At 46.8% G+C, this 144,179-nt stretch overlaps 1 protein-coding gene across 3 annotated transcripts; it reads left to right on the plus strand.

Moving 5' to 3' along the window:
* The first annotated feature begins 8,523 nt into the window (after nucleotides 1-8,523).
* dlk1 (delta like non-canonical Notch ligand 1) lies at nucleotides 8,524-112,246 on the plus strand. 3 transcript variants are annotated; one of them, XM_072490690.1, is made up of 6 exons: nucleotides 8,524-8,547; nucleotides 51,412-51,523; nucleotides 60,705-60,774; nucleotides 94,165-94,295; nucleotides 107,332-107,476; nucleotides 110,961-112,246. In XM_072490690.1, exons 1-6 carry the CDS (start codon nucleotides 8,542-8,544, stop codon nucleotides 111,721-111,723), a joined length of 1,227 nt encoding a protein of 408 aa, XP_072346791.1. In that variant the 5' UTR covers nucleotides 8,524-8,541; the 3' UTR covers nucleotides 111,724-112,246. The 3 variants fall into 3 exon arrangements, with proteins under 3 accessions (XP_072346791.1, XP_072346811.1, XP_072346801.1); XM_072490710.1 differs by lacking the exon at nucleotides 8,524-8,547 and adding an exon at nucleotides 46,323-47,068; XM_072490700.1 differs by lacking the exon at nucleotides 8,524-8,547 and adding an exon at nucleotides 50,502-51,055.
* The last annotated feature ends 31,933 nt before the right edge of the window (nucleotides 112,247-144,179 follow it).

Here is a 144,179-nt window from a genome sequence, read left to right on the forward strand (position 1 = left end):
TCTCTTCCCTGATGTCAGGAATTGTGGCAATCACATTTATGTATGGCAATCTCACTTAATTAATAATTAGTGGCTTGGTCGGAAGAGACAGCTTGAGAAAGTATAGACTGGAACAAGTGATGGTAGGAGTCTGTCAGACATAATGAATATTCTGATTTCAAAAGGGTTGACTGATGTGCCATCAATGACCACGAGACGAAATGGTGAAACTATTGAGGCTTTATTGTACTAGATGTTGAGCCTCCTGCAGCTGGAACCAGAATGGAAGCCGCGCAGGAGAGCGTACACTTTTATACAACACCTGCTGGGAGGAGCCAGCAGGCTGGGATTTACTGTGTTAACTGTAGTACAGTGGCAGGACCGTAATACACGTAGGGTGTGACCAGTGGTGTTTACCACATTCACCCCCTGTTTCAAAAAAGTCCAGCGGGGGTGAAAAACAACATTACAGATTGAGTCTGTCGGGGGCTGTGACCCTCCGCCTCAGTCCTGGTTGTGGTGTGGGCACCGATATGGGTACCTGTGACTCCGGGAGCGTGTTGTCCTCTCCTTCTTCACCCAGTAGTGGATCCGGTGAGGGGACGGTTGCTGCTGGGGTGGGGGCTGCGGTAAGGGTCGCTGGTGGGAGGGTGAATGGCTCAGAGGTGGGGGTGGCAACTGGAGGGGAGGGGACGGTACCAGGTCGGGGGTGGTGGTGGTTGTGGGTGGGGACCCAGCGGGTGCCAGGTTCCAGAGGGAGACTATGTCCTGTCGCCCGTCATGGTGTGCCACGTAGGCATATTGTGGATTTGCATGGAGGAGGAGGACTTTTTCGACAAGGGGATCCGATTTATGACTCCTTGCATGCTTCCGGAGAATGCACCCAGGAACCTTCAGCCAGGTTGGGAGCGAGACGCCGGAGGTGAATTTCCTAGGGAAGGCAAACACACATTCGTGAGGGATTTCATTAGTAGCAGTGCACAGGAGCGACCAAATGGAGTGGAGCTCATCGGGGTGGACCTCCTGCCAACGGGAGACCGGGAGATTCCTAGACCAAAGGGCCAGCAGGACGGCCTTCCAGACCGTCGCATTCTCCCTCTCCACCTGCCTGTTTCCCCGGGGGTTGTAGCTGGTCATCCTGCTCGAGGCGATGCCCTTGCTGAGCAGGAACTGATGCAGCTCATCACTCAGGAAGGAGGATCCCCAATCACTATGGATGTAGGTGGGGAAACCGAACAAGGTGAAGATGATGTGTAGGTCCTTGATGACCGTGGTCGACGTCATGTCGGGGCATGGGATGGCGAATGGAGTACTCATCGATTATATTGAGAAAGTACACATCGCAGTCAGTGGAGGGGAGGGGCCCTTTGAAGTCCATGCTGAGGCGCTCAAAGGGGCGGGAGGCCTTCACCAGATGCGCTCTATCTGGCTGGTAGAAGTGCGGCTTGCACTCCGCGCAGACTTGGCAGTCCCTGGTTACGGTCCTGACCTCCTCAATGGAGAAGGACAGGTTGCGGGCCTTGACAAAATGGAAGAACTGGGTGACGCCCGGGTGGCAGAGGTCATTGTGGATGGCCCGAAGTCAGTCTTCTTGCACGCTGGCACATGTACCGCGGGACAGGGCATCTGGGGGCTCATTGAGCTTCCCCGGGCGATACAAGATCTCGTAGTTATAGGTGGAGAGCTCGATCCTCCACCTCAAGATCTTGTCGTTCTTGATCTTGCCCCGCTGTGTATTGCTAAACATGAAGGCAACCGACCGTTGGTCAGTGAGGAGAGTGAATCCCCTGCCGGCCAGGTAATGCCACCAGTGTCGCACAGCTTCCACAATGGCTTGGACCTCCTTTTCGATAGAGGAGTGCCGAATCTCGGAGGCATGAAGAGTGCGGGAGAAGAAAGCCACGGGTCTGCCCGCCTGGTTGAGGGTGGCAGCCAGAGCCACGACCGATGCATCGCTCTCGACCTGAAAGGGGAGGGTCTCGTCGACCGCGTGCATCGTGGCTTTGGCGATGTCTGCCTTGATGCGGTTGAAGGCCGGGCGGGCCTCAGCCGTCAGGGGAAAAACTGTGGACTTGTTAAGTGGGCGGGCCTTGTCCGCATAATTCAGGACCCACTGGGCGTAATATGAGAAGAACCCCAGGCATCGTTTCAGGGCCTTGGGGCAGTGGGGAAGGGGGAGTTCCAGGAGGGGGCGCATGCGGTTGGGGTCGGGCCCTAGGACCCCATTTTCCACAACGTAGCCAAGGATGGCTAAGCGGGTGGTGCGGAAAATGCATTTCTCCTTATTGTAGGTGAGGTTAAGGAGTTTAGCGGTATGGAGGAATTTCTGGAGATTCGCGTCATGGTCCTGCTGGTTGTGGCCACGGATGGTGACATTATCTAGGTACGGGAACGTGGCCCGCAGCCCGTACTGGTCAACCATTCGGTCCATCTCTCGCTGGAAGTCCGAGACCCCATTGGTGATGCCGAAGGGAAGCCTGAGGAAGTGAGAGAGGCGGCCATCTGCTTTGAATGCAGTGTATTGGCGGTCCTCCGGGCGGATGGGGAGCTGGTGATAGGCGCACTTCAAGTCAACTGTGGAGAAGACTTGATACTGCGCAATCTGATTGACAATGTCAGATACGCGTGAGAGGGGGTACGCATCGAACTGCGTCTACTGGTTGATGGTCTGACTGTAGTCGACGACCATCTGGTGTTTCTCCCCCATCTTAACTACCACCACTTGAGCTCTCCAGGGGCTGTTACTGTCCTCAATGACCCCCTCCCGCAGAAGCCATTGGGCTTCCGACCTGTTAAAGGTCCTGTCCTGTGCGCTGCACTGTCTGCTCCTCGTGGCGACAGGCTGACAGTCCGGGGTGAGGTTTATGAAAAGTGAGGGCGGATCGACCTTAAAGGTCGTGAGGCCACAGATGGTGAGGGGGGCAGGGGTCCGCCGAACTTCAGAGTAAGGCTTTGGAGGTGGCACTGAAAATCGAGACCTAGTAACAGGGCAGCGCAGAGGTGGGGGAGGACGTAGAGTCTGAAATTGCTGTACTCTACGCCCTGTACGGAGAGGGCCGCGACGCAGTAACCCCGGATGTGTACGGAATGGGATCCGAAGGCCAGGGAGATTTTCTGCATGACGGGGAGGACCATGAGGGAGCAGCGCCTTACCGTAGCAGGGTGGATGAAACTCTCTGTGCTCCCGGAGTCGAAGACGCATGTCGTCTCATGCCCGTTAATCCTTACATTCGTCGTAGCGGTCGCGGGGCTGAGACTGATCGAGGGTGATGGAGGTGAGCTGCGGAAGATATTGGGAGTTGTTGGGCTGATCGGCGGTGGCGGAGGTATTGGCGGGCCGCGAACGGCCAGACGAGTAGGGGTCCTGAGGCGCGGTCCAAGATGGTGCCGAAGATGGCGGTGCCCACGGGGCGCACATGGCGGATGATGTCCAAGATGGCAGCACCCACGGGCCGAACGTGGCGGACGGCGGCGAAGATGGCAGCGCCCCTGGATCGCACATGGGGGGTGTAGCGACGCTGGGCCTGGAAATGGCAGCGACCGATCGGGCCTGGCAAACGGAGATGAAGTGGCCCTTCTTGCCACACCCGTTGCAGGTCGCGTTCCGTGCTGGGCAGCGTTGTCTGGGGTGCTTGTTCTGGCCATAAAAATAGCATTTGGGGCCTCCGGAATTGGCTGGCTGCCGCGCGGCGCAGGCTTGCGGTGTACCCGGGTGGGAAGATGGTGGGGTCCATGATGCCCACGAGGGTGCCGCGCGGTCGGAGGTGAAGGACTCTAGATTGCGGGAGGCCACTTCTAGGGAGTTAGCGAGCTGCACAGCCTCTGTAAGGTTGAGCGTACTCCCTTCCAATAACCGCTGGCGAACGTAATTGGACTTAATGCCCGTGACATAGGTGTCTCTGATCAGCAGTTCTCTGTGTTGAACTGCCGACACTGCCTGGCAATTACAGTTCCTATCAAATATCCGCAGAGCACGCAAGAAATCGTCCTGAGACTCCCCCGGGAGTTGCCGTCTTGTGGCCAGGAGGTGCCTGGGGAACACCTGATTCACAGTCCTGATGTACTGTCCTTTTAGTAGCGCCATCACTTCCGTGTAGGTGGGCGCATCCCGAATGGGGGGGGAAAACTTGTGGGCTCACCCGCGAGTAGAGGATCTGGAGCTTCTGCGGGTCTGAGAGGGCTTCTGTGGATGCTCCAAGGTATCCTTCAAAGCAGGCTAGCCAGTGCGCGAAGGTGGCTGTGGCGTCGGCTGCGTGAGGGTTCAGCTCCAGGCGATCTGGCTTGATTAAGACGTTCATCTCTAAAATTCTAATGCAATAAATTGATGTACCATCAATGACCACGAGACGAAATGGTGAACTATTGAGGTTTCATTGCACTAGATGTTGAGCCTCCTGCAGCTGGAACCAGAACGGAGGCAGCGCAGGAGAGCATACACTTATATTCAACGCCTACTGGGAGGAGCCAGCAGGCTGGGATTTACTGTGTTAACTGTAGTACAGTGGCAGTATCGTAATACACGTAGTGTGTGACCAGTGATGTTTACCACAGTCAAACATAATGAATATTCTGATTTCAAAAGGGTTGACGCAGCCAGTAATTTGATGCTCAGGGATTGGGCAAAAGATACAAACTCATGCTCAGGAACCAGAAGAATATGTATTCTGCAGCAGTACTGTTTTAATTGGTCCCTTTGAGTCACTTCAGTTTTGCTGGAAGTGATGAAATTGTATGCTTTCCTCACATTTTGTTCTGTAATATAAATACCTTGAGAGAAATGGATGTTGTGCCTTTGGTGCAGTGGATATTTTATCAACAGGACACAGCATGAGAGCACAGGTATGTTAGTATATCTTCCAGAAGCCTGGTTTGTTATTGAGTAATTCAGCTAATGTAAATTCAAACCTCCACTACATTAGTTTAAGAATTTCAATTCCGTTTATTTAAAGGCTGTATCATTTGAAGTGGATTGGTATTCATAGAGGTCTACACCATAGAAAAAGCCCTTCAGTCCATTGCCTCTGCGCAAGTCAAAAACAACCACCTAAGTATTCTGAATCCCATTTTCCAGCACTTGGCCCAAAACTTTTTATGCTCTAGCATCACAAGTGCACATCTAAATACTGCTTAAATGTTATGTGGGTCTCTGCCTCCACCATCCTTTCAGGCAGTGAGTTCCAAACTCCTGCCATCTGCTGGGTGAAAACATTTTTCCTCACATCCCCTCCAAACCTCCCTTACTGTACATCAATGCCCCCTGGTCATTGATCCCTCCACCAAGAGGAAAAGTGGCTTCCTGTCTACTCTATCTATGTCCCTCATAATTTGATACATCTCAATCATGCCCCCCCTCAGTCTCCTGTGCTCCAAGGGAAACAACCCCAGTCTATTCAATCTCTCTTCATAACTAACACACTCCAGCCCAGGCAACATCCTGGTAAATCCCCTCTGCATCCTTTCCAAGGGTATCACATCCCTCCAATAATGTGGATTCTAGAATTGCACACAATATCCTATCTGTGGCCTAACCAATGTTTTGTACAACTTTGGTGCAAGATCAATGCCCATCACTATCTTCACAGAATGAGAGAGAATGGTTAATAAATGCCAGTCTTTTGCACATTTAATTAATTTTTTGCCTTTGTTGGTCCCATTTTGCAGTGGGTGATCATCCAACCATTAAGTCATCTTCTCCACCCCCTCCCCCAAGAATTATAATTTTGGTTGGCTCCTTTAATTCAGGTTATGAATAAAATCCAAATGAATTTATAAGGTTATACCTCCTCCTTGCAGCAAATTTGTATGCAGAAGTTATTCATTCGAGTTCATAGTCGAGAAAACAACAAGCTTAGTATTCCATTGTGTAAACTATCTCTTACACCAACAATGAGGAAATGTTCACTTGGAAGTTAAGACAACTGGCGAGATTTTCCGATCCTGCCTGCCACCTTGATTTACCAGTGGCGCCAAAGTCAATGGATCATTGGCTGGCTTGCTGCATTTTCCAGCCCCGGAATGCCACAGTGGGGGCCAGAAAATCCCGACCAATGTTTATAATAAATCTGTAATATTCCTAATGACTGCAAATAATAAATGCAAAATACGTAACATTGAAGGCTGGTTTGAAATGTTACTAACAGCGAACTCCAGCTTCATCATTGTCCTTCTCTCCATCACAAGTTCAAAAGGTGGGGCTGATCGTCGATGATTACACAGTGATCAGCTCCATTCACAATTCATCAAATAATGAAGCAATCCATACGCACATGTAGCGAGGTGTATGCAACATTCAGGCTAGGGCTGAAGTGTGGCAAACAATATTCACCTCACACAAAGTGTTGGGCCATGACTATCCCCAACAAGAAACAGGATAAACACTACTCCTTTTACATTTAAGAGATCAAAGCGGTGAAGGGCAAGTTTAGGACAGATATTCTGAGGTAGTTTTTTTACACAGAACTTGATCAACAGCTGCAATATTGCCACAAAGGTTGTTGGATATGGCAACACTGGATCCATTTAATACACCTCAACTGGAGAAGTAGTTATTATTCTGGAAGGATAGGAGGGACTAGACTGAAGAATCTTCTTCATTCAACCTATGTGTGATTTTATCATTCATTACTGGAACTAACATTCCCATTGATGTCACTACCACTCAAATACCACCTTAACCTCTTTTATCAGAAGTAAAGATACTAAAATTATTTTATATTCTCATATTGGAACTGCAGAAATATTCCCAGATTTAATTTCGCTGTACATGCTAGTGGTTACAAATTGAAAACAGTCTGTACATGTTTTATATGACAACATTAGTAAAACCAGAAAGTTAATCTCGGAACAAACATGTCAGTGTTTGCTTCCTCCTGGCATTATCCTAATGTTAGGCCCAGAACATCCCGTTCTCTAATGGTCGCACCGTGAAAGATGCAGTGGGGAACCATTTGGAAGTCCCCATGCACTGACTGCAGGGAATTGCCTGGGAGGGTGCAACTTCCAATCAGCTAAACCCTGCATCTGGAACCCCCAATTTAAAATTGGAGACTTCGGATGGTTGCAACTTAGTTAGCAGAATAGTTACACAGGAAAAGTTAGAAGGAATAAAACCAGTTCTACCTCCTTAGTAACTATATTACAGAGCGAGCCCCCCCTCACCCCCCAACACCCATTGGATCCCCTGATTGTCCCTCAAACCCTGAATGCAGCCCCACTCCAGAGTAAGCTCCTGAGCCTCCGACCAGCCCCCTCATCTGCCAGTACCCTCCCAACCCAACCCTCCCCTGACCCTCTCCAACCACCCAACTAACTCCCCGACCTTACACCGACTACCTCACTGCGCCTCAACCCCCTGGCCATCCAACTACCTCCCTAAACCCCCAAATTCCCCTGCCACTCCTCCCTGATCACTTGACTACCCACTGACTCTTTGACTACATCCCACCATTGACTATTCCCCCACCCCTCACTACCCCAGCAACCCCACAACCCTCACCACAGACAACCCCTCACACACCCCTCCCAACTACCCACCCAAGCCCCAACCCACCCTATCTCCTGACCCATCCTATTCCCTCACCCCACTTATCTTACATACTTACTTTCTCACCCAGCTTATCAAAGTGGTTGAGACATTTAAACTTACTGGAACCCGGCAGTTAGTATTGTAAAATGGGAGCATGACTTGACTTATTCCAACGTTCCTACACTCCAAGGGAAGGACACAAGGATGTTGCACATTTCTCAGGGGGCCTAGGTCGGAAGTCCAGGTGAAAAATGTGGAGCTCCAGGATAAGTAAATAGGACAGTGACTGACACTCCTCGGAAGATTCAGCCCATCGACTGTAATTCATCTCCTGTGGTAGGGTTGTATAATGTGACACATCGGGTCTGTTAGTGTCTGCCATGGCTCATTTGGTAGCACCCACACCTCTGTCTCTTAAGTTGTGGGCCTTGCTGAAAAAGAGGCAAGTTGCCAAAGTATTTTGGTCAGGCACTCAATCAGGACAGCTGCAAGAATGTCAAATTTCAAACAGTCGAAACAATTTATACAGAGGAGATGAGCTTGCTGATTGGTTGGTCGACATATTGCCATGGAGACGCAACAGAGAACTATAGGCTTCACAAGCTTCCAGATAATTCAAAAAGACATGAATGTATACATAATCTTATTTAATAATATAATATTTAATAATAGTGTCTGTATGAATGTATTAACCAATTAAAACTAATCAGTCAAGCTCGTAATATGGCTCATTTATGCTTGCTGGAAGTGACATACATTGAGGAGTTTGCAGAGCCTATAGTTCCCCATTGTTTTTTCCATGGTAACACCTCAGCCAATCAGATTCCACTTGCCAACAAATCAGCACCCTTTGCTCCCATAGTATAAATTGTTTTGATAATGTGAAATTTGGGTGATGGGTGCAAGATGAAAAGCTTCAGCAATGTGTCTCTCTTTCAGCAATATTCAAATTCCGCACCATACCATGGCTTCCTGGAGCAGGACCTGAGCACAAAACTCAAAGCTGGCATTTGTTGTGTTTAGTTGCTTCCTTGATCATGAAGGTATACATAGAATATGAAGATATAATTGCTGCAAGTATTTATTCTTGATGGTAACCATGCATTTCTATGTACAAATGATTCCGTCTCTGCTACTGTAAAACCATGGAGGCAGATGCCTGTCCTCTTGTCCGTCATTCTGCCAAGTGCCCACCTCCCATCTGTCCCCCTATATGTCTGTGTTGGTGTCTGGTTCCACCTGCTGGCGGGAGGTCAGAACTGTCCCTACATGTATTAGTTAGTGGCTATGTACAGTGGTGCTATTATATACAAATGTATGCATTAGTACAACTATATACAATTATACATAGATATGCCTGTACGTATATCAGCACAGCACTGTCCTAAATATTACCTCTTGGATGAAATGCCCTGTCTGATGAGGTGGGTGTAAAAGATCCTATGATGCTGTTTTTCACTTGAGCATATTATTTAGTTATTATAATATTGCTGTTTGTGGGAATTCGCTCCGCCAAAATTTATTTATTGACTATCCCTAATTGCTCTTGAGCCACCTTCTTAAAACACTTTAGTCCATGTGGTGTAGGTGCACCCACAGTGCTGTTAGAAAGGGAGTTCCGTGCCATTGACCCAGCGACAGTGAAAGAACAATGATATTGAGGTATGTAAGATGATAAAAGGTATTGAGTGGATAGAGTGGATGCTTCTCTTATGGGGCAATCAGTGGTTAGTACTGTTGCCTCACAGCACCAGGGACCCGGGTTCAATTACAACCTCAGGTAAACGTCTGTGTGGAGTTTGTACGTTCTCCCCGTGTCTGCGTGGGTTTGCTCCGGGTGCTCTGGTTTCCTCCCACAGTCTAAGGTGGATTGACCATGTTGAATTACCCCTTAGGGCAGGAATAGGACCGGGAATTGGGTATAGATAGTGTGGTCGTTCAAAGGGTCTGTGCAGACCTGATGGGCCGAATGGCCTCCTTCTGTACTGCAGGGATTTTATGATTCTATGAACCTATGAGAACGAGAGGTCATAATTTTAGGATAAGGGTTGGCAGATTTAAAACAGATGAAGAGAAATTACTTCTCTCAAAGGGTCGTGAATTTGTGGAATTCACGATCCCAGAGTGCGGTGAATGCCGGGACATTGAGTAAATTTAAGGAGGAGATAAACAGATTTTTAATTAGCAGTGGTTGAAGGGTTATGGAGAACGGGCAGGAAATGGAGTTGAGGCCGAGATGAGATCAGCCATTATCGTATTTAATGGCGGGGCAGGCTCAAGGGGCTGAATTGCCTAATCCTGCTCCTCGTTCTTATGTTCTTTATAGATCCAAGTCAGGATGGTATGTAGCTTGGAGGGGAACCTGCAAGTGGTAGCGTTCACATTAATTGGGTTTCCTTGTCCTTTGAGGTAGCAGAGGTTACAGGTTCAGAAGGTGTTGTTGAAGGAGCCATAGGGAGTTGCTGCAACTGACCTTGTAGATGTTACACACACCTCCACCATTGTTAGAGGGAGTGAATGTTTAAGGTTGTGGATGGGGTGCCAAACAAGCAGTTTGCTTTGTTATGGATGGTGCTGAGATTCCTGAGTGTTGTTGGAACCGCACTAATCCAAACAAATGGAGAGTATTCCTGTGATGAATGGGTAATGTGCCTTTACGATCATGCATGTAATGTCCCTTTAAGACCGGGTTTGGAACCCCGGGGGACTCTGCCTCCGGCTCCACCTCCCAGGGGCCGGATATAAGGTGACGTCCTGTGGGCGGCGCTCAGTGAGCACTCATCTCTCCGGCTGGCGAAGTTCTCTGTTTATTAAAGCCTTCGTTTTATGAGTACACTCTCTCGTGTCATAATTGAGGGTATATCAATTCCCTCACACTCCTGACTTTTGCCATGTAGATTCAGGACAGGCGTTGGGGAGTCAGGAGGCGTGTTACCTGCTACATAATTCCCAGTTTTTGACCTGCTCGTGTGGTCACAGTATTTAATTTGCTACTCCAGTTCAGTTTCTGGTCAATGGTAACCTCCAGGATATTGATAGTGGGGGATTCAGTGATGATAATATCATTGAATGTCAAGGGGAGATGGTGAGAGATTCTCTCTTAGAAGTACTTCACAGAACTAAATCTGCCATCAAGCACTTTGGCATGTTGTGCTATATAAAGGCAAGTCTTTTTTGTTTTCTCTCCATTTCACTCTAGTCAGAAGCTCCAGAATAGCTTATTCAAGTGATAGTTCTTCATATCCAAACCTTGACAGGAGTAGCAAATCTGTTCCACCAAGGGAAAGCAGAAACATTTTTGCTCATCCCAACCTCCATGCTTATGTAGTTTCCAGGACTCTGTGGAATATGACCGGGCATATACTGACTTCTGTTTCTACTTCATAGCGTTGGGATGTAGAGATCAGTTTTAGTGTCCCTCACACTGAAAAATGTAAATCTGATGTGTATGTGCAAGCTCCCCAAATGTCCTGAATTTTGGCACCAATTTAAACTCAATCTCAATTGGGTGGCACAGTTGTTAGCACTGCTGCCTCACAGCGTCAGGGAGCTGGGTTCAATTCCGGCCTTGGGTCATTGTCTGTGTGGGGTTTGCACTTTCTCCCCAGTATCTGTGTGGGTTTGCTCCGGGTGCTCCAGTTTCCTCCCACAGTCCAAAGATGTGCAGGTTAAGTGGCTTGGTCATGTTAAATTGCCCCTTAGTGTCCGGGGATGTGTAAGTTAGGTTAAGAGGTTAGTGGGATAGGGCAGGGAAGTGGACTTGGGTGGAGTGCTCTTTCAGAGCGTCGGTGCAGACTCGATGGGCCGAATGGCCTCCTTCTACACTGTAGGGATTCTATGATTCTATTCCTATTTTAGTCGCAGAATGAAGATTTGTTCCAATTGCTCTTTTACAAGCAAACAAGTGGCATAGTAACTCAGAGATAAGATTATTTACCTTGTATAATGTAAGCAGTTCGAAATGTTTTATCTCCAAGATGCTCTGCTTCTTCATGACCTTTGAAATGATAAAATAGGTGTACAGTTTCATGTTTTGAATCCAAAGCCTCATTACTTGTTGCAATCTGCATTGAAACCATCAACACTGATGAGAATGTTGAAAAAAGTGCATGAAGAAACATGGATTATATTATCTTAGCTGTCTGAACGCATCATGCTTGTTGAATTCTTTAGTGCAGAGTTACAGTATGTAACAGGATATATAGTGTGGTGGATAATTTAAATGTTGGTAAATGAGAAAGATATCCGTGCATTTTTAAAAATTACATTACAAAGAACAAAGAACAAAGAAAATTCCAGCACAGGAACAGGCCCTTCGGCCCTCCCAGCCTGTGCCGATCCAGATCCTTTATCTAAACCTGTCACCTATTTTCCAAGGATCTCTGTTCCCCGCCCGTTCATATATCTGTCTAGATGCATCTTAAATTATGCTATTGTGCCCGCCTCTACCACCTCCGCTGGCAAAGCGTTCCAGGCACCCACCACCCTCTGCGTAAAAAACTTTCCATGCACATCTCCCTTAAACTTTCCCCCTCTCACCTTGAAATCGTGACCCCTTGTAATTGACACCCCCACTCTTGGAAAAAGCTTGTTGCTATCCACCCTGTCCATACCTCTCATAATTTTGTAGACCTCAATCAGGTCCCCCCTCAACCTCCGTCTTTCCAACGAAAACAATCCTAATCTACTCAGCCTTTCTTCATAGCTAGCACCCTCCATACCAGGCAACATCCTGGTGAACCTCCTCTGCACCCTCTCTAAAGCATCCACATCCTTCTGGTAATGTGGCGACCAGAACTGCACGCAGTGTTCCAAATGTGGCCTAACCAAAGTCCTATACAACTGTAATATGTCCTGCCGACTCTTGTACTCAATACCCCATCCGATGAAGGCAAGCATGCTGTATGCCTTCTTGACCACTCTATCGACCTGCATTGCCACCTTCAGGGTACAATGGACCTGAACTCCCAGATCTCTCTGTACATTAATTTTCCCCATGACTCTTCCATTGACCGTATAGTCCGCTCTTGAATTAGATCTTCCAAAATGCATCACCTCGCATGTGCCTGGATTGAACTCCATCTGCCATTTCTCTGCCCAACTCTCCAATCTATTTATATTTTGCTGTATTCTCTGACAGTCCTCCTCGCTATCTGCAACTCCACCAATCTTAGTACCATCTGCAAACTTGCAAACTTCTGTTGCCTTCTTTAACATTTTCAGTTTTATTTCCTCAGCAGTGTTTTTGCACCACGGGCTAATCACTGCAGCAAAATATAGAAGGAAACTTAAATGGAGAATGATGCAGGAGTACAGCTGGATTTCAGGTACAATAAATCATCCATTGCTGTCACAGGAATTCACTACCGATAACTTGACCTTGAAGTTCTCTGTTTCCATCCATCACTGCCATTGCACCAGTTCATTTCTTCACACTCTTTTTACAAAACCACAAAAAACATATCAAGTGTTTTTATATTTCCCATAGCAGGAACAGAATGCCGTTAGCCAGCTATAATGTGGAGAGATGGTTCAGGGTGCTTCATCAAACCCAAAGGTTCCATCACCATGATATTATCTGTTTTCGCTGCCCATTCTGCTAAATGTCCCCAGCATGTTCTGTTTTGGTTTCAAATCTCTAGCGTCTGCTATTTTCTGCCTTTTGTTTATCCGGCAATTATGTTTTCTGTCACCTCTTAAAATAATAATCTTTCTCCAATATATTTCAAGATTTAATTTTGCTTAATATCCCTCCTAGTGAAATTATCTCATATCATTCTTCATTTAGAACTGATTTCATCAAAATATGTTTGCAGGGTGATTGGAAAATATCAGTTTGGCTCAGTTAGTGGTACTTGTACCTCTGAGTCAGGAGGTTGTCAGTTCAATCCCCACTCAGCATTGGAGTATGTGGGTGTTCTGACATTTCAGTGAAGTGCTGAGGAGATGCCTGACTATTTGACATGGATGTAACGTCAAATTAGAGCTGGACATAAAATGGGTCTTTGCTCCATTTCCCACCTGTGAGATGGGCCTTGAATGAGTCTCAAACCCTCGAGAGAGAAAGATTTGGCCATCGAGTTACAAAATATTTTTTTTAAACATATAACAACTGCAAAGTATGAAGACAATTATTTTACTTGAAAGGTTTTAGCTACTTGGAACAGCCTTTCATGAATAATGTTATAACAATCCATTTGACCTCATTTTACAGAGATAGTGACCTTTCCCGTGAAATTACCACAGCTATTGCTTTTGTTATAGGCTAAGCACTTGTTATCATGCATTCAGGGAATGGAAGAGACAAAATACTGAATTCTTTAATAATTTGCTTATTTGTATTCTCAAAACCTGTAATGGGAGCAAAATAAGTGGGGGTGTCATTGATCATACATTTAAAGTTAGGAAAAATCCTTTCATAGGCTGTGAGTGCTGTCAGCAAGATGGGCATTTGTTGCCCATTTCTAATTGCCCCTGTGAGAATGGGATGATGGGATATTTGGGCTAATGTGGTTACAAAAGAGAAAGTTTGGCTGCTCCTGTCTGGTAAACTGGAATCATCCTCGAAAGCAAAGATAATCCCCAGCTTCTTTTCTGCATTGCAAATCATCTTCTTAGACCCTCTACTCGTCCCCTGCACCCTCACATTCAACAAGTGCAAGGAGCTCATGGACTTCTGTGGCATTAAGATCGGGACCATCTGTCCCTTCCCTCCCTTCCCCTCAGTCCATCAGGCCAAACGTCTTCTAAATTTCCACCCCGCCTTAACCCTGAACTCACATATTTCTCCAGATTCTCTCCTATCTTCCCTCATTCCCTCCCTTAGTTACACTTATCCGTGATACCCTATGGTTTATTGCAACTCATGAAGTCTGTTAAATATTAGTCAGATTTATCAGTGCTCGTAAGTTTTATCAATGGTTGTAAGATATAGTAAGTCAAGGCCAAGTACAATTGATGTAAGTAAACCAAAGTAAAATAAATTTACTGTAAGTGAAGTAAAGTTAAGACATGGCAGAGCAGCTAGGTCATGTGGAATGTGTGTCCTGTCGTATGTGTGAAGCCATGTATGCTACTGATGGCCTAGATGGTCACATGTGCAGGAAGTTTCACCAGCTGCAGAACTTGAGCTCTAGGTTGCAGAGCTCAGGTGGCAGCTGGAGTCATTGTTGCACATCCCGAGGCTGAGAGCTACATGGGTGGCATGCCCAGAGAGGTGGCCATACTGCAGGCTAGGAGCATGGGGACAGAAAGGGAATGGGTGAATGCCAAGTAGTCCAAGACAACCAGGTAGGTAGTTCAGGAGACCACTGAGGACCCGCTGACTAATTGGGTTTTCCGTATTGAATACTGGTGAGAATGTTGGTTCTTTGGAAGAGTGCAGTCAGGGCCAGGGTTGTGGCGCCACAGGCAGCTAAGCTGTACAGGAGGGGAGGAAGAATAGGGGAAGAACAGTAGCGGTAGGTGATTTGTTAGTTAGAGGTACAGAAGGAGTGTTTCTGTGACTATGGACATGATTCCAGGATGGTATTTTGCCTCCCTGGTACCAGGGTCAAGAATGTTACTCAGCAACTGCAGGACCTTCTGCTGGGAAGGGTGAATAGCCAGAGATTGTGGCCCATGTCGGTACTGATTCCTTTAGCAGGAAGAGTGATGAGATCTTGAAAGCAGATTTCAGGGAGTGAGGAAGGGGATTGAAAAACAGGACCTCTAAAGCAGCAAAATAAGGATTACTTCCACTTGCTAATGAGTATAGATATAGAGAATTGAGAGACTGAATGAAAACGTGGTTGGGGAACTGGTGTAGGCAGGAGGGCATCAGATTTCTGAGGCATTGGAACCAGTTCTGGGGCAGGTGCAATGTGTACAAGACGGATCGGTTACATCTCAGCAGGACCGGGGCTAACATCCTTGCAGAGTGTTTCGCTAATGCGAGGGGAGGGTTTAACTCAATTGGCAGGGAGATTGGGAATCTGAGATGGATCTCAGATTCAAGGGAAGCAAAATAAAAGCGAGTAGAAAAGTGGAAAGCAAAAATAAAACAGTGGTTCACCAAACTAATACCTGGGATGGCGGGATTGTTTTATGAGGTGAAATTGAGGAGACTGGGTCTGTATTCCCTGGAGTTTTAAAGAATGAGGGTGACCTCATTGAACCAAAACTTATGCGGCGTGACAGAGTGGATGTAGATAAAATGTTTCCCTGGCTGGCTAGTCTAAAATCAGGGGACATAATCATAGAAACATAGAAAAAAACAGGTGTAGGAGGAGGCCATTCGGCCCTTCAAGCCCGCTCCGCCATTCATTATGACCGTGGCTGATCATCCAACTCAATAGCCTAATCCCACTTTCCCCCATACCCTTTGACCCCCTTCACCCTAAGTGCTATATCTAACTGCTTCTTGAAACCATACAATGTTTTGGACTCAACTAGTTCCTGTGGTAATGAATTCCACAGGCTCACCACTCTCTGGGTGTAGACGTTTCTCCTCATCCCTATCCTAAATGGTCTACCTGTATCCTCAGACTGTGACCCCTGGTTCTGGACACACCCAACATCAGGAACATCCTTCCTTCATCAACCCTGTCCAGTCCTGTTAGAATTTTATAGGTTTCTATGAGGTCCCCCCTCATTCTTCTGAACTCTAGCGAGAACAATCCTAACTGATTCAATCTCTCCTCGTACATCAGTCCTGCCATCCCGGGATGGTAAATCAGTCTGGTAAACCTTCACTGCACTGCCTCTATGGCTAGAACATTCTTCCTCAGATAAGGAGACCAAAACTGCACACAATATTGCAGGTATAGCCTCACCAAGGCCCTATATAGTTGCAGTATCCCTGTTCCTGTACTCGAATACTCAGGATAAGGAGTAAGCAATTTAAGACTGATAGAGGGAGGAATTTCTTCACTCAGTGGGTGGTGGTGAACCTTTGGAATTCTCAACCCCAGAGGACTGCAGAAGCTCAGTTATTGAGCATATTCAAGAATATTGATCACTTTCTGGAGACTAATGACATAATGGGATATGGAGATAGTGTTGGAAAGTAGTGTTGAGGTAGATGATCAGCCATGATCTAATTGAATGGCAAAGCAGGCTAGATGGGCTGAATGGCTTACTCCTGTTCCATCATTCCTAAGTTCCTATTGTGCTAGGTCACTGCCACAAATCCTGTTCCTGAGCCATCAACTCGATTCAGTCCCTACTAACTGTTTGACACTGAATTACAGTATTTGCAACCTTTGACCCTGAGCTGAGCTTCTGGTCACATTTCCACACCAAGACTGCCTATTAACCATCTCTGTAACATTGCCTGACAATCCCAGTCTCAGTTCCATTTTGTTTGTTGGGATATAGATGTTCGCTGACGAACCAGCGGTATCATTTATCACCCATCGCAATTGCTCTTGAGAAAAGGGTGGCGAACCATTTTCTTAAACCGTTTCTATCCAAGCGGTGTAGCATGCCTACAGTTAGGTCAGGATTTCCAGGTTCTTGTTCCAGTGGCAAAGAAGGAACAACAATATAATTCAGGATACTGTTTGCCTTGGAGTGGCATTTCCAGATAGTGTTCTCATGTGCTTTCTACCCTTGTTCTTCTAGGTGGAAGAGTTCCCGGGTTTAGAAGGTGCTATCAAAAGAATCTTGACAAGTTGCTGTCGTGCATTGTTTAACTGGTACACACTGTGATTATGTTATGCGGTGTGTTGGGAGGAAAGAATATTTAAGGTGGTGAATGGGATGCCGATCAAGTGGGCTCCTTTATTCTGGATGGTGTTAAACTTATTGAATGCGCTGCACTCATCCGGGCAAGAGGGGAGTAGTCCATCATACTCCTGAGTTGTGCCTTGTGGATGATTGAAAGACTTTGAGGATTCAAAATTTACTCACTGCAAATTCCCAACCTCTGTCCTGTTCTTGTAGCCACAGTGTTTATGTGGCTAGTTCACTTCAGTTTCAGGTCAAGGGTTGTTGGTGGTAGGGGATTTCACAATGGTAATGCTGTTGAATGTCAAGGGAGGTGGTTAGATTTCCTCTTGTTGGAAATAATCATTACCTGGCACATGTGCGGTGTGAAAGCTATTTGCCGTTAATCTGCTCAAGTCTGTATATTACCCAAGTCTTGTTGCATGCTGGCATGAACTATTTCGGCATCCAAGGAGTTATGAATGGAACTGAACACTGTAATCATCAGCAAACTTTCTGACATAATACTTAGTAAATTGCCCACTTAAACGTCCACATTTAAAACAAGCAAACGCTTAAATTGGCCAAAACACAATAAACATGAGTCATTTGCTTCAATGTTAATTTCAAAGTTGCCATATATATCTGAAGTGCCTTATTTATTTTGGGCAGGAACAGCTGAGCTTACTCGCCTGTGATATTGTATGAGTGAAATACATGTAAAAACCTGGTGCATGCCTTTTGAAATATATTTAACAAAAATAACTCCAGGCACAACACAATTTGGTTTTTAAACAATTCATTGGGAAAAGCTAAACTGAGCAGCAAAAAAATGAAGGACAAACAAAGAACAGTACAGCACAGGAACAGGCCCTTCGGCTCTCCAAGCCTGTGCCAATCATGTGTCCGATCTAGATTAATCTCTGTATCATTCTATACCCCGTCTGTTCATGTGCCTATCCAGATAAGTCTTAGAGGTCGTTAACGTATCTGCCTCAACCACCTCACTTGGCAGTGCATCCCCAGGCCACCACCACCCTCTGTGTAAAATACTTCCCCTGCACATCTCCACTGAACCTCCCCCCCCCCCCTCACCTTGAACTGGTGCCCCCTTGTAATTGTCATTCTTGCCCGGGGAAACAGCCTCCAACTGTTCACCCTATCTATATTCCTAATAATTTTATAAACTTCTATCAGGTTGCCCCTCAGCCTCTGTCTCTCTAGGGAGAACAATTACAGTTTATTCAATCTCCCCTCACAGCTATACTCTCCGTACCAGGTAAACATTTTCTGTACTTTCTCCAAAGCCTCCATGTCCTTCTGGTAGTGCGGTGACCAGAATTGGACACAGTATTCCAAATGTGGCCTAACCAACATTCTATATAATTGTAACATAATTTTCAAACTTTTATACTCGATACTCCATCCTATGAAGGCAAGCATGCCATGTGCTTTCTTTACCACCATATCCACATGTGCTGCCACTTTTAAGGATCTGTGGACCTGCACGCCCAGATCTCTCTGCGTCTCTATGCTCCTGATGGGTCTGCCATTTATTTTATAGCTTCCACCTGAATTGGATCTACCAAAATGCATCAGCTCACATTTGTCCGGGTTAATTCCATCTGCCATTTCTCTGCCCAATTTTGCAGCCTATCTATATCCTGTTGTGTCCTCTGACAATCTTCAGCACTATCCGCAACTCCTGCAATCTTAGTATCATCTGCAAACTTGTTAATCAGACCTGCTACATTTTTGTCCACGTCATTTATATATATTACAAAGAGGAGAGGTCCCAGTACTGATCCCTGCGGAACACTACTAGTTACAGACCTCCGTTTGGAAAACACCCTTCCACTGCTACCCTCTGTCATCTATGGCCAAGCCAGTTCTGGATCCATCCAGCTAGTTCACCCCTGACCCCATGTGATCTAATCTTTTGCACCAGCCTGCCATGAGGGACCTTATCAAATACTTTACTTAAGTCCATGTAGACAACATCCACAGCCCTTCCCTCGTCAATCATTTTTGTCACCTGCTCAAAAAATTCAATCAAATTAGTGAGACAAGACCTCCCTCGTACAAAACCATGCTGCTTGTCTCTAATAAGAACATTCATCCCAAATATGCATAGATCCTATCTCTGAGAATCTTTTGCAACAATTTCACTATCACTGACGTCAAGCACACTGGCCTATAATTACCCGAATTATCCTTGCAACCCTTCTTAAATAACGGTACAACATTGGCAACATTGGACATCCAGTCCTCTGGGATCTCACTTGTGGTCAATGAGGACACAAAGATTTCTGTCAGAGGTCCAGCGATTTCATCTCTTGTCTCCCTCAGAAATCTGGGATAGATGCCATCTGGCCCTGGGGATTTATCTACCTTAATGCTTTAAAAAAAAAATTTAGAGTTCACAATTATTTTTTCCAATTAAGGTGCAATTTAGCGTGGCCAATCCACCTAACCAGCACATCTTTGGGTTGTGGGGGTGAAACCCACGCAGACATGGGGAGAATGTGCAAACTCCACACGGACAGTGACCCAGGGCCAGTGTTCGAACCCGAGTCCTCAGCGCCGTAGTCCCAGTGCTAACCACTGCATCACATGCCGCCCTACCTTATTGCTTTTTAACGCACCTAATGCTTCCTCCCTCGTAATAATGGCCTGTTCTAAAATGTTTACACATCCCTCTGAGACACCACCAATCAACATGTCCCTCTCCTTTGTGAATACCGAAGCAAAATACTCATTAATGACCTCATCTACTTCCTCTGGTTCAACACATAATTTCCCTCCTTTGTCCTTGAGTGGGCCAACTCTTTTCTTGCTACCCCCTTGTTCCTAATATACGTATAAAATGCCTTGGGATACTCCTTAATCCTGTCTGCGAAGGACATTTTGTGACCCCTTTTTGCCCTCCTCACTCCCTGCTTCAGCCCTTTTCTACTTCCCTTGTAAGGTTCAAGTGCTTTATCTGTTTTTAGTTGCCTGTACCTCACATATGCATCTTTTTTCTTTTTGACAAGATTCTCAATTTCCCTGGTCATCCATGATTCCCAAATCCTGCTTTTCCTATCCTTCCTTTTTACCGGCACATGCCTATCCTCCACGCCCATCAACTGCTCCTTAAAAGTCTCCCACATGCCAAATGTGGATTTACCCTCAAACAGTCTCTCCCAAACAACAGCCTCCAATCCTGCCTAATCTGGTTGTAGTTAGCCTTCCCCCAATTTAGCACCTTAACCCTAGTACTACACTTGTCCTTTTCCATGAGTATACGAAAGCTTATGGAACTGTGGCCACTGTTCGCCCCATGTTCTCCCACTGCAACTTTGATGACCTGGCCGGGCTTGTTCCCTAGTACTAGGTCCAGTACAGCCCCCTCTCTCGCCGGACTATCCACATATTGTTCCAAAAAAAACCTTCTTGGTCACACTTAACAATTTCCTCACCATCCAGACACCTAGCCCTAAGGGATTTCCAGTCAATGTGAGGAAAATTAAAGTCTCCCAATATAACAATCCTATTATTTCTACATCTATCCAGAATCTGCTTACATATCTGTTTTTTAACTTCTCGTGGGCTGTTGGGAGGCCTGTAGTACACCCCCATCATAGTGACTGCCCCCTTCCTGTTTCTGAGCTCCACCCACAGTGCCTCGTTACTTGATTCTTCCATGGTGTCCTCCCCCTGTACAGTTGTAATATGTTCTCTAACCAGTATTGCAACTCCCCCACCTCTTTTACCTTCCTCCCTGTCTCACCTAAAACACCTATATCCTGGAATATTTAGCTGCCAGTCCTGTCCCTTTTTTAACCAAGTCTCTGTACAGCAACCACATCCAAGTTCCTCGCGTGAATCAAGGCTTTAAGTTCATCTGTCTTACCTGTTATACTCCGTGCATTGATGCAGTTACACTCCAGACCTCCTGGCCCACTGAGTTCGACCTCCCCAAGCCTACCCTTCCTCTTAGCCAGCTTGACCCTGGTACCATGCTCATCCCCAGTCTCTACATTTGCTGGTTTACTGACCTGATTCCCATCCCCCTGCTAAATTAGTTTAAACCCACCCGAACCATACCAGCAAAACTCCCAGCCATAATATTGGTGCCCCTCCAGTTCAGGTGTAACCCGTCCTTCTTGTACAGGCCCCACATTCCCTGGAAGACATCGCAGTGATGCAATAAACTGAACCCCTCCCTCCTGCACCAGTTCTTTAGCCACGCGTTCAACTGCACTATATCCCTGGTGCTAGCCTCGCTAGCAGGTGGCATGGGGAATAATCCTGAAATTACTACCCTAGATAGAGGTCCTGATTTCTAATCTTCTACCTAGCTCCCTAAATTGCCTTTGCAGGACATCGCTACTCTTTCTACCTATATCATTCGTGCCAACCTAGTGGGGTAATATCTCAAGGAAAGATTATTGCAGAACTCATGCAATCTGCTGCCAGTTTCCAGAACTTTCTATTCAAACTTCAACAAAGAATGAAAAAATAATTCAATGGGATGCATTTGATATTCACAACAGGCTGAATTCTTTAGTGATGCCTTGGTCCTGCCATTTGAGTAGAAGGTGGGCTGCGCAGCAGGATTACGTGATGGCCGGCCGATTACCTGCTGGTGAGTGGTGGAGACTTCCAGTAGGACACCGATGGTGGCATGTAGTCACATGACTAAGAGTGCTGGAACCTTCCTTGAAGAGTTTCCAGTGTGCTTTTGAGTTCCTGCAGAAGCCAAAAAGCCCGAGAGAGACAGAAGCAGAGGAGACCAGTGCAGAAATGGCAGTGGCAAGATCCCAGGAAACTCCACAGTTTAGTGATGCCTGCCTGGCAGGCCAAGGAACCCTGGATGGAGATTACAGAGGATCTCAGCAACCGTGGAGTCATCCCGAGAACCTGGCTGCTGTGCAGAGTGAATGACCTCATGCGATCTGCCAGGGTTGTGTACCACAATCAATTGGGCTCAGCGGTTCACATAAGGCGAAGTGTGAGTGTGATTCAATGCAAGCACCATTCACAGAGTATAGATGAGAGTTTAGTCCACAAGTAAATAATTTTAAAAATCAGTCTTTTACTTCTCTGTTACGAGTAAATGGTCGAACATTGCAGACATTGTGATTCATGTTTGAGTAGCGCTTCCTTCAGCAGTTGAATAGTCTGTGTCAAGATTCCAGTGTTCTGCAGATTGGCTGAGAAGCTTCCCTGTTTCCTTTTCAGCTGTGGCTTTGCTGACTTGGCTTGTTCCAGCCATCAGAGAGACAGTGAGACTTGTATTTTTTTTTAACCTGCCTCAGAGCAGGGGTGACCATTGCTGTGTTTTCTCTTGTGCCACACACGCTGACACACCCAACACTAGTCCATATTGACCCAAGTCCTGCAGCAGGTTTTTATCCAGTCTTTGTATATTCCTGGAAGGCGTAAATCCACATCGGGACATTGCTCACAGGATGTCATTCCTGCTGAGATGATAATCGGCTCCCATTATCTCCACAGGAAATAGAAGTTGGTTTCTGTATGGCTTTCATGCCGTTGATCTTGTCTGGAGACAGGGTATAACTCCATTGTTTCTCTCTAAGTATCGCCTATCAGCAGTTCAGCCAGTGACAGAATTTACATCCTTAGCCATCTTCGGTTTGTATGACCATTTTTAAACCCACATGTCTTATTTAAAAGATTAGTATATTTTACGTAATTTGGGAATTTTTCCATCATCATGATACAACATATGACATGGAAGATACAGAAGGTGAGGAAGATTATACTGACCGAGCAGAAGGAAACGTATTGGTCAACAGAGGTTTCAGTTCAGTAATGAGTATTCTAGTTGCAGATTTGTTCAGTTGAACAGTTCGAGATGGTGGGTGCACACGCACGATGTGTGAAGTGGACTGGCTAAAATATTATCTAGATTCTTTCAAGTCAGGAAAACTGAAGTAAAGTCAAGGAATCTGGCAGTTCTACTTGTTTCAGGTTTGGCGATGATAAGTAACGAGGCACTGAAATCACAAAAAAGAACAGTAATTCCAGGTAAAGGAGCAGGGTCACTTTATCAGCACTGATGTTATATTGCGTGAAGTGAAACACCTTTACTGTTAAGTAAACCTTTAATGATAAAGACCCAAATGAAATTGGACGTATAGCATGATAAAGTAATTATCATTTGGGACATTATTATAATCCTTTAAGTCCATTCATCTCCAGACAGAATGTTAAAGGGATATTAATGGGAGCTGGATTAGGGATTTAAAGGATAAGAAGCAAATCAATACTGAACTATATTAACAGTTTGTACTTCTCTCTGACCATATGTTGAAGATTCTGTTAAAGGATTCAGCGGTATGTGGATGAGCAATAGATTTGTTGAGGATATTCGTCCATAATGTGGTATTTGTAAAATATGCAGGAGAATTCCGTTGCAATCAGTAGTGAGTCTTCCATTGGAAAGAGACTTCAGTGATACCGTAGCGAAGGATAAAGGAAATAATATTTTTATTCTACATTTCATAGCTGTAGCGACTAGATCTAGTCTGGCAATGGTACTTTTTAGTAAAGCCAAGAAAAAGCAATTATTGATAATATAATGGAAAGAAGGATAGGAACAGGACTGGGAGCACCCGCTGTATTCTTAATGGACAATGATGGATTCAGAAGTATGTATGAAAATTTAATACTATGGCCGTACAGCAGCATAAAGTCATTTTTAGCAATGGGATATGTGATTGAAATTATGCAGTGGTTGACAAAATGCTCTGGAGGGTTGGAGGCTACAGCGCCCAATTAGTTTAAGACAGGAATCTGAAGAAATCTTCAATAATGCTGGATCATCCCCTGGCTTTGAAGTGTCCACCATTGGTTCAATGTTTGAAGAACATTTGAATACCATGCGTGCAGGGAGGAGAGCATTAATTAAGGTGGAGGTGAGGGCAGCATGTGGCGGAGTGGTTAGCACTGGGACTGCGGCGCTGAGGACCCAGGTTTGAATCCCGGTTTGCACATTCTCCCCATGTCTGCGTGAGTTTCACCCTCACAACCCAAAGAAGTGCTGGTTAGGTGGATTGGCCACACTAAATTGCCCCTTAATTGGAAAAGAAAAATAATTGGCTACTCAAATTTATAAAAAGAAGAAAAAAAAAATTAGAGTGGAGGTTTCAGGAAAAAATTCTGGAGAGCTTTGACATATTGAATCAGGCTGTCATAAATGAAATTTTAAGTCCAGGGACATGCCCTATATTAAAAGGGATGGGAAGAAAGAATGGAGAGGCTGCGGAAGAGTTGTAGGCACTGACGGCAAAAAAATAATCCTGCAACATGGTAACCAAACTGTTAGAGTACGTTCCATGTAGCTTACTGGCACTGATTACACATTTACTGAACCTGAACAGAGGTTGGAAGCTGAAGATGCACCATGCACTTCTCACATATACATGCTGGACCTGTACAAACAGCAGATCATGACAGATAACGGGCTAACTGAAAGTAGACCAAGTGATAGTGAAGAACAGGATAGGGCGATTTATCAAAAAGATCAACTACTGAAAATCGGATCTGGGTGGCAAATATTGTTATGACTACAGCAGATGTTATATGCTGAGTAAGCCAGATCACAGAGTCAAACCTGTATTACTGACCATAGCCCCTTTTTGTATTTTGAAAATGAGAAGGAAAAGCTACCGATCCCAGAAGCATAGACTCCAGTAACATCTTTAGGATTTAAAACATTATAAGATTTATTCACAAAGAAAAATCTTAAGCATATAAGATTAAAGCTACACAGTTAAAACAGTCTTACAGAACAACTTCCGAACAACCACCCTTGGTCGGAACGAACACACAAGTACTGCCTTCTTGGTAAAAACTCCATTTTAGATTTAATTTATAATCTATAAAAATCCAGTAATGTTATCCAAGGCAAAATTTGCTGTCACTTAAGGTATACCACATGACTCCTCAAACATTTCCACTTAACTGTGGAAAATCCAAAAATTCAGAAACCAAGGACATTTCTGATTTGAAAACTGGATGACTGTTTCAAATTTCATACCCTCTCCCATCACAGAGTTGGTCTCAGGACATCTCCTCCACACAGCCCCCACAACTCAGCCCAACATCTTTCCGTAAATATATTTTCCCTCTTCACTCAGATTCCGTTGTCCTCAAGCAACTCTTTGAACTCAACTTTTCCAAAATATAAAAATCTTTCATATTTTTCAATTGCTTCCATTTTTGGGTCAATAAAATATAATAAACTTCCCCTTGTAAAAGTACCTTGTCACTTCTTCTCCCCTTTGAAATTTAACAGCTGAAAATTCCTTACCTATTTCCTGATGCAAATTTTTAACCCAGCCTATTTACTTGTAAATCCAATCTCACCATAGCCTCTCATTACAAATGCATGAACCTAACACCTTATCCTTTTATCTCGCAGCTCCAACAAACAAGTTGTCTCTATTGACCATCCCCCAGTTTCATGGACACAAACACGCATCCTTCTTTACAGAATACCACCATATTCCTCAAAATATATATATTTAAAACATTCGTCGTTACATATGCCAGAAGGGGCCAGTGAGTGGAAAGAAGCCACTATAGTAAGAAAGGCCATTCATTAATATCATGGCAGATCTGTCGGTGTTTCTAATTCACTTTCCCACCTGCCCCTGACAACCTTTGATTCCCTTGCCTAACAAGAATCTATCTACTGCCAGCTTAAAAATATTCAACGACCCCGCCTTCTGAGGCAGAGAGTTCCAAAGTCGCACAGCCTGTGAAAGAAAAAAAAAATCTCCACATCCCTGTCCTATAAGGATGACTCCTATTTTTAAAGCAGTTCCCCCTAGTTCTGGACTGATCCAAAAGGTGCAACAGCCTTTCCACATCCCCCTTGTCAAGACCATTGGATATACTTCAATCATGTCACGCCTCATTCCTCTAAACTCCAGTGGAAATAAGCCCAGTCGGTCCAACCTATCCTCGTAAGGCAATCCACTCATTCCAAGTCTTAATCTAGCAAACCTCCTCCAAAGCACTGATATTATTAATACTAATAATAATCCTTTATTGTCACAAGTATGAAGTTACTTGTGACAATAAAAGATTATTATTATTATTATTAATATCAATGCTTTGGAGATGGTTTGCTAGATTATTTGTTAAAAGGAGACCAAATCTACACACATTATTCAAGATGAGGTCTCAACAATGCCCTGTAAAAACGAAGCATAACATCCTTACTTTTTTGTTCAATTCCTCTCATAATACAGGAAAGCATTCCATTAGCCTTCTTGGTTACATGCTATACCTGCGTACTTACGTTTTAAGACTCATGCAAAAGAACACTTAGAACCCTCTGCACCTCAGTCCTTCTCCATTTAAATGTTGCTCTTAAATAATAATTCTTCCTGCCAAAGTGAACAACTTCACGTTTTCCCACTTTATTCTCCATCTGCCAGATTTTTGTCCACTCACTCAGCCTATCTATATTCATTTGCAACCTCCCTGTGTTCTCTTTACAACATTTGTTTCCTATCTATCTTTGTGTCATCTGTAAGTTTAGCCACCGTGTCTTCACTGCACTCATCTAAGTCAATGATCTAAATTGTAAAAGGTTGTGGTCCTTCACTCATTACATACCACCAATCAGAAAAGGGCTGATTTATGCATACTCTCTGTTTTCTGCCGATCTTCTATCCATGCTAATGTGTCCCCCTTTTACACCATGAACTTTCATTTTCCACATTAACCTTTGATGTGGCACCTTATCAACTGTCTTCTGATAATCCATGTACCTGTAGTATGTCTACCGGCTCCCCTTTATCCATAGTGCACATTACTTCTTCAAAAAGCTCCAGTGAATTGGTTAAACAATGATTTCCGTTTCTCAATATCATGCTGATTCTTCCTGATTGCTTTCCTGAATGCCCAGCTCCTTCATGATTGATTCCAGTACTTTCCCCACAGCTGGCATCAAGCTCACTGTCATATAGTTTCTTGTTTTCTGCCTCCCTCCCTTCTTGAATAGAGGGGTCACATTTGCTACTTTCCAGACTGATGAAAATCCATTGACATCAAGTAGCATTTTTGCAAGGGGAACTATTTTCAGAAGTATTCTTAAATACTCCAAAAGGAGCTGGAAATATAGAGGGGAGATTATGGAGGCTAAACAAGTATGCTTACATGTTAAATGATGCATCCACGGTATAGTATTTTTCAGTTAACTCCGTCTTACCAAAAGCTGGTTCTCTTAAGCTAAAAGCAGATCCAGCAATGGATTACGAATATGATGAAGGAAAACTAGCAGGCATTTTCTTAATGCATGTAAATGATTTCTTGTGTGGGGTTGGTGGGTGGGGGTGGGGACAACATTGAGAAATTTGTGCTAAATAAAATTATAAAGAAATTGAAAGTTGGGCTTTCAGAACTTTTCAGTATATAGGGATGGATCTTAGGCAGACTGATTCGGGAATAAACTTAACTGAACAGTCTTACATAAAGAATGTTAATAGGATCAAATCCTCACAAAGAAAAACTCGGCAACCAAGGAAGAAGCAGATCAATTACGAATTTTAATTGGGCAATTGGGCTTTGCACACAAACTAAATTTGATGTGTGCTGTGATGTATTCGAATTAAGCACCATGCTGAAATATTCTACAGTTGGGGAAGTATTAAAATCAAATACGGCATTGAAGAAACTAGAAGAATGTACGCTCAAATCTCCACACCTAGGTGACCCAGAAGGTATGAAATTAGTCGTTTTAGTGACGCCTCACAGGCTAACCTTCCCGATGGTCATTCGAGTACAGCAGGAGTCATTATGTTTTTAGTGGGAGGAAATGATAAACGTTGCCCATTAGCATGGAAATCAAAGTAAATAAAGAAAGTATTTAAAAGCACCTTAGCTGTGGAGGCACATGCGCTGATAGAAGCGACATATCTGGCTATCGATGTATTTCTCAAGTATTTTAAGGGCACCATATAAAAAGCACCAAGAGGAAAATGTGCCTTTCGTGTGCACAAGATAACGATTCGCTCTGGGGCAATCTCCATTTGACAAAGAGTGTTACAGAAAGGAGGTTGAGGATTGACTTCATGTGTATAAAAGAGATGTTGTAAAAGGAGGGGATTAAAGTGGGTCAACACAAGTCATCGGGTGTCTGATTGTTTCACAGAAGAAATGGTTGGAAATCGTCAAAGGGACGCCTTGTGTTACAATGGATTATGAGAACACAGAAATGTTCATGTTATAATCTTATTAATTTTTTCTTTTGTTTTCAAAGCAGAGGAAAATATGGAATGTGTTAAATATTGTCCAATAAGATAACATTGTAGCCATCTGGGATGGCCACTTCCCGATTACAAAATGGACACTTTGCAAAGATTGCTGGGAAAATAGACAATACTGAGAAAACAAGCAGGTTCAGGGTTTGTCTGTATATTGGAGCCACAGCTCCCAGACAAGACCAAAACTGTAGGCCCATTAGCATACTAATGGCCCATCTCCGGGAACAAAAGAGTAACATTTGAGTAACCGATACTATGGCAGACACCCCGGCGCCAGAGGAGACTGAAACAAAGCAGGCCAACGTCCATCTTGGACACGCCCAGCCATCAGGGTACCCACCCCTTTATTGGATGAAATCAATAGGAATGATCAAGAAACGGCCCAATTGATTGGGGCCAAGTTCAAGGCCCGTCCAAAAGAGCACAAAGCCCCTTTGGGTATAAGAAGGAGCTCCCAAGAGAGAATCGTGCTCTTGGACCTGGCTCTCACCGAGGAGAGACCTGTCCACCAGCTGCACCAGAAGCAAGTAAGTCCAAGGTCAACGCACGCTACCAGACAGACAACCTTAGCTGTTCCCCTTTACCAGTTCGACCCCAGCAGACTCAGAACCGAATAACGGCCATTGTTCCTCTGACTGAGGGGGTGCCCGAAGCTAAGTATAGGCTTTAGCAGTAGTGATAGTTTAGTCTGTAGAGTTTTGCGCATGATATATTTAACTGTGTGTGTAAATAAATGAGCATTGACTTTGAACTAACTAACTGGTGTATCGAGTCTTTGATCAGTATTCGGGTTTGAACCTTGTGGCGGTATCGAAAGATACCTGGCGACTCTAGAGCAAGCGTAATTAGAATTAAGGAAGGCGACCATATTGACCGCCATATTCAGAGCACAAAGAGAGCAACAACGTAATATCATTTTGTATTTTTTTTATGAATTGTTTTGTTTGCAGGTCAAGTTAATTTAAAGAAAAAAGGAATCTGTTAGCATCTAATTGGTTCATCTGATGGATGTTAAATATCTAATAATTTAAGGTAATAAGGTTAACAGGTGTTGGGTATAGATTAGTTAATTATACTCAGATGTGTATAAAAAGAAGATTCAACCAGCACAGACAGGAAGGCTGTGTTCAAGCGGTGAAGTAAAAATTTGCAATTAACAGTCTTGACCAAAAGCATTGAGTCTCAATGTCTTCTTCACAACCCAGGCTTGAATGTTTCTCTAACACAGGAGGTACCTCACTCATCTCTATTAATGACAAAATGGTCTCATGTGTCTGTGGACATGCTGCATTGAATCAGGCCATCCTTTAATGATGGTTTTTCACAGCTTCTGTTGTGTGGAATCTTTTACTATTTCTTCCTGTAGCTACTGGCATTTGCATTACACAAAATGTACCAGATCAATTAGAAGAACATCTTCAAGATAAATGTTAATGAAGCCAATGGGTATAACTTCTGTTCTCACTGGGTTAGGCAATCTGCTAAGTGTGTCCGATGTGACCACCAAGTTATCTGGCTTGTGCCTGATCTCAGTCGTAACCGTGAATCTTTATCAAGAGATGTTGCAATCGTGGTGGTGCACTGGTCAGTGGTTTTCACCAAATCATCTCCAGTGACTTGTGGCCAATTTCTACCACAGATCTATTGCCAAATAGATAGATAGGAATGAAAATGCATGACTCCAAATACTAAAGCTAATGTTCCCCGCTATTGTTGGAATTGTCGGTTTTCGTTACGGACAGAGATTTTGAAACAAATGCAGTCGATTTGCCATTTTGCAGTATGCATGCTCCAAGACCGTTCTCTGAGGCATCTATCTCTCGGGTAATTGTCTGCTAGGATTGTAGAGTTACCATGTTGAAACTTCCGATAATGACAGTTTTGGTGCTTTGAAGAGGTATTGGTGGTCTTCGTGCCACAGGGAAGGTGCGTTTCTCAACAATTCCCTTAACAAGGGCGATTTATGAGTGAAATTGAGAATGTATGGAGACAAAAAATTAAAGAGACCCGGATATCTTTGAAGATTGTCCCTATCTTGAGGTGATAGCATGTTTTTAATATCCTCTATTTTACTTGGATTTGGATGTATGTCAGTGATGTATTAATAGAACTGACAACATTGCTGCACATTGATGGCACATTTCATATTGTTGAACACCAATCTTGCATTACACGCTACTTGCATCAATAAGTGCAGATTATGGTCATGTTCTTCCTTTGTTCTTCCCACAACATCAATATCGTTAGTGATACAGATTCATTCTGGCACAGTGCATATAATGTGGTTATTGTGAGCTTGAAACTGATCATGGCTAGCAGTCTAAAAGGGAGTCAGTGAAAACAGTATAGGTCAAATGAGGTATGAACTATAATAGGTTCTTGGGCATTCTATGCAATATGTACTGATCAGTAGCCATGCTTGGCATTAAGCTTTGAGAAGAATTTTGCACCTGCAAATCTCGTATTTTACTCTACTAATGTGGGGTTTTTTTGTAAGGACAACATTTAAAAGTTGTGATTAAATTGGATTGGATTTGTTTATTGACACGTGTACCGGGGTACAGTGAAAAGTATTTTTCTGCAAGCATCTCAACAGATCATTAAGTACATGAGAAGAAAAGGGAATAAAAGAAAATACATAATAGGGCAACACAACATACACAATGTAACTACATGAGCACTGGCATCTGATGAAGCATACAGGGTGTAGTGTTAATGAGGTCAGTCCATAAGAGGGTCATTTAGGAGTCTGGTGACAGTGGGGAAGAAGCTGTTTTTGATGCGTCATGCATCTGTCATGCATCTGAGTATATTTTCAATTATCTGACCTTTGTGGCACATGTAATTGAGCTGCACCAGTCTGTATGCTCTTGTACACTTCTAATGATCCCATCATTTTCCATGATGCCTGATTTGACCTTCAACTTGCCTTGAAAGTGGAGACCTCATTAATGTGATGGATCAATTGATGTACTTGCATTCTCTTGCAAGGGTAACCTTGTGGTTCCCTTAACTGCCAGTGTACATAGAAATATACATAGAAGATAGAAGCAGGAGGAGGCCATTCAGCCCTTTGAGCCTGCTCCGCTATTTATTATGATCATGGCTGAAATCAAATTCAATACCCTGATCCTGCCTTCCCCCCATATCCCTTGATCCCTTTAGCCCCAAGTGCTATATCTAATTCCTTCTTGAAATCACAAAACATTTTGGCCTCAACTGCTTTCTGTGGTAGTAAATTCCACAGATTCACCACACTCATTTTTGTCAATCCTTTTCTCTTTAAATACCTGTAGAAACGTTTACAGTCAGTTTTTATGTTCCCCGCTAGCTTACTTCCAGATTGCATTTTCCTCTTCTTAATCAATCCCTTGATCCACCTTTGCTGAATTTTAAACTGTTTCCAATTCTCGAGTGTATTGCTTTTTCTTGCTAATTTGTCTGCTTCTCCTTTGAATCTAATACTATCTCTAATTTCCCTTGTAAGCCATATTTTGGCCACAGGTCCCTTACTATGCTTGCGCCAAATAGGAATAAACAACTTTTGGAGTTCACCTATTTGTTCCTTAAATGCCTACCATTGCCTATCCACTGCCCTTCCTTTCAGTAATGTTTCCCCAGTCCATCATAGTCAACTTAGGCCTCATACCATCATAGTTACCTTTATCTAGAGTCAGAACTCTGATCTCAGAATCAACTACCTCACTATCCACCTTGATAAAGAATTCTATCATATTATGGTCACTTATCCCAAAGGGTTCTCTCACAACTAGGTTATTTCTCATTGCACAATACCCAGTCCAAGATGGCCTGTTTCCTTGTTGGCTCCTCAACATACTGGTCTAGAAAATCATCCTGTATACACTCTAGAAATTCCTCTCTATTGCACTGTGACTAATTTGACTCATCCAATCTATATGCAGATTAAAATCACCCATAATCACAGATGTTCCTTTATCACATGCATCTCTGATTTCCTGCCGAATGCTATTCCCAACATTACCAATATAGTTTTGTGGTCTAAATACTACCCCTATGAATGTTTCTTGCCGCTTGGTATTTCATTGATGTGGAGACATTCTGGATATTTTAAATAGAAATATAGAAAATAGGAGAAAAAGTATCCCACCCTTCAAGCCTGTTCCACCTTTCATCATGATCATGGCTGATCATCCATCTCCATAATCTGATCCCATTTCCCCCCATATTCTTTGATCCCTTTAGACCCCAAGAGCTATATCTCAAACACATACACTGTTTTGAGCTCAATTGCTTCCTATGGTAGAGAATTCCAGGCTCACCATTTTCAGGGTGATGAAATTTCTCCTCCTCTCAGTCCAAAATGGATAACACTGTATCCTCAGATTGTGAAACCTGGTTCTGGACTCCCCTTCCATTGGGAACATGGTTCCTGCATCGACTCTGTCTAGTCCTGTTGGAATTTTATAGGTTTCTATGAGACCCCCTTCATTCTTCTAAACTCTGGTGAATATAATCCTAACCGACTAAATCTTTCATACCTCAGTCATGCCATCCCAGGAATTAGTCTGGTAAACCTTCGCTGAACTCACTCCATAGCAAGAACATCCTTCCTCAGGTAATGAAACCAAAACTGCACACAATATCCCAAGTGTGGCCTCACCACAGCCCTGTATAGTTGTAGCAAGACATTCCTGCTACTGTACTCAAATCCTCTCGCCATAAAGGCCAAAATACCATTTGCCTTCTTTACCGCCTGCTGCACCTGAATGCTTACTTTCAGCGACTGTGTTTAAGAACACTCAAGTCTCTTTGCACATTCCCCTCCCTCAATCTATAGCCATTCAGATAATAATCTGTCTTCCTGTTTTTGCTACCAAAGTGGATAACCTCACATTTATCCACATTATACTGCATCTCATTTTCCCACTCACTCAACTTATCCAAATCACACTGAAACATCTCTGCATCCTCCTCACAGCACCCCATCCTACCCAACTTTGTGTCTTCTGCAAATTTGGAGATATTGAATTTAGTTCCCTCATTTAAATAATTCATATATATTGTGAATAGCCGAGGTTCTAGCAATGATCCCTGTGGTGTTACACGAGCCACTGCCTGCCTCTTGGAAAATGACCTATTTATTCCTACTCTTTGTTTCCTGTCAGCCAACCAGTTTTCTATCCATCTCAATACACAAGACACAATCCAATGCACTTAATTTTACAGGCTAATCTCTTATGTGGGGCCTTGTCAAAAGCCTTCTGAAAGTCCAAATAAACCGCATCCACAGGCTCCCTCTCATCAATTCTACTGGTTACATCCTCAAAGTATTGCAAGGATGATTCCCCTTTCATAAATCCATGCTGACCCTGTCTGATTCTGCCACTGTATTCCACATGCTTTGCTACTAAATCTTTTTTTTAACAAACATTTTATTAAGGCATTTATGGTTTTATAACAACAAAAGATACGAATACAAATGTAAACATAATTCAGTGCGTAACACCCCCCTCCATCTCTCATTGTTCCCGCCTAAGCCAAACAAAAAATAACCTAACTTCTCCTGTCCCCCTCACTCACTAGCACCCCCCCCCCCACCCTCCCTGCAATTGAATCTGCTAACAGTTTAGTTTTCCCGAAGAAGTTGATAAACGGCTGCCACCTCCAACCAAACCCTAACATTGATCCTCTCAGGGCGAACTTAATTTTCTCAAGCCTGAGAAACCCAGCCATGTCGCTAACCCATACCTCTGATTTCGGGGGCTTTGAGTCCCTCCAAGTTAATAAGATCCGTCTCCGGGCTATCAAGGAGGCAAAGGCCAAAACGTCAGCCTCTCTCGCCCCCTGGACTCCCGGGTCTTCCGACACTGCAAAAATCGCCACCTCTGGATTCGGCGCCACCCTTGTTTTTAGTACAGTGGACATGACATCCGCATATCCCTGCCAGAATCCCCTGAGCTTCGGACATGCCCAAAACATGTGGACACCTACACACCTCACACACCTGTCCTCTACCCCAAAAAACCTGCTCATCCAGGCCACAGTCATGTGTGCTCAGTGAACCACCTTGGCACGTGTTGACTCTGCTCAGTCATGCCATCCCAGGAATTAGTCTGGTAAACCTTCGCTGCACTCACTCCATAACAAGAACATCCTTCCTCAGGTAAGGAAACCAAAACTGCACACAATATCCTAAGTGTTGATGTGTTGACTCTGCTCAGAGCATCCTCCCACAGACCCGCCCCTAATTCCTTTCCCAACTCATCTTCCCATTTACGCTTTAGCTCACCTATCTGGGTTTCCTCCCACTCCATAAGTTCATTATAAATTTTCGATACCTTCCCCTCCCCCACTCCCATTCTAGAAACTAACTCGTCCTGTGGCAGTAGAAGCGGAAAGGTCGAAACTTGCCTGCGCACAAAATTCCTAACCTGCAGATAACGAAATCCATTACCCCCGGCAATTCAAACTCCACATCCAGATCCTCCAAACAGGGAAAGCTCCCATCAATATACAAATCTCCCAGCCTCTCAACCCCTGCTCTCTGCCACCTCCGAAACCCCCCATCCATCCTCCACGGGACAAACTGGTGATTACCACAAATTGGAGACACACCGACGCTCCCTCCACTCCCATACGCTTCCGCCACTGCCCCCAGACTCTCAGGGCTGCCACTACCACTGGGCTTGTGGAGTACCGGGCAAGCGAGAATAGCAGAGGAGCCGTTACCAATATCCCCAAACTTGTGCCCTTACATGAGGCCGCCTCTACCCGCTCCCACACCAACCTCTGCCCCACTGCCCACTTCCTGATCATGGGTATATTTGCCGCCCAGTAGTAGTTCCTAAAGTTCAGAAGTGCCAACCCCCCCCCCCCCACACCTCTGCTCCATTCCAGCAGCACCTTCTTTACTCGCGGGGTTTTACCCGCCCACACAAGCCCACAGATCACCGCATTAACCCACTTAAAAAAGACCTTTGGTATAAAAATAAGGAGGCACTGGAAAACAAACAAAAGTCCCGGGTGGACCATTATTTGTACTGTCTGTACCCTCCCCGCCAGTGACAACGGGAGCATTTCCCACCTCCGGAAGTCCTCCTTCATTTGCTCAACTAACCGGGCCAAATTTAATTTATGTAACTGCTCCCATCCCCGTGCCATCTGACTACCCAAGTAACAAAATCTCTCTCCCACCACTTTAAATGGCAACCCCCCCAATCTCCTCTCCTGCCCCCTTGCCTGGATCACATAAACCTCACTCTTACCCATGTTCAATTTGTACCACGAGAACCGGCCAAATTCCCCTAAGATCCGCATCTCCTCCATCCCCCCTAATGGGTCAGAAATATACAGGAGTAGGTTGTCTGCATATAACGAGGCCCTGTGTTCCACCACCCCCCCCCCCCCGCCCCCCACCTCAGGTAAGGAAACCAAAACTGCACACAATATCCTAAGTGTTGATGTGTTGACTCTGCTCAGAGCATCCTCCCACAGACCCGCCCCTAATTCCTTTCCCAACTCATCTTCCCATTTACGCTTTAGCTCACCTATCTGGGTTTCCTCCCACTCCATAAGTTCATTATAAATTTTCGATACCTTCCCCTCCCCCACTCCCATTCTAGAAACTAACTCGTCCTGTGGCAGTAGAAGCGGAAAGGTCGAAACTTGCCTGCGCACAAAATTCCTAACCTGCAGATAACGAAATCCATTACCCCCTTCCAGTCCTTTGACGCTCTCAGAGCCATTGCCAATAGATCTATAGCCAAGGCAAACAACAGTGGGGAGAGGGGCATCCCTGCCTTGTCCCCCGGTGGAGTCTAAAGTATTCCAAAATCACCTGGTTCGTTCGCACACTCGCCACCGATGCCTGGTATAGAAACCAAACCAATTTAATAAAGCCCTGCCCAAACCCAAACCGTCCCAGGACCTTCCACAGATAATTCCACTCCACCCGGTCAAAGGCTCTCCACGCATCCACCAACTCCGCCTCCCATCCCCTCGGAGGGCATCATGATGTCATTCAAGAGCCATCCAACAGTGGCCGTTAGCTGCCTGCCTTTGACAAACTAGGTCTGGTCTTCCCCTATCACCCCGGAACACAGTCCTCTATTCTCGAGGCCAGAATTGTGGCCTTCAATTTGGCGTCAACATTCAGTAGGGAGATTGGTCTGTATGACCCGCATTGCTTTGGGTCCTTCTCCCGCTTTAGGATCAAAGAGATTGGAGCCTGTGACATTGTTGGGGAAAGAACACCCCACTCCCTTGCCTCATTAAATGCCCTCACCAGCAGCGGGCCCAAATTCCCAGAAAACTTCATGCAAAATTCCACTGGGTGCATGGCCTCCAATCCCGATCGGAGCTCCCAACCCCTCCACCAACCCTTCCTCCACCTTCGGACACTCCAACCCTTCCAAAAACTGCTTCACCCCTCCATCCCAGCTGGGGGCTCCGACTCATACAGCTAACTGTAGAACTCCTTAAACACCCCATTCACCCCCGTAGGGTCCAATACCGTGTTCCCCCCTCTGTCCTTCACTCTTCCTATCTCCCTGGCCACCTCCCTTTCCTTGAGCTGGTGTGCTAGCACCCTACTGGCCTTCTCACCATACTCATACACCGCCCCTCTTGCCTTCCTCAAATGTCCCACCGCCTTTCCTGTGGATATCAGACCAAACTCCATCTGCAGCTTCTGCCGCTCCTTCAACAGCCCCGCCTCCTGGTCTTCGGAGTACCTTCTGTCCACCTGGAGTATTTCCCTAAGCAGCCTATCCAACTCTGCCCGCTCCACCTTGTCCCTATGAGCTCGTATCGAAATCAGCTCCCCCCTAGCCACTGCCTTCAGTGCCTCCCATACCGTTTTTGCCGAAACCTCCCCGTGTCATTTATCTCCACATAATACTGGATGGCCTCCCTCACCCGCCCGCATACCTCATCATCCGCTAACAGCCCTACATCCAATCTCCAGTGCGGGCGCTGACCCCCCTCCTTGCTCGACCGTAAATCCGCCCAGGGTGGGGCATGACCTGACACAACAATCGCCGAATACTCGGCATCTACCAACCCCGCCAGCAAAGCTCTGTTCAAAATCAATCCGGGAGTACATGGGAGAAAAAAGAAAACTCCTTCGCTCTTAGCCGTCCGAACCTCCATGGATCTGCCCCTCCCATCTGCTGCATAAACCCTTTTAGTTCCTTCGCTGGCACCCTTTCTGTCCTTGAACATGACCGATCCAACCTCGGATCAATTACCGTATTAAAGACCCCCGCCATGATCAACCTATACGAGTCCAGGTCCGGAATCTTCCCTAACATCCGCCTCATAAACTCCGCGTCATCCCAGTTTGCTGTGTAAATATTCACTAATACCACCGGCATCCCCTCCAGCTTCCCACTCGCCATAACGTACCTACTCCCCCCGAATCCGGCACTATACTCCCGACCTCAAATTACACCCACTTATTGATCAAGATCGCTACCCCCTAGTTTTAGAGTCTAGCCGCGAATGAAATACCGGCCCAACCCACCCCCTCCTCAGCCTAGTCTGACCCACTACTCTCAGGTGTGTCTCCTGTAGCATTGTCACAAATGCGCAAATACGGGAGCCTTCTTGACCGGACCATTCAGCCCTCTCACATTCCAATTGATCAGCCTGGTTTGGGGGCGCATCCTGCACCCCCCCCCCCCCCCCCCGGCCGATCAGCCATCGGGGCTCATTCATTCGCGGCTTCCTCATAAGCTCTCTGTGCGCCCTGTCCCCTCTAAGGGCCGAGTAAATGCACCCTCCCCCTGCAGCTTCTCGAATATACACGCCACATATGCCCCTGTGTCCGATCCTTCGCTGACCTCCAGGAGGCTAACAATCCTCAGGTTCTGCCTGCGCAACCTGCTCTCCAGATCCTCCACTTTCTCTTCCAGCCTTTTCTGGTGGTCCTTCATCAGGCCCATCTCCGCTGCCACCGCAGTTAGCTGATCCTCGTGGTCAGCCACCGCCTCTTCCACCTTTTGGATCGCCTGGCCCTGGGCTTCCAATCTTTGTTCCACCCAGTCAATCCCCATCCTACTCGGGTCCAGGTACTCCTGTCTTTGCTGAGCAAATTTCTCCTGTAGGAATTCCACCAGCTGCTCCATTGACCACTGGGCCGGCAATCCCAGTTCCTGAGCCTCCGCCATATTTTCCTGTGCTGCAGACTCCACTCCCTTCTTTGCCCAACGATCTCTCCTTTTCAGACCACTTCTGGTCCACGAATCCATGCACTGGTGGGGAATTCTTCTCCTCTACCTCACCAATCTCTTTTTTTGCCAATCAAATCCCCCATAAGTCGGGGAAAAAGGTCTCAAAGGTTCACCACGAGCGGGAGCTACCAAATAAGCGACCACTCACTCCATGGCCGCCACCGGAAGTCTTTTGAATCGTTTATAATGGATTCTAGCATTTTCACCTTTGCAGACATCAGGCTGACTGGTCTACATTTCCCTGGTTTCTCTCTGCCTCCCTTTTTGAATAGTGGGTTTACATAAGCTACATCCAATCTGTAGGAACTATTCCAGAGTCTATAGAATCTTGGAAGATGACCACCAATGTATCCAATATTTCTTGGGCACTTCCTTAAGTACTGTGGGATGTAGATTATCTGCCCCTGGGGGTTTATCGGCTTTCAATCTCATCAATTCTCTCAATAGTATTTCCCGACTAATACTGATTTTCTTCATCTCCTCCCTCTCACTAAGCCCCATGTTCCCCAACATTTCTGGTACGTTAATTGTGTCCTTCTTTGTGAAGACAGAAGTAAAGTATGTATGTAGTTGGTCAGCTATATTTTTGTTCCTCATTATAAATTCCCCTGTTTCTGACTGTCTTCACCAATCTTTTTCTCTTCACATACCTATAGAAGCTTTTACAGTCAGTTTTATATTCCCAGCAAGTTTATTCTCGTACTCTATTTTCCCCTTCTTAATCAATCCCTTTTACCTCCTTTGCTGAATTCTAAACTGCTCCCAATCCCAAGGTCTGTTGTTTTTCTAGCCAATTTGTATGCCTTTGCTGAATTCTAAACTGCTGCCAATCCCCAGGTCTGTTGTTTTTACTGGCCAATTTTTATGTCTTTCCCTTGGATCTAATAGTATCTCTAATTTCCTTTGTAAGCCACCTTTCCAGGTTTATTTTTGCACCAGACAGGAATGAACAATTGTCACAGTTCACCCATGTGCTCTTTAAATGTTTGCCATTGCCTATCCCTTTTAGTACTGTTCCCCAATCCGTCATAGCCTACTCGTACCATTGTAGTTTCCTTTATTTAGATTCAGGAGCCTAGTCTCAGAATCAATTACGTCGCTCTCCATCTTGATGAAGAATTCTATCATTTTATGGTCGTTCATCCCCAGGGCCCTGGCACAATTAAATTGATAATTATTCATTTCTTATTACATCCTGTCTAGGATGGCCTGTTCTCTAGGTGGTTCCTCAATGCATTGTTCCAGAAAACCATCCCACACACATTCCAGGAATCCCTCCTCTATGGTTTTGTTACTAATTTGATTTGCCCAATCTATATGCAAATTAAATAATTACAGATGCTCCTTTATCGCATGTGTCTCTAATTTCCTACTTGATGTTAAGTCATGAACTGTATTAGCGAGAGGCAGCATGGTTTTGTGAAGGGGAGGTCGTGTCTCACTAACTTGATAGAGTTTTTCGAAGAGGTCACAAAGATGATTGATGCAGGTAAGGCAGTGGATGTTGTCTATATGGAATTCAGTAATGCCTTTGACAAGGTCCCTCATGGCAGACTAATACAAAAGGTGAAGTCACATGGCATCAGGGGTGAGCTGGCAAGACGGATACAGAACTGGCTAGGTCATAGAAGGCAGAGAGTAGCAATGGAAGGGTGCTTTTCTGATTGGCGGGCTGTGACTAGTGGTGTTCCGCAGGGATCGGTGCTGGGACCTTTGCTGTTCGTAGTATATATAAATGATTTGGAAGAAAATGTAACTGGTCTGATTAGTAAGTTTGCAGATGACACAAAGGTTGATGGAATTGCAGATAGCGATGAGGACTGTCAGAGGATACAACAGGATTTAGATTGTTTGGAGACTTGGGTGGAGAGATGGCAGATGGAGTTTAATTCGGACAAATGTGAGGTAATGCATTTTGGAAGGTCTAATGCAGGTAGGGAATATACAGTGAATGGTAGAACCCTCAAGAGTATTGACAGTCAGAGAGATCTAGGTGTACAGGTCCACAGGTCACTAAAAGGGGCAACACAGGTGGAAAAGGTGGTCAAGAAGGCATACAGCATGCTTGCCTTCATTGGCCGGGGCATTGAGTATAAGAATTGGCAAGTCATGTTGCAGCTGTATAGAACCTTAGTTAGGCCACACTTGGAGTATTGTGTTCAATTCTGGTTGCCACACTACCAGAAGATAGTGGAGGCTGTAGAGAGGGTGCAGAAGTGATTTACAAGGATGTTGCCTGGTATGGAGGGCATTAGCTATGAGGAGCGGTTGAATAAACTCAGTTTGTTCTCACTGGAACGACAGAGGTTGAGGGGCGACCAGATAGAGGTCTACAAAATTATGACATAGACAGAGTGGATAGTCAGAGGCTTTTTCCCAGGGTAGAGGGGTCAATTACTAGGGGGCATAGGTTTAAGGTGCGAGGGGCAAGGTTTAGAGGAGATGTACGAGGCAAGTTTTTTACACAGAGTGTAGTGGGTGCCTGGAACTCGCTGTCGGAGGAGGTGGTGGAAGCAGGGACATAGTGACATTTAGGGGGCATCTTGACAAATACATGTATAGGATGGGAATAGAGGAATGCGGATCCAGGAAGTGTTGAAAATTTTAGTTCAGACGGGCAGACGGGCAGCATGGTCAGCACAGGCTTGGAGGGCCGAAGGGCTTGTTCCTGTTCTGTACTTTTCTTTGTTCTTTGTTCTTTTTGAGGCAATAGGAATAGTTTCTGAGGATGATATGCTGTGTGAAATCTACTGAGTCCACTGATTGTCACTAGTGTGTGTTCATGGCAGGTGGACCTATAATCACTGGGGCTTTAGTCTCCATGATGTAGAACCCAAAAGGATTGATTGTACCTGTACATCAGGATTCTGCACATGGATTTGTAAAACGTTATACACATTAAGTGCAGAGTAGTAGGTTTCATCATAACCTTCCATGTCTGTGGATACATATATTTTAGAATGTGCAGAGGTTGAACGCTGGCACTTGCCCCTGTGTCAATCTTGACCGATGGGTAGTTCCCAACTTTCTGAGGGAAGATAATTTGAATCTTGGCAAACCCTTTGATTGGTGTGACAGTTGGAATATTTCCTTGAGATTGACAGTGTAAAACCTGTGCTCATCGTTCCTCATCTTATCGTGCACATCATTGTCTTTTTCTGGTTTGTCAATCACTTCTGACGCGATAGCAGATGGTCATTCCTATAGCTTGAAGGTAACCGTTCTGTATGGTTTGTTTGGATCAGTGTATGGCCTTTTGTAGCTGCATCAGCCTTTGCTCTAGTGCACTGCCACTACCAATGGCCTTATCTGCCACATGCCTTACAGAGTAGGTGGAAAGCTGGGCATGATCTTAGTGTGTGCAGAAGGTCACACCTTCAACATAGCTGGTTAAGTTTTGATGTTGTCATGAGTATGTCAACAGTAGTCCATATCCAAATGCAGCAAGACCTGGACAATATCCACGCTTGGGATGACAAGTGAGAAGCAACATTCACGCCACACAAGTGCCAGGCAATCACCACCTCCAGCAAGTCAGAATCTAATCATTGCCCCTTTAAATTTATTGGCATTACCTTCACTGAATCCCCCACAATCAACATCCTGGGGATTACCATTGGCCAGAAACTGAAATGGACTAGCTGTATAAATACTGTGGCAACAAGAACAGGTTAGAGGCTAAGAATCTTTCAGTGGGTATCTCACCTCCTGCTCCCCAAAGCCTGTCCACCATTTACAAGGCACAAATCAGGAATGTGGTGGAATACTTCCTACTTGCCTGGATGAGTGCAGCTCCAACAACACAAGACGCTCGGCAACATCCAGGACAAAGCAGCCCACTAGATGGGCACCCCTTCCACAAACATTCACTCCCTTCAGCACTAATGCACAGTGACAGCAGTGAATATCATCTACAAGTAGCACAGCAGGAACTCACCAAAACTCCTTAGACAACACCTTCCAAACCCACGACCACGACCATCCCCCTTCAAGCCACTCACCATCCTGACTTGGAAATATATCGCCGTTCCTTCACTGTTGCTGGATCTCCTGGATCTCCCTCCCTAACAGCACTGTGGATGTACCTACATAGCATTACTGCAGGCATTCAAGAAGACAGCTCCTTCTGAAGGACAATAACGGATGGGTAGTAAATGCTGGCCTAACCTGCAAAGCCCATAACCGTTGAATGAGTAAAACAAATTAGAGTTTTACTTGGGATCTGTAAGCTTCATTGACCTGTGAGGATCACTTTGCATTTACATTCATCCTTGAGTAGCTTCTTGTGCCATACATTTGGGATTTGTCCAGCAGATCTTGCTGGAATTCTTCCATATGAATGGATGTATTCACGAACTGAACAATTTTTGTCTGCTGGCTCTGTGTTTGAAATATCACAGCAAGTACCCTTTTCTCTGCATCTGTTGAAGTGCTCTATAGATTCTGTAGGCTGTTGTTGAAATGACATGAACTCTAGTCAATTAATATGAAAATTTTTACCTGATTACGAACGAGTCTTCCAATACCGTCCATACCTTTTGGGGATAATTTAGCTCTGCTGCTGTTAATCCTGACATGTTCAGTCTAGATGAACCTTTATTCCCTATTGTTAGGTGAATTTTTGTTGCTTGCTTATCTGATTCAATTACTCCTGTGTCAACCATAGCTCTGTTTGTTGTTTAAACATTTTGAATTTGGTTAGTAAGTCAGCTGCATCCCAATTCAAACGGGGGAACTTTGTGAACATTTTGACAATATCCCTTTGGCCTCCTCCTTGTTTTACTCAATTTGTTATTCAGCAACTTCTCTGGTCCAGTTTCTATGCTTTTTTTGGTTTGATTCCCCCTTACTCACTATCAATCTGGCCTACACCCTGACAACTTGCCTTTCCCAACTGAGCTAACCCAGCACTGGTCCTCTCAACTCCGTCCTACTCACTGACTTGACAGCTATGCACTGCAATCTCACATTTTCTGTGCAGTCAACATGCTGCGGTTTCAACATGCTCCGATGCTGGGCATTTGTTGTGGTCTGACCAAAACAATAAGGGTCATCTCAAGCCCTGTAGCACTATCTAAGGCTGTTCCCCACTTTATCCCTGTACTTACTCTTGGTGTGGAGATGCCGGCGTTGGACTGGTGTGAGCACAGTAAGAAGTCTTACAACACCAGGTTAAAGTCCAACAGGTTTGTTTCGATATCACTAGCTTTCGGAGCACTGCTCCTTCCTCAGGTGAATGAAGAGGTATGTTCCAGAAACATATATAAACAAATTCAAAGATGCCAGACAATGCTTGGAATGCGAGCATTAGCAGGCCCCAGGTTAAAGAGGTGTGAATTGTGTCAAGCCAGGACAGTTGGTAGGATTTCGCAGGCCAGATGGTGGGGGATGAATGTAATGCGACATGAATCCCAGGTCGCGGTTGAGGCCACACTCATGTGTGCGGAACTTGGCTATAAGTTTCTGCTCAGCGATTCTGCGTTGCCGTGCGTCCTGAAGGCCGCCTTGGAGAACGCTTACCCGGAGATCAGAGGCTGAATGCCCTTGACTGCTGAAGTGTTCCCCTACTGGAAGGGAACATTCCTGCCTGGTGATTGTCGCACGATGTCCGTTCATTCATTGTCGCAGCGTCTGCATGGTCTCGGCAATGTACCATGCTTCGGGACATCCTTTCCTGCAGCGTATGAGGTAGACAACGTTGGCCAAGTCGCACGAGTATGTACCGCATACCTGGTGGGTGGTGTTCTCATGTGTAATGGTGGAATCCATGTCGATGATCTGGCACGTCGTGCAGAGTTTGCCATGGCAGGGTTGTGTGGTGTCGTGGTCACTGTTCTCAAGGCTGGGTAGTTTGCTGCAAACAATTGTTTGTTTGAGGTTGCGTGGTTGTTTGAAGGCAAGTAGTGGGGGTGTGGGGAACTTGGTGTCACACAGTTTGACCACCACTGACACATGTTGTGTGTAAGAATAATATTAAGGAACCAAAACTCATAAGGGATTGTGTAACCGCATTGTCAGTTCACTTGCTCAGACTAGGCGCACAAGAGCACACATAGGTGGATAGAAAGTTCGAAGACATCAGCAACAGAGCTGTGTATGCTGTGCTATGCTCACAGGTGAAAATGAAACTAAGACTGGATCACATGATACACTTCCCTTCTAGTAATGGTATGGAGCTATCCCTTAAAGGCACATTACAACACATTAAGCCGGGATGATTCAGTCCTACATGAATGGTGCTGGCTGAGCTGTGAATATGCTGCACATAAGTGAAGGGGAGAAATGGGCTCATACAAACATATGAACATATGAAATAGGTGCAGACGTAGGCCAGTTGACCCTTTGAGCCTTCTCCGCCATTCAATAAGAACATGGCGGATCTATTTGCAGTTTGAGTTCCAGGTTCCTACCTACCCTCAATAACCATTGATCCCCTTGCCTAACAAGAATCTACCTACCGCCACCACAAAAATATTCAGTGACCCCGCTTCCACTACCTTCTGAGGAAGAGAGTTCCAAAGTCTTACAACCCTCTGAGAGAAAATATTTCTCCTCATCTCTGTCCTAAAAGGGTGATCCCTAATTTCAAAACTGTGTCCACAAGAGGAAACATCCTTCCCACGTCTTCCTTGTCATGACCTTTCAGGATCATATATCCATCAATCAAATCACCCCTCACTCTTCTAAACTTCAGAGGAAACAAGCCCAGCCTGTACAACCTATCATCATAAGACAAGCTACTCATTCTAAATATCAATCTGGTAAACCTCATCTGCTTCCTCCAATGCATTTACACCCTTGCTTAAATAAGGAGACCAAAACTGCACACAATATTCAAGAAGTGGTCTCATCAATGCCCATATAACTGAAGTATATCATCCTCACATTTTGTGTTCAATTCCTCTCATAATAACAGAAATCATTCCATTAGCCTTCTTGATCATGTGCTGCCCCTGCACACCAACTTCTTGCGACTCACACCTGGATCGCTCTGTACCTCTGAATTCTGAAGTCATTCTCCATTTAAGTTTTTTTCATTCTTCCTGCCAAAGTGAACCAGCTCGCTGGCCAGCTTAAGGCTACAGTGCAAGGTCACTAATACCACCCACAGACTGGGTATGTGAATATCAGCTGGGAACATGTTCTCACAAACAGGCCCACTATAAGCGATGGGAAGCCGCACCAATAAGGGAGCCAGATCACATCTGGATAATTACAAACTCCATGGATTCTTTGAGGCGGTAACAACAGATGTTGCTAGGGTTTCAACCTAGCCAGGTTATGCAAAACAGTTGTGCAAGAGATAAACATTCGCACTTCAGATCCATTGCAGTACATATCAACACTACATCATAAATCTCAAAGTGCGGAAACACAAAAGATCTTGACGCGCTTGATCAGTGGAGAGGGCAGTGACAGGCACAGCTTGGTATGGGAAAATGAAAGTTAAACTATGTGGCAAAGGGAATGCTGATGTGAATCATATGCTAAATGGGAATGTGTTGTAACAGGAGAGAGAACTTGCAGTTTCTGTAAATAGGTCATTATAAACAGAACAGCGCAACCAGGCGCTTGGAGCAAACAGAATTTTGAAATAAGAGGAAGGGGTGTAAGATGTACATCCAGGGAGATAATTGTAAATACAAACTTGGCCCTGATGAGACGAGGTGTTGCATCTTTTAATCTCCCCAATTCAAAAATGATCAACCAGAATTGGAGTGTGTACAGAGGGGGGCTGAGGACATAGCGAAATGACATAGGAGGAAAGATTGACTACCGTGGGCGATTTTTCTCTCTAAAAGAGATTGAGAGGGGGTATTACACACGTTTCACATGTTGGAAGGTTTGGAAAAATTGGATCCAAGTAAGCTTTTCTGCCATGTAGAGAATTCAAGTGACGGATAGAAAAAGAACATAGGAAATGCAGGAAGAACCTTTCAACCAAATGCTTGGTACAGATTCCAGCTACTGGCGATGAAATTGACAACCTTAATGCATTTCCAGAAAGAACGAGACCGAGGCTGGTCAGCAATTTGCATTTATATAGCGCCTTTAACCTTGGGAAAAGTCCGAAAGCGCCTCACAGGGACGTTGTCAGATATAAATTGACCCTGGGGAGAGCAGACTGATTCTCGGGATAGCGAGACTCATTAAATTACAGAGGAGTCTCTGGCTTTCCTCAGATTGGAGATATAATTAGCTCAATAAATAGGAGGCAAAAGAGACGAATAAAAGGGAAATAGTTGATATTCTCCCACCCCCGCTCTAATAACCTGATTAAACAAAGTGAGAGCTGACTTTGGACAAGCTACCTGGACGCTGTATCCATGGGGAAATGAGGAGAGCCGTGTCCGCTCTGACGGTGATTTGATGCTGTGAGTATTTATCAGGATGATGGAACGCACAATTTCTAAATGTAACCGGGGCTGCAGAGTCCTTGTCATTTCTGATGTACTGGATATCATTTCAATCAAAATGTCCAAACCTTAAAAATATTAGTGCATTAAAAATCTGCAAGGCATTTATCATTTTAGAAAAAAGTGTGCATATGCAGTTCCTGGTAAGGCTGTGAATCAGTTCCAACAATTCATTGTTGTGGATTTACAGGGTAATTATTTTTTTTACATTTCTTTTGCAAACTGAGGGTAACTTGGTTCCATCAGAATTGTTTACTGCTCTATGTACCTCGGGATTCTTGTGATCAGTCTTTTGGAAAATATAAATTTAAAAAGAGGAATGGTTGATTTTTAGACTGTAATGATGCGGTTATTTGGCTGTGGAGGGTACAGAAGTTGTGTGCGTTACCACATTCGCTCCCAAGAACGAATTCAGTCTGGAATGCTTCAGTCGAAGTGTTAGGGTGGTCCAAAGGAGCATCCTGATTAATCGGACTGGAGTTATACCAGTGCTCAAACCCAAATGATGACTCGACATCCTCGCCACGTACCCTCCAAAGTCTGGACTACAACCTAACATTGCAATGAAGTGCTCAAATCTTTTGCAATGGAAATGTTTAGGTTCCCCATATTTACGGAACTAGGGGTAAACCTTTAAGGATTAAGGACTGGGCTTCACCCAGAGAGTGGTGAATCTGTGGAATTCGCTACCACAGAAAGTAGTTGAGGCCAAAATGTTCGGTAATTTCAAGAAGGAATTAGATATAGTTCTTGGAGAGAAAGGGATGAAGGGATAAGGGGGAAAAGCGTGATTAGGGCATTGAACTTGATGATCAGCCATGATCATAATGAATGGGGGAGCAGGCGTGAAGGGCCGAATGGCCTCTCCTGCCTCTATTTTATATGTTTCTATATCACAAAAACCAGAATAGTTCGGGGGCTACAAAAGCAGAAAAAAAGCAGTTAGAATGTTAAAATCAAAATAACCCGGATGCTGGAAATCTGAAATAAAATCAGGAAATGATGGAAAGGTTCAGTGGGTCTGGCTATATCTCTGTGGAGAGAGAGAAACAGTGAGAGTCCCAACTCACTCTTCGGAACTCTAATCTCAATATTGGAATATTAAAGCCTATTCACTGTTGGTTGGTTAGAATATTGTTGATGTGGCGATGCCGGCTTTGGACTGGGGTGGGCACAGTAAGAAGTCTTACAACAGCAGATTAAAGTCCAACAGTTTCGTTTTGAATCACTAGCTTTCGCAGCGCAGCTCCTGCCTCAGGTGAATATTGTTGTAATATGTAAGACATCTGAAAAGATTTTGAAGTCAGTGGAGTTTAAAAAAATGATGTTCGAGAGACTTCCTGGCAACTCTGCTAGATCAGATGGCATATTAGCGCAGATACTGAAAGAGATTAGCGGTGTCATTTGTGAAGTACTGGATACTGGGTTAAGAAAGGAAAGACTTGCATTTACCTAGCAGAAGGATATCCCATTGCAATTTTACAGCTATTGTTGCAATGTAGGAAATGCAGTGACCAATTTGCAGCAGGGAAACTCTCTCAAACAGAAATGTGATGATGATCCAACTTTAGTAATGGTGTTAAATATTGAACAGGAAAACTCTGCTGCTCTTTTATCAAATAAAATCTTTTATGTCCATCTAAGGAGGGCAGATGGGGTTTTAATGGCCCACCCGTAAGACGGCACCTGCAACATTGCAGCACTCCCTTAATACTGTACTGCAGTGTCACCTTAAAAAGGTGCGCTCAAGTCTCTGGCGTGTGACTGGAAACCACAATCTTCAGGCAGGTAAGACAGCTGCCAACAGAGCCATGGCTGATACCAGTGAGGGAATCGCTGTGGGTCGGTGACATCCTGAAGGGATGGAAGCAATCAAATGCAGTCTGTATTTAAAAAATAACATAAGTGAGCAATGCAACCACAGGACATTTAATATGTAAAGGTGAGGAGCAGGTTAAAATTGCGGGCAGGAGGAATACCACAGCAATAACTTCAGTATAGGACTAGAATGGAAAGGTTCTGCCAATCCCTTGATTGAGGACATCGAGAGGAAAGTAGAATTGTTTAAAAAGCTTTTAGTGGCGTTTCAAATGAAAAGCGTCTAATTAAACGACACTCCAGGGTAGAACATTGCAATTAAGTAGTTGTGTATTCCATCCACTTGCACAGAGACTCAGTGCACAGATTGAGAGGAAACCTGCGGGGCTCAACATCTGGAATCCTATCCCTCTTCACCTGGAGAAAAAAGACCTGGATTCTAAAAACCCATCTTAGTTTGTGAAATGTGTTGATGACGCAAAAGCGAGCAGTAGAGATCGAGGGTGCGGCCAAATTCTAGCTGCAGGATTTAGATCAATTGATAATAAGCAGTGTAAAGTAATGCACACTGGTTGAGAGGATGTCCTGGTTACCGCAATGGATGGAGCTGAATGAGCACAGGGCAATTCAGGAAAATGGAGTTTGGGGCAACAGCAGATGCTTAAACGATGTTGCAAAGAAATTAAAATAAGGGGCAGTGAGATGGAAAATCATAACAATAAAGTGCAAGTTAAAATGTTACCAGAATGTTCTGTAAAAAGCCATTAGCAGACCTCATTTGTGTCGGGTTTGGACATCATGGTACATAGAGAGAAGGAAAAGAATAATCCAAAGAGAGGAAGAATTAAAAAAGGTTAGAGTTTCTATTCCATAATGGTTGTTGGGGGAGGGGGGGGGGTATATCCTGGAATCTTAGAATTTACAGTGCAGAAGGAGGCCATTCGGCCCATCGAGTCTGCACAAGCCCTTGGAAAGATCACCCCACTTAAACCCACGCCTCCACCCTATCGCCGTAACCCAGTAACCCCACCCAACCTTTTTGGACACTAAGGGCAATTTATCATGGCCAATCCACCTAACCTGCACGTCTTTAGACTGTGGGAGGAAACCGGAGCACCCGGAGGAAATCTACGTAGACATGGGGAGAACATGCAGACTCCGCGCAGACAGTGACCCAAGCCGGGAATAGAACCTGGGACCCTGGAGCTGTGAAGCAACTGTGCTAACCACAGCGCTACCGCACTGCCCTATATAGAAAAGTGAAACTTTAGAAGATGAGATAAAGTAAACCATTCAGCTGAGCAAAATTGATATAGATTAAGTAAACAAAATACATTTAAATGTGATAATTGAAAGGACCTCTTTACTCTAGGGGCCATCACATCTGGCATAATCTGCCAAAGGGGGAATACTTTAGGGGATTAAGTAGACTAGGATTGCTGCGTGCACTGCTGCAAATTCATCTCGATCTGTATTGTAAATTTTTCAGAACTACCGCTTAGGCTGTCAGGAGAGTGGAAGCTCTGGGCGTGAAAATAGCAATGAGACCACTGGGGAGATGAAGGGGATAAAAACAGGGGGTCTTGTTATGATCTGGAATGTGCTGCCTGAAAGAGTGTTGGGAGCAGAGTTAATAGTAACTTTCCAAATGAAACATTTTTTGGAAAAGAAACATTTGCAGAGCTCTGAGGAAAGTGGGACCAACTGTGCTGCACTGTAAATTCTATGATAAACTGGGCAGCTTCTTTAGAGAGCTGGCAACAGGCGGATGGGCCAAATTGCCTCATTCTGTACTGTAAGATTCTCTGTGGCATATAAACCACTCAGCTTGGAAGGATCGCTTTTCTTTGTGATAAGGAGAGCCGATTTCTTTAAGAAATCGAGCCCTCTTTAAGAAACTGAATTGAGCTTCCGTGCAGAGTTGGAGGGGACGCATGCGCCCTTTAACTGGCTCTCACTCCAGACTGGACAGTCATCCCCTCCACATTTGATCCATGTTTGTGTTCCCGAAGCTGGGATGTGAAAGAGCAGCGGTCCTTCTGCAGCATTCTCCAGCCATCCTTAGCTCCAGGTCAGGTCACATCAGCTTGAACCGAGAGTCCGGAAGCAGCAGCTGGGGAGCTTCAGGTAAAGTTAGTGTCACTGGAAAGTGATTGACCCCCTCCTACCCCAGCCCCAAATGTGGCGACCACCCTCAGGGTATGAGTGGGTAAACTGTCCCATTGGTCTGTATGGGAGAATAAAGAGCCTCACTTCCCTCTCTCTCAGTGGCGGTCGGTTTCATTGTGTCTGCCCACCTCAACTTGGCTGTTTGAGTGGATGGTGCCGGGGATGTGTGCTGGCAAAATCCTCTCACTTTGCCATTGCGAGGAAAACCGAATGAAGCTGTTCCCAGGACGCCAGTGCGAGTGTGGGACTGCCGGGTGTCCTGCTGCATATTCACCTCGATCTGAATTGTAAATCTTTCTTTCAATACTGTTCAGGTTGTGAGGAAAGTGACAGCTCTGGACATGGAAACAGCAATGGGCCATTATTCTGCCGCTTGGGTGTTGGCGAGCTGTATTCTGACCCTCACTGCTGGCGGCTTTGTTGAAGGTAAGCAGGTTCATTTCATGCATTTTCCCCTGGAAATGCGGCGGCCAGCTCCAGGTCATTGTCAGCATTAAGGCGAGTTCCATTCACTCCGGCTACTGACCCGATTCATTTGCTTTATGTTGTGAACAAGGCTCTTACAATGAGCACAGACAGGACGCGACGGTTCCATTAACCAGAGGAAGTGGGATTTCAGCGTATGGGCGACCCTCGGTTTAATGAGCAACTTTTTAGAAATGAATTCACTCTCGCAGGTCGGAAACAAATTGGAGTCAACATTTAGAAACTCGGATCAGGTTAATATCAAATGTTGATTGCAAAGTTCAGAAGACTCCTTCTTCCTGAAAGATTTCCGCCAGTATCTTATAGGACTGAATGTTATGCCTAGACGTGTAGATGCCTGACAGGACACATCACTTTTCTTATAGAAAGGGCTGATTGGAAAGCTGAGTGAAGTGGGACTAAGATTCGAGTGGATCTTCTTAGACCAGATCGTTCAGACATGGTTATTAGGACACTGGGCACATTCAAGATTGTGATAAGTGTCACTTTTGAGAGTGCCATTATTGACGATTCCCACAATTCGAACAATCCATTATCTTATCTGGATGAATTCATTCCCAATGGAGGCAAATCCAGTGGACCAAGCATTACTTTTTCAGAATTGTAGCCCAGATTGTACTCAGTACTGTGCGGAATGTTTAAACAAGGGAAAAGCAGGACATAGCCAGCTTCCAATAACTCTCCCGGACACGCCCTCAGATTTCGCGCAATGCTGAGCAGCCCCCTTTATTGAGGGAGGCGGGGGTAGTTAGTCAGGATCATGGCTTTGCTGTAGAAAGAAAGAGTGCGAATAATGTTAATCTGCCGTGGTTTATTAGTAATCCTTTTTAAAACATAAAATGGGAGAGAAGACGGACAGTGTATTGAACTTGCAGATGACGAGATGTCGCTTAGCTCCATTATGGGAAGACAATAACCTGCCCCCTTGTGTCCTTAGCAAGTGAGTGTGGCGAGTCCTTGCTGCAGTTACACCAATCACATTCCATTCCATTCATCCTCTGCCATTTCTTTGCCAGCGTTAGAACTTTTCCAATGTCCACCCGCTCGCTTGACTTTGTACCTGGTCCCTCTGTGTCTGGCCATTTCCGAAGCCGTTCGATAGCAACGTCAGGGTAAACATTCATAGTTGGAACAAAAGCAGAATCGCCGATAATTCTGTTTTCCCGTCCATTTTAAAGATATTTGCTGCTGCAATGACATTTATATGCAAGACATTTGTAATGTTGATATTTTCACAAACTCTCAAAGGAACTACATCAATAGCAATGTGTTAGAATCCAGTTATGGCATTTAATGGGAAATGGGTCAGTATGAATAGATAAAAAGCTATTTTTTTGTTATTAAATGGCTAGGCTCTGGAGGCGATTGTACACAGCTTTGTGAGCACACTGCCGAGGAGGCAGCAGGTACATCACATTAACACAATAGCTGAAGATGGGAAACACAAGAGAAAGCTGCCAAATCACTCTCTGTGGAGAGAGAAACAGAGTTAACCTTTGGTCAGAGCCGGTGAAGGTTAAGAATATTCCCAATTTCAAACCACAAAGGCAGGGAAGGGGGAAGAAGAAAAGGAAAGGTGTGTAACAGTGTGATGGGCAGGAGAGCTTATCTCACCAAAGGTATACTAGAGCAAGGCAAAAGAAAATGGTAACAGGATAAGTAAAATAAGAACTGGATTCTAGTGGAGGTTTTCATGGAGAAAGCAGAATCACTGCCAACAGCTACTGTTGAAGAAAATGGGAGTAAGGGGTGATGATCTGAGCTTGTTGAACTCAAATGTTGAGTCAGAAACTCTTGTCACTTGTTTGATCGAAGGATGAGGTGTTATTGCTCAAACCTATGCTGAGCTTCATTGTAGGAGACCACGAAAAGAGAGATTAAAGTGGGAGATGGGTGGAGAATTAAAATGATGGGCTGCTGGGGCCCAAAGTCACTCTGGTGGACTGAAAAGAAATGTCCCACCAAGTACTCAAAGTGTTTGTTTTTTTCCCCTGTGGAGAGGAGACAACCTCACTAGCAGCTGAAAGGAGTGAAGTAAATCATTATTTAGAACCATAGAATTCCTACAATGTGGAAGGAGGTCATTCGGCCCATCGAGTCTACACTGACCCCCCTGAAAGAGCACCCTGCCCAGGCCCACTCCCCGGCACTATTCCCATAATCCAGCATGTATACTCCTGAGAAATATAGCAAACAAGTTAAATATACCTGGTTATAAAGTTTACAGGAGGGACAGAGAATATGGCAGAGGGGGTGGAGTAGCCTTACTGATTAGAAATACTATCAATGGTGAGGAAGGATACCATGAGGGGAAAGCATCCAGTGGAGATCATATGGGTGAGCAAAAAAGGATCTAAAACTGTAATGGCTACAAAGAACAAAGAACAAAGAAATGTACAGCACAGGAACAGGCCCTTCGGCCCTCCAAGCCCGTGCCGACCACACTGCCCGACTAAACTACAATCTTCTACACTTCCTGGGTCCGTATCCTTCTATTCCCATCCTATTCATATATTTGTCAAGATGCCCCTTAAATGTCCCTATCGTCCCTGCTTCCACTACCTCCTCCGGTAGCGAGTTCCAGGTACCCACTACCCTCTGCGTAAAAAACTTGCCTTGTACATCTACTCTAAACCTTGCCCCTCTCACCTTAAACCTATGCCCCCTAGTAATTGACCCCTCTACCCTGGGGAAAAGCCTCTGACTATCCACTCTGTCCATGCCCCTCATAATTTTGTATACCTCTATCAGGTCGCCCCTCAACCTCCTTCGTTCCAGTGAGAACAAACCGAGCTTATTCAACCGCTCCTCATAGCTCATGCCCTCCATACCAGGCAACATTCTGGTAAATCTCTTCTGCACCCTCTCCAAAGCCTCCACATCCTTCTGGTAGTGTGGCGACCAGAATTGAACACTATACTCCAAGTGTGGCCTAACTAAGGTTCTATACAGCTGCAACATGACTTGCCAATTCTTATACTCAATTGTTGTGTATTGACCCCGTAGCAGGTCTGAGGCATTATATTATATAAATGCAGAAGTTAGGCAACTGTCTAGCAAAGGCAGAGTAATATTAATGGGGGGATTTTAACTTCCACAAAGATTGGGAGAGGCAGACAAGCACCTGTCAGAATAGTAGCGAATTTCTGGAATGTGTCGGGATAGTTTCCTGCAGCAATATATTTGAGATGTAACAAGGGGACTAGCAGTGTTAGATATAGTTATGAGTAATGAGCCAAATTTAATTAGCAGCCGAACTGAGTGCGAACATTTATCAAATAGTGATCACAACATGATTGATTTCTGTGTAGCGTTTGAAAGTGAAACTCATGGTTCAGATACGAGAATTTTAGACTTGTGTACAGCTGACTTTAACAGGATGAAACAGAGACCCTTCACAGTAAATTGGGAAGATCTGTTAATGTGTCAAACAACTGAAGATCAGTGGAGAATGTTTAAAGAAACATTTAACAAGATGCAGAGTGAGTATATACCCCTGAGAGGAAAAGGCTCCACTTCACAAAAAAACAGCCATGGACAACTAAAAGGTTTAGGGACAGCATAAAACTAAAAGGGCTTTCAAAAATGCAAAACAGCACAGATCCAGGTGCATGGGATGGATACAAAGACCAGCAAAGGTCACAAAGCAGCTTATAAGAGCTACTGAAATATATTATGAAAGAAAACTTGCAAGGGACATCACAATCAAAAAGAAGAAATGTTATAGTTATACAAGGGGAAAGTGGGCAGTCGAGAGCAATGTAGGCCCACCAAAAGCTGAAACTGGAGATATTGTCAGTGATAATGGGGAAATGGCAGACATCTTGAGCAATTACTTTGCCTCAGTATTTACAGTTGAAAAGAAGAATAACTTTCCGGAAGTCCCAAATAATTAACAATCAATAGAGGAGAGAGACAATACAATTGACACATGTATATCATCATTAACTAGGAAATTAATGGAACTAAAGAGCAATAAATCCCTAGGACCTGACGGTTTCCACCCAAAGGTGTTAAAGGAAGTAGGGAGCACATTTAGCACACTGGGCTAAATTGCTGGCTTTTAAAGCAGACCAAGCAGGCCAGCAGCACGGTGCAATTCCCATACCAGCCTCCCTGAACAGGTGCCGGAATGTGGCGACTAGGGGCTTTTCACAGTAACTTCATTTGAAGCCTACTTGTGACAATAAGCGATTTTCATTTAATTTCATTTCATTTCATGGTAGATGCCCTAATTATAATCTTTCAGCGTTCCCTAGATTCAGGAGTAGTCCCTCTGGATTGGAAAGTTGCACATATTACTCCACTTTTTAAGAAAGGTGAAAGGGGGAAACCGGGGAATTACAGACTGGTTAGCCTAACGTCTGGATAGCCAGAGGCTTTTCCCCAGGGTAGAGGGGTCAATTACTAGGGGGCATAGGTTTAAGGTGAGAGGGGCAAGGTTTAGAGTAGATGTACGAGGCAAGTTTTTTACGCAGAGGGTAGTGGGTGCCTGGAACTCGCTACCGGAGGAGGTGGTGGAAGCAGGGACGATAGTGACACTTAAGGGGCATCTTGACAAATACATGAATAGGATGGGAATAGAGGGATACGGACCCAGGAAGTGTAGAAGATTGTAGTTTAGTCGGGCAGCATGGTCGGCACTGGCTTGGACGTCCGAAGGGCCTGTTCCTGTGCTGTACATTTCTTTGTTCTTTTGTTTGTTCTTTGTCTGTGGTAGGGAAATTGCTGGAGTCTATAATCAGGGATGGGGCAACTGAACACCTTGAAAAATTTTGGTCCGTCAGGGAGAGCCAGCATGGATTTGTGAAGGGAAGATTATGTCTGACTAATCTTATTGAATTTTTTGAAGAGGTGACTAATGTAGTGGACAGGAGAATGTCTATGGATGTTATTTATATGGACTTCCAGAAGGCATTTGATAAAGTCCCCCATAGGGGTCTTTTAACTAAGGTGGAAGCCCACAAGAGTTGAGGGCAGATTATTGACATGATTAGGAAATTGGCTGAGTGGCAGGCGACAGAGAACGAGGATAATGGGTAAATACTCTAACTGGCAGCAGGTGACTAGTGGTGTACCACAGGGAACTGTGTTGGGTCCTCAATTATTCACATTATTCATCAATGACTTGGTTGATGTTATAGAAAGTCATATATACAAATTTGCTAATGATGCAAAGTTAGGTGGCAATGTAGACAGCCTCCGGAGCACCTGAAGGAAATCCACACAGTCACGGGGAGAAAGTACAAACTCCACACAGACAGAATTGAACCCGGGTAACTGCCGCTGTTAGGCAGCTGTGCTAACCACTATGCCACCATGTTGCTTAATGCCATGAACAAGTGCAGAAAATAAACAAAAAAGGCTAATGGTAAATGCTAGCATTTATATCTAGAGGATTGGAGTATAAAGACACAGACGTTTTGTTGCAGCTATGCAAAACTCTGGTTAGACCCCATTTGGAGTACAGTTAGCAGTTCTGGGTAGCACAGCTTAGAAAGGATATTTTGGCCTTGGAGGGAGTGCAATGTAGGTTTACTAAAAAGATACATAGATTTATGGGGGTTAAGTTACACAAAGTAGGCCTGTATTTGCTAATATTTAGAAGGTTAAGGGGTGATCAGATCGAAGTATTAAAGATATTAACAGGGAAAGACAGGGTAGATAAAAATAAACTATTTCCAGTGGTTGGAGATTCTAAAACTAGGGGGCATAGTCTCAAAATTAAGACCATACCATTCAGGAGAAATGTTAGGAAGAACTTCTTCACTCAAAGGGTGGTAGAGGTTTGGAACTCTCTCCCACAAACAGTAGTTGAAGTTAGATCCGTTGTTAAATTTAAATCTGCAATAAATATATTTCTGTTAAGCAAAGATATTAAGGGATATGGGCCAAAGACAGTTAGATGGAGTTAGGCCACAGATCAGCTGTGATCTCGTTAAATGGCAGGACAGTCTTGAGGGACTGAATGGCCTCCTCCTGTTCCTATGTTCCATAGGCAGTAGTACAAAGGATGTAATGGGCAGACAGGGCACAACTGAAGACATGGTGGCATATGTAGAAGTTATCAAAGCCTTTAATACTTATTTTTGGAAAAACACCATTGTAGAGCAAACAATATTCAATAGGGGCACCCAAACGCAGTGCTGAAAGATAAATTAATTTGGGATTGCATTGTTATGGGAGTCTTAGAAGAGACACAGTTGGATCTTCTGCAGTCGAGGGATGATTTGACCCCATTGAAGCCTGTACAGATAATGAGGCAGGCAAGAGGAGAGCAAGCAAAACAATGTTTTATTCAAGGTGAAAATGAAATCTTGTGGCGATAAACAGGCTGATATAATCCAGTCGATAGCACACAGAAATTGCAGCACACCTAATCTCAAATAGAGAAAAGGAGAAGAAGGCACATTGCCGCTTTTATCCAGTGTTCTCATTGTCGCAGGCGAAGGGTGCCCCTCCAAAACTGTGGAATGCCATTCTTGCAAAAAGAGAGGCCATTTCAAATCAGCTTTTCACATCAAGCAGCTCTGAACAAAACAACGTGAGGAGAAGCAGCCAAGATCAAGGACCATTCAATAGATTTAACAGCATTAAGAAGGAAAAAAATTAGAGGTACTGTTCTTGGGATTAGTTATAGGGTCAAATGGGAACTATTGGAGTTCAGTTAATGCGGTCAATGGACATGAAACAAACTTAAACTTAGACACTGGAGCAGAGTTTCAATTCTTTCAGACACAGAACCGTGGTTAAAACCAGACTTCCTTCAGCTATTGACCATAAGGCTCCATGGTCCAGGAAACATTCAGCTGAGGTCAAGGGACAGTTAACTGCAAAATTCCGATACAAAGGAAGATAAATCGCAGAAACTTTTAGGTGATCCACAATCAATAATGTTCACCGAAAACTTGCACAGGTCTACAACTCATCTACAAAATTGATGAATTGAAAAACCTTAAGACCAGGCAGAATATTTCCCAGGAACAGGTGAAGGAACCAAACAAACCTGGGCAAGGAAAACAACTAACCCAGGACCAAGAAAAAATACCATCAGAAATGCACAAATATCAAAGACTGCTTGAGGAATTAGGCTCTTCTAAGAAAAAACTGATCAGTGAAGAGACCCAACTTTTGTGCTTGAATGATCAGTTTGCGAATGACAAACGAGAACTGGTGAGAATACTGGAATGTCGGTCACAGGAAGCGGAACACTTGGATGAGGACCTGAAAGCTTGTAGAAGCAAATTTTACCAAAGGCAGATCTTCAATTATAATTTGATGAACTTCAAGTATGAGAACTCTCTTAAATTTCATGAAAATGCCTTGAACAGGAAAAGGAATTGCTGACAAATTGGAACAGCTGGCTGAATGCTGAATTAAAAACCATGACTGATGAATTGTTGCAACTGTGCTGTGAAAAGAGCAGTGAAATTTGTAAACTCCAAAGCAATCTGGAGAACGAAAAGGATGAATCTCATGCAAATCAGACCAGAAACACCAGCAACAGAAAGAACCTCTGAGGGTATCCTGATTTGGGAAGGTCTTGGAACGAGATGAAGACAGAGACTTTGGGGTTGGGGTAGGATAATGTAAATAGTATTTATTGAAGTCAGACTTGGGGGAGATGTTGTATGAAGGGTTAATGTTACAAGTGTAAATATATAGTCTACATCAGTGATGTAAGATCACATGACATCAGAACATGGTAGATAGTTCTATGTAGAACCTCATGCTGAGTTTGTATTGTACATAGTTAATATAATGTTCAATAAAAGGTAGAGTTTATCAACAGCCTTGCCTGCAGCATTAATTGTAATTCCAAACCAGTGCCCAGCATATCCAAGACCCACAGCAACAATAGAAAACCCACCATGTGTTTAAAGGTAAATATCTCATGTAATAAAAACACCATCATGTAACAGTTGGGGAAACCAAGGACTTGAAGGTGCTCATGTCATCTAAGCAAACCATTTGTTTTATTTGGTTAGCATTTAGAAGGGATTGGATTTGTGTAGTTACAGAGAACAAAACAAGTGGGGAGGACCGTATTTATCATACTATGACTGTATATTACACACAAGTATATTCAGAAACATAACCATTACCAAGAACACAGTAATCTATGTAGTAATAATAATGCAGCAGCCAAATGAGCACATTCATAATGTCACACCAGCTATTTTGGGTTTCTATGGCACAAATGTTGAGGACGGTGGTGAACTTCAAAATCACTGGTAATTTGGTGCAGATAGTTAACTGTCCTTACAGGTTTCGTGGACCAAGTGGAACATATCACCTGTCAGGTGAGGATGAGCAATCTGAAGCATTGCCCACTATTCACAGGTAGATTGACTCTTGCTGAAGGCAGACTGACTGGGATGGTACTGATGATTACATTTTCAAAGCTCCTTACACTCTTGGATCTCTTTATTCTCCTCTACCATAACATGGTATTTAATTTATGCCGCAGCTCATAGAATTCCTACAGTACTGACTGCTCACCTCATTTCCACATCCTCAGCTTTGTTACTCTCACTAATGACATGTATACGCTGGAGTTAAGTACTCAGCTTTTGATGTACTGGCGCAAATGGAATATTGTTAGGATTCCTCATGAACAACCTCTAAGAAATTTAATTGACTTTTAAAAACTTTTCATCAACGTTTTTACTTCTGTGCTTCACCAATATGAATGCTCTGAGGAGAACTGAACACAGATGATTCACTGACATTCCACAACTTTTTAATTCAAATTTGCTTTTCTATAACATTCACCAGCAGAAGAACATCAGACCTCTAGTGCCTGACAGTCCCATTATTAATTAAGTCCATTCTTTGAATTCAGCTCTGTGGATTTAAATGTGAAATTGGCCTGAAATTAAAACAAAATGTAGATCATTGGGTAACCGATTAAACGATACCTTCGAGATAGCATACTAGGAATAATTAAACTTTTACTATCTATAATATTAAATGCCCACTGTAGATAGTAATACAAACATATTTGAGTCAAATAGCCCATTGGAAATTGCAGAGGTGATATTTCAAAATGTTTTTCCAGTATGGTAACTCCACTCGTTACTTAGATGATCATTTACTAATTGACATTTTTCTTTTACAGCTGAAGGGACTGAATGCCAGCGTGGCTGTCACTCGTTAACTGGATTCTGTGAGAGCACTGGGGAATGCAGGTACAAACTCAACTAAACATTTAGCCAGGGAAAGATGACCTAAGTTCCAGATTTGTAAAGAAGATAATTTTTTAACGTAATCTCAAACTACCATTGTTTGTCTAAACTGTCCAGCATGGAATGGTTATAGCACATAAGGAGACCATTTGTCGTGTTGAGACCACAGGTTCTCTGCAAGAGCAACCTCGATGTCATACTGGACCCCAAGATGAACTTTCATTCACATCTTTGCCTATAACCCCAGTAGGTTAGAATGGAGAAGGGTCTGGGTAGGGGGTTGGGGTTGAGCGTGCTGGTAACAGCGCTGCTCCCGATGGCCCGGGCAAGTACTCTGGGAGTCTGGTGGTGGTGGCAGCACTGAAGATTTGGAGTCAGTTGAGGCAGCATTTGAAGCTGGGGGCTGGGCCAGGGGAGATGCTGATTAGGGAGAATTATAGTTTTGAGCCGGGGAGGCTGGACTGGACGTTTCAGAGATGGGCGGAGAGGGGAGTCAGGGTATTAAAAGACCTGATCCTGGGGGGACTTTTTGCAAGGTTGGAAGAGTTGGGGGATAAATATGGACTCGGGCAAGGGGAAGGGTTTAGGTACCTGCAGCTCCGAGACTTTGCCAGGAAGGAGCTTCCCGCTAGCTCCGACCCCCTCATTGTTGGAAGAGGTATTGACAGCAGGAGGAATGGAGAAGGGGATGGTGTCGGTGATCTACGGGAGGAGTTTGGGGAAGAACTGGGTGTCCATGGAGGGGATAAAAGCCAAGTGGAAGGAAGAGTTGGGGGGGGGGGGGGCTATGGAAGAGGCTTTGTGGTGTGAGGTGCTCCGGTGGGTGAACATCTCAACCTCGTGCGTGAGGCTGGGGCTGAAGCAGCTGAAGGTAGTGTATAGGGCACACCCCTCGAGGGCGAGGGTGAACCAACTCTTTGAGGGAGTGGAGGGCATTGGCGGCACGGTAGCACAGTGGCTAGCACTGTTGCTTCACAGCTCCAGGGTCCCAGGTTCAATTCCCACCTTGGGTCACTGTCTGTGTGGAGTCTGCACGTTCTCCCTATGTCTGCGTAGGTTTCCTCCGGGTGCTTCGGTTTCCTCCCACAAGTCCCGAAAGACACGCTGTTGTGTAATTTGGACATATTGAATTCTCCCTCTGTGTACTCAAACAGGCGCCACAATGTGGCGACTCGGGGCTTTTCACAGTAACTTCATTGCAGTGTTAATGTAAGCCTACTTGTGACAATAAAGATTATTATTATTATTATATGTGAGCGATGTGGGAGGAGCCTCGCAAACCATGTACATATGTTTTGGTCCTATCCGAAACTGGAGAAGTATTGGAGGGAGGTTTTCAGTATCATCTCGGGGGTAGTGCATGTGCACTTGGAACCAGGGCCCCTAGAAGCCATTTTCGGGGTGTTGGACTGGCCCGAGCAGCAGGTGCAGGGGCAGATGTTTTAGCCTTCGCCTCGCTGATTGCCCAGTGGCGGGCCCTATTGGGATTGAGGTCAGCTTCGCCACCCTGTGCCTCAGCTTGGCGGGGGGACCTACTTCAATTTCTGACTCTTGAGAAGGTGAAATTTGAGCTGAGGGGAATGAAGGAAGGTTTCTAAATTCATGGGGACAGTAATTATGCACTTTCGAGAATTGGTTGCCATCCAACATTAGTGGGGGGAGTGAGTGTTGGGGTTATTGTTGTTTTTGGTTACACTGTTTATTGATTGACTGTTAATTTTTTTTTACCTTGAATGCACGGGTGGATGTTTTGGTCTGTATATTGAGCAGGTTGCTGTTTTTGTATGGGGGATTGTTAGTGTTTGTTTTTTCTTTTGTTGTTTATTTTGATGAAAATGTTAAAAATGAGGAGAATAAAAAGATTTAAAAAAAATATCTCTGCCTATAACTATGACAACTTATTTTCATCTCAGTAATATCTCCCATCCCAGTCTGCCTCAGTTCTTCCTCTGCTGAAACCCTCATCCGCACCTTGGTTATCTCCAGAATTGACTATTTTGATGCATTGCTGGCCGGCCCCTCAGGTTTAGGATAGCCAAATTCTATTAGCTGTCTCCAAACTTGCACCAGATGCTGTTCACACATCCCCCGATGCTCGCCAACCTATACTGGCTCTCAGTTAAACAACGGCTTGATTTTAAAATAATAATAATCTTTATTATTGTCACAAGTAGGCTTACATTAACACTGCAAGGAAGTTACTGTGAAACTTCTCGAGTCGCCACATTCCGGCTCCTGTTCAGGTACACAGAGGGAGAATGTAGATTGTCCAATTCACCGAACGGGAAGTTTTTCGGGACTGTGGGAGGAAACCGGAGATTCCGGAGGAAACCCACACAGACACGGGGAGAACGTGCACACTCCGCACAGACAATGACCCAAGCCGGGTATTGAACCTGGGACCCCAGTGCTGTGAAGCAACAGCACTGTGCTACTGTGCCACCCATACTCAACCTTGTTTTCAAATCCCTTCATAGCTTGGCTCCTCCCTATCTCCTCCAGCTCTCCGAGATATCTGTATTCCTTCAATTTTGTGTTCTTGTATTTGTGTTCTGGCCCATTGAGCCTTCCTGATTTTAATCGCATCACCATTGGTAGCTTTTATTTCAGCTGTATAGTTCCTCTGCTCTATAAGTCTCTCTGTATCTCTACCTCACTTTCCTCCTTTCAACACACTCCTTTAAACATAACGCTTTGACCAAGTTCTTGGTTATCTGTCTTTTGTGTTTTGGTGTTACATTTCATTTTATAATATTTCTGTGAAGCATCGCGGGTCATTTCATTATGTTAACAGTGCAATATAAATACAAGCTATTATTGCTTTGTTAGAGGTGAAAATATTCACACAAAGGCCTGAGTATAAGTAAAAAAGCAGTTTATTATATCAGAATTCTGGGGGGAAAGGCCTGACGCTCCGCAGTCTTTGACAGCACCTTTTCTCACTTGAGCTAAGGCTCACATGGGTTAATATACAGATTCAAGGGGCAGAATTAGTTGTATTCTCATTTACATACAATCAATCAACTATATTCGCATCACACTTCATTACATGCAGTCAATCAATTTTCCTAGCATCCCAGTTATCACATATATTGTTAAAGTGGGTGTTGTCTTACCCGCCCCTAACTTCATACAGAAGTCATTCAAAACTAACATAATGATGTCCTGCCTGCAACTGGGGTCCTTGATCTTATTAAGGACACATAGCATTTCTTGTTCTGGGAAGCTGTTATCAGCGGCCGTTGAAATACTCCCTAGGTTCTCATGAGGTAGTTTACACAGTTTGTAACTTATTTTTAAAGGAAAGTGGCTAGTTCAGCCATTTTGTGTCTTTAGTATTGCTAAAATAGTTAACAGCCATTTTCTGTCCTTTCTGATATTAACAAGCATTGTGTATACACTATCTATTTCTACAAATTGCCTCTTCTAAACAGGCATCTAAGCCAATGAGTACGTTTTGTCTCATCAGAACTATTCAAAAGTAATATAGGAGCACAAATGTAGTTTCAGGGCCACCTATAATTTATATCATAGCCCAGTATCACAAAATGCCCTCCAACAGCTTCATCAAAATTAAAGTTCAGCTAAATAATTTTACATCAATCCTGTTTATAAAGTGAATTAAATGTACAAGAAATACTTGGTGCATCTGCTGTATGTGTTATTATTCAAGGGGTAGATCTGAGTTAGGACAACCAATGTTGATTTTAAATTATTCAAAAAGATAACTGTGATACAATCTTGCTCCTAAACAGTTTTTTTCCACCTGAAGCATTAGCATTTCCCGCAGAGTTCCTGGTGATGAGATTTGTTCTCCTTTTTTCTAATCTAGAGACATAATGACGTCAACAGGCTTCATAGCCAGCAGCATACGGATGAACCAGTGCAGACATAGGGTAGCGATTATTAATCAGTATTATAAAATATAATTTTGTAAAAATAATGTACGTCTGGTCACTTGTTTTCCTTCTGGTTTTGCAGCGTGTTTCAAACAATGCAGTGTTCTGGTGGAATTTAAGTTCAATCATACTGAGACTAACACCACGGATTTAGACTCTTTGCTGCAAGAGTATTGAGAATACTTCTGGTTTGTTGTAGCCAACTTGGAGTTGCACGTTACTCTTAATCTCTTTGTACAGAGGTTAATTACTTTCCAATTTTAGCTTATTTGAGAAAGCCCAGAGGAAAATTTTTGTGGGATTTTTTTTTTTTTACCACTCATCGTTTTCCTGGAGTTCCCAAGACTAAAGTTACAGCATGGGAGTTCGGCCAAAATTCATCGCCTCTCCCTCACGAGTCGAGGCAATATTCCTCTTTTTGATCTATGTTAAAATGCAACTCCTTTTTCTTTCAGAAACCTCTTAAATACTTGCTTGGAGTCACCCTTAAGAAACTTGAACAAACAATATCCTGCTTTATAACTCTACATGATCTCCCATTAGTTCAATTCTCCTAATGTCCCATCATAGAGAGAGTTGAGTCCTCAGTTGTTTCTTTCATCATTAGTTTGAATACATGTTAAATTGGATTAAAGATGCACCCATTGATGGCATGGAATCATAATACCATCAGCCCATTCCTGTACTCAATCTTAATTTCTTTACAAACTTAATTTCACATCTGATATGTACCCAACAGTTCTGAGACTCACAATGACATTTTATTTTTCAATGTTCTAGCTTAAGGAGTTTTCAACTGGGATTTGTGACCTCCCAGTAGTTCAGAAGAATCTTTCAAAGGATCTGTCAAATCTTCAGATGGTTTCTAAAATGATTTCACATAGATTTCCCATTGTTTTATATTCAGAGATCACCGGTGGTGTCACAAATGATCACTCAATTCTCTAGAACTGATTCTCTTTGCCTCCCATCCATTGACTCTGTCTGCACCTCCCTCTGCCTTAAGAAAGTGGGCAGCATAATCAAAGACCATCCCCCACCCGGGTTATTCTCTCTGCCAACCTCTTCCATCAGGTTGGAGATACAAAAGTCTGAGAAAACGCACTGACAGATTCAAAAACAGCTTCTTTCCTGCTGTTACCAAGCTCCTGAATGGCTCTCATAAAGGTTGAACTGATCTCTTCACACATCTTCTCTACTGGGTAGTACAACACTCTGTATGCTTCAGCCGATGCCTGTGCCTATGTATTTACATTGTGTATTTATCGTATGTCCTATGTTTTTTCATGTGTGGACCCACCTGTCTGGATTGTACGCAGAACAATACCTTTCACTGTACCTCAGTACATGTGACAATAAATCCAAATCGAATCTTTTTGTGGGATTTAAAGGATTGCACCTTGCCTGTCACCAATGAAGGTTTCAGAAATGTGTGTGGATATAGAAGAGGCCAAGAAGTCCATTTGTGCAGAAGCAGCCGGTTGTTTGGCTGGATGAAGGATCTGGTGTTGTCGGGCGAGGCATGACTTTGTCTTTCAGCATTTCATAATGATATAAGGCTGATTTTCAGGAGCAATGAATGATGCTCTTGCTTGATAAATGCAATATTGTTAATGTTTGAATTTATGAGGGATATCGTGTTTGGTCCTGGCTAAACAAGTCAAGGGGCATCTTGTCAGAAGAGAAAAAAGAATGCCTTATACTTTGGGTACAGATGATGTAGTTAATTCTGGAGGAGCCAGGTCTGTCTGAAAAGTCAGTTGGACCTAGAGTTCTCATGTGAACAGAGGTGTTTCAGTCTGGTCCTGAAAGATTCTCCCTCCAAAGATTCTGCACGAGAGAAGCAAGTAGAAAACTGGTTGTTAACTTTATTTATAAGTGGTATTTGAAATATATTGGTTTACTTAATTTGAATACAGTGGCAGGTTTAGGAAGTAAGTTAATGTTTTCTCTTTTAATTAAGAACTGTGAACTGTAAAGCTATTTCTTTGTTGCTAATATAGTTAACTCTGTTTTTAAATTAAAGTTTGTTTTAACATAAGGTCAGTGTTATCACTCCTGTGGTGCATTTCCTCACTGTTTTACAAATTACAATTAGTTGGGTTCTCATCCAGGATCCTAACATAGGAGTGTGATGTGTCATGAGAATGTCGCTTTAAGAAATGGTTAGCTGCTCATGTTACTGCAGTGATGTCAGAGTGTGGGTGGAGTTGAGCTCTGGTTCTGCTTTTCAGTTTCACTTTGAGAAAAGCTTGGGTGTGTCTGTCTTTTTGGTTTCGTTTTTCAGTGTGTTGCAGCTGAAGTCAGCCAAAGCAGCTGTACTGTTGATCTCTCTGCCACGGAGGACTATCTTTTGGTCATTTGGTGAATTCAGAAGAATTATAAATGTTTTCAGTAGTGACTGTAAACTCTGATGTGCTTATGTTTAAAGATTTGTTAAGTCTTCTGGGTGTTAAAAGAACAGCATACATATTACTTAGTGTTGTATTCTTTGGGTGGTGTATTTGATTTACTGGTTGCTAAGATATTCACGGTTTGTTTTAAAAAGGTTAACTTGAGTTCATAGAATAAACATTGTTTTGCTTTAAAAAAGAACTTTACCCTTTCTGAAGTACCACACTTGTAGAGTGGGCCGTGTGCTCTCCATACCACAATCTATTAAAAGTTGTGGGTCAGGTGAACTCCATGATACACTTTGGGGTTCTCTAAACCCTGACCCATAACAATTGGGGGCTCGTCTGGGATACAAGTCTATCTATTGGATTGGCTCAGTGAACTTAAAGACAGTGAGGGGTGAGCATATTGTGGTTGCTTTTCAGGTGTGGTATTTTAGTTTAAGTGGGGAGTGTATTGTGGACAATGGCTCTTTCAGAGGCTCAGAAGTTTTTGGGGGGTGGAGATGGTCACACGCAGTACCTTACGGACAGAGACTAAAAGCAGACTGTTAGATTTGGCAAAAACATTGCAGTTAACATTACCTGGCAAATGCGAAAAGATGAGATAATTATGGTGGTGGCTAAGCATTTAAAGTTTCCTGAGATACAGTTTGACTCATTGGAAATGGCAAAAATTCAGTTACAACTTAAACAAATGGAACATGAGAAAGAATAAAAGCAGCTTGAATACAAAAGAGATAGAGAGGAAAAAGAAAGAGAAAGGGAGATACAGATCAGGGAAAAAGATAAAGAGAGAGAGTTTGAACTTCAGGAAATGGCCATGAAACATGACAGTCAGTTAAAATTGGCAGGCATGACTTCCGGGTGCGGCTATGCAGAGCTAGGTCGCATATTCGGCAGCTCCTGCTTGGAACGGACTTTTGGGCTCTTTTACAGGGCCCCCACGGCATTTGTTTGACATTTCCCGGTGTGGGAAGAAGGCGGCAATATTCCCCCGACAGTGTCCCCCAGGAAGGGTATGTCTCTTGGTTGCCAGACACACGCAGAAACAGTGAAAGATTTGGCTGCAACTACAGGATAAACAGGGCCTCTTCCAGCATGCAGGCGGGGGAAGGGCAAGCTTAAAGCTGCAAGCTGACCTGAGGGCCTGTATCAAAGGTGAATTCTAGCAGCAGAGGGAACAACTGTGAAAAGACCTCATCAAGGCCACTGAAGGGACTTCCGGTTGCGGTGATGCCTAGCTAGCCGCACGCTTCGGCGGCTCCAGCTCCGACGGACCTTCGGGCTCTTTTAAGAGCCTCAACGGGGAATTTTTCGACGACGCAACCCGGTGTGGGGTGTGTGAGAAGGGCGTCCCCCCCAAACGAAGGAGGAAAAAACCGGCGGCGGCGGCTGCAGCGCGAGGAATCGTCGACCAAAGGGTCAGAAAGAGAGAAGTACAAGATGGCGGCGGAGAAAGCGCAGGCGACATGGGGGCCTGAGCATGAAATTGTGAGACGGTGCGTGGAGCTGCTGAAGAGGGAGGTGCTGACCCCGTTGCTACAGGCAATTGAGGGGCTCAAGGAGACATTAAAGACCCAGGAGACAGAGCTCCGTGTGGTGGAGCAGAAGGTGACAGATATTGAGGACGAGATCCTGGGCCTGGCGGTTAAGACACAGACGCACGAGGCACTTCATAAAAAGTGTACTGAAAGGATCGAAGCCCTAGAAAATGGAGCGCGAAGGAAGAACCTTCGGATACTGGGTCTCCCTGAGGGTGTGGAAGGAGTGGACTGTGGAGCGTACGCAAGTACGATGCTGAGCTCACTGATGGGTGCTGAGGCCCCTACGGGCCCCTTGGAGGTGGAGTGGGCAAATCGGATTCCGGCGAGAAGACCAAAAGCGGGAGAACCACCCAGGGCGATAATCGTGCGATTTTACCGCCTTAAGGATAGAGAAGAGGTCCTGAGATGGGCTAAAAAGGTGCGGAGTAGCAGATGGGAGAATGCAGTGGTACGGGTATACCAGGATTGGAGTGCGGAGGTGGCGAGAAGGAGGGCGAGCTTCAACCGAGCCAAAGAGGTGTTGCATAAAAGGAAGGTGAAGTTCGGGATGCTGCAGCCGGCAAGACTATGGGTCACGTATCAGGAGAGACACCATTATTTCGAGACGGCGGAGGAAGCATGGACCTTCATCAAAGAAGAGAAATTGGATCGGAACTGAGGGACTGATGCTGCAGGAAATGTTATTGTTAATGTTACGGTGGAAGTTAATTGAGAAGTAAACAGGGAAGGGGGGAGACATTGGGGAAATGTGGGCGCCGGTGAGGGGGGAAAGACGGGACATAGTTGGAGAATGGGGAAGGGGAGGGGGAGGGGAAAGGGAGCTGCGCCATAAGAGGCGGGTCAGGTAAAGGGATGTTCCCGCACCAGAAAGAATAAGGCGGGAAGACAGGCGCAAGGCGGATGGGAGTTCCCCACATGGGGGGGGTCGAGGAGTGAGCAGGAGTAGCCGGGGTCAGTTGAAGTCAGCTGACTTACGGAAGTAATATGGGGGGAGCAATCAAGCTAGAAAGAGATCTAGCGGGGAGGGGAGGCGGGAGGGAGAAGGGGGGGGGGACAACTGGGTTGCTGCTGCGGAAATCCAAAAGGAAATGGCTAAAGAGTGGGTGGGCGGGGATGGTGTGCGACGCTGGGGGAGCGAGCGGGAGCGCGGAGGCGGGATATGGGACTGGCCTAGAGAAGGTAATGGCTAGTCGACACGGGAGGGGGGCAGGTAGCCCCCTAGTGAGGCTGATCACGTGGAACGTGAGAGGCCTGAACGGACCGATAAAAAGGGCCCGAGTGCTCGCGCATTTGAAAGGACTAAGGGCAGACGTGGTTATGCTCCAAGAGACGCACCTAAAGGTGGCGGACCAAGTTAGGCTAAGGAAAGGATGGGTGGGACAGGTGTTCCACTCAGGACTGGACGCAAAGAATAGAGGGGTGGCCATTTTGGTGGGGAAACAGGTCGCATTTGAAGCAAAGAACATCGTAGCAGATAGCGGAGGTAGATATGTAATGGTGAGTGGCAGGCTGGAGGGAATGGAGGTCGTGTTGGTTAACGTGTATGCCCCAAACTGGGACGATGCAGGATTTATGAGACGGATGCTGGGGCGTATACCGGACCTGGAGGTAGGAAACTTGATTTTAGGAGGGGACTTTAATACGGTGCTGGACCCGGGGCTAGATAGATCCAGCTCAAGGACCGGAAGAAGGCCGGCAGCGGCCAAGGTACTTAAGGGGTTTATGGACCAAATGGGGGGAGTGGATCCATGGCGATTTCTTAGACCTAGGGCTAGGGAGTATTCCTTCTTCTCCCATGTCCATAAAGTGTACTCCCGGATAGATTTTTTTGTTTTGGGAACGTCGTTGATCTCTAGGGTGGAAGAAGCTGAGTACTCAGCCATAGCGGTTTCGGATCATGCCCCACATTGGGTGGACCTGGAATTAGGAGAGGAAAGGGAGCAGAGAACACTCTGGCGATTAGATGTGGGACTGATGGCGGATGAGGGAGTGTGTGCAAGAGTGCGGGGGTGTATTGAGAGATACCTGGAGGTCAATGACGACGGCGAGGTCCCTGTGGGAGTGGTATGGGAAGCACTAAAAGCGGTGGTCAGAGGAGAGCTGATCTCCATTGGGGCCCACAAAAGGAAAACAGAGGCCAAGGAAAGGGAAAGATTACTGGGGGAGATTTTAAGGGTGGATAGGGAATTTGCAGAGACCCCGGAGGAGGAATTGTACAGGGAGAGGAGACGACTCCAGACGGAATTTGACCTTCTGACCACCAGAAAGGCGGAGGTACTGTGGAGGAAGGCACAGGGGAGGAGGTATGAATATGGGGAAAAGGCGAGTCGCCTGTTGGCTCATCAATTGCGAAAGAGGGCAGCAGCGAGGGAAATAGGAGGAATTAGAGACGAAAGGGGAGACACGGTGCGAAGGGCAGGAAAGATAAATGAGGTGTTCAAGACCTTCTATGAGGAACTGTATAGGTCTCAACCCCCAGAGGGAGAGGAGGGGATGCGGCAGTTCCTGGACCAATTGAGGTTCCCGAAAGTGGAGGAGCGGGGGGTGGTAGGCCTGGGGGCACCGATTGGGGTGGACGAGGTTATTAAGGGACTGGGAAGCATGCAAGCAGGGAAGGCCCCAGGACCAGACGGGTTCCCGGTGGAGTATTACAGAAAATATGTGGACTTGTTGGCCCCGTTGATGGTGAGGACGTTCAATGAGGCCAGGAAAGGGGGGACTCTACCCCCGACGATGTCGGAGGCGACGATATCGTTAATTTTGAAGAGGGATAAAGATCCGTTGCAGTGCGGGTCCTATAGACCCATTTCATTGTTGAACGTGGACGCCAAATTGTTGGCAAAGGTACTGGCATCGAGGATAGAGGACTGTGTCCCGGGGGTGGTGCACGAAGACCAGACAGGGTTCGTAAAAGGGAGACAACTGAATGTTAACGTGCGACGACTATTAGGGGTGATAATGATGCCCCCAGTGGAGGGGGAGGCAGAGATAGTGGCGGCAATGGACGCAGAGAAGGCATTTGATAGGGTGGAGTGGGAGTATTTATGGGAAGTGTTAAGGAGGTTTGGGTTTGGGAACGGGTTTATTAGCTGGGTTAGACTTCTTTATGGGGCTCCAACGGCAAGCGTAGTTACAGGTCGACATAGATCGGAGTATTTCCGACTATATAGGGGAACAAGACAGGGATGCCCGCTGTCTCCATTGTTGTTCGCGTTGGCAATTGAACCTCTGGCCATGGCATTGAGAGACTCCAGGAAATGGAGAGGGGTGATTAGAGGGGGAGAAGAACACCGAGTCTCGTTATATGCGGATGACCTATTGTTATACGTGTCGGACCCAGCGGGGGGAATGATAGAGGTTATGCGAATTTTGAGGGGGTTCGGGGATTTCTCGGGGTATAGGCTAAACATGGGGAAGAGTGAATTATTTGTGATACATCCAGGGGACCAGAGTAGAGAGATAGAAGGCTTGCCTCTAAGGAAAGTGGAAAGAAACTTCCGATACCTGGGGATTCAGATCGCTAGGAGCTGGGGAACCTTGCACAGACTTAATCTGACACGGTTGGTAGAACAAATGGAGGAGGACTTCAAGAGGTGGGACATGCAGCCTCTATCGCTGGCGGGCAGGGTGCAAGCAATTAAGATGATGGTCCTCCCGAGGTTCTCATTTGTATTTCAATGTCTCCCTATACTAATCACTAAGACCTTTTTTAATAAAATAGACAGGAGCATCACGAGCTTCGTGTGGGCAGGGAAAGTTCCGAGAGTAAGGAGGGGGTTCCTTCAGCGTAGTAGGGACAGAGGAGGATTGGCACTACCGAACTTGGCCGATTACTACTGGGCCGCCAATGTGGCAATGATACGTAAATGGATGATGGAGGGTGAGGGAGCGGCGTGGGAAAGACTGGAGAGAAAGTCCTGTAAAGGGACGAGTTTAGAGGCGCTGGTGACGGCGCCGCTACCGATCTCACCTAAAAAGTTTACCACGAACCCGGTGGTGGCGGCAACATTGAATATCTGGGGACAGTGGAGGCGACAGAGAGGGGTGCGGGGAGCCCTGGTGGGGTCCCCAATCAGGAACAACCATAGGTTCGCCCCAGGAAGAATGGATGGAGGATTTCAGAGCTGGTTCCAGTTGGGAATTAGGAGGGTGGGAGATTTATTTATAGATGGGACTTTTGCGAGCTTGGGAGCATTGGAGGAAAAGTATAAGTTGCCCCGGGGAAATTTCTTGAGATATATGCAGGTGAGGGCATTTACTAGACAACAGGTGAGGGAATTTCCATTGCTCCCGACACAGGGGATACAGGACAGGGTGCTTTCAGGGGTGTGGGTCGGAGAGGGCAAGGTGTCAGAGATTTACCGAGAGATGAGGGAAGAGGGGGAGGAGTCGGTGGGCGAACTAAAAGGAAAGTGGGAAGAAGAACTAGGGGAGGAGATAGAGGAGGGTATGTGGGCTGATGCCCTAAGCAGGGTAAATTCCTCTTCCTCATGCGCCAGGCTTAGCCTGATTCAATTTAAGGTGCTACATAGAGCACACATAACGGGAGCAAGATTGAGCAGGTTCTTTGGAGTGGAGGACAAATGTGGGAGGTGTGGCGGGAGCCCGGCAAACCACGCACATATGTTTTGGGCATGCCCGGCACTGGAAGGGTATTGGAAGGGAGTGACGGGAGTGATTTCGCGGGTGGTGAAGGCCCGGGTCAAACCAGGCTGGGGGTTAGCTCTATTTGGAGTTGCGGAAGAGTCGGGAGTGCAGGAGGCGAAAGAGGCCGACGTTGTGGCCTTTGCGTCCCTAGTAGCCCGGCGCAGGATCCTACTCATGTGGAAGGAGGCGAAACCCCCCGGACTGGAGGCCTGGGTAAATGATATGGCGGGGTTCATTAAACTGGAGCAGATAAAGTTTGCCCTGAGAGGATCGGCTCAAGGGTTCACCAGGCGGTGGCAGCCATTTCTCGACTACCTAGGGGAACGTTAGAGGGAAGACAGATGACCAGCAGCAGCAACCCAGGGGGAGGGGGGGGGGGGAGGGGGGGTTTAGTTTAGGTCAAAGATAAAGGGGTTTTGTTACTTGTGTATTGTTTAAAATTTCTGTATTGTTATTGTTGCGTTTGCTTTGTAAGAGGGGAAAAATTGTTGTTTGGGAAAAAATTTTCAATAAAACATTTATAAAAAAAAAAAAAAAAAAAAAAAAAAATTGGCAGGCATAAAGGGAAACGTACAGTTAGATGATAGTGGTGAGGATAGTGAGAAAGAGAATCTAAGTCAAAGGCGTGGTGGGGATCTATTTAAATATGTCCAAGCATTGCCAAGGTTTGACGAGAAGGAGGTAGAAGCCTTTTTCATTTCATTTGAGAAGGTGGCTAAATTAATGAAATGGCCACAGGATATGTGGGTATTACTGATTCAAACAAAGCTGGTAGGTAGGGCTAGTGAAATGTTTGCATCACTATCAGAGGAGGTATCTGAGTCGTATGAGGAGGTGAAAAAATCCACCTTGGGTGCATATGAACTAGTGCCTGAAGCCTACAGACAAAGGTTTAGAAATTTAAGGAAAGAATGTGGTCAAACATACATGGAGTTTGAAAGGCTCAAACAGAGTAGTTTTGATCGGCGGATAAGGGCTTTGAAAATAGACCAAACGTATGAAGCTCTCAGAAAAATTATACTTTTGGAGGAGTTTAAAAATTCAATTCCTGATGTAGTGAGAACTCATGTGGAAGAGCAGAGGGTTAAAACTGTGAGATTAGCAGCAGGAATGGCAGATGGTTATGAATTAGTTCATATATCAAAGCTTGGTTTCCGACATCAGTTTCAGCCTGTGAGGGATAGAAACTGGGGACATGAGAAATACTCAAGTGGTAAAACTAAAGGTGATCTGATGGGAGATAATAAGGAGAGTGTACCTCAGATTAAAAAAGAAATCCAGGAGAGTGGACGAGACATGAAAAGTTTCAAATGTTTTCACTGTCATAAACTGGGCCATGTAAAGTCACAGTGTTGAAGAAAAGCACTGGGAAGGCTGATGTGGTAAAACAGGATAAGACAGTGGGGTTTGTTAAAGTGGTTAAGGAAAGCCCAAGTGAAGCGAAGGAGGTGCAAAAGATTGGACAGCCTGATCAAGAGGTGATTGATAAAAAAGTGCCAGATGTCTTTAAAGAATTTACTTGTGTGGTTAAAGTTTACTCATGTGTAGCAGGAGGAGAAGGTAAAGAAGCCACAATTTTAAGAGATACGGGTGCTAGTCAATCTTTAATGGTAAGAGATGAGGAGTTATTTAGGTTGGGAAGAATGTTGCCAGAAAAGGTGGTAATATGTGGAATTCAGGGTGAGAGGAGTAGTGTTCCATTATATAAGGTAAGGTTGGAAAGTCCAGTGAAGAGTGGTGAAGTTGTAGTAGGAGTAATAGAGAAACTATCTTGTCCAGGAATATAGTTTATCTTGGGTAATGATATAGCTGGATCGCAGGTGGGAGTGATGCCTACTGTGGTTGATAAGCCAGTGGAAAATCAGCAACTGAAGTGTTGAAGGACGAATATCCTGGGATTTTTATGGATTGTGTCGCAAAGTCACAGGTTCAGACAAGAGGAGAAATCAAAGAGTGAAGATGAAGTTGAAGTGCAATTATCAGAAACGATTTTTGATCAGATGGCTGAAATAGAACAAGAACAGGTGGAGGATGAGGCAGATATTTTTAGTTCAGGAAAATTGGCGGAGTTACAACAAAAAGATATAGAAATAAAACGGATGTATCAGAAAGCATACATGGAAGAGGAATCTGCGTGTATACCAGAGTGTTATTACCGTAAAAGTAATGTCTTGATGAGAAAATGGAGACCTTTACATATGCAGGCGGATGAAAAGTGGGCAGAAGTTCATCAAGTAGTATTGCCGGTAGGGTATAGAAAGGAGGTGTTGCAAGTTGCACATGAGGTACCAGTGGGAGGTCATTTGGGAATAAGAAAAACTCAAGCTAAAATCCAAAAACATTTTTATTGGCCTGGACTATATAAAGATGTAGTTAAATTTTGTCAATCATGTCACACATGTCAAGTGATAGGGAAACCTCAAGCAGTGATAAAACGAGCACCCTTAACACCCATTCCAGCATTTGAGGAACCCTTTACAAGGGTCCTAATTGATTGCGTAGGACGGCTTCCGAAAACAAAAAGTGGGAATCAGTATCTTTTGACTATAATGGATGTGTCTACTAGGTTTCCAGAGGCCATTCCAGTATGTAACATTACAGCTAAAAAGATTGTGGAAGAGTTACTTAAATTCTTTACTAGATATGGACTACCCACGGAAATACAATCAGATCAAGGATCAAATTTTACCTCAAAGTTATTCAAAGAAGTTATGGATAGCTTAAGAATAAAACAATTTAAATCAACTGTGTACCATCAAGAATCACAGGGAGCATTAGAAAAGTGGCATCAGACATTAAAGACAATGTTGAGGGCTTATTGTCAAGATTATCCAGAGGATTGGGATAAAAGAATTCCATTCGTACTGTTTGCAATTAGGGATGCACCTAATGAGTCAACCAAATTTAGTCCTTTTGAACTAATTTTTGGTCATGAGGTAAGAGGACTACTTAAATTGATTAAGGAAAAATTGGTGGGTGAGAAATCGGAAATTACATTATTGGATAATGTGTCAAATTTTAGGGAACGATTAAATATAGCAGGTGAATTGGCTAGACAACATTTGAAAGTTACACAAAATGTGGTGAAACGGGTCGTGGACAAGAAATCCACAGTTCGTAGTTTTGCCAGTGGAGATAAAGTGTTAGTGTTGTTACCAGTGGTAGGTGAACCTTTAAAAGCTCGGTTTTGACTTCCGGTTGCGGCTATGCGGAGCTAAGCCACACATTTCGGCAGCTCCCGCTACAACGGACTTTTGGGCTCTCCGGAGGAGCCCCAACGGAAATCTTTTGACTAAATCCCGTGTGGGAAGGTGAAGTAAGGCCCCCCTTCCATCGTATGGAGGGGATAAGCAGTGGAGCGGCGGAAAAAGAGGCTTTGGAGCAGCGGCAGAAACGAGGGGGAAAAATCAAGATGGCAGAGGTCGGAGATCGAGCAGCATGGGGGCCAGACCAGCAGGAGTTTCTCAGGCGCTGCGTGGAGGAGCTTAAAAAGGAGGTGCTGGTGCCAATGCTGTTGGCGATCGAGGGGCTGAAGGAGACCCAGAAGGCCCAGGCGGTAGAGCTCCGAGAGGTGAAGGACAAGACTAACGAGAACGAGGACGAGATCGTGGGCCTGGCGGTGAAGATGGAGGCGCACGAGGCGCTGCACAAGAGGTGGGCCGAGAGACTCGAGGTCCTGGAGAACAGGCCGAGGAGGAAGAATCTCTGGATTCTGGGTCTCCCCGAAGGAGTGGAGGGGGCTGATGCCGGGGCGTATGTGAGCACGATGCTCAATTCGCTGATGGGTGTGGAGGCCTCTCCGAGCCCCCTGGAGCTAGAAGGGGCTCACCGGGTCCTGGCGAGGAGACCCAAGGCTGGCAAGCCGCCAAGGGCGATAGTGGCGAGGTTCCATCGCTTCGCGGACAGAGAGAGTGTCCTGAGATAGGCCAAGAAGGAGCGGAGTAGCAGATGGGAGAATGCGGTGATCCGAGTCTACCAGGACTGGAGCGCGGAGGTGGAAAAGAGGAGAGCTGGCTTCAACCGGGCCAAGGCGGTGCTGCATAAAAAAAGGGTACAGTACGAAGTCTTACAACACCAGGTTAAAGTCCAACAGGTTTGTTTCAATGTCACTAGCTTTCGGAGCGCTGCTCCTTCCTCAGGTGAACCGATTTAAGCGCTCCGAAAGCTAGTGACATCGAAACAAACCTGTTAGACTTTAACCTGGTGTTGTAAGACTTCGTACTGTGCTCACCCCAGTCCAACGCCGGCATCTCCACATCATAAAAAAAGGTTGAGATTCGGAATGCTGCAGCCTGCGCGACTGTGGGTCACTTATCAGGACCGACACCACTATTTCGAAACGCCAGAAGAGGCTTGGACCTTTATCCAAATGGAAAAATTGGACTCGAACTGAGGGGCTGTGGATGTGGGGGAGATGTTGACTGTATACAGGGTTGTAAATATGGGTAAAGAATGTTTCACGGGTGGAACGATGGATGGGGATGGGGGAAGGGTTCTTGATGGGGGGGGCAGTGAGGAATGCGGGCGTCAGTGCTGGAGGGAGGTGAGACTCGGGGATGGGGGAATTGGGATAAGGCCACAACAGGAGCTGCGCCACAGGGGGCGGGGCTGGCTCAGGAAAGCGGGGGCTTTTTCCCGCGTTAGGGAGGGGGGGATGGAGGAGCGCAAGGAGGAGGAGGGATTTCCACACGGGGGGGTCAACGGGAAGGCGGGGGAAGCCGGGGTCAGCAGGAGTCAGCTGACTTACGGAAGTATTATGGGTGGAGCAAAAGAGCTAGATTCAGATCTAGCGGGGAGCGGGGCAGGGGAGGGGGGGAGAGGGTTGCTGCTGCATTGGCCGAGGGGGAACTGAAAATGGAAGAGGTGGTCGGGGCGGGGGTTCCCCATCTGAGGGACTGGAGGGTGCGGGAGACGCAGGCACGGGACTGGCCTAAGATAGGAGATGGCTAGTCGGCAGGGGTTGGGGGGGGGGGGGGTAGCCCCCCAATCCGGCTGATCACGTGGAATGTGAGAGGCTTAAATGAGCCGGCTAAGAGGGCCCGAGTGTTCGCACACTTAAAGGGACTGAAGGCAGACGTGGTCATGCTTCAAGAGACACATCTGAAGGTGGCAGATCAAGTCAGGTTAAGGAAGGGATGGGTAGGACAGGTGTTCCATTCGGGGCTGGATGCGAAGAATAGAGGGGTGGCAATGCTGGTGGGGAAGCGGGTGTCGTTTGGGGTCAAGAACATGGTAGCGGACAATGGAGGCCGATACGTGATGGTGAGCGGTAGGTTGCAGGGGACGGGGGTGGTATTGGTAAATGTATACGCCCCGAATTGAGACGATGCTGGATTCATGAAACGGATGTTGGGGCGTATTCCAGACTTGGAGGTAAGAAGCTTGATAATGGGTGGGGATTTCAACACGGTGTTGGACCCAGCACTGGATCGCTCCAGATCTAGGACCGGAAAGAGGCCGGCTGCGGCCATGGTACTCATGGGGTTTATGGATCAGATGGGGGGAGTAGATCCGTGGAGATTTGCCAGGCCTTTGGCCAGAGAATTTTCTTTTTTCTCCCCTGTACACAAGGCCTACTCCCGGATAGATTTTTTTGTTCTGGGCAAGGCATTGATCCCGAAAGTGGAGGGGACGGAGTATTCGGCCATAGTCATTTCAGACCACGCCCCGCACTGGGTGGAACTGGAGCTGGGGGAGGAGAGGGACCAACGCCCGCTGTGGCGGTTGGATGTGGGACTGCTGGCAGACGAGGAAGTGTGCGGGAGGGTGCGGGGGTGCATCGAAAGGTATCTGGAGGCCAACGACAATGGGGAGGTGCAGGTGGGAGTAGTATGGGAGGCGCTGAAGGCGGTGGTCAGGGGAGAGTTAATCTCCATCAGGGCTCATAGGGTGAAGAGAGAGGGCAGGGAAAGGGAGAGGTTAGTGGGGGAGATCTTAAGAGTGGACAGGTGATATGCAGAGGCCCCTGATGAGGGACTACTCAGGGAGAGACGAAGTCTCCAGACAGAGTTCAACCTGTCGACCACAGGGAAGGCAGAAGCACAGTGGAGGAAGGCACAGGGGGCGATGTATGAGTATGGGGAGAAGGCGAGCCGGATGCTGGCACATCAGCTCCGTAAGAGGATGGCAGTGAGGGAGATAGGTGGAGTCAAGGATGGAAAGGAAACTACGGTGCGGAATGCGGTGAAAGTAAATGAGGCATTTAAGGCCTTCTACGAGGAGCTGTGTAGGTCCCAGCCCCCAGGGGAAAAGAGGGGATGCGACGATTCTTGGACCAGCTGAGGTTCCCGAGGGTGGAGGAGCAGGAGGTGGCTGGTTTGGGGTGCCAATTGGGGTGGAGGAGCTGGTTAAAGGACTGGGGAGCATGCAGGCAGGGAAGGCCCCGGGACCGGATGGGTTCCCGGTGGAGTTCTATAGGAAGTATGTAGACCTGTTAGCCCCGTTGCTGGTAAGGAACTTCAATGAGGCAAGGGAGGGGGGGACCCTGCCCCCGACAATGTCGGAGGCGACGATCTCTTTGATCCTGAAGCGGGATAAGGACCCACTGCAATGTGGGTCGTATAGGCCGATCTTGCTCCTCAACGTAGATGCCATGTTGCTGGCAAAAATGTTGGCTACGAGGATTGAGGACTGTGTCCTGGGGGTGATTCACGAGGACCAGATGGGATTTGTAAAGGGCAGGAAGCTAAATACCAATGTGCGGAGGCTCCTAAACGTGATAATGATGCCATCGGTGGAGGGAGAGGCGGAGATAGTGGCAGGTATGGACGCGGAGAAGGCCTTTGATCGAGTAGAGTGGGAGTATCTCTAGGATGTGTTGCGGAGGTTTGGGTTTGGGGAGGGGTTTATCAGTTGGGTTAAGCTCCTATATAGAGCCCCGGTGGCGAGTGTGATTACGAATCGACGGAGGTCGGAGTATTTTCGGCTGTATTGAGGGACGAGGCAGGGGTGCCCCATGTCCCCCCTGTTGTTTGCATTAGCAATTGAGCCTTTGGCCATGGCATTAAGGGAGTCCAGGAAATGGAGGTGGGTGGTTCGAGGGGGAGAGGAGCATCGAATGTCGCTGTACGCAGATGACCTGTTGCTGTATGTGGCGGACCCAGTGGAGGGGATGGTGGAGGTCATGCAGATCCTAAGGGAGTTTGGGGACTTCTCGGGCTACAAGCTCAATGTAGGGAAGAGTGAGCTCTTTGTGGTGCATCCAGGGGATCAGGGAAGAGGGATAGATGACCTACCGTTGAGGAGGGCGGAAAGGAGCTTTCGATACTTGGGGATCCAGGTAGCTAGGAGCTGGGGGACCCTGCACAAACTTAATTTGACGCGGCTGGTGGAGCAGGTGGAGGAGGACTTTAAACGGTGGGACATGTTGCCACTCTCGCTAGCGGGCAGGGTACAGTCGATTAAAATGGTATTCCAATGCCTTCCAATTGTGAGCACCAAGGCCTTTTTTAAGAGGGTAGGCAGGAGCATTATGGGTTTTGTGTGGGCGAGTAAGACCCCGAGGGTAAGGAGGGGGTTCCTGGAGCGTAGTAGAGATAGAGGAGGGCTGGCGTTGCCGAATCTGGGTGGCTACTACTGGGCAGCCAACGTGGCGATGATCCGTTAGAGGGTGATGGAGGGAGAGGGGGCGGCATGGAAGAAGTTGGAGATGGCGTCCTGCAAAGGAACGAGCCTGGGGACCCTGGTGACGGCAACGTTGCCGCTCTCGCCGACAAGGTACACCACAACCCCAGTGGTGGCGGCAACGCTAAAGATCTGGGGGCAGTGGAGACGGCACAGGGGTGCGATGGGAGCCTCAAAGTGGTCCCCGATCAGAGATAACCATCGGTTTGTCCCAGGAAGGATGGACGGGGGGTTTCAGAGCTGGCATCAGGCAGGGATTAGAAGAATGGGGGACCTGTTCATCGATGAGACGTTTGCGAGCTTAGGGGCGCTGGAGGAGAAATTTGGACTACCCCCGGGAAATGCTTTCAGGTACATGCAAGTGAGGGCATTTGTGAGGCGGCAGGTGAGGGAATTCCCGCTGCTCCCGGCACAGGGGATTCAAGACAGGGTAATTTCGGGCGTATGGGTCGGAGAGGGCAAGGTGTCGGTGATATACCAGGAGATGAAAGAAGAGGGGGAGGCTTTGGTAGAGGAGCTGAAGGATAAATGGGAAGAGGAGCTGGGGGAGGAGATTGAGGAGGGTCTGTGGGCTGATGCCCTAAGTAAGGTTAATTCCTCTTCCTCATGTGCAAGGCTTAGCCTGATACAATTTAAGGTTGTTCACAGAGCGCGTATGACGGGGCGAGGCTGACCACGTTCTTTGGGGTGGAGGACAGATTTAGGAGGTGCTCAGGAAGCCCGGCGAACCATGCCCATATGTTTTGGTCGTGCCCGGCACTGAATGGGTTCTGGAGGGGAGTTGCGAGAACTATATCTAAGGTGGTGAAAGTCCGGGTCAAGCCAAGTTGGGGGCTGGCATTATTTGGAGTAGCGGATGAGCCGGGAGTCCAGGAGGCGAAAGAGGCCGGCATTCTGGCCTTTGCGTCCCTGGTAGCCCGGCGGAGGATCTTGTTAGTGTGGAAAGATGCGAAGCCCCCCAGTGTGGAAGCCTCGATAAATGACATGGCAGGGTTTATCAAGTTGGAGAGGATAAAGTTTGCCTTGAGAGGGTCTGCGCAGGTGTTCTACAGGCGGTGGCAACCGTACCTAGACTATCTCGCGGGGTGTTAGATGAAGTTCGGTCAGCAGCAGCAGCATCCCGGGGGGGAAGGGGGGGGGGATATCTTTCTTGGGGTTGGGGGGGGGGAGAGGGAGGGACGGGGAAGGTTTTTTTTTCAGGGGGCATCTGAGCAAGAAAATACATAAATGATCCGGAAAACTGATATGTACGGGAAGAATCCAATTTACAAAGTTCTGTATCATATTGACTTGCCATGTTTATGTCTTGCTATGCAAGCTTTCTTTTCTTTTTGTTACGGGGGGAGGGGGGGGGGGGTTGTTTGTATGGTTGAAAATTTTGTTAAAAAATTCTTAACAGACATATTTTTTTTAAAAAGCTAGGTTTCGTGGACCTTATCAGATTGAAAGGAAATTAAGTGAGGTGAATTACGTGGTAAAAACACCAGATAGAAGGAAAACTCACTGAGTGTGTCATGTGAATATGCTTAAAAGGTACTTTGAAAGGGAAGGAGAGAAAAAGGAGGAGTTTTTAATGATTCTAACTCAAAGTGACGAACCAACTCCAGATGACTGTGAATTTGACATACCTCAAATTAAATTGGAAAACGAGGATGTTCTTAAAAATTGGGATAAAGTGTTGAGTTACCTTCCAGAGGAAAAACAGACTGACCTGAAAGAGTGATTGATATCACGTGGGCAAGTTTGTGGAGATAAATTGGGAAGCACTAAAATGGCTATACATGATGTAGATGTGGGAAATGCTGTTCCAATCAAACAACATCCATACAGACTTAATCCTTTAAAATTGGCACAGGTTAACAACGAGATTGAGAGTATGCTTAAAAATGGCATAATTGAAGTGGGTTGTAGTCAATGGAGCTCACCCATAGTGATGGTACCAAAACCAGACGGTACCCCAACGGTTGTGTGTGGACTATAGAAAGGTTAATGCAGTTACAAGAATGGACTCTTACCCTATCCCACGTTTGGAGGATTGCATTGAGAAAGTGGGACAATCAGCTTTTATTTCCAAATTGGATTTACTTAAAGGTTACTGGCAGGCACCCTTATCCGACAGGGCGAAGGAGATTTCAGCTTTTGTGACTCCAGATGGTATATACCAATTCAAAGTTATGCCGTTTGGCATGAAAAACGCCCCAACCACATTTCAATGGTTAACTAACAAAGTTGTTTCAGGATTACCCAATTGTGTGGTATACATCGATGATCTGGTAATTTTCAGCCAGACATGGAAAGAACAGTTAAAACATCTGATGGAGTTATTCAATCGACTTAAGGAAGCAGGTTTGGTGATAAACCATGCAAAAGTGAATTTAGAAAAACCCAAGTCACTTTCCTTGAAGAGTTTCCGATACCCTCGAGACGAAGGGAAATAATGCGATTTCTTGGCATGAGTGGATTTAATTGAACATTGGTGAAAAATTTTTGTTGCGTGGTTGCTCCACTGATGGACTTGCTCAAGAAGTGTAACAAATTCCAGTGGACAGCGGAGTGTCAACAGGCATTTGACGGCCTGAAAGCTGTGATAACCAATGCTCCTGCGTTGGAGAATTACAAGGGACTCTGTGATCAGATTAAAATAAAGTATCTGACTTTAAAGAGAAATGCCGAGGCGTAGAGAGCAATGGACAGATCGTGCAGAGACCTCCTTGTTCAAAGAGACTGTTAATCGAGAAAGATTTCAGTTGGAGGAAGAAAAAAAAGAAATGGACTATATTATTATACCTGTTTGCGTGTGCTGTTTTTTGAAACGATAAAGTATATTTACTGTGTGCATTTCTTAAAGGATGGTGAAAAGGTGAAAAATGAAACCATCTTGAAGTTGATGGTTTATTTATTTTTTCTTGGGGGAGGTGTCATGAGAATGTCGCTCTAAGAAATGGTCAGCTGCTCATGTTACTGCAGTGATGTCAGAGTGTGGGTGGAGTTGAGCTCTGGTTCTGCTTTTCAGTTTCACTTTGAGAAAAGCTTGGGTGTGTCTGTCTTTTTGGTTTCGTTTTTCATTGTGTTGCAGCTGAAGTCAGCCAAAGCAGCTGTACTGTTGATCTCTCTGCCATGAAGGACTATCTCTTGATCATTTGGTGAATTCAGAAGAATTATAAATGTTTTCAGTAGTGACTGTAAACTCTGATGTGCTTATGTTTAAAGGTTTGTTAAGTCTTCTGGGTGTTAAAAGAACAGCATACAGATTACTTAGTGTTGTATTCTTTGGGTGGTGTATTTGATTTACTGGTTGCTAAGATATTCACTGTTTTAAAAAGGTTAACTTGAGTTCATAGAATAAACATTGTTTTGCTTTAAAAAATAACTTTTCCCTTTCTGAAGTACCACACTTGTAGAGTGGGCCGTGTGCTCCCCATGCCACAATCTATTAAAAGTTGTGGGTCAGGTGAACTCCATGATACACTTTGGGATTCTCTAAACCCTGACCATAACAGATGGAATACTCCCCCCTTACCTGGGTGAGTGCAGCTCAACAAAAGAAAGAAACTCAACACCATCCAGGACAAAGTAGCTTGTTTGATTGGTACCCTTTCCAGAAACATTCACTCCCTCCACCACCAACTAACAGTGGTAGCTAGGCATACCATCTATGAGATGCACTGCAGGAAGCTTATCAAAGCTCCTTAGACAGCACCTTGCAAATGCACAACCACTCACCATCTAGAAGGACAGAGCAGCAGGTACATAGGAACACCATCACCTGGAAATTCCCCTGCAAGTCACTCGTCACCCCAACTTGGAAACATACCACCGTTCCTTCACTATTGCAGGGTCAAAATCCTAGAACTCCTTCCCTAACAGCACAATGAGTGTAACTGCACCTTGGGGAATGCAGCATTTCAATAAGGCACCTTGCCACCACCTTCTCAGTGGCAACTATGGATGGCACTAAATGCGGGCCTAGCCAGTGATGCCCACATCCCGGAATTAAATTTCAAAAACATTTCCCGTGCGCTTTCTTATGTTTTCAGTAATTTATGTTTAACTTTTGATTGATTTTCTAAATAACTTATTTTTACAATATTATCTCGTTTTATGTTTCAATTGTATCTTTTAATTTCTTATTTTCCAAATGTGGATGTTAAAACATCGCACTTTCTCCTCTGCTGGCAGATTCATACAACCATACATAAAATTACAAGGTGCTTCATGATTTTGAGAGAATAATTTAATTATCGTGCTGTTGTAGGATTATTTATAATACCTGTCCACATCCCACTACTGCTTTGAGTCATTGTACGCATTTTGATTTCCAGTTTTCCAGGCAGTTGTCCAGGCAGCCTCATTTAATTTAATTGCAATAAATATCTTCCATTATTCTTTTACTTTGTTTTGAAAAGCATATCACATGGCCATGCTTACAGGAATGGCTATATAACTTGGCACAGATAATACAAAATAATTTTTAATTATCTTAAATGTCAATTTGAAGTGGAATATTTCTTTATTAAATGGAATTTGAGGAGGTGGTGGAGTGGTGTATCACACTGGACGCCTGTAAGTTAAGCATAAAATGGTCGATTGTGGTCCTGTGACTTAGTTCACATGTTGTCAAGAGAAGAAACCTTTAGGATTGCAAAGGAGAAAGGATTAGAGGGACATCACCTATGTACCAACACTGGGCAGAACGGTGGAGCAGTGTATAGCACTGCTGCCTCACAGTGCTGAGGACCCGGGTTCGATCCCGGCTCCGGGTCACTGTCCATGTGGAGTTTGTACATTCTCCCCGTGTCTGTGTGGGTCGCATCCCCACAGCTCAAAGATGTGCAGGGTAGGTGGAGTGACCACGCTAAATTGCCCCTTAATTGGAAAAAAAACCATTGGATACTCCAAATTTATTTTCAAAAACTTATGTATCAACAGAGATTGACCAGGTCAGATTGGTGGAGATCTTGGAGAAATTTACTTACCCACCCATTCAGTCAAAATTTGGTTTTGTTTAAATTGAGAAGAAAATATCGGGTGCGTTTTAACGGGAAAAGTTCTAAGAGGACTTCCAGGATGCTTCTTGTCGCACAGCCTGTGAGACCACGGCCCGTATTTAACGGCACTTAGTGCTGGAAATGATCCCCCCTGAGCTTCACTGCGGAACTGGCCGTCCCGCCAGCTGATTCGCCTGAATCGTGCCCGGCGGCTCCTTGCTAATAAGGGGGAGCTGCTAATAAACTGCTCCCTCTGAACCAGCTCCAAGGCAGCTCACAGCCATGGTACTGCAAAGACCTGCTCCACGCTTTGGGGATACTGACCTGGCCAGGCTGCTGGATGCCGTGGATGCTTTATAAAGCATTAATTAGGCCCCATTTAGAATACTGTGAGCAATTTTGGGCCCCACACCTCAGGAAGGACATACTGGCACTGGAGCGGGTCCAGCGGAGATTCACACGGGTGATCCCAGGAATGGTAGGCCTAACATACGATGAACGTCTGAGGATCCTGGGATTATATTCATTGGAGTTTAGGAGGTTGAGGGGAGATCTAATAGAAACTTACAAGATAATTAATGGCTTAGATAGGGTGGACGTAGGGAAGTTGTTTCCATTAACAGGGGAGACTAGGACCCGGGGGCACAGCCTTAGAATAAAAGGGAGTCACTTTAGAACAGAGATGAGGAGAAATTTCTTCAGCCAGAGAAATTCATTGCCACAGAGGGCGGTGGAGGCCGGGACGTTGAGTGTCTTTAAGACAGAAGTTGATAAATTCTTGATTTCTCGAGGAATTAAGGGCTATGGAGAGAGAGCGGGTAAATGGAGTTGAAATCTGCCATGATTGAATGGTGGAGTGGACTCGATGGGCCGAATGGCCTTACTTCCCCTCCTATGTCTTATGGTCTTAAGGTGGGACACCCTGTTTGGACAGCATGAGCAGGAACACCAGTGCCAGTGCAGGAAGAAGACTACTGACCTCCATCGGGCTGTAAGGGTAAGTTAACACCGGCCTCCTGGTGTCAGTCCTATCTGCCACCCCCTTGACCACCGCCACCTCCCCCAACAAGTCAGCAGCTGGCACATCACCCATCCCCACAGCATATTACCGTGCCTGTGCCCCAGAACACCCTGACAACAACCAGCACAACCCCTCCATGCCCAGGTGCGGTGCTCACACCTGAGGGACGGCCGGGCCTGTAGAGTGTGCGCCAGCCCCCTGCACATGGGGTGCCGCGTCGAGCCTCCATCAATGTTGCTGCCACCTTCCCCGATGTCTGGCCACCTGGGCTGCCACCAACACCACGAGGGCTGCCAGTGTGGGGTCAGCAAAACCATCCAGCTCGGTTGCTGAAAGGAATTGGAGAAGGAGAGGGAGACCGACAATCGGTTGGGGTTTGCACCCCGGGACCCTCAAATCCCCCGACCCACCTCCACCCTTAACTGTCCCGCCTTTTCTCACAGTGCCATCCACCCAGCCAGTTGTCCTGGAGGAACCCACCCTGCACACTCGCCTCCAGCCACATCAGGATCCCCTAGACCCCAGACCCCTGCTGGGAACACTCGAGGTACCCTCCCTGATCCACACATTCACCCTCTGGCTGTGCGGTTATCCCCAGTGATGAAGCCCGGCTCTTGGGTGTTTGATTGTTGGCTGCTGACTCTGTGGCGTTGACGCTTCCAGGGTAGAGGCAAAGTGTCCAGGCCTCCCAAATTGATCAGAATGTCCAAGGAATTAAAACCCATCTGAGGCATGGCACGTGTACCGACGAGAATGCACTTGAGAGCTGTGAAGTGCTCACATAACTACCAATGCCTATTTCTCATTAGCAATAGCCTTCTACTGTACAGCCAGAGGCTGCTCACAGTCAGAGTGAGGTAAAGTGAGCTTCAGCATATAACCATGAACAGGGCTCTGACTGGAAGTGTTTGGTGGGACTGACAGTTAGTAGCTGTGGTTACCCCTGTTATGGGTATACACAATATTGGAAGATGGCCTTTAGGGCCGGCAGGTGCTAAACCCCCCCTCCCCCCACCATAGCTCAGGGGTGACCCTTGACCGATGACACCCAGCCCACCAACCAGGCCCATATCCCCTGGGGAACCCTAGAACCCCCCCCCCACCCCTCCCCCAAACCCCCAAGCACTGAGGCAGCAGCTCCAATATCCCTGGGTTGCATGCCCCAAAGGAAAATGGCTACTCAACTCCTCCCACCCCCTCAGCAGCCATTTTTAAATAAGAGTGCTAAACGGTGCCTGCGTGACCTCTCGCTGGGGAGTCGGTTAGTTCCTGGGAGGCCGGAAGATGGAGATTGCCCTTAATTGGTCTCAATTGATGTCTCTCCACGTCAAGGTTGTCATGATATTCAAACACACACATCATGATGGACACACCAACAGACAAATCAGAGCACACAACACCACAACCAATCACACACAAGGACACCAACCACATAAAAGCACGAGCACGACACCTAGTGGACGGTAGGTCTGGGGACAAAGACACGGACAAGACCTGTTACAAGATCACAAACAGGGAATCCCCACATGCAGAGTATCAAGACAAAACTGTACATAGAAAGTTTAAATAAAATAGCGTTGTACCATATACAACCGTGTTGGCTCATCTGTGTGTCAGAACGCCCAACACCACATGGTACAGGAGTGCATCGATACCTGCCAACTAACCTGCCATTCTGGACATGGACCGCACCGACAAACCGCAGCCGTTGCAAGTCGCGGGGAACCTAGGTACCAATTGGATGCTCTTCAGGCAGCGATTTGACCTGTACATCCGAGCCAACGAAAAACAGAGTGCCTCGGATGAAACGAAGATTGCAATGCTCCTCTTCTACGCAGGTCAGCACGCCCTCGACGTCTTCAACTCACTGGTGTTCGTAGAAGGGGAAAACCAATCCAAATATGACACGGTCATCCTCAAACTGGACCAGCACTTTAAGGTTGAAGTGAATGAAAGTTTTGAAAGATACCTCTTTCAGCAACGCCTGCAAGGTAAGGAGGAGCTTTTTCAACCCTTTTTGACGCACCTCCGAATTCTAGCGCAGTCCTGCGGTTACGGCAGCACCACAGAGTCCATGATCAGGGACCAGATTGTTTTTGGCGTTGCCTCTAGTGGCCTACGCCAGCAGCTTCTTAAAATAAAAAGCCTCACCTTAGCGTCTGCTGTGGAAGCCTGTGTCCTCCACGAGAATGCAACCTGCTGTTTTGCCCGATTTCAGGCGTCCGAGTTGGCACGGAGGGGGTCCCCAGCCGTCGAATCGGCAAGCCAGGCTCCCACGACGCCGAACGCATCCAGGACGTCGATTACTTCCTGACCCACGGCCCGGACGACAGCGGCCGCTTCCCGCGCTTTTCGCGGTCTCCCGCGCTGGTGCGCGCCAAAAATAACGGCCACATCGAGGGACGCACTGCGCAGGCGCGCCCACCGCAAGATCGCACTGCGCATGCGCAATGGCGCAACGAACGCCGTGACGTCATGACGTGCGGCAATTGTGGAGCTGTACACTTAAAAGGGCAATGTCCTGCTAAAAACCGACAGTGCCTCAGATGTGGCAAGATGGGCCACTATGCTGCCCACTGTCGTTCGGCTCAACCCATGGATCCTGCACATCCCCGACAATCTCGCAGACAAGTCAGGACCGTCCAGCCCACGCATCAAGACTTCCAGTTAAGTGATGCAGATGACCAGGATGCCTTCCGCGTTTCCGTCATCGATGTCAACAAGGTCAATGCCATCAATCCAGCCGATGAGTGGTGTGCCACCCTGACGGTCAACCGATCGCGCGTCACCTTCCGTCTGGACACCGGCGCATCCGCCAACCTGATTGCATATTCTGCATTCCAGGCCATGAAGGTCAAACCACCCATCACGCCATCCCGGCTCAAGATGGTTGATTATAACGGGAACGTCATCCCGTCCATAGGATCTTGCCAGCTACAGATAACTCACAAGATGCACACGGCCACACTCCCCTTCGAAGTTGTCGGCTCATCAAAAGACTCGTTACTGGGCGCACAGGCGTGTAAGGTCCTTCACCTGGTACAGCGCATTATGTCTCTCTCTCCAGATGAGATATCCGACTTCCCGGATGCTGAGTTCCACGCAAATCTCCATTCCCTCCTTGCTCACAACCAGGAGGTTTTTGAAGGCATGGGGACATTGCCATACACGTACAAGATTCGACTCAAACCGGACGCCATCCCTGTCGTTCACGCACCTCGCAGGGTTCCTGCGCCACTCAAAGACCGCCTCAAGTTGCAGCTGCAGGATCTTCAGGACCAAGGGGTCCTATCCAGGGTCACGGAGCCCATGCCATGGGTCAGCTCCATGGTCTGTGTAAAGAAGCCCTCTGGCGAGCTCCGCATATGTATAGATCCTAAAGATCTGAATAACAACATCATGAGGGAACACTATCCCATTCCGAAACGAGAGGACCTCACCAGCGAGATGGCGCAAGCCAAAATATTTACCAAATTGGATGCGTCCAAAGGATTTTGGCAGATCCAATTGGACCCGGCCAGCCGAAGGCTATGCACGTTCAACACCCCTTTTGGCAGATTCTGCTACAACCGGATGCCATTCGGCATCATTTCAGCATCTGAAGTTTTCCACCGCATTATGGAGCAGATGATGGAAGGCATCGAAGGGGTACGTGTATATGTGGACGATATCATCATTTGGTCCACCACTCCGCAGGAACACATGCATGGTCTACGACGTGTCTTCACCCGCATACGACGAAATGGCCTGCGTCTCAACCGCGCCAAGTGTGCCTTCGGCCAGACTGAGCTGAAATTCCCCGGGGACCACATCTCACGATCAGGGGTCCGTCCCGATGCAGACAAAGTTAGCGCCATCACAGCCATGCCACGGCCGGCTGACAAGAAGGCTGTCCTAAGATTCCTGGGCATGGTCAACTTCCTTGGGAAGTTCATTCCCAACCTGGCTTCTCATACAACGAATATGCGCCATCTCGTAAAAAAATCAACAGAATTCCACTGGCAGCAATCGCATCAGCTGGAATGGGAGGAGCTCAAGCACAAACTGGTCACGGCACCAGTGCTGGCGTTCATTGACACGACTCGCCCTACAAAGATCTCAACAGACGCCAGCCAATCTGGTATTGGAGCGGTACTCCTGCAAAAAGACAGCACGTCGTCATGGCCCCCGGTTGCATATGCCTCACGAGCCATGACCCCTACCGAACAGCGCTACGCGCAAATAGAAAAAGAATGCCTGGGCTTGTTAACTGGACAAGTTCCACGACTATGTGTATGGCCTGCCACGATTTACGGTTGAAACTGACCACCGCCCCCTGGTCAACATCATTAACAAAGACCTGAACGACATGACCCCTCGCCTTCAGCGCATCTTACTTAAACTCAGGAGGTATGATTTCGAACTGATCTGCACTCCGGGGAAGGATCTCATCGTGGCGGACACGCTCTCCCGAGCAGTGAGCACACCACCAGATGCGGAGGGGTTCGTGCGTCAAATTGAGGCACACGTGACTCTGACAGCAGCAAATCTGCCAGCTGATGATCCAAGTCTGGCCCACACACGCGCAGAGACGGCGACTGACCCCCTTCTGCAGCGAGTGATGCGCCACATGACGGAAGGGTGGCTCAAAGGGCAGTGCCCCCAGTTTTATAATGTGCGAGATGACCTTACCAACATCGACGGGGTCCTTATGAAATTAGACAGGATCGTTATTCCGCACAGCATGCGCCAGATGATTCTTAATCAACTACACGAAGGCCACTTGGGCGTCGAAAAATGCAGACGAAGGGCCCGAGAGGCGGTATATTGGCCGGGTATTAATGAAGACATAGCCAACATGGTGCTCAATTGCACAACCTGTCAGAGGTTTCAGCCGGCGCAACCTCCGGAGACGCTTCTACCACACGAGTTGGTGACGTCCCCCTGGGCGAAGGTGGGTGTTGACCTATTTCATGCGCTCGGCAGAGATCACATCGTTATTATAGACTACTTCTCAAACTACCCGGAAGTCATGCCTCTCCATGATCTGACGTCGTCCGCAGTCATTGGGGCCTGCAAGGAAACATTTGCTCGCCATGGCATTCCAAGGACTGTCATGTCAGACAATGGACCCTGCTTCGCCAGCCGTGAATGGTCGTCCTTTGCCGCAGCATATGGTTTCACTCATGTGACATCCAGCCCTCTACATCCACAGTCGAACGGGAAGGCTGAAAAGGGCGTCCACATTGCCAAGCGGCTCCTGTGCAAGGCGGCTGCTGCCGGATCGGACTTTAACCTCGCCTTGCTGGCCTATCGATCGGCCCCGCTATCCACGGGTCTCTCGCCAGCGCAGCTACTAATGGGTCGCTCCCTCAGGACGACGGTACCGTCCATCCTGGCACCAACAACAGACCATGAGACGGTTCTTCGGAACATGCAAATGCAGCGTGATCGCCAGAAAAGTCAGTACGACACACGAGCGACGGACCTGCCCCCCCTGTCCTCCGGAGACAAAGTACGCGTCCATCAACCGTATGGTGGCTGGTCAGCACCGGCCGAAGTCCTCCGACATGTGGCTCCCCGCTCGTTCCTGGTTCGCATGCCGGATGGTTCAGTGCGTCGCCGCAATCGGCGCGCCCTTCGCCGACTTCCACGCTCGCAGCCACACAGTACGCACACGCCAGATTCTCAACAGGCTTCCGAGGATGACTTTGTGGAGCTGCCGCAGATCACGCCCTCTCCATCGCTACCCATGGCCATGCTTGCACATCAGCCGGTGGTTCTTGACCCACTCTTGAGGCGGTCAACCCGAACTCGTCGCAAGCCCATTAGACTGGACTTATAACACCGTTCATATGTCTAACAAGTTACACAATTTTATATGATAACCTGTTGTTGTTTATCGTTCCAGATATCGTCTGACTGGACGACTGTTCAAGTTTTTTTTTCTCGTTCGCATTCATGTTCTGTTATGGTACAACCTTGTTCATGTGACGCACCCGACATCGCCCCATGTAAATATTTACGTCATATGCACATGCTGTACACAACACACACACACTCTTAGATGCACTCACGACGCGATCATATTTATTACCACGTAGGCACATATCTTTGTATAAAGGGGGGATGTCATGATATTCAAACACACACATCATGATGGACACACCAACAGACAAATCAGAGCACACAACACCACAACCAATCACACACAAGGACACCAACCACATAAAAGCACGAGCACGACACCTAGTGGACGGTAGGTCTGGGGACAAAGACACGGACAAGACCTGTTACAAGATCACAAACAGGGAATCCCCACGTGCAGAGTATCAAGACAAAACTGTACATAGAAAGTTTTTAAAAAATAGCGTTGTACCATATACAACCGTGTTGGCTCATCTGTGTGTTAGAACGCCCAACACCACAAAGGTGGGATCTGGAACCCACCAACGGGAGCGGGCCAATTAGATCACAAACCAATTTATGCCCGGTGCAAATTCTGATTTCGGCTTCTCCCGTAATTTAATCGGCGTGCACAGATCAGCGCCGGCGCAACGCAGCCATTAAATCGCACCCATCTTCTTTCAATTATCATATACGTATTGCCATAAGTTTGAAGTCTTTGGCATTAATATTTCACTCGGGTTTTTATTTCATTACCCAATTTCACTGGTCGGGCATCAATTACTTTGAGGATTTTACCATTTCTAGATAACTTGCCAAAAACATTTATTTCAGTGAAATATGGTTATGCTAACTTTAGACGCATTCTTTCGGTACATTTAAAGCAGAAAATATATATGAGAAGATAACAGAAGCAAAAGAAATTTGAAAAGAGCAAAATGGAAATAGGAATAGAAAATGCAAGTAATGAAATAAGGCAAGTACTGTAGTGATTATGTCTCTCGAGTTACCAAATGCCATTAATTCAATTCAGCATCATCTAAATGTGACAGAAAATGCTGGAAAAACTCAGCAGGTTCGGCAGCATCTGTGGAGAGAGAAACAGAGTTAACATTTTGTGACCGTATGACTCCCTTCAGAGCATACGGACTCGAAACGTCAACTTTGTTTCTCTCCACAGATGCCGCCCAGCTTGCTGAGTTTTTCCAACATTTTCTGGTTTCATTTCAGATTTCCAGCATCTGCAGTATTTTGCTTTTATTTGCCATCTAATAAATGTTGCTTGTATCCGTAAACTGTACCAAAGGATGAAGGTTGCAAACCTGGTGCACAGCCAGGCACCATTTGCCACAATTTGCCTGGAATCTAATGGCTGTTTCTCTGTCGCAGGTGTAAGTCCGGTTGGCAGGGAGAACTGTGTAAGAAGTGCATCCCCTTTCCCGGCTGTTTACACGGGACCTGCACCAAACCTTGGGAATGTGTATGTGAGGAGGGCTGGGCAGGCAGCCTCTGCGACACAGGTCTGTTGATTCATGCAGTGTCATACAAATACAAAAGAAAAATCATAAAATGCAGTTCATAAAGTAAAAACAACTGGAAAATATCATGAATTATATATCCAGATTCAACAATTTGGGTTCAATTTGGGAAAATTTATTTTTGAGGGAACCTTTTAATTTTGAAGACTGAAACCTATCCAGAAATGCTAACATGACCTTTTAACAAGTGATTTATTTTAACTTTATTTTCTATTTACTAATATTTTGTTGCATATTCTTAACATTTTGCAGCATTTTTGAAGTGAGAGATAGAAATACCTTTAAATCCTTAACATAAGCTGTTTTAATACAATTATTTTATCCCTTACCCATAATGTTTTATTTATTTGTTTCTTTAAATATAGTTTCTATCCCAATAGCAATTTATAGTAAATTATTCTATTAAATCTGCATGAAAAAAAATTGACCTTTTTTTGTTATTCCTATTATAACGCTGAATTTATGCACAATTCACCAATTTATCATCCAGTTGAAGCAATTTATCTTCTCAAAGCTGTTATTTTAAAAACCTCTCTCCCTCTAGCCATCTCCAATTCAGTGAAAAATGATAGATTCCTTAAAGCTTAGTGTCCAGCTACTTCCTGCAGATAATAAAACCATGTTTGGGACATTAATCTCTAGACTAATAAAAGGTTTGGGTGCCGTTCCTTGCAATAGTACCCACTTGCTGTCTCTTCAGGCAGGAGCTTCTTCAGTGCCCTACATACTTACGTCATCCACCCTCTGTATGTAAATGGTCTGAGTTACTGCGACTTAGGCCTGTTAACATGGTGGACAGAAACACTGCCGTAAAGCACATCAGCCCCCTTAAAAGAGTCTGTGAATCTTTTCGCCAAATGGAGTTAACTACACCAAGGACTGTAATTTATTGTGTTGCTCCTTTTCTCTCACTAACAGAGGTGTAAGATTTTCCATCCTCCATTCCTTTGGGACTGATCCCGTTTTAAAACAATTGGAGCACGTTTCAGCTTGCGCCTCCACTATATCCTCCCAAGCTCCCGCAGCTTTTGCCATTCATTCCAGTTGGATCAATAACTTAGTTTCCTTTTTTAACGCTGTCCAGTATCTTGAAACATTTCTATTTGGTCCCATAAATGAAGCTGCAGCCTTCTTTCATTATCTAATGCCCCCAAACACCACTGTAATACCAGTACATGTAAATATTTTTTTTATTAAAAAGGAGAACATTTGTTCTGACATTTGCATAGCACATGGATCTGGAGACTTTTAGAAAGCATCCTAGCAAATGATTAAATGTTTTTTGTAACCATTTCAACAATGTAACAATGCAATAGAAATTATGGGGCTTACAATCCTCTAGGCAGATTCTGGAACAATTGTATTGCTTGATTAATTTTGGTGTTCCCACCTTCATAAGATAACAAAGTGTATTCACATTTCAGTTGTACAAAGCCTTGGTCAGACCCCATCTGGAGTACTGCTTTCAGTTTTAGGCATCATATCTCAGGAATTTTCCTTGGAGAGAGGTCACTGTAGATTCAAGATATTACCAGGGATACTGTGAGGACAGATTGCATATACTTGTCTTGTATTTCCTCTAGGGTCAGACAAGATGAAGGCGTGATCTGATCAAACTGTTTAAAATGTTAAAATTATTTGATAAGGTATACAGCAAGAAACTAATGTCTGTAGTGGGGAATCAGGAACAAGGGGGCATGACCTTAAAATTAGAGCCCGTCCATTCAGAGACAAAATTAGGAAGCACCTTTTCACCCGAAAGATAATATGAATCTGAAACTCTCTCTCCCAAAGGGCTGTGTGTATTGGGTACCTGAAGCTCGCAAAATTGAGATAGAGATCAAAGAAAAATTAACTTATCACAAGACATTAGAGATGTCAAACAAAGTACCCACTCCCCTGAAAACTATACAAACATTGCCTGAGTGCGCGAGTCACTCTGGGAGCTCAGCCAAAAAGACAAAATGAGGTAATCTGGTAACTGTATCAACTGAAGCAAATATGTGTGTTTTCCTGATAGGCTCACTCTGAATGCTTGGCTGAGCACCAAGAATGGTTAACACACTCAGCTCGGTAGCCAATGTTTATGCAACTTGCAGGGCAGTGAGAGTTTCAACCCCAGATGATATAACTGGACGGGAAGATCCCAGAATGGAACCCCGACTCAAAAGAGTTACTTTTATTTATTTTTCCACAAAACGTGAAGGAACAGAGTCACAGGACTGCAAATTATTTTTAACAACAAAAAAAAATTAAACACGAATTATGATGCAATGTGTCTTTACTCCTCCCTTACTTAAATAATTACACATGTTTCCTATTGGTCAAGCTGTATGGTAGCTCCACCCTGCAAGGCGGGGTATAATAGCCCGTTCCGCCCCAGCAGCCTTCATTCTGTACCTGAGCTGCTGGGGGAAACATCTAGCTTATTAAGCCTTCAGTTGGACTACAACCTCGCTTTAGTGGTCATTGATCGTGCATCAATTTAATAAGCTAGATTTAAAAGGATGGAGCTCCGAATCAAGCCGGAGTGTCTTCAACTCAGCACCCACGCTGCAAACTCAGCGGCAACCTTCAAGCACTGGCTGGCGTGTTTTAAAGGATAACTCGGAACAGCCGGAAACACACCCACGGGAGAACAGAAAATGCAAGTCCTGCACTCGAGGGTGAGCCCGGAAATTTACACCCTCATCGAGGACGCGGAAGACTTTGATGCAGCAATAGAGCTGCTAAAAGGACATTATATTCGCCCGGTAAACCAGGTCTACACCCAGCATCTGCTAGCAACGAGGCGACAAATCCCTGGGGAATCGCTGGAAGAATTCTACCGTGCGCTCCTGGTGTTGGGGAGAAACTGCAGCTGCCCGCACGTTTCGGCGAACGACCACACAGAACTCTTGATCCGGGATGCTTTTGTGGCAGGTGTGCTGTCCTCCCAAATCTGCCAGCGATTGCTGGAGAAAGACACCCTAGGCCTCAAGGAGGCACGGGCCCTTGCAAGTTCCCTGGATGTGGCCTCAAGAAAAGCCCACGCTTACGTTCATGACCGCGCGGCAGCCCTCTGGGCAGCATGGAACCCCTCCGCAGCCGAGCCCGAGACATCCACCATCCTCCCACAAGCTTGTGCTGCAAAGCGGCCTGGCAACCCCAGGGGGCCCCGCTGCTACCTTTGCGGGCAGGCCAAGCACCCCCGCAGCGCTGCCCGGCTTGCGCATCCACCTGCAAGGGATGCAGTAAAAAGGGCCACTTTGTGGTGGTATGCCAGGCCTGTGCGGTCGCCGCGGTCTCCGGCGGCGAATGCGGACAGCCACCACAAACCTCTCCACGGTCCCTGTGCGGCCAGCGGGCACCACCATCTTCCTACTTCAGGGCCACGTGCGGCCCCCGGGCACCGCCATCTTGTCCCACGGACGCCACGTTCGATGGACGGCGCCGCCATTTTGTGCACCCCCAGCCATGTGCGACCAATGGGAGCCGCCATCTTGGATGTACTCCCAGGACTCCAGCTCAGCTGACCACACACTGCCCGAAGAGAACACTCAACTGCTGAGATTAGCCTCGGTGACCCTGGATCAGTCCCGTTCTCGAACACTCTCAACTGCTACAACAACAGTACTAATCAAAGGGCACGAGACGTCCTGCTTAATCAACTCTGGGAGCACGGAGAGCTTCATACACCCCGACACGGTAAGGCGCTGTTCTCTCGTCGTCCACCCCGTTAATCAAAAAATCTCCCTGGCATCCGGTTCCCACTCAGTAGAGATAAAGGGGTTTTGTGTAGCAAACCTCACAGTCCAGGGAAGGGAGTTTAAAAATTACCGGCTCTACGTCCTTCCCCACCTCTGCGCGGCCACACTCCTAGGTTTAGACTTCCAGTGTAACCTCCAAAGTCTAACTTTCAAATTCGGCGGCCCTATACCCCCCCTCACTGTCTGTGGCCTTGCAACACTCAAGGTCGATCCGCCTTCCCTGTTTGCGAACCTCACCCCGGATTGCAAACACCTCGCCACCAGGAGCAGACGGTACAGTGCCCAGGATCGGATCTTTATTAGGTCAGAGGTCCAAAGGCTACTGAGGGAAGGAGTCATTGAAGCTAGCAACAGTCCCTGGAGAGCTCAAGTAGTGGTGGTAAAGACCGGGGAGATGCATAGGATGGTCATCGACTACAGTCAGACCATCAACAGGTTTACGCAGCCAGACGCGTACCCTCTCCCCCGCATATCCAACCTGGTAAACAGGATCGCGCATTACAAGGTCTTCTCCACGGTGGATCTTAAAGTCCGCCTACCACCAGCTCCCCATCCGCACTAGTGACCACAAATACACTGCCTTCGAGGCAGACGGGCGGCTCTATCACTTCTTAAGGGTTCCCTTCGGTGTCACCAACGGGGTCTCGGTCTTCCAGCACAAGATGGACAGAATGATTGACCGGTACGGTTTACGGGCAACATTCCCGTATCTCGATAATGTCACCATCTGTGGCCACGACCAGCAGGACCACAACACCAACCTCTGAAAATTCCTCCAGATCGCAAAGATCCTTAACCTTACATACAACAAGGATAAATGCATGTTTAGCACCGACCGCCTAGCCATCTCGGCTACGTAGTGCGAAATGGAGTTATAGGCCCTGACCCTGAACGCATGTGCCCCCTTATGGAGTTCCCCCTCCCTCACTGCTCCAAGGCCCTGAAGCGTTGCCTAGGGTTTTTCTCTTACTATGCCCAGTGGATCCCCAACTATGCGGACAACGCCCGTCTCCTGATCCAATCCACAGCTTTTCCCCTGTCGATAGTGGCCCGCCAGGCCTTCAGCCGCATCAAAACAGACATTGCAAAGGCCACGATGTGCGCCATCGACGAGTCCCTCCCCTTCCAGGTCGAGAGCGACGTGTCTTGACGTAGCTCTGGCGGCCACCCTCAACCAAGCGGGCAGACCCGTGACCTTCTTCACACGTACCCTCCATGCTTTCGAAATCCGCCACTCCTCAGTCGAAAAGGAGGCCCAGGCCATAGTAGAAGCTGTGCGACATTGGAGGCATTACCTGGCTGGCAGGAGATTCACTCTCCTCACTGACCAACGGTCAGTTGCTTTCATGTTCGCTAATGCACAGCGGGGCAAGATAAAAAACAATAGGATCTTGCGGCGGAGGATCAAACTCTCCACCTACAACTACAAGATCGTGTATCGTCCTGGGAAGCTAAACGAGCCTCCTGATGCCCGGTCCCGCGGCACATGTGCCACCGCACAAGTGGACCGCCTCCGAGCCCTCCGCAAGGACCTCTGCCACCCGGGGGTCACTCGCTGTTTCCACTTTGTTAAGACCCGCAACCTGCCCTACTCCATCGAGGTCAGGACAGCCACCAGGGACTGCCAAATCTGCATGGAGTGTAAACCGCACTTCTACCGGCCAGAGAAAGCGCACCTGATAAAGGCTTCCCGTCCCTTTGAACGCCTCAGCATGGACTTCAAAGGCCCCCTCCCCTCCACCGACCGCAACACGTACTTCCTGAACGTGATTGACGAGTACTCCCAGTTCCCATTCACCATCCTCTGCCCCGACATGACCGCAACCACCATCATCAAGGCCCTCCATAGCATCTTTGCACTGTTCGGGTTCCCCGCTTACATACATAGTGATAGGGGGTCCTCCTTTATGAGCGACGAACTGAGTCAATTCCTGCTCAGCAAGGGCATCGCCTCGAGCAGGACAACCAGTTACGACCCCCGGGGTAATGGACAGGTAGAGAGGGAGAATTGAACGGTCTGTAAGACCGTCCTACTGGCCCTACAGTCCAGGAATCTCCCACCTTCCGCTGGCAGGAAGTCCTCCTGGATGCCTTCCACTCCATCCGGTCACTGCAGTGTACCAACACCAACCAAACAGCTCACGAACGTCTCCTGGTCTTCCCTAGGAAGTCCTCCTCTGGGACCTCGCTCCTGACATGGCTGGATGCTCCCGGACCCATCCTGCTCTGAAAACACGTGCAGGCGCACAAGTCGGACCCGTTGGTCGAGAGGGTCCACCTTCGCCACGCTAAGCCCCAGTACGCCAACGTGACGTACCCCGACGGCCGACAAGATACGGTCTCCCTACGAGACCTGGCGCCCGCCGGAGCCCCACGCACACCCCAGCCACCAGTCCAACCCTCCCTCTCACCAGTGCACCTTACAGGAGGATCGGTCCTTCCGCCGGCCCCGTCTCGGCCCCCCCACCCACCGACGTACCCCGCAGACGCTCCCTTCCCAGGTCAACCGTTTTCCCCACCAGCACCCTCTAGGGGTGTCGAAGCTGTCACAGAGATTGAGGCCACGCTCCCGGAGTCACAGACGCCCGAGCCTCCACCGGAGTCACCACCGAAGCTTCGACGATCACAGAGGATGACCAGGGCCCCTGATCGACTGATTGCTTCATTTTAAAGTGTGTAGTTAATTATGAATCATAAATTGTAAATAGTAAATAGAATTGTAAATAGTTACAAAACGCTGTACGGAGGTATTACGTTACCTCCATAACTATAATTTCTACCATGTTACCATGTTGTAATATCAGGCCACCACCCCTGCCGGACTCTTTTTTTAACAGGGGGTCAATGTGGTAGTCTGTGTAGAGGTATTACGGTACCTGGTAATGCTGGAACTCCATTGGTAGATATTGTATGTTTCCTATTGGTCAAGCTGTATGGTAGCTCTGCCCTGCAAGGCGGGGTATTAGAGCCCTTGCCACCCCAGCTGCCTTCATTCTGTAACTGAGCTGCTGGGGGAAACATCTAGCTTATTAAAGCCTTCAGTTGGACTACAACCTCGCTTTAGTGGTCATTGATCATGCATCAAGGATTGTACACCAATTCCTTTAGGATTTACTTATCTTGACTGCTTTGCAAACTGCTCACAATTGCTTTAACTCTCAATTCCCAGACTGTATTAAAATGGCATCAGATCTTGATTTACCTTTGAAGGTTACTCTCCCACTTTAAATCTGGTTACTGTAATTGTCTCTTTAGCTCAGAACATTTGTTTACTCTTCCTTGAATTCTTCTGAATAATACCTTGCTCTCTGTTCACTTAACTCCCGTCATCCTAATCATTCTTTCTTTCTGTCCCAATTCCCTCGTTATCTGGAATGGAGCTTGTACTTTAGGAAACCTGCCTCTTTGCAGCTCCCATGTCCTGTCCAGTCTTTCTTCTCGCAGAGTTGAGAGATGTGCACTCCCTGAGGTCCTATCTGTAACTGCCAACAAGTTAATTGAAAACTTAAAAGCATTTGCTAAATTCTTACAAGGGCCTCCTGTTGCTAAGCAATCCCTGCTAGTTCTATTTATGCTTCACCCCATAACTCTGTTTAAGCATAATAGAAGCACAGTTGGAATTAAAACCAACCCCACATGTACAAACACCCTTTGTTCAGCATGAATCTAACTATAAGTTTTAACCTTCCAGGCACAGAAATATTAAATTAAACCCACTTAAAACTATACCTTATTTCAGGACAGCATGGTGGTGCAGTGGTTAGTACCACTGCCTCATGGCACTGAGGACCCAGGTTCGAGCCCAGCCCCGGGCCACTGTCCATGTGGAATTTGCACAATCTCCCCATGTCTGTGTGGGTTCACCTCCATAACTCAAAGATGTGCAGGGTAGGTGGATTGGCCACATTAAATTGCCCCTTAATTGGAAATTTAAAAAAAATCTATACCTTATTTCTAACGTTTACCAATACAAATATAAATCCCTTAAAACTACCTTTGGTTTTCTAACAGTGAGAACTTTGTTGGATTGACATTTCCAGTACTATGTAATATAATTTTGCTTTGATGTGGTTTGTGTGATTATTTACACAAGATTATGAGGTGTGAGGTGATAAACAACCTCTGACATTGATACGAGAAGTAGCTGTGATTGATTGACAGCTTTTAAGAAGGTAAGAGGGCAAAGTGTTTCAATGGTAATGTTGAATTCCTAATGTTTTTGGTTGATGATACAGGTCTAGAGATCCCCCCATGGTCCACGATTCTCTGAAACACAGTGAACCACATTCCACTTATAGAAGGGGCATAACTCCAACAAGATTGTGTGTGTTGGAGGGGTGGGGGGAGGGGGTTTTATTGGTGTTGGACCACTCACCCCGCAATGGAACTAGCAAGAGCAGGAATGCCATGTGTAGGTTCACAACCCACACTGTGGTTTGCCCCTTAATTGGAAATTTGAAAAAAAACTATACCTTATTTCTAATGTTTACCAGCACCGGCAGCACCGGCAAAAATAGCTGGCAATAGGACAGGAATTCTGGAACTGGGACCTACCAGAAAGCTTCCTTAGTGAGCCTGACTCAGCAGAAATTCAGGACAGTGTTTCAGGCCGACGACTTTTCATCAAAAGCAGAAAAAGTTACAGGTGTGACAGGTTGATTTTGCTTCTAACCTCTCTCCAGAGGTGCTGCCTGACCTGCTGAGTATTTCCAGCCTTCTCGAGTCTTATTTCAGATTTCCAACATCTGCAGTATTTTGCTTTTGTATCAGTTGTTTATATTAGTATGGTTACAGGAGTCCCGAGGATGTCATCATTCTTAATGTGTGATTTACAACTGTGAAGCAACATAATGAAGGCATTCAAATAGTGACTCAAAACACATAGGGCACGATCCAATGCCACCCTATCACCGAAAAGCAGCTCTCCGCAGCGCAGCGTGCCCCATAAAAAACGGGTTGACCCCATTCCCGGCTCACAATACCTCTTGAGATTCAACGCGATCTCGCGATACGTTGTGATGAAAATCCCGCCCTTTGTGGGTGGGATCACCTTTTGGCAAATATGCATTTTGGAGCGAGACAGCTAGTCTCACTCTAATATGCAGATTCCTGAGGTACCTGAGGCTGTGGGATTCATCCCCTTCGTCCTGGAGACCTCAGGCGAGCACCATTCAGTACTGGTCTCCACAAACGGGGATAGATGGAGCGGCACTTATGGGAGTCTCCCAGGGGATTGGAGGCCCCAAACTGCATTTTGGGCAGGGTGGTGCCAGTGCCACCTGTGCAGGTTGGCACTACCAAGCTGGCATTTTGTGGGCATGTGCGATCAGGCCGGGGTGCCCTGCTTTGGTGCTGGGGAGGATGCGGGGGCGTTGGGATTTGAGTCTCTCCAGTAGTGTGTTTGGGCTGGGGGGGGGGGGGGGGGGGGGGGGGGTGGGGTGGGGTGGGGGGTGGCATCCAGATCACTCGCTACATGAGGGAGTTCCAGTGAGCAGAGCTCCCCAGTATACAAAACGGGCTATGTGCAGCCTCGGCCCCTTATACTACGTGAGTCATGTTGTATAGCCATGTGTTTCTTGGCACTGCGAGCGCTGGGAAACACACGGCTAAATGCGCTCACTATCTGACTTTGTTCGTTATTAGTTGAATCGTGCCATTAGGCTCAATCCTAAAGGGTCACAAGATTATTTGAAGCAAATGACTGCAGATGATCGAAATCTAAAATTAAAATAGAAAATGCTGGGAACACTCATTAGGTTAGACAGCATTTGCGGAGAAAGAAACATAGGCTTAATATTGATCTGAAATATTAACCCTAACTTCCTGGAGTGTTTCCAGCACTTTTAATTTTAATAGTGATTTATATTGGGCGGCATTCCCTGGTTTTGTCCATGGTGGGACCTGCTGCAAGCAAGAATGGAAAATTTGGCGTTCCAGCCAAATTCCATTCACTTTCAGCGGCAACGGAAAATCCCAGACATGAACGCGGTTGGAGAATTTCAACCAATATTTTCCATTCAACCATTATTCTACTGTGAAGGACAAATTCCTAATTTAACTCCTAATTTTCAATCAATGAAGATCTTCAAAGTTGGTTTCTGGCCACTCTGAGTACCACACTACTAAACCTGTTTGACATGTGGACAGAATTCAGACAGAGCAGGCCGGTAGACCAAAGTATTCGGCTCGTTATGATTTTTCCTTGTTACAATGCTTTCCGAGTGACAACATTCCCATGCCATTGTGCACAATTACAAATGGCAGCTCATGCTAGGAAGTGTTTCCCTGGTGTGAGGGGAGAACCAAATTGCTCGGGGTAATTTTAACATTAATCAATTTGGTATAACACCCATTATACATATATTTAAATTTTTATTCAGATTGAAATCAATGAAAAAGACTTGCTGCTTCCAGAAAGATTTAAAGAAAATTAGAATGTGTAACCAGGGAGCTGGAAGCCAGGGAAAAGGGACCATATCTGATTGCTCCATACTTTCACCAAAAAAAGTCAACCATGCTGTCAGCTTTTGCTCCCAATTCCTCACAAAGCCTAGAGCTGTGCGACAGAAATCTGCATGTCTGCATATTTATACATCCAAACCCCAACATAAAAGAAAGCATGCACAGAAATGAAGTCAGAACTCTGCAGTGGATGTCGAGTGCCCTTGGCTCATGGTCCCTGATCAGTTCATCCCTAAAATGGTAACCTCAGTTCTATTTACACCAGAGGACATCAATTTCCATATTAAAGGGGATCTATTGCCTGAATTGGGCTGGTGGTGTAACAGCCACACACAGGTCCTTCTAAAAGTCCATCACCCCATGCTACTGATTATAGTGCTCAAGTAGCTTTGACTTACCTTGACCGCACTTGCGTGGTCATTTAGCTACTTTCTACACTGTGTGGCAATTCTTGGGATGGTGCAGGTTGGATCTACTCTATCTGCCAACTCCCTCACTAGTTACCTGTACTCTTTATCTATGGAGATTATTGTCCTCATTCTCAACAGCCTCACTTATACTTGCTACACTTTCATTGGTATATCTGATAAACGGGGAGCTCTTCCAGCTGCTCATCTAAGCCCCTCACCCCAAACCTGCTGCTACTCATCAAGGAGTGATGACTGGCCATATCCTGGATTTCCCTCCTTCTAGTGGGGGTAAGTTTTCCAGGAGTAGCATTGGTGTTCCAAAGCTATTTGCCCTGGAAGAAAACTGCAAAGGTTTAGTGATGGATAATTCATGTGGGTGGGTGGATGGCATTCCCACTCCTCTGCTCACACACCACCAGGATAAGAATTCATACCAGCTTCAAAAAATCTGTAATTATTATCATAGCCAATTCTTACCATTGGATCGGTTATTTTTAAGATTTCAAGCTGGAGATTAATAACAGACTGATTTAAAATATCATGGGCGGGATTCTCCGGTCGGCAACGGCAAAATCGTCTTTGCGCCGAAATCGGGAGCGGCACCGCTTTTGCGATGCTCCGCCCCTCAAAAATGGAGTACTCTTTGAGTACTCCGCATGCCGTCAGGACGGCCTCAGGACATCATCTGAGGCCCTCCCACGATGCTCCGCCTCCGATGAGCCAAGTTCCCGACGGCGTGGAACTCTTATGGTCTTATTTTTCGTGAACCCCGCATGGTGGCTACAGACTGAATCCAACGCGCCACAGTCGGGGGGGGGGGGGGGGGGGAGGAGCCGTTGCGCTGGCAGGAGGGCTGATGAGATTTACCATGCAGAATTAGTAAATTCTTGCGACACTAAAACTCAGTAGAAATTGGAGTTAAACTTCTCGGATGCAAACAAGAATCTTTATTGCCTCTATTTGATTACAGTTGAGAGAAACTTAAATCTATTCTCAATAAAGTCTGGCTAGCAAAAGGACTTAAAGAGAAGTAACTTATAAACAATTTAACTTTCAAAATAACACAGAAATGGTTTCTTGCTTATGGCAAAACAGCTTGCATTTACTTCAAGAGTTAGAGTGGAAAAGTGAAAATATGAAAATAAGGATAGCGAGTAGTTAGATAAAAGTATAGGATGATCCTGGATAAAGATGGCCGTATGGACCATCATGTTTAACGAGAATCTTATCAGACTTTAGTCATCTAACTACACCTCTATGTTGTCCTAATTGGTTTGGGTTCGAATCAAATACATTTGATTCGATGGTTAACTGTCAATCCTTAATGTGCAACGTAAGTTCTGAATGTTTCATGTTTGAATATTTGTGTATGTTATGGAATGCGATTCTGTGCTTTTATCAAGACTGGTTTCTACTGGTTTTCTGCTGACTTTGCTTTTATCCACATTCGGGACAATGGTGCCTTCATATTGCTATGGTGCTTACTTGGCCTTGATCTGATTACTGGTACAGCTCATTTCTTAATGCCAAACTGTCTTTGAAAATATGTTCATTAGAACAATAGCTTTTCCATCTTGCTCAGTGAAAATGTTGTTTTTATCTCCAATTAGTTTATGCATGTGTCAGGCTTTTTGTGTCTCTGTTGAAGCTATGTGTTTTGTCATGACCTGAGGTTATGAGTGCTGAAATCCTCATTTTAAAATGGGTATTAAAACTGGGTCTTAATATTTACACTAAAATAGCCTTTTTACCTATCAGATCTATCAGGAAATAGTCGATTACTATCAAGGGCCTTCGTCGGGGACTGGGGGGCTTGTCCGGGGGTGGTGAGGCTGGTTACAGGGGGGCAGTTTTTGGCAGGCCAGGTCCGTGTGCGGCCGGAGCCATGTTGCACGGCACGGCCGCTGCAGGCCGCCGCCTTGCGCATGCGCGGCCATGGACCCGGCAATTCTCCGGCCGTATCCGCAGCTCAGGGGCTTTACCTTGCGTGGCTGCTAGCCCCCCACCGGACGGAGGGTTGGTGCAGCTTTTGCGCCGTGTTTTCTGGTGTAAAGCGCCACTGTTCCCATGCCGGAGTCAGCACTTAGTCTGCAAATTGGAGAATCCAGCCCATGTATTCTTTCAAAAAGATGAAATCCCCTTCAGCGCCAAGATGACCTGTGATTCTTTTAGAACTCTGCCAACCTCAACTGTATCAAGTATAATCTCATGCATATTGAATAATTGATATGAATATGTTTAGGTGCCTTGAACACAATGCATTAGTAAATTTTGAGTTATCCTTGTAAAATAATTTGAATTAGTAACCATTAAAAATGGAACATCTCCTTTGTTCATGTGTTTATATTCATGAATGTTTCCCTGTTTTAATTAACTGCATCTTTTTTTTTATTACAGCCACGCACAGCTGCTCGCTCACACAGCCCTGTGTTAATAATTCTACCTGTATAGAGAGTGAAGATGGTGGCTACATATGTATCTGTGGACAGGAGTTTATGGGAAACCATTGTCAACTCAGGAAAGGGCCCTGCTACACCAGTGGGTAAAGTATACTCCCTACATATTGTTCAAAGTGACAGGCTTTCAAGCAGCATGTGGCAGATTCAATAATAGATATTAGAAGGGTTTGGCTCATCTGATTTCATCCATCCAGAATGACCTTAAAGTCCTCCACTCTAGCATTTGAATGATTCATAAATAATTCCAGCATTTTTTTTCCTCCCATCTCAATCTATTCTATGTTTGATAATTTTGTGAATGAAGAAGAATTTCCTGAAAGCAATCCTAAATTTGTCTTTTACTAATTTACAACTTGTAGACCACTTCAACTTGTTTGTTTTGATTTCCATCCTGTTCACATGCCGAAGAGAGGGAGACTGGGGCCCCAAAAGACTCAAGTTAGATATTCCTGCATTCATGCCTATACTACCTGTGTCAGTGGCAGATAAAAGTGCATTATGCTGTATCCAAGTTAATTTGAATGCTCTATTGCACTTCTGAAAAAGTCACTTTGAAGAATAAAACAAAGATGCAAAAGATCTATTTTTAACTGCGCAACAAGTGGTTTGAAAATCACTTTGTCAGGTCTGTACATTGAACAGTATTCAATAATAAGACAAATTGGAACCGAGGAAGAGGCCTTTCAGGCCATTGCACTTGTGCTGGAGCAAGCTCAACTGTAGCCATATAATCCAATTCCATTTTACTTTTCTTTCTCCATAACCTTTCAAATTCTTGCCAATCCCCACTTAAATGATGTTATCGTCCGTGCGTCAAAAGCCACTTGAAGTAAAACATTTTGGACACGTAGCACAACACGTCTTGCAGCCAGATTCTAACCCTCCTTTAAGAGTTGATGGCTGCCTTTATGTTGCTTTATGGTCTCCTGATATTTGATCCCCCAGAGAACATGCAGCCAATGAACAAGACTGGAAGCACTGACTGCATGCTGCATGTGTAAGTAGCTAGAATCAGCTGGCACCACAGATTTTACATATAGCCTTAAATGCCCTCAAAAGGCACAGGTTTGCGCAATACCCTCCTTCACTCATTCAGACATTGGCGTGCTCCCCCAATGTCTCGTCCCATATATATATTAAATCATTGCATTTTGCATCACTGCCTCACAATTGCAAATAATGTACAATTGCTGCTATTGAACAGTCAACTTGTGCAACTGGCTTTCTGGACATTTTGTTTACAGCTTGCACTTTATATGCATATAATCTTAGAATAATTCCTTTGTGCAAATGTGGAAGAGCTACAGTGAGGAGTTGTTGTTTCCCTTCTCGCACCTATTGATGCACAGGGCATATTTCTATACGTTCTTATTGCAAGACCGGACTCGAACCCAGAGCTTCTGGCTCAGAGGTAGGGATGCGACCCACTGTACCTCAAGACCCTCACAGTGAGTAGTGCAGAGCGAGAATTATTTGTGGCAATTATTTGGTAGCAGCGGGTTTTGAAGTCCATTGAACCCCACAGTTAATGGGAAAAGAATGGTACAAATTTCAGTTGAGTTTGTTCCAACAGGTGGAGAGAGGTTGCAGCATCACCTCTGGAGAAAGCAAGAATAGCAGGCACCTTTGTCATATTTGAGCAGATTTTTCTTTCTGTGTTGGGAGCAATTGGATTACGTTGATGCCCTTAAAACTGGGAAACAAAGCAAAGAGAAGAGAATGACCATAAGAGAGCCGGAGTATTTAAAAAAAAAAATAATTTAAATTAAGAGACACAAAAATGAGTGGCTCATCTAGTGCCTGCACAGCTTTCCTACATTGATCACCTCTGGGTGATCAATTTGTCCAGGTATAGGAACAGAAACATCTCTGCCAATTTTCTTTTACAGTAACATCACCCATTTTTCAAGGAAATAAAAATAGGCAGTACTATTAGAACATAGAACAGTACAGCACAGTACAGGCCCTTCAGCCCACGATGTTGTGCTGACCATTTATCCTAATCTAAGATCAACCTAACCTACATCCCTTCAATTTACTGCTGTCCGTGTGCCTGTCTAAGAGTCGCTTAAATGTCCCTAATGACTCTGACTCCACCACCTCTGCTGGCAGTGCATTCCACACACCCACCACTCTCTGTGTAAAGAACCTACCTCAGACATCTCCCCTATACCTTTCTCCAATCACCTTAAAATTATGTCCCCTCGTGACAGCCATTTCTACCCTGGGGAAAAGTCTCTGGCTATCCACTCTATCCATGCCTCTCATCACTTTGTACACCTCTTTAAGTCACCTCGCTGCCTTCTTCGCTCCAGTGAGAAAAGCCCTAGCTCCCTCAACCTTTCTTCATAAGACATGCCCTCCAGTCCAGGCAGCATCCTGGTAAATCTCCTCTGTACCCTCTCCAAAGCATTCACATCCTTCCTATAATGAGGCGACCAGAACTGGACACAATATTCCAAGTGTGGTCTAACTAGAGTTTTATAAAGCTGCAGCAAAACCTTTCAGTTCTTAAACTCAATCCCCCTGCTAATGAAAGCCAACACACCATACGCCTTCTTAACAAACCTATCAACCTGGGTGGCAACTTTGAAGGATCTATGTACGTGGTCACCAAGATCCCTCTGTTCCTCCATACTTCCAAGAATCCTGCCTTTAACCCTGTGTTCAGCATTCAAATTCGACCTTCCAAAATGAATCACTTCACATTTATCAAGGTTGAACTCCATCTACCACTTCTCAGCCCAGCTCTGCATCCCGCCAATATCCTGTTGTAACCTGCAACAACCCTCAACACAATCTACAACTCCACCAACCTTTGTGTCATCGGCAAACTTACTAACCCACCCTTCCACTTCCTCATCCAAGTCATTTATAAAAACCACAAAGAGCAGAGTTCCCAGAACAGATCCTTGCGGGACACCACTGGTCACTGACCTCCAGGCGGAATACTTTCCATCCACTACCACTCGCTATCTTCTTTCAGCCAGCCAATTCTGTATCCAGACAGCCAGATTTCCCTGTATCCCATGCCCCCTAACTTTCTGAATGAGCCTACCATGGGGAACCTTATCAAATGCCTTACTGAAATCCATGCTAATTATTACATGCTAATCATGGATTCCAAATAATCTGGTGTCACAGTTTTAAGAATATTGATGTGGTGTTCTTTGTGTTGCTTACCTTGGATGGTTGGCCACAAAGACCACAGTGTAGCTTTTACTTAAACAAAGCTATAATTTTATTTACACTACTAAACTGAGTTCTGACACTTAGTCCTTTAGAATACAGAATTGAACAATAACATTTAAATATGCTCATCTACTGCTAATCTCACTACTGGTATAAACTATAATCTAACCTTCTCACACTAACTGCTCTTAGGACCTTCACTAGCTGGCTCCTGCATACATTCCTCCCCTAAGGTCTAGCATCACTGCTTCATATAGTTGTATCCCTCTAGTGGTTATTCATAATACTACATTAACCCTTGTCATGCTGATAGTTATAATACCACAATTGATAGATCCATTCAACAATATCTGTTATGTATCTATTTGATTGCAGGCCACTTTGTCAGAATGGAGGAAGTTGCTTTGATGATAATGGCTTTGCAGACGAGGCTTACTGCCTATGCCTGCCAGATTTTACTGGGAACTTCTGCGAAATAAGTATCAATAACTGCAACCCAAACCCTTGTGCCAACAATGGAACCTGCACGGATCTGGTTTCTGGATTCAGCTGTTTTTGCCCTGGTGGATTCACTGGCAAGTCCTGTGATTCTTCAATCACATCTTGCCTTAGCCATCCATGTCAAAATGGAGGCACCTGTCGCGATCACCCTGGGGGAGGCTTTGATTGTGCGTGCTTGCCTGAATATGGAGGAGAAACCTGCCGACACCAAATGTTTGAGAGTGTTAATCGTGACGCAAAGCAAAATGTGCACGCAGGAACAGATTGGGTCAGGCATGGCAAGACAATCCACCCACCATTGCATGCCCTTCATAAAACAACACATCAACAAGGTAATGGGATGCTCAAGATCACAGTCAAAGAGACCATTCACAAATCCAGCTCACTTCTCAATAGTAGTCAAGTGATCTGCTTTACTGTACTTGGATTATTGACATGTCTTGTGATCCTGGGGACTACAGGGATGATTTTCTTCTCCAAGTGTGAAATATGGCTGGCAAATGCTAAATATCGGCATCTTCTCAAGAAACAGAGGAAGCACCTTCTCCAAGATAAAAACGAAGACCTTTCAGTCAAAATTATATTTCCAAGTATGAATAAATTGACAAATTATAGAAAAAACTATACATCCATCTGAGTCTTATTTGGTAAATCAAATACGCCTATATTGTATTGTATTATTTAAGGACATTTATAATTGTTAGAACACATTCTATCATCTTGTTAATAACTATTGTTTGAATGTTTCTGATATTTGTCATAAATACATGTATATGTTTCTCAATGTGTGAAGTGCTAGTCCAAGATTTTGAACAAGGGAACCTATTATGATATTTTTAAATTCCCACTTGTGTTGTAACCTGTAGGATGGTGACAGGAATGAAATAAATCCTCCTTTATTGTGCCCTGTCTGCTGGAACGAACACAACTTGAATCCTATTTAAGTCTGAATTCTTAATTAATATAGTCTTCTGCATTTGATTTAGCTGCTGCATATACTAGTATAAGGGTCAAACTTTTGAGACCTATTTTTATGCCAAAGGTTATGGGGTTAATTGCACAGATAATGTTTACTGAGAGGTTGACGTGCCTGCTTGATTTGGACCTAAGTGAAATCCCAAAAATTATCTATAATGGAATAAAATGAAAAATGAACAACACCTCAGAATGTATATTTATTATCTAATATTTATTTATTTTATAACATTATCAACTATATACATTAATTACCAGTAATTAATAATCCTAACTCTTTGTCATTCATAATATGAGCCATAGAGGTCTATAGCATAGAAAAGGTCCTTCGGTCCATCATGTCTGTAGTAATCTAAATACTTCTTATAGGGGCTGGTTTAGCACAGGGCTAATTATGGTGACTAGGGGCTTTTCACAGTAACTTCATTTGAAGCCTACTTGTGACAATAAGCGATTTTCATTTCATTTCATTTCATGTTATGAGGGTCACTTCCTCCATCATCCTTTCAGGCAGTGAGTTCCAGACTCCCACCACCCTCTGGGTGATAATGTTTTTTCTCACATCCCCTCTAAACTTCCTGCCCCGTACCTTAAATCTATGCCCCCTGGTCATTGACCCATCCACCAAGGGGAAAAGTTTCTTCCTGTCTACTCTATCTCTGCCCCTCATAATTTTATACATCTCAATCATGTCCCCCCACTCAGTCTCCTCTGCTGCAAGGAAAACAACCCCAGTTAATCCAATCTCTCTTCATAACTAAAACTCTTCAGCCCAGGCATCATCCTGGTAAATCTCCTCTGCACCCTTTCCAGTGCTGTCACATTCCTCCTATAATGTGGATTCCAGAACTGCACACAATACTCTAGCTGTGATCTAACCAATGTTTTATACAGTTCCAGCATAACCTCCCTGCTCTTAAACTCGATGCATCGGCTAATAAAGGCAAGTATGCCGTGAGCCTTCTTAACCACTCTATCCACATGCCCTGATATCTCGATCACTTTAATAACTTGAATCAATGAATAAAAACAAAATTTTAAGCATTTATTTATCGACACTCTATTTAATTAGTAGTAAACATTTACAATGAAATCGAATCATGAACGGCGACAGAAATACTGATATTTTTGGTCTTTGATCCCTGAAAAACTAGGGTTGACTTTTATATGAGGTAAAGTTAAAGCTTTTTTTAGACCAAAAATCATGGAGTCAACATTTTCATAGGATTAAATTTTATGAGTATAAACATTTAAAAAATTCAAATGCTTATGATGCCCATTATTTACTTAACATGTCATTTTACTTTAATGACAGTCTAACAGTATTGTGACAAAGTTTATTTGACATCATAATTGCATACAAAACTTCATTTGCCAGCCATTGACCAAGTGGTACTCATGTTTGACTGCCAGACAATGTGCTTAAATGCAGAGGCATTTGATAAATGCACTATGCAGTCAGTGATGTTGATTTGTAAGTTTCATTGTTTACTTAGTATGCTACTCAGCAAGTCTTCAGTGGATTGTGTCAAGAGGCTAACTCACTATATCTGGATTCGCAGATTCAAATCCCAGTCAGCCAAGCATGTGAGACAAGTTCCTCCACAAAAATAGCTGCAAAAAATGAAATTAGAAAGAAAAAGCTTGCATTAATTTAGTGCCATCAGGAAGTCCCACTCAATGAATTACAGTTGTAATGTAAGGGAAACACAGCCAATTTCACTGATCAGGGGCGAGATTCTCCGACCCCCCGCCGGGTCGGAGAATCGCCGGGGGCTGGCGTGAATCCCGCCCCCGCCGGTTGCCGAAGTCTCCGGCACCAGAGATTCGGCGGGGGCGGGAATCACGTCGCGCCGGTTGGCGGGCCCCCCCGCTCGATTCTCCGGCCCGGATGGGCCGAAGTCCCGCCGCTAAAATGCCTGTCCCGCCGGCGTAAATTAAACCACCTACCTTACCGGCGGGACAAGGTGGCGTGGGCGGGCTCCGGGGTCCTGGGGGGGGCGCGGGGCGATCTGGCCCCAGGGGGTGCCCCCACATTGGCCTGGCCCCCGATCGGGGCCCACAGATCCGCGGGCGGGCCTGTGCTGTGGGGGCACTCTTTCCCTTCCGCCTCCGCCACGGTCTCCACCATGGCGGAGGCAGAAGAGACTCCCTCCACTGCGCATGTGCAGGAATGCAGTCAGCGGCCGCTGACGCTCCCGCACATGCGCCGCCCGGAGATGTCATTTCCGCGCCAGCTGGCGGGGCACCAAAGGCCTTTTCCGCCAGCTGGCGGGGCGGAAATTCGTCCACCGCCGACCTAGCCCCTTAAGGTTGGGGCTCGGCCCCCAAAGATGCGGAGCATTCCGCACTTTTGGGGCGGCGCGATGCCCGTCTGATTTGCGCCATTTTGGGCGCCAGTCGGCGGACATCGCGCCGTTTCCGGAGAATTTCGCCCCAGTTGTCTACAAATGGTAATGAGATAAATAGCCAGATCATTTTTAGTGTTGTTATGGTCCCTGTAGAGACCAGCAACTTTGAAAAATCAATTCAAACTTACAGTTAATAGCTGAATGGATGACATAGCAAGATTCCAAGTTTTAAGACTTCTATTGTAACAAACAAATTAAGAGCAACGTTGACTAAACACTATTTATGTAAGCCACTTATACTTCAAACCACCAAACAGAACTTTCCCCTTTTGTTTTAACACAATCAAAAATACCACTTCACACTTATCCTCTACACTGCTCTTTAGGTCGACAGTCAATTCTTGTTTGAACCTGTGATTCTTGGCTCCCAAGGATTTGCTTCATTTTTCTTCATTCTTTTTTTTTCCCAGCCTGGTAACATTTAACCCCAGAACTGTCTTTCACAGTGAGAGTTTCGCCTGGTGTTTCTCCCTTTAGCTGATGCTAGATGAATCTTCCAACCTCTTTTCAAATTCTCCAGAATTTGGTCTTTTAAATCTAAGCGTGAACTTTCACCTACTTTCCTGTATGGTGATGCATTGAGACTGACTGCCTCTAGTTGCTCCATCTCCCAGATCTTGGCAAACTCTTGTCTATGAATTTGAGTGATATTTTGGAAAAGACGGCAGTGGTTTCTTAAGGATTCTCCCCCTCTCGCCAAGCCCATCTCTACAGCAGCTTGAACCCCACGAGTCTTGTATCCAAGTAGAAATGCTGAATAGCTGTTCTTTAGATACCAACTCTATCTTGTAAATAAATGGACAGTTTAAGTAAAACCATTTACAATCCAACATTGTCAACACCTTCGCAGGACATTGGAGACTAGCATTGTAAACACAGATGCTTCTGCCAATGTGTCGAGGTGTGAACACTGACACCAATTAAAGGCAACAGTGCCTCTTAAAAGGCAGTGCAGACAGGAGGAAAGAGTTGGCTGGGCTTCCATCCTTGAGGTGGCTAGTGGCATCACCAATATTCCTGGCTTGGTGTGCCGGGCTGGGGAAAGGTACCTGGGCAAGCTGGGATTTTCATTGCTGGGGATGGGTGCGGGCTGCAGTCAAGCTAACCAGCCCTGGAAAGAATTTGGAGGCGGCCATGGGGGCTGCTCGTAGCTGGGTCTGGCTGTTTAAAAGTCCATTTTGGTGCTGTGGCACTTTGTCTCAGTTTAATTAAAAATTGAAGGCCCTCAAGTCCCCATCCCTCACAACCCCTCACTCCCCATGAACCATTCATGTCCTCCTGCCCACCTGCTGCCTTAAGCCCACCTACAGCACCACGCCCTGCCCATCCCCGCAGCCTACCCAAACCCTCCATCCTCCCTGCCCAAGATCCTGGACCTACTATTTTTGGGGATCCATTGGGCCTTCTGCTGCGGTCCTGGCAGAGCCCACCAACGCGCTCTTGGTGCTGTGGATTGATGGCCAATCCAATTGGCCTGCAGCTCCTGAGGGCAGAAGCTCCTGCGCAGCGAGGGGTTGAGGTCGCACACTGGCCCTGTTTAGCACACTCACAGTGCTTTTTGGCTGCAGGGTGGGCTGTCGTTGAGCAGATTGGCTCCATGTCAACTTCTGCCCCAGGCTTTGCCTAGGCGGCAACAAGCCCTCCTGGACCAACTCCACCACCAATCAATGTGAAGAGATCACAGAGGAGATTAATGCATGCCAAAATAAGTTCAGTGACTTCATCAACATTGACACAAGAAAAATATGACTCACAACATCTCCTATTCCTCATACTCACACACTCACCATTATTGCAGCACTCACTTTACATCGCACATTCTGCATGCCAGCAATTCCACCATGAAAGCCACATTCTTTAAACACATCATAACGCTGCCATTAAACGAACACTTTGCTGCAGGAGAAGATAGTGTACAACGTGTGCCAGGAGGTTGTCTTTGGAGGAGGCCGAGTGCACATGTACACCTACTTCCCTGTGGTCAGAAATGTACTGATTATCACGGGGAGACGGAGCGTCATGGCTGTGGTGATGAGTGGCTACTCTGTAGGAGATATCACTGGAGCCACCTGTTAGAGTCAGAAAGGAGCCTACAGCATGAAAATTAAGAGCCACAACAATCTTTTATGTTTTATTTTTAAAATTCCAATTGAGGGGCAATTTAGTGTGGCTAATCCACCTACCCTGCACATCTTTGGGTTGTGGGGGTGAGACACACACAGACAAGGGGAGAATATGCAAACTCCACACAGACAGTGACCCGGAGCCGGGATCGATTCCGGGTCCTCAGCGCCGAGGCAGCAGTGCTAACCACTGTGCCGCCGTGCTGCTCCTGATCCACAACAATCTGGACAACCACAAGTGCTGCCCGTACCCTGGTGCGATGCTCCAGTTGTAGCAGGTATCATAGCTTGGTGACAACCTCCTTGTGTGATTTGATGGTACCTTAGACATTGTTCCTGACTACAGTTAATATTGGATAGCTTCTGTAGATACGGCCGCTTGTGCAGTTCCATCTTACTCTTCCTGCTTCCAGGAGAACAGCACCAGGCTCAGGGTTGGGGCAGTGGAGTGGGGGGGAGGGGGAGGAGCCTTCCTTGCTGCCTCAACTGGTCTTCCAACCTCAAGGCAGTCCTACTGGAGCACCAGTGGCTGTGGCCAAGCTGCCTGTGAGAAAGACGTAATGAGGCACGATCAATTGAACAAAGACTAGAGTTGGATACAACTGAGGCTTTATTGCTCTGAGATGTGTGGCCTCCCACAGCAGCTGGCGAAATGGCTGCTGAATGGAGGACACACATATTTATACTCTCCCTACTGGGCAGAGCCAGCAGGCAGGGACTACCGGCGAACCTGGAGTACAGGTCCTACCTTACATCACCTAATACAGGTGCAACAGTGGTTTACCACATTCACCCCCTGTTAAAATTGAGTCCGGCAGGGGTGGTGGAGAACTATATACAGCAATGAATTTATATTTACAGTATTTGATCAGAAAAAAAATGTCTTTTGAAGTCCGGTGCCAGTTAGAGATTTAACCGGTCTGGTGCCTTGATGTTCCGCTGGGAGCGACGTAGAGGTGGCGACGATGTCGATGCTGGCCTGATATTCGGTGACTCCGGGAGTGTGCCAAAGTCCTCTTCATCCTCGGGCGTGGGCAGGGGAAGGACGGATGGTCCTGGTGGGGTTAATGGTGGGAGCGCTGGGGGAGGGGAGGATGGCGCCGGGCTGGAGGGGTGTGTGTGTGTGGAACCTGCTGGTGCCAGGTCCCTGAGAGAGACAGTATCCTGGCGGCCGTCGTGGTATGCCACGTAGGCATACTGGGGGTTGGCATGGAGCAATTGCACCCTTTCCACCAACGGGTCCGCCTTGTGGAGGTGGACGTGCCTACGGGGCAGGACGGGTCCTGGAGCTGCGAGCCAAGTCAGGAGCGATACCATTGTCTGGTCCACAACTCCTCAGGAACACATCGATCACCTCAAGCGAGTGTTCCATAGGATCCACGAGCATGGCCTCCGACTCAATAGAGCCAAATGCTCATTCGGTTAAGCAGAAATAAAATTCCTCGCCGACCATATTTCGCAGTTCGGTGTGCAGCCAGACGCAAATAAGGTGTCGGCGATCAATGCTATGAAGACACCGGAGGACAAGAAGGTGGTCCTCCGTTTCCTAGGGATGGTCAACTTCCTTGGGAAGTTTATCCCCAACCTCACATCTCACACCACAGCTCTCCGCAATCTTGTAAAAAAAAAACACCGATTTCAAGTGGCTCCCCGCTCATGAGCGAGAGTGGCGTGAGCTCAGGGCGAAACTCACCAAGGCCCCGGTCCTGGCATTTTTCGACCCTGCCAAGGAGACAAAGATCTCCGCCGACGCGAGCCAGGCTGGCATTGGGGCAGTACTCCTCCAGCGTGACGAATCCTCCTCCTGGGCCCCAGTCGCATATGCATCTAGAGCCATGACCCCTACTGAGCAGCGATATGCTCAAATCGAGAAAGAGTGCCTGGGCCTCCTCACGGGGATTGACAAATTCCATGATTACGTGTATGGACTCCCCAAGTTTACGGTCGAAACGGACCACAGGCCACTGGTTCACATCATACAGAAGGACCTCAACGATATGACGCCACGCCTACAGCGTATCCTCCTCAAACTCTGACGCTATGATTTCGACCTGGTCTACACCCCGGGCAAGGAGCTCATTGTGGCCGATGCACTCTCTCGTTCCATCACCACGCCGTGCGAGCAGTCGGACTTCGTCTGCCAGTTCGACGCCCATGTTGAGTTCTGCGCATCCAACTTTCCAGCCACTGACGAAAGGGTTGTGCAGATTCGTCAAGTGATGGCCAGGGGTCCTTTACTCCAACAGGTCATGCGCCATCTCACAGATGGTTGGCAGAAGGGCCAGTGCCCACAGTTCTACACTATAAAAGACGACCAGGCAGTGGTCGATGGCATACTAATGAAACTGGACAGGATAGTAATACCACAGAGTATGCGAGAGCTCGTCCTCGGCCAACTCCACGAGGGTCACCTGAGGGTGAAAAAGTGTCGCCGGCGAGCCCGAGAGGCAGTATATTGGCCTGGCATCAATGACGACATCGCCAACACTGTCCTAAATTGCCCAACGTGCCAACGGCTCCAGCCGGCTCAGCCGAAAGAGACTTTGCAGCCGCATGAACTGGTGTCGTCCCCATGGACCAAGGTTGGCATTGATCTCTTCCACGCAAAAGGCCAGGACTATGTCCTCTTCGTGGACTATTTTCAAATTACCCCGAGGTGGTCAGACTGCATGACCTCACATCAGCAACTTTCACCAGGGCGTGCAAAGAGACCTTTGCCCGTCATGGCATTTCACTTACGGTCATGGCAGATAATGGCCAGTGCTTCTTCAGTCAGGAGTGGACGGATTTTGCCCGATGGTACAATTTCACTCACGTCACTTCAAGCCCCCACTACCCCCAGTCAAATGGTACAGCAGAAAAGGGGGTACACATTGTAAAACGACTGTTGTGTAAAGCTGCTGATTCGGGTTCAGATTTTCACCTGGCACTGCTAGCCTACAGGGCGATTCCTTTGTCCGCTGGCCTGTCCCCAGCACAGCTGCTAATGAATCGCACACGGCGGACGACGGTGCCAGCTATCCATGTCCCGGACCTTGACAATTTTGCGGTCCTGCAAAGAATGCAACTGTCTCGGGCCCAATGCAAGTCGGCGTACGACGCCCACGCCACAGATCTCCCTGCTCTGGTCCCTGCTGACCGAGTTTGTGTTCAGCTACCCGACGGTGGCTGGTCTGCCACGGCTGTGGTGGTCAAGCAAGTGGCCCCCGGATCATTTCTCGTTCGCATGCATGATGGCTATTTTCTTCACCGTAATAGGCGGGCACTGCGGCTACTTCCACGCCCGCCACCTGAATGTGATGTCCCGCCTCGCATGCTGGTTCCTCAGGACACACCCTTCCAAGAGGTCACCGATCTGCCGTTTCTTTTGCAACCGTCTATGTTGGACGCAGTTCCGCCCATTCCAGTGCAGGCGGCCCCTGACCCACCCTTGAGGCGGTCAACCAGAATTCGTCGCCCGCCACAGAGACTGAGCTTATAGACTGAATGTTGATTGCCTTGTGCTTCGTTTACACATCTGTACATATTGTTTCTTCCTAATTTGCTGTATGTACTCTATCTGCACTAGACACCTTCCCATGGAAATACGTTCACGTATTTTGTATATAGTTCAGCTCCTACTCATGTAAATACACTCACATACTTTGTACATAGTCAGGCTCATACACACACCCACTATTTATTGACACATACACACATTTTTTGAAAGGGGGGAGATGTCATAATATACACACAAGTCTATGATGGTGCACAGACAGACAGTGAGTGACACAAAGGATGACCAATGAACATACAGAACACAGCAGCCAATCACCAGACAGGACACGGCCACTATTTAACCAGGGGGCACTAGTTTTCCCGCTCGCTTGGGATGCAGCCTCTGAGACAGTCAGAGCCTGTGAGCAACAACTAGAACATCCACCATGTGGTAGTAAGATAGTCTGGTCAGGTTAGCCTCAGGTCTCCAGTCAACTCAGCATAATGTCAACCCACAGTTCAAGCATGTTTCATAGTTAAGAGTTTAATAAAATAGAGTTGCATTTGTTCAAGTGTTGGAAGCCTGTCTCTCTCGCTGCTGCAGTAAACGCAGTCCTCGGAGACCCAACTTACCCAACACATCATCCACCCCTCATTCCTGTCTGCTTTCTGTGACCCTGGTGGCTCCCATGCATCCCTCACCCCCCACATTCTATCAGTTGTTGGCTTCAAACAGGTCTTGGAACAGGCTGATGAATGGTCGTCATACTTTGTGGAAGCCATCTTCTGACCCTCGGATGGTGTGCTTGATCTTCTCCAGGTGGGGAAACTCCGATATGCCTGCCAGCCAGTCTGCAGTTGTGGGTGGTGCTGCTGATCACCACCGAGCAGAATTCTCTGCCAGGCGATGAGGGAAGCAAAGGCAAGGTCGTTGGCCCACTTCCCCATTTGAAGTTCTGGCTGATCTGATACCCCGAAGACTACCGTTTTGGGGCATGTCTCCACCCTCATCCCCACAACCTTGGACATCGCCTCGAAGAAGGTTGTCCAGAACCTGACAAGCCTGGGGCAAGTCCCGAACATGTGGGTGTGGTTGGCCGGGCCTCCCTGGCACCGTTTACATTTGTCCTCCACCTACGGGAAGAACCTGCTCATTCGGGTTCTTGTCAGGTGTGCTCTGTGCACCACTTTAAGCTGCATGAGGCTTTTGCAGGAGGATGTGGGGTTAGCCCTGTTCAGCGCTTCACCCCAGAGTCCCAACCCTACTCCCGCCCATAACTCTTCCTCCCTTGTTCTGTCCAGTGGGAAGAGTGTCCTTCCTAAGAGTCATCCGTATATGTCCCCACAGTTCCCCTCTTCCAGACTGTCCACACCCAGTAACTCCTCCAACATTTTGTCTCTCAGGCCCTGAGGGTACCTCGCCGTCTCCTTGTGGAGAAAGGTTTTGATTAGACCAAGGTGTTGCCTCATCTGGTTCCACGTTCTTAGTGTTGCTACTACCACTGGGCTGGTTGAGTGTTTTGCTGGCGGGGATGGGAGTGCTGTCGTGGTGAGGGCTCGGAGGGGTGTTCCTGTGCAGGAAGACTCCGTCATCCTCATCCATTCTGTGTTTGGTTCCTTCACCCATCCCCTCACTCTCTCGGCTGTGGTTGCCCAGTGGTATTGTGGCAGGTTTGGGAGGGACAGACTTCCCACCTGCACGAAATTGATACACTCCATGACCTTTCCCACTTCTATTTCCCACTTCACAGAATCATAGAATTTACAGTGCAGAAGGTTCCCATTCGGCCCATCGAGTCTACAGCAGCCCTTATAAAGAGCACCCTACTGAAGCCCACACCTCCACCCATCCCTGTAGCCCCACCCAACCTTTTTGGACACTAAGGGCAATTTTAGCATGGCTAATCCACCTAACCTGCACATCTTTTGACTGTGGGAGGAAACCGGAGCACCCGGAGGAAGCCCATGCAGACACGGGGAGAACATGCAGACTCCGCACAGACAGTGACCCATGACTGGCATGTCGGGTCTGTCGAGGAACTGTTTTATCCTCAAGTCCTCGTCGGGTGCTCGGAGGTGTACAGTCCCCAGTGGAAGGCCTTGAACGCTTTGATTACCTTTTTTGGTTCAGTTACCAGTCCTCTTCTGCTGTCCTTCACCTGTGCTATTTCCCTCGTGACTGCCTGCTTTTCTCAGCTGGTGAGCCTGCAGGCCTTCCCTCCATGTTCATAAAAGGACCTTGATGTCATTCTCCGATCCCCCGCCGGGTCGGAGAATGGCCGTTGGCCTCTGTGAATCCCGCCCCCGCCGAAGTCTCCGGTACCGGAGATTGGGCGGGAATCGGGCCGTGCCGGTTGGCAGGACCCCCCGCTCAATTCTCCGGCCCGGATGGGCCGAAGTCCCGCCCAGAAATTGCCTGTCCCGCCGGCGTAAATCAAAGCTGGTATTTACCGGCGGGACCAGGCGGCGTGGGCGGGCTCCGGGGTCCTGGGGGGGGGCGCGGGGCGCGGGGCGATCTGACCCCGGGGGGTGCCCCCACGGTGGCCTGGCCCGCGATCGGGGCCCACCGATCCGCGGTCGGGGCCCACCGATCCGCGGTCGTGCCTCCACCATGGCGGAGGCGGAAGAGACTCTCCCCACTGTGCATGCGCGGGAAACTGTTGGCGGCCGCTGATGCTCCCGCGCATGCGCCGCATTTCCGCGCCAGCTGGCGGGGCAACAAACGCCATTTCCGCCAGCTGGCAGGGCGGAAATCCTTCCGGCGCCGGCCTAGCCCCTCAATGTTGGGGCTCGGCCCTCAAAGATGCGGAGCATTCCGCACCTTTGGGCCGGCGCGATGCCCGTCTGATTGGCGCCGTTTCTGGCGCCAGTCGGCGGACATCGCGCCGTTGGGGGAGAATTTCGCCCCTTGTGTCTGGTGGAGTTGGTGCAATGCCTTTCTGGTGGATAGCAGGTTAAAGTCCATTTGCAGCTTTTTCCTCTCCGCCAGGAGCTCTACGGTTAGGGCCTCGGAGTATCACCTGTTGACCTCCAGGATGGAGTCGATCAGCTGTTGCCCAGCCATTCTCTCTTTCCTGTCTCTGCGAGCATTATAGGCTATAATTTCTCCCCTAATCACCACTTTCAGTGGCTCCCAGAACGTGGAAGGTGAGACTTCCCTGTTCCGGTTGTAGTAACGTACTACCCGAGGGCCTATGATGTTTTCTGGCAGAAGACCTTATCGGCCAGAGGGACTTGTCCAACCTCCATGGGCGGGTGTTGGACACAGCCCGTCTCCAACCTCACATCGATGTAGTGTGGAGCATGGTCGGAGATTACGATCGCGGAGTATTCCGCCCCGACTATTTTTGGAAATACTGATTTTGCCATTACAAAGATGTCGATGAGGGTGTAGACCTTATGAGAAGAATGGGAATTCCTTCTCACCTGCAGGAACCGCCATGGGTCTACTGCCCCTATCTGTTCCATGAATGTTCCCAGTTCCCTTGCCATGCCTGACTTTTTCCCCGTTCTGGGGTTTGATCTGTCCGTCAGTTGGGTCCTGTACACAATTAAAATCCCCCCCTCCATGATCAGGCGGTGTGTATATATGGCATTTCCACAATGGTCTTTTTAACAAACTCCATGTCATCCCAGTTGGGCGCGTACACGTTTACCAGGACTACCGGTGCCCCATCCAGGACACCGCTGACCATGACGTATCATCCCCCTTGGTCCATAACCATCTTTGTCGCTATGAACACCACCCTCTTGCTTATCAGAATGGCCACCCCGTCTAGCTCTTGTCCCGTAGCAGAAATGGTAGGTCTGTCCCACTCAGCCCTTCCTTACCTACAGTCGGTCCTTCTCCCTAAGGTGCGTCTCTTGGAGGAAGACTGTCGGCTTTCAAACTTCTCAGGTGGATCTTTTCACTGGGCCATTAAGTCCCCAACATTCCCAATGACTATCTGGTGGGGAGATTCTGTCCCCCCGTTCCTGCGAGATCAATCATACTTACCTGGTGGATGCGCCCCTACGCTCTGGGATTTCCCTTTGTTAGGAAGCCACCAAATGGCCGCGGTCACCATTCTCACCTGAGGCCGGAACCCTGAGCTCCGGGGTTTCCCTTTGTCCAGGGGCCACCCAACGTGGTCACCAACTATGTGTATGCAACGTAGGTGAGCCCCTGCACTCCGGGGTTTCCCTTTGTATAGGGACCCTCCAAAGTGGCTGCATACAGTGCCATCTTGTTCCATCTGGGAGATGCGCCGCGGCATCCCTTGCTTTCATACCTCCTGGCGTTAGCTTTCCCCGCTAGTGTGGTGGCCCCCTTACAGGCTGATCTTTCCCTCTCCTATGCCTGATCCATTGCTGCCCTCTCTGTCTCCTCCTCACCCTTTCCTGTGCTCTGCTGCCCTCACCCCTTCCTTCCTATGAGCTAGTGCTCCTACTCATAGCGAGGCAGTACCGTCCCACCCAAAAATTGTCCATGTCCGTAATGTTTTCTTTCTCTCCCTGCATTGTCCTCCCTGCTACTTTATTTGCTTTTTGTCTGGGCCATTCGCATGCACAAACTCGTCCACTGCTGCCAGGGTAGTGAAATGGTGTTCTTTATTCTGGAATGCCACCCAGAGCATGGCTATGAATAATAACATCCCGAATTTTACACTCTTCTCGTATCGGTCGACTTTGCGTGGTTAAACTCGGCCCTGTGGTTTGCCAGGCCTGCCCCAATGTCCTGATACACTCTTATTCTGTGTCCTTCCCAACTTCTCATTTTGGTCTGCTGAGCCTAACGCAGGCTCCTCTCCCAATCCTGGTACCTGTACAACTTGGTGATTATCACCCTCGGTTGCTCCCTGGCCTTGGACTTCGGTCAGCGTGACCTGTGGGCCCTGTCAATCTCTGGTGGCTTGGGGAGCTGTCCCTTCCAACCAAGTTGCCCAGCAGCGTTGTCCGGGTCGTCAGACTCCCTCTCTCAGGGATGGTCGGGGGCCCCTCGCCTCGTGGATCCGCCGACTCGCCTGCTCGCTGCTCTTGCCCTTTTCCATCGCTTCTGGCATCCCTGCGGCCTCTTGAGCTGCTGCTTTCTGGCACAATCCTCTTCCTCTCTGCCTTTTTTGTTTAGGAGTTGAATAAGCCCGAATGTTTTGGCTAAATTCGGCCAAAAGTGCACATTTTACTGTGTTCTGAGGGAGAGCCACCTGATGTGCGACTACTCAGCAAATCCCCGCCACCGAAAGTCTCTGAAAGGTAAATCTTTAAGAAAGGGATGAATAACTATTTCCAGAAAAAGAGACTTCTGCTGTAAGATGAATTTAGGTTAACATTCCTAAAATTTAAAATACGGTGTTCCCCAATCGGAAACCCTGGCTCAACCAAAAGGTTCACTCCCTGCTGAAGTCCCAGACGGAGGTGTTCAAGTCTGACGATCCTGACTATATAAGAAATCCAGGTACGACATACGGAAAGCCATCAGGGATGCAAAAAGACAATACTGCATCAAATTAGAGTCCCAGGCCAACGACACGAACCCACGACAACTGTGGTAGGGCGTACACAAGATCACAGGCTGCAAAGCAAGGCCAGGCGGAATATCTGGGGCTGGAGCATTCCTACCCGATGATCTGAACAAGTTCTATGCCCGCTTTGAGCAGTCAGCCAATGCATCCGTGCCACCCGCCCCAACAGCCCTGGACACACCCATACCCACTATTACAGCCTCAGAGGTAAGAGCTGCCTTCTTGAAAGCGACGGAGTCCCTGGGCGAGCACTCAGAGCCTGCGCAGACCAGCTGGCAAGTGTATTCGCAGATATTCAACACCTCACTCCTCCGCTCCGAGATCCCCACCTCCTTTAGGAAGACCACCATAATACCAGTACCAAAGAAGAACAAGGTAGCCTGCCTTAACGACTACCGACCGGTGGCCCTGACGTCTGATATCATGAAATGCTTTGAACGGCTAGTCATGAGGCGGATCAACGCCAGCCTCCCAGACGGTCTCGATCCACTGCAGTTTGCCTATCACCGCAACCCGTCCACAGCAGATGCTACCTCCTTGGCTCTACAATCAACACTCGAACACCTCGACAACAAGGACACCTATGTAAGACTGCTGTTCATAGACTACAGCTCCGCCTTCAACACCATTATCCCGACAAGACTAATAACCAAACTCTGCAATCTTGGACTTGATCCCTAACTGTTCAGGTGGATACATGACTTCCTCACCAACAGACCGCAATCTGTCATAATAGGCAACAGCACCTCCAATAGTCCTTAACACCGGGGCCCCGCAAGGATGTGTGCTCAGTCCTCTACTGTACTCCCTATACACCCATGACTGTGTGACAAGTTTTAACTTTAACTCAATCATAAGTTTACGGATGACACGACTGTGGTGGGCCGTATCTCAAACAACGATGAATCAGACTACAGAAGGGAGATAAATTACTTGGTTGCATGGTGCACCCAAAACAACCTCTCTCTAAATGTTGGAAAGACCAAGGAACTAATCATCGACTTCAGGAAGCGCAGCACGACTCACACTCCCATCTGCATTAATGGCTCCGAAGTGGAGATGGTCGATAGCTTTAAGTTCCTGGGGGTCACCATCACCAACAGCCTGTCCTGGTCCACTCACATTGATGCAATAGTCAAGAAAGACCAACAGCATCTCTACTTCCTACGGAAGTTAACAAAATTCAGCATATCTGCATTGACTCTCACAAACTTCTACAGATGTGCAATAGAGAGCATCCTATCCAGCCGGATCACAGCTTGATATGGCAACTGCTCGGTCCAAGATCGCAAGAAACTGCGGAATGTGGTGAACTCAGCCCTACGCATCACACAAGCTTGCCACCCACACATTGATTCTGTATACACCTCCCGCTGCCTCGGGAAGGCAGACAGCATTATCAGAGACCCCTCCCATCCAGGCATTGCCTTCTTCCAGACCCTTCCATCAGGCAGAAGGTACAGAAGTCTGAAGACCCACACATCCAGAATAGGAACAGCTTCTTCTTCACAACTCCAAGACTCTTCAATGACTCCCCCTCGGACTGATCTGTTCCCTGTAAGAACACTATTCACGACGCCCTATGCTGCTCTTGCTCATGTATTTGCTTTGTTTGGCCCCTTGTTCCACAATGTAACCAGTCACTGTTTGTCGATGGACCATTTGTCAATGTACTTTGTTGATTATTCTTTATTCTCTACTATGTACGTGCTGTGTACGTTCCCTTGGCCGTAGAAAAATACTTTTCAGTGTACTTCGGTACATGTGACAATAAACTTTTTTTAAAAAATAAATAAAATTTATTGCATATTTATTAATAATGCCTATTTGAAATTATTATTGTTTTGATATTCTGAAAGATGTTGGGGGTTTTGTTAGATATTGGGCGGGATTCTCCGTTGCCCAACGCCAAAATCATATTCGGTGATCGGGTGGAGAATCCCCGTTTGCGACCAAATCGGGGTTGGCGCCGTTTTTCGGATGCTCCGTCCCCTGCAAATCGGCGTCATCTAGGCACGCGCCTCATGCCGTCGCTTTGAGGCCCTCCCACGATGCTCCGCCCCCCATGGGCCGAGTTCCCAACCCGAGCGCGGGTTGCGTGTGGGTCTGAGTTTTCGTAAACCCGGCATGGCGGCTGCGGACTGTGTCCAGCGCCGCCACAGTCGGGCGGGAGCCGTGCTGCTTGCATGGGGGGGCTTCGGCGAGGGCTGGGGGGACTGGTAGGGTGTGTCCAGGGGGTGGCAAGGGGTGTCCAAGGGGACGCTATTTGGCTGTCCGGGTCCACGTGCGGCCGGCGCCATGTTGTACGGCATGACCGCTGCAAGCTGTCACCGTGCACATGCGCGGCCACACACCCGGCAATTCTCCAGGCGTTTATGTCGGGAACGCCGGCAGTTTTACATGGCACGGCTGCTAGCCTCCCACCGGGCAGAGCATCGCGCGGGGGCGGCGCTGGCTTTTTAACGGCACTTCCTCCGGCATAGCCTCAAAATCGGAGAATCCAGCCCATTACCTTTAAACACAAAGTCCAAGAGTAATCTGACATCTAGTGGCAAAACCTGGCAAATACATTTGTTTCAGTGCAGCCGGTTTGGCTTTTGACTGTCAATTTTCAAATATTTTGGTGTGGCGAGATCCCTTGCAAATCAACAAACTACTGGGGGGGGGGGGTCTTTGCAAATGTGGTCACACTCCTGCGGACCACCTACACTCATTTGTGAAATGCAGTTTGCTACTTAAATAAAATTAGGCAGAGTCAAAGTTCAACTTTGATGGGCATGTGGCAGGAGAGTAGCACTCAGTGAATTACTCATTCGAAGGGCCAGTACGGACTCGATTCGCTGAATGGCCTCTTCTGCGCTGTAATATTTTGGTGTTTTGGGTCCAGTGTAAGGAGATGGCAGCAGGTCAACTACCTGTTACACATCTTGTCTGACTTGCCTTCCCATTGCCAATCTTCGCCTCACAGTACTTCCTTCTGAAAGTTGCATTTCATCCCCACAGAATAAGAAGGGTTCAATCTGTAAGAATATCAAAATGTTTTTACTTATGTTCCTGGGAAATATAAAACTATCATGTCGATAGAATTGATTTTAACAATTTTCTCAAATAGTCCCGGGGCAGGGCAGCACGGTGGCCTAGTGGTTAGCATAGCTACCTCACGACGCTGAGGTCCCAGGTTTGATCCCTGCTCTGGGTCATTGTCCGTGTGGAGTTTGCACATTCTCCCTGTGTTTGCGTGGGTTTCGCCCCCACAGCCCAAAAATGTGCAGGGTAGGTGGATTGGCCATGCTAAATTGCCCCTTAATTGGAAAAAATAATTGGGTACTCTAAATTTATTTTAAAAAACAGCCCGGGGCTGGATTCTCCGATTTTCAGGCTATGTCCTGATGCCAGTGTGGGAATGATGACATTTTACGACCGAAAAATCAGCGCAAAATGGCCTCTGATCCTCCGTTTGGTGGGAGTCTAGCAGGCAGGCAGCGTAGAGCACCTGGCACTAGCTGCCGATATGGCTGGAGAATTGCCGGGTCCGTGGCCGCGCTTGCGCACAGTGGCGGCCTGCAGTGGCCGTGCCGTGCAACATGCCAATTAGTGCGTCCCCCTTTGGCCAGGCTCGTGACTCCTGAACTGCCCCCCAATAGTGGCCCCAGCCCCTGCCAAAGTCCCCCCTGCCCATGGATCGGCTCTCCCCCGACTGTGGTGGCGCTGGACTGAGTCCGCAGCTGCCACGCCGAGTTCTCGACAGAAAATAGCACATGCGACCGACGCTGTCATGAACTCGGCCGTTCGGAGTCGGAGCATCAGGAGTGGGCCTCAGGTAACGTCCTGAGACCATCGATATGGTGTGCAGCGTACTCCTAGAGTGTGCCGCTTTGGAGGGGGCGGAGCATGGCGAAAGCATCACTGCCCCCGATTTTAGGGCCGACGTTGATCGTCCAGCCAATCGGCGAACACGATTTTGGCGTCGGCGACCGGAGAATCCTGCCCCCCGTCTTTGCCCCTTAATGATACCGATAACAGAATGAATCTCAGGAACAAGGACTGTGTTACAATTCACATAGACAGGTAGTGAATTAGAACCAGAGCCTAGACTTTCTTCACTTAATAAGCTTTTATTTACATATCCATGATTTACATATCGGGCACTTCCAATTGTGTTTGCTCCTATATATTATATATATCTATATAAGCACAGCTGAATCCCCAGTTAATGCCCACCACCTGAATATAATTAAACACCCAATTAAAATACAACTTACCCGTTTACCGTATAACTAATTAAACTAGGTGCAGAAATATTGGTCACAAAATTTGGCTCCTTGCTACTGAAGGAAGGCCTGACTAACTACGTGGGATTTCAGACTCTTCCCTCCACTTATGAAATGAAATGAAAATCGCTTATTGTCACAAGTAGGCTTCAAATGAAGTTACTGTGAAAAGCCCTTAGTCGCCACATTCTGGCACCTTTTCGGGGAGGCTGGTACAGGAATTAGACATAGACATAGAACATACAGTGCAGAAGGAGGCCATTCGGCCCATCGAGTCTGCACCGATCCACTTAAGCCCTCACTTCCACCCTATCCCCGTAACCCAATAACCCCTCCTAACCTTTTTTGGTCACTAAGGGCAATTTATCACGGCCAATCCACCTAACCTGCACGTCTTTGGACTGTGGGAGGAAACCGGAGCACCCGGAGGAAACCCACGCAGACACGGGGAGAACGTGCAGACTCCGCACAGACAGTGACCCAGCAGGGAATCGAACCTGGGACCCTGGTGCTGTGAAGCCACAGTGCTATCCACTTGTGCTACCGTGCTGCTGGCCTGCTTTGGTCTGCTTTAAAAGCCAGCTATTTAGCCCTGTGCTAAACCAGCCCCTTGGGCTTGGCTAAACTTAGCCAGGAGGAATGCATGAGATTCACAAGGAGATGATCACAGAACCGTGCCCATTCCTTCAACAGGACTGCAGCTTCACAACAGAGTGAGGGTGGCATTGCTCGTGCCCATCAAGGTCGCTGTCGCTCTCAACATCAGATTCTTTAAGGTGGCAGCAGCTGACATTGCCAACAGATTCCAGTTCACAGTTCATCACTGTATCCCGGAGCTAACAGATGCCCTGTACACTCTGTATTCATGTGGAGAGAGGTACATGAATGGCAAAGGGCTCCACTCCCTTAAAGTGCATTTGGTGTGTGAACAGACCAGTGAACACTCACTATCCTTGCAGCAGCTAATAAGCTTTCAGCACGAGGCATTCAGCCATTCCTGCCACCTTTGGGCAGCCTGACGAACCAGAGGTTGGCTGCCTGGGGTAAGGCAATGTCCTGTTCTCATGGCTGATGACTCTGCTCCACCTTTATTGTGGTGTTTCTGCCTGTCCTAGTTCTCCATTCAGCGCTACACCAAGTGGCTCTAGCATGGCTGTGGAAGATTGCAGACTTTCACTGGGGAGTTTGCAGATGGCCTCACAGGAGCAGCTGTGGGTCATTGAGGGCCCAGTTTTGGACGGCATCATCTTGGCATGAGTGGCAGCAGTTTGGGCTATCTGAGAGGCAACAGCAAGGGCATTGGTGGAATGGCAATGGTGTGAGCATGAATGTTGTCATCCTAAGAGAGGACAGCAGGTTGGTCCTGCATGGAGCTCTTAGAACCCTCCTCCCTGTTAGGGCTGGGATGGGAGAAATGCACAGGTTATCCATCGTCATTACTCCACAGGTAATAGTTTCATTCGCTCACCAAAATGGCCAATTGTTAACGTTCGCTCCTGTTACACAGGATAAAAGAGACTTTAACCAGGCTTCTTTCAATAAACAAACGTATTTGTTTATTATAAAACCAGCCTTGTCAAATAGAAAGCAAATCTTACTAACATCCTGTATGCAATATTAAAGTATAATAATTACTCTTTCAAAATACCTGCAGTCACACACACATACAGACACAAAATAAATAAAGATAGAGGAATTCTGCCAAAGGTTAAAAGTCAGTGGTTCAAGGGGAAAGGAAAAATGGTGGAGTCCCTGAAATGATGCCTGTGTTATATGGTTGGTCTGTTAGAGCTGATCTGCAAAACAATGGCTGACTCTGGCACTGCTTTTCAAGTGGGATGAGGAACAATTGCAGCTACTCTATCTCAGCATGTTGAGCAACTTAGCAGCTGCTTGTGGATGTGAACTGGCTCTGGGTTGCAGAAAGGCTGCTGTCTTAGTCCCACAAGCACTTGGTCCTGCTTCTCAAAGCAAAACCCAAACCAACTTTTAAACACAGTTTCTCAGGCATGGTTTTTTTCTCAGAGCCAAGAACGACTATGTGATTCCTCCTCTGTACACAGTACACCAGAGTTAGAGGTTTCCAGCTCCATTCACACAGCTTCATTAAAAAAAATATATATATATTTTATTAAAGTTTTTCGATCAAACAAAAATTTCCCATTTTACAACTTTGTAATAATATATACATTGATCGTTTAAAAAAAATAATAATATGCTAACTAACGGCAACTGCCAACAACAAAATAAGAAACAACAGAAATAGTAACTAAAATAGTAACTTCGTAACATCTAATATAAATAACTAATATATAAACACACACATAAAACTCCTGAGGACCCAAATGAGCCCTCCCCCTCCCCCCCGGGTTGCTGCTGATGCCTTTCCTATTTTCCCTTATCGCTCTGCGAGATAGTCGAGGAACGGTTGCCACCGCCTGGTGAACCCTTGAGCCGAACCTCTTAGTGCGTACTTTATCCGCTCCAATTTTATGAACCCTGCCATGTCATTGATCCAGGCCTCCACACCCGGGGGCTTAGCTTCTTTGCACATAAGTAGAATCCTTCGCCGGGCTACTAGGGACGCAAAGGCCAAAACATCGGCCTCTCTCGCCTCCTGCACTCCCGGCTCATCTGCAACCCCAAATATAGCCAACCCCCAGCTCGGTTCGACCCGGACCCCCACCACCTTTGAAATCACTTTTGCCACACCCATCCAGAACCCATGCAATACCGGACAAGACCAAAACATGTGGGTGTGGTTCGCCGGGCTTCCCGCGCATCTCCCGCACCTATCCTCCACTCCACAAAATCTACTCAGCCTTGCTCCAGTCATATGCGCCCTGTGTAGAACCTTGAATTGTATCAGGCTGAGCCTGGCACACGAGGATGAAGAGTTTACCCTACTTAGGGCATCTGCCCACAGCCCCTCCTCAATCTCTTCCCCCAGCTCCTCCTCCCATTTTCCCTTCAGCTCCTCTACCATCGTCTCCCCCTCGTCTCTCATTTCTCTATATATATCTGACACCCTACCATCACCCACCCATGCCCCCGAAATCACTCTGTCCTGGATCTCTTGCGCCGGGAGCTGCGGAAATTCCCTCACCTGTTGCCTCACAAATGCCCTCACTTGCATATAGCGAAATGCATTCCCAGGTGGCAACTCATATTTTTCTGTCAGTGCTCCCAGACTCGCGAACGTCCCGTCTAAGAACAAGTCCTTCAATTTCGCAATTCCTGCTCGCTGCCAAGATTTAAATCCCCCATCTATCCTTCCCGGGACGAACCTATGGTTGTTCCTTATCGGGGACCACACTGAGGCACCCGTCACTCCCTTATGTCGTCTCCACTGCCCCCAAATTTTCAGAGTTGCCACCACCACTGGGTTTGTGGTGTATTTTTTCGGGGAGAACGGTAACGGCGCCGTCGCCAGTGCTTTTAGACTAGTTCCCCTACAGGACGCCATCTCCAGTCTTTTCCACACCGCTCCTTCCCCTTCCCTCATCCACTTACATATCATTGACACGTTGGCGGCCCAATAATAATCACTTAGACTCGGCAGTGCCAGTCCCCCTCTGTCCCTACTGCGCTGCAGGAACCCCCTCTTTACTCTTGGGGTCTTTCCAGCCCACACAAAGCTCATAATACTCTTGTCCACCTTCTTAAAAAAGGCCTTTGTAATCAGTACAGGGAGGCACTGGAACACAAAAAGAAACCTCGGAAGGACCACCATTTTAACTGCCTGCACCCTGCCCGCCAATGACAGGGGCACCATGTCCCACCTCCTAAAGTCCTCTTCCATCTGCTCTACCAGTCGTGCCAAGTTAAGCTTATGCAAGGTTCCCCAGTTCCTGGCCACCTGGATTGCTAAATACCGGAAATCCCTTGTTACCCTCCTCAACGGTAAATCGTCTATTCCCCTGCCCTGTTCCCCGGGGTGCATCACAAACAGTTCACTCTTCCCCATATTCAATTTATACCCTGAAAATTCTCCAAACTCCCTGAGTGTCTGCATTATCTCAGGCATCCCCTCCACTGGGTCCGCGACATACAACAACAAATCATCCGCGTATAATGACACCCAATGCTCTTCTCCTCCTCTAAGTACCCCCCTCCACTTCCTAGAGCCCCTCAGCGCTATGGCCAGTGGCTCAATTGCCAACGCAAACAGTAACGGGGACAGGGGACATCCCTGTCTTGTACCCCTATATAGTCGGAAGTGGTCAGATCGTTGCCTATTTGTAATCACACTTGCCACCGGGGCCCTGTACAGGAGCTGAACCCATCTAATGAACCCCTCTCCAAATCCAAATCTCCTCAGTACTTCCCACAGGTAGTCCCACTCCACTCTATCAAATGCTTTCTCTGCATCCATCGCCACCACTATCTCCGCCTCCCCCTCCGGTGGGGGCATCATCATCACCCCCAGCATCCTCCGTATATTAACATTCAATTGCCTCCCTTTAACAAACCCCGTTTGATCATCATGCACCACCCCAGGGGCACAGTCCTCTATCCTCGTCGCCATCACCTTGGCCAAAAGCTTGGCATCTACGTTCAAGAGGGAGATAGGCCTGTATGACCGGCACTGCAGCGGGTCTTTGTCTCTTTTCAGGATCAGCGATATCGTCGCCTCCGACATCGTCGGGGGTAGTGTCCCCCTTTCCCTAGCCTCATTAAAGGTTCTCGTCAGAAGTGGGGCCAGCAGGTCCACGTATTTCCTATAGAACTCCACCGGGAACCCATCCGGTCCTGGGGCCTTCCCTGCCTGCATGTTCCCAATTCCTTTTACCACCTCCTCCACCTCAATCTGCGCTCCCAGTCCTGTCATCTCCTGTTCCTCAACCTTCGGGAACTCCAGCTGGTCTAGGAAACGCATCATTCCCTCTTTCCCTTCCGGGGGTTGAGCCTTATATAGCCTCTCGTAAAATACCTTAAACACCCCGTTCACCCTCTCCGCTCCCCGTTCCATCTTTCCCTCCTCGTCTCTAACCCCTCCAATCTCTCTCGCCGCCCCCCTCTTCCTAAGTTGTTGGGCCAGCAGCCGGCTCGCCTTCTCTCCATATTCATACTGCACTCCCTGTGCCTTCCTCCATTGTGCCTCTGCCTTACCCGTGGTCAACAAGTCAAAGTCTGTGTGCAATCTCCGTCTTTCCTTGTATAGCCCTTTATCTGGAGCCTCCGCATATTGCCTATCCACCCTCAAAATCTCCCTCAACAATCTCTCCCTTTCTTTACCCTCTTGTTTCCCCTTATGGGCCCTTATGGAGATCAGCTCCCCTCTAACCACCGCCTTCAGCGCCTCCCAGACCACTCCCACCTGGACCTCTCCATCATCATTAATCTCTAGGTACCTTTCAATACATCCCCTCACCATTACACATACCCCCTCGTCCGCCAACAGTCGCATATCTAATCTCCAGAGTGGGCGCCGTTCCTTTTCCTCTCCTACTTCCAGATCTACCCAATGTGGGGCATGATCTGAAATGGCTATAGCCGAATACTCCGTTCCTGCCACCTTCGGGATCAGCGCCCTTCCCAGGACAAAGAAGTCTATCCGGGAGTACACTTTGTGGACATGGGAGAAGAAGGAAAACTCTTTACTCCTTGGCCTAGTAAATCTCCAGGGATCCACTCCTCCCATCTGCTCCATAAAGCCCTTAAGCACCTTGGCCGCTGCCGGCCTCCTCCCGGTCCTAGATCTGGACCGGTCCAGCCCCGCTAGATCCCTCTCTAGCTTAGTTGCTCCCCCCATATTGCTTCCGGAAGTCAGCAAACTCTGGCTGACCTCGGCTTCCCCCGTTTATCCTTAGCCTCCCATTATGTGAGGCCCCCTCCTTCCTGCGCTCCCTTTTCCCGCCACAATTTCCATAGCGCGGGAACAAAGCCCGCGCTTCCCTCTCGGCCCCGCCCCTGATGGCGCAGCTCCCTCTCTCCTTCCCCTCCCCTTCCCCACCGGCGCCCACATTTCTTTGTGTCCCCCCACCTTCGAGGGGAAAGATTCATGGTCCCTTACCACCACCTCACTACTTCATTTCAAACACTCTTTCTCCAATCTAGTCCAACTTCTCCTCTTCAATAAATGTCCACGCCTCTTCTGCCGTCTCGGAGTAGTGGTGTTTACCCTGGTATGTAACCCACAGTCTTGCCGGCTGCAACATTCCGAACTTCACTTTCCTCTTGTGGAGCACCGCCTTGGCCCGATTGAAACTCGACCTCCTTCTCGCCACCTCCGCACTCTAATCCTGATACACGCGGATCACCACGTTCTCCCACCTGCTGCTCCGTGTCTTTTTCGCCCATCTCAGGACCATCTCCCTGTCCTTGTAGCGGTGGAACCTCACCACTATTGCTCAAGGTATTTCTCCTGTCTTTGGTCTTCTCACGAGGACTCGATACGCTCCCTCCACTTCCAGGAGGCCCGTCGGGGCCTCAGCTCCCATTAAGGTATGAAGCATCGTGCTCACATACGCCCCAACGTCGGCTCCCTCTGCCCCTTCGGGAAGACCCAAGATTCTTAAGTTCTTCCTCCTCGAGCTATTTTCCAGGGCTTCCAGTCTCTCCATACACCTCTTATGCAGTGCCTCGTGCGTCTCCGTCTTCACCACCAAGCCCTGTATCTCGTCCTCATTTTCGGCAGCTTTTGCCTTCACTCCACGGAGCTCCATCTCTTGGGTCTTCTGCGCCTCCTTTAACCCCTCAATCGCCTGCAGCATCGGCGCCAGCACCTCCTTCTTGAGCTCCTCCACACATCGCCGGAGGAACTCCTGCTGTTCCAGGCCCCATACCAACTGGCCTCCCTCCGCCGCCATCTTGCTTCTCACTTCCCTTCTTTGCCGCTGCTCCAGAGGATCCTCCGCAATCTGGCCACTATTATCTCTTCTGTCCATTCACATCTGGGGGGACTCCCTTCTATGTTACCTCACAGTGGGTTTAGCCTTCGAAAATTGCCGTTGGGGCTCCCGATAAGAGCCCAAAAGTCCGTTAAAACGGGAGGTGCCGAAACGTGCGATTTAGCTGGTCATCGCCGCACCCGGAAGTCCACACAGCTTCATTACCTTTTCTTGGAAAAGGATGCTTTTCCCGGGAACAGCAATCAGAGTTCCTGCATTAACCCTTTAAGGAGCACTGTCTTTTAAAACATAAAGAGCGCGATTTAACCACCTCATTGCGCCCCTCGTAGACCTGGGCGTGGCAGTTAAATAGCAGGAAAGGCCAAAATCGAGATCCCGCCGGGAGCAAATCAGTTTGTCATCTAACCGGCCTGGTACCAATGGTGAGTTCCAGAATGCGCCCAAATATGGCGAGCATATCATTGACCCCAATAGGCACCAATTTCCATCACATTAGCGAGATTAAAGTCGAATGTAATGGCCTCCCCGGAATTAACCGGCTCCCCAGTGGGAAATCACACGGGCACCGTTTCGTACTCCTTTCCAAAACGTGAAGCTGGCGCAATGGTTGCTGAGGGGAACGGAGGAGGTGAGTAGCCATTCCCATTTACTAGCATTCAGCTCAAGAGCACTGGAGCCACTGTCCCAGTGTTTGGGGGGTGTTGGGCTTGTTCGGGGGGCTGAAGTGTTCCAGGTTAAGGGTCGCCCCTGGGCTGATGGGTGAGTGGGGGCTTTTCATCCATGAGACCTTCAAGCCATCTTTAAATATTGTGGATACCCGTAACAAGAGCAACTACAGCTGCTGCTGTCTATTGTAGCAAATACTTCCAGGACAGAGCCCGGTTCTTGGTTATATGCTGAAGGTCACTTTAACACCCTCTGACAGTGAGCAGCCTCTAGCTTCACAGTTGAAGACTATTGTCAATAAGGAATTGGCATGGTTCGTTATGTGAGCACTTGGAAGCTCTCAGGTGGTCAAGTAGAGCTGTAGGGTGTGTTTGCTGATTTCTCCTGCTTGTGACTGCAAAATACCTGAAGGCTGTGTGTCTTTTTGCTTCTGTGGCCTGGAATAAGGCAAAGGGAAGATGTAAGCTCACCTACTACCAGTGCTGGAAAGGGGGAAGGAGTGTTCCTTCCCCCTTCTGCTGTGCTGTATGTTGGTGTGACTTTCCAATATGATTATTCCTGCCTTTGAGAGGGCAGCACGGTGGCACAGTGGTTAGCATTGCAGCCTCACGGTGCCAAGGTCTCTGTTTCGATCCCGGCTCTGGGACACTGTCCTTGTGGAGTTTGCACATTCTCTCCATGTTTGCGTGGATTTCGCCCCCACAACCCAAAGGTGCGCAGGATAGGTGGATTGGTCAAGCTAAATTGTCCCTTAATTGGAATAAATGAATTGGGTACACTAAATTTTTTTTAAAAAATTCCTGCCTTTGAGAGTCTGGTGCTGGGAGCTGCAGGAGGGGGAGAGAGAGGTAGAGTAACCGTAAGCTGCTGTAGCTGCCTGGAAGCTGTGTGTCTGTTTGCTGCCACCTCTTTTGCTTCTGTGGCCTGGAGTAAGGAAATGGAGGGGGTAGGAAGACCTACTGCTGGTGCTGGAGAAAGGGTAGGAGTGATGGATCAATTCAACTGAGCAACGTATTGAAGATAATGAATAATAATAATAATAATTGCTTACTGTCACAAGTAGGCTTCAATGAAGTTACTGTGAAAAGCCCCTAAGAACGGCTTTTGCAGATTGTTGATGACTTTATTGTACTGTTGACTCTTCAATGTTTAATGTCTGAAAGCCATGTGTTTGCTTGCTGCTACCTCTTTTACTTCTGTGGCCTGGAGCAAGGAAAGAGAGGAAGTCAGATGACCTGCTGCTGGCGTTGGAGAAGGGAAAGGGTGGGGGCCTGATACAGCTAAGCAACTTGCTGAAGGTTCTGAAGAAATGCTTTTGCAGATTGCTGGTGATTTTATTGACCTGTTGGCTGTTTACTGTCTAATGTCTGGCAGCTGTGAAGATTGCTGGTGACTTTATTGACCTGTTGACTGTTCAATGTTTAATGTCTGGAAGCCATGTGTTTGCTATTGTACCGTTGATTGTTTAATCTTTGTTTGCTGGAGGTCGGGTGCTTGTCTGCCTCTTGCTTCTACTGCTTGGAGCAAGGGAAATGGTGGCAGTAAGGTGACCTGTTACCAATGCTAGCGACGGGGAAGCGGTGCTCTTTCACTTTTCTGCTGTGCTCTGTGGCAGTGTGACTTTTCCGGTGTTTTGTTATGCTGCCCTTGAGCGACTTTCCACTGCTGCGGGTCTGCTGCTGGAGCTGCGGGAGGGGAAGAGAGCTATTGTACTTTTGACTGTGTAATGTTTACTGCTTGAGGGCCATGGGCGGGATTCTCCATTGGCTGATGCCTAAATCGGGGTGTGTGACCGGGCGGAGAACAGCTACTGAGCCGAAATTGCGGCAGGCATCGGTTAGATGCCGAATCGTGATGCTCCACCTCCTTGAAAACGGTGTCAATGCGACGCACGGCACGCGTAGTTGAAACACCGTTCACCTCTCATTAGTTGGCCCACCCGCAATGCTCCATCTCCGATGGGCCGAGTTCCCAATGGCACGGTCCACATGTGCTCTCACAAATGGTGAACCTGCGTGGTGGCTGCTGAGAGAGAGAGGATGTACCGGCAGTGTCAGCACCGCCATGTAAGTGTCAAGCCTGAGACTAATGTGAGCTACTCTCTATGGATGTTTGAGGTGTTTATTGCTTTGGAGTGAATCATCAGACATAATATTGTCTCTACTTTAATGAATCTATTTAATCTATTTGACTTTCCAATACAAAGCATTTAGATCTCGACTGGTGATTACTCCTCAACCCCACCGCTGTGCTAGCCTTGGTAAACCCCACCTCTAACCTTCCCGATCCTGACCTCTAACCTATTTCCTGTTTTATACCTTCCCTGATCGCAACCACTATGGTTCTCATCCTGACTTCCATCCTCCCGGATCCCAAGCTCTACCCTCCCAATCTGACCTTGACAGATTCTGGCCTGATTGATGACAGCCACTGCCTCCCCAATCCCAGACACCGCTGCCTTTACTCCCAATCACCACCTTCCTGATCATCTTTCCCAATCGCCTCCCCCTCCTTCCCAGTTGCCCCACTTCCCTACCACCACGCCCCCACTTGCTCCTTCCACCTTCCTTTCCGATTTCCTCCTTTTCAATTGGCTCCCTCCTCCGTTCCTTTTAAGGTCTTACCTGAGGGTTACTGCAACACAACCAACCAACCTCCCCTACTCTGATCCACTGCCTGGGTAGGTTCAGTTTATGTCTACAGTTCGCTGGGTCAATGAATATGAAACCAATCTTAGGTGCACTTTAGGCCTCTATCTCCTGTAGGGCGGCATGGTGGCACAGTGGTTAGCATTCCGGCCTCGGGTAACTGTCTGTGTGAAATTTCACTCTCTCCCCGTGTCTGTGTGGGTTTCCTCCGGGTGCTCCGGTTTCGTCCCACAGTTGAAAGATGTGCAGGTTAGGTGGATTGGCCATGTTAAATTGCCCCTTAGTGTCCAATAGGTTAGGTGGGGTTGAGGGGATGGAGTGAAGGCGTGGGCTTGGCTGGGGTGCCCTTTCCAAGCCCGGATGGTCTCCTTCTGCACTGTATATTTCTATGAAATATCGTGGTCACCAGACACAGAGGGACCAAAACAACAATTTAGTAATATAAATAAATATTGTTGACGCTGCTGCTAAACAAACAGACACTGAAGAAACTTGTACCGTATCCAAATTCTGCTCGGCTTCCATAATATATATTGATATTATCACTGAATTACAGGGCAAGATTCTCTCTGGCCAACTAATTCATACCTGTCAATGAAGAATTCTGTCTCGCCAGAATACAGCAGACTTTAATCATCAAACAGTGTGTTCATTTTGAGAACTCTAACTGCCAGTTAATCAAGTGGCGATTATTATTTGTCTGATGCCATGCGTAATACTATTTCAGTTCTGTTGGTTTATTTTAATCTTTTCCTTTTACAACAGTAATGTAAAAAATCAAATTGCGGTTGAAAGCTTGAAAGAAGCCAGACATTGACTCCCAAGTTCTGGCCCATTGATAGGTACTGTTTATACAAGTAATAGTTGTGATTTTTTAGAATTAAAACCACAATGTAACAGCAGAGAAGTCGGTTCCTTATGAATCACTGCCAAATGTTTCACATTTACTGATTTTCTCTCCAAACTCCTCCAAAATCATAAAAATTACAATGAATGCATGTTGGCCTAATCATAGAAACGTGTGCCAAATATTGTTTTGGGGATTTTAGGTTATGTAAGGAAACTGGGAACAAACCAAGGTATTGGCCTAGAAATGTGAGGCAGTCTGGGATGAAATCCCTGGGCTGGATTTTGGAGAATTATGAGGCTCTGTCCGGAGCATGTGTCTAATCTTACAACCAAAAAGTCGGCACTGTCCCCGCACCGATGCTCCGCCCAGTGGGGGGCTAGCAGCCGCACCACATAAAGCCCCCGGCTTTATCTGCGGATACGGATGGAGAATTGCCCGGTCCATGGGCGTGCATGGCGACGACTCACGCTGTACAACATGGCGTCAGCCGCGCGCGGACCTGGCCTGCCATATAGTGCCCCCCTGTAACCCTCCTTGCATTCCCGGACCACCTCCCAGCAGCCCCACCGCCCCTGCCGAAGCCCCCGGCTGCGGAATGGCTCTCTCCCGACTGTGGCGGCGATGGACACAGTCCGCAGCCGCCAGGCAAGGTCCCCGAAAACTGAGAGGACACGCGACCGACTTCGCCGGGAAGCTGGCCCATCGGGGGCGGAGCATTGGGGGAGGGCCATAGGTGACGTCCTGAGGCTGTCCCAACGGTGTGCTGCGTACTCAGCGATTATGCAGCTTTTGAGGGGGCGGAGCATCCGAAAAACGGCGCCGACCCTGATTTCGGCGTAAATACAGATTTTCCAGCCAAACGCGATTTTGCCGTCGGCAATCGGAGAATCCAGCCCTAAGTGTTGACGCCAACGCAGAATTCGTGGACTTTCACGACACAAAAACTGGCGCCACACCTGGACCGATTCTGCTACTATTAAGGGCCGAGCGTGGAACGCAATTAGTTCCAATGAGAAACGGTGCGGGATTTGCCAGATCCGTGATTGACACTCAGGAGGCTGATGTCATGATATGCAGACACACACATAATGATATACAGACAAGCGGCTAATGGAGACAGAGAACAAGACATGACCAATAAGCAGGCAGGACATTCAAGGGTGGGATCTGACTATAAAAGACACGAGGCACTCACACTCCGCCTCTTTCCACTGATGAACATCTAGAGAGTCAGTCAAGGGTGTTGTTACAATCTCACACCTCCAGCATGTGGCTAAGAGCTAGCCTGGTTCAGTCAGACACAGTAACCACACTTAAGTTAGCAGAGTGTCGAACTCACAGAGAACTGTGCTAACTGTGCTATTAGTTCAATAAACCTGATTGAACTAACTTCAAGGTCTGGAGTATCTTTTTGATCTAAGCTGCATCCAGTTGCAGCCAGTGTTAGACCAGTGTACCTAACAGGACATGATACCAGGAGACTACTAATTTAAGGTAGGTTACCTCAGTCCGTTCCGTGACGACCAGCAAATGTATCCCGGCACCATGGAGAAGATTCAGGCTCCTCACCAGCTCAGGACCTCCGGCAATCTCAGTGCCAACTGGCGGACATTCAAGCAAAAGTTTCTGCTGTACATCGCAGCTTCAGACCTCTAGGGTGCGTCTGATGCAAGAAAGATCGCGCTTCTCCTCTCAACAGCGGGTGATCAAGCCATCCAACTCTTCAACTCGTTTAACTTCACCGAAGGCCAGGACAAGACAAAGTTTCAGACCATCCTAGATAAGTTCAATAGTCACTGTGAAGTGGACACCAATAAAATCTACGAGCGCTACATATTCAAACAATGTCTTCAAGGTAAAGATGAATCTTTCAATCTTTCAATGCCTTCTTAACTAACCTCCGCCTGTTATGCTGTCAAAGAACAAGAACAACAAAGAACAAAGAAATGTACAGCACAGGAACAGGCCCTTCGGCCCTCCAAGCCCGTGCTGACCATGCTCCCCGACTAAACTACAATCTTCTACACTTCCTGGGTCCGTATCCCTCTATTCCCATCCTATTCATGTATTTGTCAAGATGCCCCTTAAATGTCACTATCGTCCCTGCTTCCACCACCTCCTCCGGTAGCGAGTTCCAGGCACCAACTACCCTCTGTGTAAAAAACTTCCCTCGTACATCTACTCTAAACCTTGCCCCTCTCACCTTAAACCTATGCCCCCTAGTAATTGACCCCTCTACCCTGGGGAAAAGCCTCTGACTATCCACTCTGTCTATGCCCCTCATAATTTTGTAGACCTCTATCAGGTCTCCCCTCAACCTCCGTTGTTTCAGTGAGAACAAACCAAGTTTATTCAACCGCTCCTCATAGCAAATGCCCTCCATACCAGGCAACATTCTGGTAAATCTCTTCTGCACCCTCTCTAAAGCCTCCACATCCTTCTGGTAGTGTGGTGACCAGAATTGAACACTATACTCCAAGTGTGGCCTAACTAAGGTTCTAAACAGCTGCAACATGACTTGCCAATTCTTATACTCAATGCCCCGGCCAATGAAGGCAAGCATGCCGTATGCCTTCTTGACTACCTTCTCCACCTGTGTTGCCCCTTTCAGTGGCCTGTGGACCTGTACTCCTAGATCTCTCTGACTTTCAATACTCTTGAGGGTTCTACCGTTCACTGTATATTCCCTACCTGCATTAGACCTTCCAAAATGCATTACCTCACATTTGTCCAGATTAACCTCCATCTGCCATCTCTCCGCCCAAGTCTCCAAACAATTTAAATCCTGCTGTATCCTCTGACAGATCTCATCGCTATCCGCAATTCCACTAACATTTGTGTCGTCTGCAAACTTACTAATCAGACCAGTTACATTTTCCTCCAAATCATTTATATATACTACAAACAGCAAAGGTCCCAGCACTGATCCCTGCGGAACACCACTGGTCACAGCCCTCCAATTAGAAAAGCATCCTTCCATTGCTACTCTCTGCCTTCTATGACCTAGCCAGTTCTGTATCCACCTTGCCAGCTCACCCCTGATCCCGTGTGACTTCACCTTTTGTACTAGTCTACCATGAGGGACCTTGTCAAAGGCCTTACTGAAGTCCATATAGACAACATCCACTGCCCTACCTGCATCAATCATCTTTGTGACCTCCTCGAAAAACTCTATCAAGTTAGTGAAACACGACCTTCCCTTCACAAAACCATGCTGCCTCTCACTGATACGTCCATTTGCTTCCAAATGGGAGTAGATCCTGTCTCGAAGAATTCTCTCCAGTAATTTCCCTACCACTGAAGTAAGGCTCACCGGC

The sequence above is a fragment of the Scyliorhinus torazame genome, chromosome 2 (genome assembly GCF_047496885.1).
Source record: "Scyliorhinus torazame isolate Kashiwa2021f chromosome 2, sScyTor2.1, whole genome shotgun sequence".
Taxonomy (NCBI): domain Eukaryota; kingdom Metazoa; phylum Chordata; class Chondrichthyes; order Carcharhiniformes; family Scyliorhinidae; genus Scyliorhinus; species Scyliorhinus torazame.

Bases quoted from the DNA above. Each gene is read 5' to 3' on its own strand.
- dlk1 (XM_072490690.1), top strand. The intron at 60,775-94,164 runs GTACAAACTCAA...TCTCTGTCGCAG, and splicing joins GAGAGCACTGGGGAATGCAG to GTGTAAGTCCGGTTGGCAGG. The intron at 107,477-110,960 runs GTAAAGTATACT...ATTTGATTGCAG, and splicing joins GGGCCCTGCTACACCAGTGG to GCCACTTTGTCAGAATGGAG.